Source organism: Pelobates fuscus, chromosome 10 (genome assembly GCF_036172605.1).
Source record: "Pelobates fuscus isolate aPelFus1 chromosome 10, aPelFus1.pri, whole genome shotgun sequence".
NCBI classification, from domain to species: domain Eukaryota; kingdom Metazoa; phylum Chordata; class Amphibia; order Anura; family Pelobatidae; genus Pelobates; species Pelobates fuscus.
The window spans coordinates 120,522,759-120,666,937 of NC_086326.1; the positions used below are offsets into that span (position 1 = coordinate 120,522,759).

Below are 144,179 nucleotides of genomic sequence, written 5' to 3' on the forward strand. Positions count from 1 at the left end.
CTCCTCCCACGACCACGCCGGCAAGGACAGGATACTTTACAGACGTGTGGTTGATGGAGGACATGCAGAGCTTTTTAAGTCCTACGCATCGCCACAGCCCTTCGGGATCCACCCTCAGAGAATGACTCGACCGACAGGTAGCAGACTACCTCGCCTTAACTGCAGATATCGACACTCTGAGGAGCGATGAACCCCTTCACTACTGGGTGTGCAGGCTTGACCTGTGGCCTGAGCTATCACAATTTGCGATAGAGCTTCTGGCCTGCCCCGCTTCAAGTGTCCTGTCAGAAAGGACCTCCAGTGCAGCAGGAGGTATTGTCACTGAGAAGAGAAGTCGCCTAGTCAAAAAAGTCTAGATTACCTCACCTTTATTAAGATGAATGAGGGATGGATCCCGAAGGGACTGACAGTGGGCGATACATTTGACTAAAAAAGGCCTGATGAGATGAGCTGCCTTGGGCTAAAAATGGTCCACACGCTGCTGTATTTTAGCTCTGAATGCCGGTTGACTTGCGTAACTTATCCGCCACCAACTAGGGTTCAAGCTGCAATTTTTTAGGGCACTTTCTGCCTGGGAAACAAACATCAATTTTTCTGGCCGCTGCTACAGCAGCGGCTGCAACAATACCTAATTTTTAGGCATGTGTACATGCCTAATTTTTCGGGCTTCTGGTGCTGCACTGTGGCTTCAAAAACCAAACCAAAAAAAGGCACATAACAGGGATTAAACTGCTAGGAATAGTACTACTTATCACACCACTCCTATCTGGTGGCACATTAGATTGCACGCGCAGTGCCCAAATTTGAAGTAGGAGGACCGACCAAGCATCTTTTTCCATTTCCCGGTTCCTAAAATCGATGCCATATACACGTCCTCTGATAGGGCGCCAGCTCGTTATTCTCTTGGGCACCAGCTCGTTATTCTCTTGGGCACCAGCTCGTTATTCTCTTTTTCACTTCACTAGGGACACTTTACTGCACTATGGGCACTTAGACCCACTCTTTGTCTTGCACAGTGTTATTCCTAGCCAGCATCTGTGATGGGAAATCTTTAGCTTACAACACCCTTGAAGGTGTTTAAGGAGATTCGGGCTAGTTTAGAGGATTCTTCTTAGACCTCTCTGAGTCTTTATAGCCCTTCTACCTATCCAGAATTTCTGGAAACTAGCTAAGAGAAAGGGTGGCTGTGTGTTTGTGATACATTTAACTTTATATCACCTTATTGACACTTTATCACTCCGGTCTCCATACTCTCTGCCTATACCCATCTATTTAGAGGGAATTTCCTTGCCCCTGGCAATATTATATAATAGGTAATAGTATTACCATTATTACACAATTAGCCACTGTAGGGGAATGAGTATAGTATCCCTTTGTTACTTATAAATGATACAATAAAGACTTTTGTCCATTACTCAATTTACTTTAACAAAGGGTACTAACCACGGTATTAGGAAGCATTACTCTACTTTCCCTTTCTCTCTCTATTATACACTTATGCTCACTAGGATTTGTAGGTATCACTTTATTATAGTTGTCTAACCTTTTCCTATGCCAGTTTTAGATTTCCTTCTTGGGAGATTTTTTCTTTTTTCAGTTTATTAGCATACCTGGGTACAGTGGCATCACTGGGGGGGGGGGCAGAGGGGGCCATGGCCCCCCCTACATTATGCAGTGCCCCCCCCTTGTGCCCCCCTAATTCAAATTAAAGTCGGGAGCTCTGCGTCTCCCTTCTCACGCTGCAGCAGCACTGTAACTGGTGGACTTTTCCTGCCTGCGGCCAGAGGGGGCGCTGTGTGCTGGGAGGACTTCCTCCAGGATCACAGAGAGCAGCGCAGGGGAGAAACAGGGAGAGGAAGCTCAGCTCTGCACAGAGGCATCCAGGCAGCTGCTGGTAAGTGTTACTCAGTCTGTGTGTGGGGTTGTTCAGTCTGTGTGTAGGGGGGGTCAGTCTGTGTGTGTATGGATCAGTCTGTGTGTGTATGGATCAGTCTGTTTGTATGGGTCAGTCTGTGTGTGTATGGATCAGTCTGTATGTATGGGTCAGTCTGTGTGTGTATGGATCAGTCTGTGTGTAGGGGGGTCAGTCTGTGTTTGTATGGATCAGTCTGTGTGTGTATAGGTCAGTCTGTGTGTGTATGGGTCAGTCTGTGTGTGTGTATGGGTCAGTCTGTGTATGTATGGGTCAGTCTGTGTATGTATGGGTCAGTCTGTGTATGTATGGGTCAGTCTGTGTATGTATGGGTCAGTCTGTGTGTGTATGGATCAGTCTGTGTGTGTATGGATGATCAGTCTGTGTGTAGGGGGGGTCAGTCTGCGTGTGTATGGATCAGTCTGTGTGTGTATGGATGATCAGTCTGTGTGTAGGGGGGGTCAGTCTGTGTGTGTATGGATCAGTCTGTGTGTGTATGGATCAGTCTGTATGTATGAGTCAGTCTGTGTGTGTATGGATCAGTCTGTGTGTGTATGGGGGGTCAGTCTGTGTGTGTATGGATCAGTCTGTATGTATGGGTCAGTCTGTGTGTGTATGGATCAGTCTGTGTGTAGGGGGGTCAGTCTGTGTGTGTATGGATCAGTCTGTGTGTGTATAGATCAGTCTGTGTATGTATGGGTCAGTCTGTATGTGTGTATGGATCAGTCTGTGTGTGTATGGATCAGTCTGTGTGTGTATGGGTCAGTCTGTGTGTAAGGGGGGTCAGTCTGTGTGTGTATGGATCAGTCTGTGTGTATGGATCAGTCTGTGTGTGTATGGATCAGTCTGTGTGTGTATGGATCAGTCTGTGTGTGTATGGGTCAGTCTGTGTGTGTATGGATTAGTCTGTGTGTGTATGGATCAGTCTGTGTGTGTATGGATCAGTCTGTGTGTGTATGGATCAGTCTGTGTGTGTATGGATCAGTCTGTGTGTGTATGGATAAGTCTGTGTGTGTATGGGTCAGTCTGTGTATGTATGGGTCAGTCTGTGTGTGTGTGTGTATGGATCAGTCTGTGTATGTATGGGTCAGTCTGTGTGTGTATGGATCAGTCTGTGTGTAGGGGGGGTCAGTCTGTGTGTGTATGGATCAGTCTGTGTGTGTATGGATCAGTCTGTGTGTGTATGGATCAGTCTGTGTGTGTATGGATCAGTCTGTGTGTGTATGGATCAGTCTGTGTGTGTATGGATCAGTCTGTGTGTGTATGGATCAGTCTGTGTGTGTATGGATCAGTCTGTGTGTGTATGGATCAGTCTGTGTGTGTATGGATCAGTCTGAGTGTGTATGGATCAGTCTGTGTGTGTATGGATGATCAGTCTGTGTGTGTATGGATGATCAGTCTGTGTGTAGGGGGGTCAGTCTGTGTGTATGGATCAGTCTGTGTGTGTATGGATCAGTCTGTGTGTGTATGGATCAGTCTGTGTGTGTATGGATTATCAGTCTGTGTGTGTATGGATTATCAGTCTGTGTGTGTATGGATGATCAGTCTGTGTGTGTATGGATTATCAGTCTGTGTGTGTATGGATGATCAGTCTGTGTATGTATGGATGATCAGTCTGTGTGTGTGTGTGTGTGTGTGTGTGTGTGTGTGTGTGTGTGTGTGGATCAGTCTGTGTGTAGGGGGGGTCAGTCTGTGTATGTATGGATCAGTCTGTGTGTGTATGGATCAGTCTGTGTGTGTATGGGTCAGTCTGTGTGTGTATGGGTCAGTCTGTGTATGTATGGGTCAGTATGTGTGTGTGTATGGATCAGTCTGTGTATGTATGGGTCAGTCTGTGTATGGATCAGTCTGTGTGTGTATGGATCAGTCTGTATGTATGGGTCAGTCTGTGTGTGTATGGATCAGTCTGTGTGTAGGGGGGTCAGTCTGTGTGTGTATGGATCAGTGTGTGTGTGTGTATGGATCAGTCTGTGTGTGTATGGATCAGTCTGTGTGTGTATGAATCAGTCTGTGTGTAGGGGGTCAGTCTGTGTGTGTATGGATCAGTCTGTGTGTGTATGGATCAGTATGTGTGTGTATGGATCAGTCTGTGTGTATGGATCAGTCTGTGTGTATATATGGATCAGTCTGTGTGTGTGTATGTATGGATCAGTCTGTGTGTGTATGGATGATCAGTCTGTGTGTGTATGGATCAGTCTGCGTGTAGAGGGGGCAGTCTGTGTGTGCATGGATCAGTCTGTGTGTGTATGGATCAGTCTGTGTGTGTATGAATCAGTCTGTGTGTAGGGGGTCAGTCTGTGTGTGTATGGATCAGTCTGTGTATGTATGGATCAGCCTGTGTATGTATGGGTCAGTCTGTATGTGTATGGATCAGTCTGTGTGTGTATGGATCAGTCTAGGATTGAGAATCACATATTGCATTTATATGGATCATTTATGATATGATATATGATATAATACCCACAGAACCTGCCTATAATATGTGCGTAAGCATGAATCTTATTAATAAACAGAATAATGTTTTCCTTTAATTCTCATTAAATTGATTTTTATGAACATTTGTATTGGATCTGTTTCCTGTTATTCTATATTTCAGTCAGCGATCTGAACTAGTGATGCCTATAAGCACATGGGGATACTATCACTATCTAGGATTGAGAATCACATCCCAATATACTTGGTGTGCAACTATTTTACTGCTGATTAAATAAATGATGGCAGTGTCCATTTTCAGTTAGGTTCATATATCTCTTATATATCTCAGTCTGTGTGTGTACGGATGATCAGTCTGTGTGTGTATGGATGATCAGTCTGTGTGTGTATGGATCAGTCTGTGTGTAGGGGGGGCAGTCTGTATATGTATGGATCAGTCTGCGTATGTATGGGTCAGTCTGGGGGGGGCAGTCTGTGAGTGTATGGGTCAGCCAGTGAGTGTATGGGTGTGGGGGGGGTCAGTCTGTGTATGTATGGGTCAGTCTGTGAGTGTATGGGTGTGGGTGTCTGTGTATGGGTGTCTGTGTATGTATGGGTTAGTGTGTGTAAGGGAGCAGTCTGTGTGTGGGGGGCAGAGTGTGTGTGTATGGGTCTATCTGTGTATGGGTATGTCTGTGTATGTGTATGGGTATGTCTGTGTATGTGTATGGGTCAGTCTGTGGGTTTGTATGGGTCAGTCTCTGTAAGGGCTTGAGCTCCAAGAGACAGAACTCTCATCTCGTGACCCCCCCTGTACCCGATGGATTGGCAGCCTTCTCAACCACCATTGATCTGATTGTGACACCCCCTCCCTGCAAGGTAAGATGAGGGAAAGTGGAATACAGTATTCTTCTTTTTTTTGTAAACAATTATTAAAGTAAAAATTGTAAAGCTGTTCACTGTCCCACTCTCTACACCCCCTGAACACAGTACACCCTCACAGACAGTGAACCCCCCCCACATACAGTACACTCCCACCAACACAGAGTACACCTTTGCATACACACACAGTGCACACCTCACACATTATCTCTTCACCCACATACCTTTACCCCCACAAACACATACATACATACATACATGCTTTACCCCATTACACACCATATCTCATATATATATAATTTGTTATACATTTGTAAAATCCTGATTACTATATGTTTAAGTGTATACCTCTATGGCCATATATATTGGCCCTTTAAGAATTTGTTATACATCTATAAAAACCCAGATTACTATATGTGTAAGTGTATACCTCTATGGCCATATATACTGGCCCTTTAATAATTTGTTCATTCATAATACCCTGACTACTATATGTTTAACTTATAATCTTTACTATATAGGCGGTCATGTAAATACACTAAGATTGGACAGCTCTCCATAGTCATTATGTATATATAATTGCTCTTTATTTCTCCTTTGTTTGAGGATGCTGTAAAGGGTAGTGTTAAAACTACTCCCCCCACAATGCACCGCTAGTCGCGTGACGTCATTTCCGGGCGACGCACGCGACTACCGGAATTAGTAACAACATTAGGACTACACGTCCCATCAGCCCCTGCAGGTTGCGTGACGTCACTTCCGGTTGGCGCATGCGACCGGCCGGAAACAGGAAGAGTGCACACACTGGGATTAGAAGACAGATGCCCTATATAAGGACGGAACTGTCATTCCCCACTATCTACACTTCTGAAGAAGCCCCTATTTGGGCGAAACGCGTAAAGTGGATCAAGAAGTCTGGACTTTGAATTTTGGACCTTGTATTTTTACTGGAGATTTTATAAACAAAGGTTTTTTATTTTATTTTATTTTACAATAAAGTTGCAGTTTGTTTCCAGCTTTTTGATCTACCTCTCATTCCTGTGCACCTTGGATCCTGCTTATATCCCTTGGTGGGGATTATACCACCACAAGCACTCACCACCAGAGCAAGTTTAGTGCTCTGGAAATTGTAAGTAGGGTATTTACCCCTTGTTTTCTACCCCAATATTTATACATAATACACTATTGGATTTTCTTTGTGTTTCTATTTTATACATGCCTGTGGAGCCTTGGATACCAGATACCACCACCATATCCTTAGACGGGGATTATACCGTCCAGGCGCTAATCAGCAGAGCTCTTAGCAGCTCTGAAAAGTGTGAGTTGGTCCTTCTACTGGTTCTTTATATTATTGCACTATTGTATTTTTATACATTGGCATATTGCACTATTGTTTCTATTTTTTATCCTTTAAGGTTCATATTTACTACCTCAATACTGGGACTACTTGTATGTATGTACAATTTTGTTTGAACTATTTTTTATCTTGTGGCGCGGTTTACCACTTTGTTTTCTGCACTTTCTGGTTAATAGCAGGTATTGGGAAGTCCTGCTGGTTTACTGCTGCCGTTCATCCATACATTCTAGAGAGCGCCTACACCTGTGTTGTTTATATATATATATATATATATATATATATATATATATATATATATATATATATATATATAAATTATAGGCACCCAGACATCTTCACCACTTCATCTTAATGAAGTGGTCTGGGTGCCAGGTCACTCTAGTGTTAACCCTGCAGCTGTAAACATAGCAGTTGGGGGGAGCCCGGCGCTGAAGAAAGGTAAGTGTTTCTAACCCCTTCAGCCCAGCGGGAGTGGGACCCTGAGGGTAGAGGGGACCTAAAGACCCTATAGTGCCAGGAAAACGAGTTTGTTTTCCTGGCACTATAGTGGTCCTATAAATATATATATATAACTTTATATTTATATATAACTACAACTCCTTAATAAGCACACAGTGCAACCCCAATACACATATACTCACAATACAGCCCCTAAATGCACATGCACACACTTTACAGCACACACACACACATTTTCTCACACAATCACAATTTAATATTTTTGTTTCAATTTAAATCCACCCAGCCTTTGGGAGAGCTGAGTGGATCTTTCCCTGGCGTCCAGTGTGTCTACTCCCAGTCTTCCTGCAGTTTCTCTCTGCTCCTCTGTGCGCTCTCTGAAGTGATGCTGGGGGCGGAGTGACGTCATGTTACTAAACAGCGCACAAGGGAGCAGAGAGGAACTTCAGGAAGGTTACTGATCCCTCACGCACCATCTCCATGCTCCCTGCGGCGGCCGGCTCTAATGTTTCCTGCGCGGCTTAGCAAAGGGCTGACAAATGCCAGGTGCCAGGGTGAAATGTCTAGTCGTCATGGCGACCTGGCGCCTGGAATTTGTCGAGCCCTCTGTGTGTGTATGTATGTGCCCCCCTTATTTTGTCCCTGGCCCCTTATGTGCCCCCCCTAAGTTTGAATCCTGGAGACGCCACTGCCTGGGTACAAGCCCTCGGTGGGGCTGGCACCACCACCTGACCACATTTCCTCGTTTCTTCCACTCATACCGCTTCTTCCATCTTGTTTGGCGAAACAAGGAAATAGTCCTCTACTCGCAACAGGGATTAAACTGATAAGAATAGTACTACTTAACACACCTTATAATAACGCAGAGAGTGGCAACGCAGAGAGCGGAGTCTGAAGAAGAGGAGTCAGAGGAGGAAGGTGGCTTTGAGGAGGTGGAAGACAAAACACAGCAGGCGTCCCATGCGGCTTGTTGTCACCTTTCGGGGACCCTTGGTGTTGTACATGGCTGGGTGGAGGAAGAGACCTTCAATGACATCAGTGAGGACAAGGAACGGGACATGGCTAGCTTGGTATCCAACCTTGTGCAAATGGGGAGTTTGCGGTTGTGCAAATGGACTGTTTGCAGTTGTTTGCGGTGCGTTAAATGGGGAGTTTGGTCTGTCACTGTGAAGCGGGCGTAACCCTTACACTACCTGATCGATACAACATCATACAGTAGGTCTCCCCCTCATTATTTTTATGGTCCCCACCCACCGCTCATGGGTGGGGGCAGGGGGGAAGACAGTAGGTCCCCCCATTGTGATTTATGGCCCCCACCTACTGCGCAGGGGTGGGGGCCGGGGGGGGGGAGGACAGTAGGTCCCCCCCCTATCCTTATTTACTGAATATTCCCCTGTATAACAATGTTTGGCATTTAGTGAATATTCCCTATTCTGCTCTGTGTCAGTGTGTATCAGGGTCTCTGAGGACAAGTGTCAATCCATATTTGCCAAGTGACAATATGTAGGAGGAACAGTCCCTATTCTGCTCTGTGTCAGTGTGTATCAGGGTCCCTGAGGACAGGTGTCAATCCATATCTGCCAAGTGACCCTATGTAGGGGGAACAGTCCCTATTCTGCTCTGTGTCAGTGTGTATCAGGGTCTCTGAGGACAGGTGTCAATACATATCTGCAAAGTGACCCTATGTAGGGGGAACAGTCCCTATTCTGCTCTGTGTCAGTGTGTATCAGGGTCCCTGAGGACAGGTGTCAATCCATACCTGCCAAGTGACCCTATGTAGGGGGAACAGTCCCTATTCTGCTCTGTGTCAGTGTGTATCAGGGATCCTTAGGATAGGTGTCAATCCATATCTGCCAAGTGACCCTATGTAGGGAGAGCAGTCCCTATTCTGCTCTGTGTCAGTGTGTATCAGGGTCTCTGAGGACAGGTGTCAATCCATATGTCAAGGTGTCAATATGTCATATGTCAGGTGTCAATCCATATCCATTGTGATTTAGGAATGTTAGGTGATTTATGCCCTTTATGGATTAAAACCAGACTGCATCAACTGTGTAATTTTCCATGGGAGTTTTGCCATGGATCCCCCTCTGGAATGCCACAGTCCAGGTGTTAGTCCCCTTGAAACAACTTTTCCATCACTATTGTGGCCAGAAAGAGTCCCTGTGGGTTTTAAAATTCGCCTGCCCATTGAAGTCTATGGAGGTTCGCCCGGTTCGCGAACGTTTGCGGAAGTTCGCGTTCGCCATTCGCGAACTGAAAATTTTATGTCCGCGACATCACTAATGGCCACATATTGCAATTGGTCTGAAACATACAATCGAAACCAGGTTAGCGGATGATCACCAATGCCTGAGTTTTTAAGTTTTTGCTAAAGAATGCCATGGTCTACTGTGTCAAAAGGACTTGGCAAAATCAATGAAAATGACTCCAGTTACGTCTCATTGTTCCCTGCCAATTTGGATGTCATTGCAAACTTTTAAGAGGGCAGTCGAAGTTGAGCGATTTTGACGAAAGCCTAATTGATCAGAGATCAGATAATTTGATCATTGATAATATTCACATAGTACTGCGCAACCATCAGATTATCTATAGATGGGGGTTACACAACCACATTTTTGTGTGGCACATTGGGTCCCTTTGCTTAGTGGCTGAAATACTGACTTGGAGTAACATATCTGTCTAAATATATAGACATATATCCTTTTCAATGCAATGATTTTGGTCATGTGTGTTCTCCTACTGATTCCCATTAGTGCAAACATGTAAGATGTATTTCTGTGGTAGCAAGCTTTTTCTATTTTCTTTTTTGTGTTGTTATCGACCATGTTTCGTACAACTGGCAAATGATATAAGGCAATAGTAATCAATCCTTAGAGCTACTTGCACCCATCAAATGGAGAAAAAAATGGGGAGGAGGGGAAACTCCTAAGCAAAATGTAAAAGAAGCAGACAAAATAAAATTTTTGAAAACCATAACAAATGATACAGATAGGAATACAATGAAACTTACTTTTAGCTCTATCCATAACATTGATAGTTACTGTTCTCTAGTATGCAAAAATTGTTTTAAAAAGTAAATAAAAGTCATTTTTATATTCTTCATATGAATTATTACAAATAATCAATGCTCTGGATTTGTCCTATTTACTGTCCTTGACATAATATCAAATCTAACAGTAGAATTAAGTACAATAGCATTAAAATTAAATACATGTGCTGCAACACTATATCAGACTCTTCCCAGTATAAAAGTGTTCTCATTTTCACTCTGGAAAGTGATACGTTCTCATTTTAACTCTGGAAAGTGATACCACTACTGTACATGTAAACAACTTGGATCACAAAGCTGTTTGTATCCTGATAATTACGATCTGCCTGTTCCAACCAGTGGGAACGCACTAAAAAGACTTTGGGACTTATCTCAACTCAAGGGCTACAAACCTTATAGTGTTTTACAGTGTTCAGATGTTTGTCGTAATGTGAATTAATCCCATGTTGATATTTGTTTTCGTTTTAGCACTGAATCATAAAATAACCTTAATTGAACAAGAGCTTCAATCTGTTCAGTCCAAGTTAGAGGCTCAGAAGAAAGGTTAGTAGAACAAATCTAATATGTCAACAAATTTATTGTACATTGTATTGTATGTGCATTCTCAGTATATTGATTAAACATACAGTGATTGTGATTACCTTATAGAAGGGTTCTTGATTTAACTCAGGAGTAGGCAACCTTTGCCACTGAAGATATTGTAGACTACATCTCCCATAATGCTCTTACAGCCATAACGGGATGTTTTAGCTGATGCCCAAATACACATTTGTATTGCATTCATTTTTTATTATTTATTTTTTTAAATAGTGTCAGACATACATTAGTACCATTCAAATTGTTTCAAGTCAACCAGCAAATGCCATAGAAATAAAAGCACTGTAGAGCATACATATACATTATACATACAATGGACAATAGTTGAGATCGAGATGATACAACAAAGTGTAACTCATAGTAGTCATTTCAGATAGATATATTGCCTTAGAGATCTTGAGGAAAATACAGTCAGTATACCATATCTATATATAAAGTATAAACAACATAGGATTTTTTTTAACCCCCTTGACGACTGATGACGGTTCAGGACCGTCATCGGAAACATCCCCTTGAGGACCGATGACAGTCTTGAACCGTCATAATGTCTTGGGGTACTTACCTGATCGCCGTCGGTCCCCCGGCGGCGATCAACACTCCTCCCGGTCCAGGGGGACTGCCTGTCTGCCCAGAAATAAAGTTAAAAAAAAATAAATCTGTGTAAAAAAAAATATATGTGTATATACATAAGATATGGAGAGCAAAAAACAAGTCGCAAGAGAGTGCTGAGGACGGACAACAGCTCAATTAGCCTGCCCTTCGGTGGATCCCCGCTCAGTTCTCAAGCTGGTTTTAGCTCATCTTGTGCCATTACAAAGAGAACCAGACCATGCATCTCAGACCGATTGCACCCAAAAGGGCAGAACAGATCCAAAATACATGCCGGCTCTCTCTGCACGAGAGACACAGCAACCCCAGGCAATCATTTCAGCCTTGTTAGGCATCATCAGTGAAGCATAGCTGATAGCTCTCTAGGCACCGTGAGCAAGGGGTCTCAGTAGTCTCTTGCGCCCCGTTTTTTTGCTCTCCACAAGTTTAAAGGGTAATCCAGTCGTGGACCCCTTGCTCATGGTGCCTAGAGAGATATCAGCTATGCCTCACTGATGATGCCTAACAAGGCTGAAACGATCGTCTGGGGTTGCTGTATCTCTCGTGCAGAGGGAATGTGCTGGCATTTCGGATGTGGACTGCCCATATGAGTGGGATCAGTCTGATATATTTCAGAGATGTTCTCTCTGTAATGGCACAAGATGAGCTAAAGTCAGCTTAAGATCTGAGCGGGGACCCACCGAAGGGCAGGCTATTTTAGCTGCTGCCCGTTCTCAGTAGTCTCTTGCGCCCCGTTTTTTTGCTCTATATATAAGATATGCGAATGAACAAAAATGGGATACAGCTGAATAACTAAAAAACAAAAGAATAAATAGCACATAGTGAAGTACAATAATAGCAATTGGATTTAGCCCACAATGATTGCACTCACGAAATAGGGTAGAGTAATGAGCCTTTAAGCCCACAATGGGGCTGACGTAGCGTTCACCTTCCACGGATGGGTAACTCTGTCTTCCAAGAAATGGAATTGATGTAGATTAATTTAGAAATAAACAAATATGTTCAAATGTCTATCTGTTCCTGTCCAAATCTGAGATGATTAAATTGTGTATACGCAGAAGTAAGTTCACACTGACACATGCAGTTCAGGTTAAAAATAACTTCAGGAAATTTAATGGCATCTGGCAAAAAACAGGCTTGCAAGCCCTTATAAGACCAAAATGACATCATCATTGAATATCAGATAATAACAAATAAACATCATTAATTGGATTAAATGTTAAGTGACTATGTCAGTGTCCACCCATCAATATTATTAATTGGATCAAGAACTAAGTGGTTAGCTAGGTGTCCTCCCACCGGGAGGTGGTATTGTTCTGGACACGGGTGTGGACAGATGGCTCAAGCGCCATCTCTCCCAGCATGAGGCTTACTCGGTGGGAAGGGGGGCTTGAGCGTCATTTTGGGCAGTTAGTGATGTCAGACTCGTGGTCAGGTGCAGGGTTCTTTTATGAATAGAACATTTCATTAGGCCTGCTTCACATGGCCTTGGCTCTGGCCTTGGTTATACTTTGTTGCATGTTACAGGAGATTCAATAATTCCTGAGTCAGCTATGTCTTTATAGAAAATACAGTCTCTATTCATTACACTAAATGTTGCTGGGAAATTCTGTCATGTAATGTAGTTTAAAATGGAGGATCTGTCAGCTAATCTGGGTTAAAATGGAGTTAGTGCAAAATTTCAACACAGGTTCAATACAGGTTTTTAATAATACTACATCAGTAGTATGCCAATTCAAATGTAAAAAGTTTTTTTTATTATTAAGGCAATACAAAGCCTTGGTAAAAGATAAATGAATAAAATTAACTGCAATCTAACGCGTTTCGTCCATATATACTGGACTTCCTCAGAGATAATTGCACAGTATTAGCAGTAATATAAAAAACAAAGCATGCATAATTCCCACCCCCAACAGAATCCCTTTAAATAAAACCAGTCCGTGTGTTGATTGGATAAATCTCTCATAGAAACACCTTTCCAATAAGGGAGTATTACTTCCAGCTGATCTTCACAGAAAAATTCAAATAAACGCAGCAAAAAATCAGCAGTTATCAGTCCATATGTGTATCATTGCTTTGCGTTCCAAATGTCTGTTTCCGGTTGCCTTCCACATACGTATTCCCGATTTCGGTGTCAGCAGAGGTCATGGACGCTGACGTAGCGTTCCAAGACTTGGATATATGCGTTCCAAGTAACGAGACACTTATTTGGCTTGATGAACTACAAATAATCTTAAAATAATAACAAAATCAGCAGCACACTTTCATATTTCAAATTGAGACACATATAACACAATAGAGACCATAAACTAATAATAAAGTTCGATTTCCATCTTCTGTCAAGTGTAATCAAAAATCCTATCAAATAGATAGAGAAAAATAATAATGAAAATAAATGAAATAAAATAAAAATATAAATAAAAATAAAAATAAATTTAAATTAAATGATATATAATAATGAAATAATAAAAAAAATAATGGATATAAATAAAATAAAAATAAAAATAAATAAATATAAAAATAAAAAAATATAAAATTAAAATTAAAATTGAAAAAAAAAATTATGAGTAATAAACGAAAATTAATAAATAGAAAAAAAGAATAATAAATGAAATATAAATATAATCCACCATGGCAGGAGTTGAAATTCCCCCTTCAAAGAAGAACATCTATACATCTATCCATGTGTTAACAAATGGAGATTTGGTATCAGATATTACTGTAGGTGAAAGTTTAGGATCCAGTGATCATCAGTCAGTGTGGTTTAATATAAGAACAGTGACTGAGTCACACCACACAAAAACAAAAGTTTTAGACTTTAGAAAAACAGACTTTTCTAAAATTAGAATATGTGTAAAGGAGTCATTATCAGACTGGAGCAATTTATATGGAGTCCAAAAGAAATGGGATTATTTAAAAGTTGCACTACTGAAGGCAACAGAAAATTGCATTAGGCTTGTCAGTAAAAGCAAAAAATTCAAGAAACCACTGTGGTACTTCGCAGATGTGGCCAAAATAGTAAAAAACAAAAAGTTAGCATTTAGTAATTATAAAAAAACCCAGAGTGAGGAAGACAGAATGACCTATAAGATTAGGCAGAAAGAGGCTAAGCAAGTTATAAGAACTTCCAAATCCCACACAGAAGAGAAAATAGCACAGTCAGTAAAAAAGGGGGACAAAACTTTTTTTAGATACATAAATGAGAAAAGAAAAGTAAAACAAGGATTAGTTAGATTAAAAACAAAAGAAGGAAGGTATGTAGATGAGGATAAAGGTCTAGCTGACTGCCTCAATGAATATTTTTGTTCGGTATTTACAGATGAAAATGAAGGAAAGGGACCTCAGTTAAGAAAAAGGATAAATGAGTCATTTATTACACGTGAGTTTACAGAGGAAGAGGTTCTATTTCAACTGTCAAAAGTAAAGACAAAAAAGTCAATGGGACCTGATGGAATACACCCAAAGCTATTAAAAGAGCTTAGTGGTGTACTAGCAAAACCATTAACAGATTTATTTAACCAATCATTGATAACAGGAGTAGTCCCAGAAGATTGGAAGTTAGCGAATGTTGTGCCCATTCACAAGAAAGGTAATAGGGAGGAGTCGGGCAACTATAGGCCAGTAAGCCTTACTTCAGTAGTGGGGAAAGTGATGGAAACCATGTTAAAGGATAGGATTGTTGAACATCTAAAAACACATGGATTTCAAGACCAGAGACAACATGGGTTTACTTCAGGGAGATCATGCCAAACTAATCTTATTGATTTTTTTGATTGGGTAACTAAAATTATAGATCAGGGTGGTGCAGTAGACATTGCTTACCTAGATTTCAGTAAGGCTTTTGACACTGTTGCACATAGAAGGCTTATCAATAAACTACAATCTTTGAGTTTGGATTCCAATATTGTTGAATGGGTAAGGCAGTGGCTGAGTGACAGGCAACAGAGGGTTGTAGTCAATGGAGTATATTCAAAGCTTGGGCTTGTCACCAGTGGGGTACCTCAGGGATCTGTACTTGGACCCATTCTCTTTAATATTTTTATTAGTGATATTGCAGAAGGTCTTGATGGTAAGGTGTGTCTTTTTGCGGATGATACTAAGATATGTAACAGGGTTGATGTTCCAGGAGGGATAAGCCAAATGGAAAATGATTTAGGTAAACTAGAAAAATGGTCAGAGTTGTGGCAACTGACATTTAATGTGGATAAGTGCAAGATAATGCATCTTGGACGTAAAAACCCAAGGGTAGAGTACAAAATATTTGATAGAGTCCTAACCTCAACATCTGAGGAAAGGGATTTAGGGGTGATTATTTCTGATGACTTAAAGGTAGGCAGACAATGTAATAGAGCAGCAGGAAATGCTAGCAGAATGCTTGGTTGTATAGGGAGAGGTATTAGCAGTAGAAAGAGGGAAGTGCTCATGCCATTGTACAGAACACTGGTGAGACCTCACTTGGAGTACTGTACACAGTACTGGAGACCCTATCTTCAGAAGGATATTGATACCTTAGAGAGAGTTCAAAGAAGGGCTACTAAACTGGTTCATGGATTGCAGGATAAAACTTACCAGGAAAGGTTAAAGGATCTTAACATGTATAGCTTGGAGGAAAGACGAGACAGGGGGGATATGATAGAAACATTTAAATACATAAAGGGAATCAACACAGTAAAGGAGGAGACTATATTTAAAAGAAGAAAAACTACCACAACAAGAGGACATAGTCTTAAATTAGAGGGACAAAGGTTTAAAAATAATATCAGGAAGTATTACTTTACTGAGAGGGTAGTGGATGCATAGAATAGCCTTCCAGCTGAAGTGGTAGAGGTTAACACAGTAAAGGAGTTTAAGCATGCGTGGGATAGGCATAAGTCTATCCTAACTATAAGATAAGGCCAGGGACTAATGAAAGTATTTAGAAAACTGGGCAGACTAGATGGGCCAAATGGTTCTTATCTGCCGTCACATTCTATGTTACATGTAGTTGGAAAACATATGTTATACCATGAAGCTGGCCAAATCTACATCTATATTTAATCCCTTTGGTTCTAAAGTATCTAATTGATAGATCCAATAGGTCTCTCGTTGTGCTAATTGCTTATACTGTGCAATTATCTCTGAGGAAGTCCAGTATATATGGACCAAACGCGTTAGATTGCAGTTAATTTTGTTCATTTATCTTTTACCAAGGCTTTGTATTGCCTTAATAATAATAAAAAAACTTTTTACATTTGAATTGGCATACTCCCATTTCTTGGAAGACAGTTACCCATCCGTGGAAGGTGAACGCTTCTCCAGACCCATTGTGGGCTTAAAGGCGCATTACTCTACAGTATTTCGTGAGTGCAATCATTGTGGGCTAAATCCAATTGCTATTATTGTACTTCACTATGTGCTATGTATTCTTTTGTTTTTTAGTTATTCAGCTGTATCCCATTTTTGTTCATTCGCATATCTGTATTTGAGGTCCATTTGGGGGAAATCTCTTGGGAAGCTGTACCTATTTCACACTCAGTTAAGTACTTCTGCGTATTTCTACCATTTAGTTGGTCAGGTGCATTTCTATTTCTTGTATGTGTTTTTTCTTCTTCTTTTTTTTTTCTTTGTATTTCTATATATAAGATATATTTACATGTATTTATATATATATATATATATATATATATATATATATATATATATATATATATATATATATATATATATATATATATATATATATAGAATAGTACAGTCGCAGTGAGTGAACAGTCACCCACGAGAATGTGATGGTTGAAGGGTATTAGGGCATAACCCAGAAAAATAACAAAGAAGATAGTACAAAAAAAAGTGCAACACAGTAAATATAAAGGTTCAAGGGTAAATAATAAGGTATTATAACTCACAAGCCTAGAGTCATACCCTCATACGACTCAGGTGCTATGCGTTTCTGGACCATTCAAGGATGTCCAAATCCTTTTTCTTTCTTTTAGGGCTTGGTGCTTTCTTTAAGAAGTGCTTTGTGCTTTCCTCTTTAAAGTGCTCAGTGCTCCCTTCCTCCCTTTGGCCGGTTTAAAGTATAAAAATGCCAGGTCCAGAGGGATGGGTTCCAAAAAGGTGCTTTATTAGTAAAAATCTACACATAAAATCAAAATTAAAAGAATTTTACCAGATAGATGTCTGGATAGACTTATAGTCCTTAACAGTAGTCCAATACGCGTTTCGCCCTTTCAAAAGGCTTCCTCAGTTGGCTGTCATCTGTTTTCCATCTTCTTGCTTCAGATTTAAATCACCCGCTCGTCGGAATCAATCTGAATCTCTTCCGCTTCCGGGTTGCGTTCCGGAACGTGACGTGCGTTCCAGCGTGCACGTAGACTTCCGCGTTCGTCATTTTGGTGGAACGCACATGCGTTCCAGCATGCATGGGGATTTCCGCATTCGTCACTTCGGTGGAACGCACCGTGCGTTCCACCGTCGTAGCGTTTCATTTAGTGGACATGCTAAACTTTATTGGCAAAATACAAGTCATTAAAAGACAGCCACATAATACAAGTGAATATCTTGATGAATAACATCAAAGAGCAGGCTATATTGGTCCTGCATATTGCATTTATTTAAGTCCTCTTAAAATTGGGGTATTCCCTCATAAAATTAGAATATTAAAACCAATTAATTAATACACAGCTCAATGTAGCCTCATTTAAAGTTCCATTTACACAATAACATATAAGTAAAAAAGGGACCAAGGCTCATAATCTAAAAGGCAAAGTGAGAGTAAAAATAGCAGAATTTAAGACATCTTTTTGATAATAAATAAATATGGTTAATCAATAAAGGGAGGTGTGACGGTACAATCCGTTACTCCGTCAAGCATTCCCTTCTTCCCATAAAATAAAATCACCAAGTAATCCACAGAGTAATAACTTGCTGGTATCGTCAAATAATCCACACATGAGCCAAGGCTTAATGCTGGAACAAGACTGATTTACTGGCACACAGAACTCACAATTTATGCAACACAAAATCCTCCTCTGGGCCAGGCTAGATAATTGAGTTTTAGCAATATACATAGCTCAATTATCTGCTGGGCAGAACATTTACAGTTTAACATACTTTTTACCTAACATTCTTAACTCTAAAACCATACATCACATTCACATAAAAATTACATATTCACAATCAATCCATTCAGGGGAACAACATATTAAAAAATGGCATGAATCAGACCAGGGGTTCAAAAGTTACTAGGGGGCGTGGCCTACCTGCAGGAGCGAGCGGCCGCACTAAACGAGAGCTCCGGGCTACAAACGATGAAATCTGCGGGATAAAACTAAAGACAGACCCCCAACTATTCACAAAGACCCTCTAAACGCTTCCAACACTATGGGGCGAAAAACAAAGAAACTAATCACTGCAAAACCTACCCCAGGGCTCACAATCGGAGGCATGTGGAGGCAGGCGCGAGGCCCAAGTGCGTCCAATATGGCGGCGCTCCATGGAGGCTGCTCGGATTTCTCCGCCGACCTTTCTGAAGACGAATCTCCACCACCTCCTATGACAGGACATCCCCCGCAACAGCACAGACCTGACCCGGACTCTGCTCCGGTAACTACAGTGGTCCTAGAACAATTACTCACCGACCTCCAAACGACTCTACAAAAAGACATAACAGCAGTACGGGGAGATCTGAAAGGCCTGACGACCCGCATGGGCACCCTTGAAAGAGCCTCCTCGACCCACACCAAAGAGATCGGTGAGCTTCAGCGGGCGTTGTGTGATCTACAAACACAACAACGTTACTATGAACACCGCATCGCAGAACACGAAGATGCCAGGCGGAGAACCAACCTGAAAATCCGAGGGGTTACAGACACAATACCTGATGCGGAGCTCCCACAGGTAGTTGACCGACTGCTAGTAACCATTATGACACCCTCACACGCTAAAGGCATTAGCCCTGACCGCATCTTCAGAATTCCCAAGCCACCAAACGCACCGGCAATGGCTACCAGGGACTTAATAGTTACTTTTCGCACCTTCCAAGACAAAATGTCTGTCCTCAAAGCCTTAAGGGGTAAACCGCCTCTCCGATTTGAAGACATGATGCTAAGCTTCTTCACTGACCTCTCGAATAAAACCCTGGCGTGGCGGCGCTCTTTCCGACCGCTTACCTCACTGCTCCGACAGCATGACTTTCAGTACCGCTGGCGGCCCTCACACACGCTCGCGGTCCGCCAAGGAACGGAATACCACAAAAATACAGGACCCTGCCGACGCGGCGCAATTACTGCAGGCTTTGGGCCTTCCTCCGGACTCCCTTACCCAGATGGGCCAGCACGGTACTGCCTCGCCAACACACTCCTGGGACCCAGCGAGAACCATCCCATTTGTGCCGCAGGGACTAACACCCGACCCCTATGTTGCGGTCACTACATGAACAGAGACTGGCGGACACACAATCGGACACACACCGATAAAAGTTGTACAGGGGGCAGTTTCAAAGCCTGAGGTCCCCAGGATACCCTAGCCCGGCTGGGAACCCTCATCAGGCTCTGGTTAAGATATCTAATTTTTATTGTGTTTAGGTTATTTGTTTTATTTGTTTTTTCCCGAATGGGTGCCTCTCTTATCTCTGGCACAGAAACTAGACTCACAGGGACATTTAAGGATTACTATTAATGTTACGTTTACCAGCAATCTACCATAACCTGTATTGTAAAAATATGTTACCCCAGATATGAGCGCCAATTCCTAAGCTAGAGGGACTTATGAAACAGATTCAGGTAAACTTGTACACCTCATCTAATGTCTCATACAGCATATTAGTAACTGACCTACCGTGTGCGTGCGAGAAACCCCCCCCCCCCGAAGCAGTTAAAATGCCTATCACCCAGAGGCATGATCTTCATACAGCACTCAATTGACATACACTAGATGTATAATGGCTTGCATGTCATTATATCCATTATTTTTAAGTTTAAAACGGGGCACAGGACTCAAGGTAACTCAGTTCATTATCCTGAACCTTTGCACTCAGACTATCCCCCCAGGCTCACGTACCTTAATGGTGGCACAACCGCTATGGGACTTCACAACTGTATAATTAAACACGGGGAGAGAGACAAGAGAAGGGGACAACAAACAAACCACTACTGACATCGCACAAGGAACCACGGATATCGGTTTTCATTCTGTTAACCCTTCAAATACCTATATTATTATCGTACACACGCACATATCTCCCTGCGCCTACCTCCATATGACATAACACCCCTACCTAAGGGACCTTAGAATCCCACTACACACGAAACCATCCTCATTCAATTTCTAATCACCAGCGGAGAATAGTGGATATAGTCACCGCTATTATGGTAACACTGATCCCTCCTAGTGTTCTCGACAACTTGCTGTCATACCTTTCTATAGAGTTACGCCTCGGCGTAGACAAACGCATGGTAATTTTTGTCTGTTATAATGATGTTGCTCTTGCCTACCACGAGCGTAGCCAAAGCGCAGATCTAGCCTACTTATTTAATCTTAACGCTATACACAAAAGCGAATGTTTTCCACTTGTATACTGTCAAAACCTTAAAATGTGCTTGTTCTTCGCTTTAAAAATTGTGCCTGACTATCGATTGCCACAACCTGTATTGCTAATGTTTATTACCATACCTTGAGGTCGCCGTTGTGGCCCACCAAGGATTACTGTTACTATTGTGCACAACAAAAATAAAGAATTAAAAAAAAAAAAAAAAAGTTAGTAAAAGTATATTTTGGTCCCTGGCTGGTAGCATGGCAATCTGGTTTAAGCAGGTTTTACAGAGGCCTCTATCCTGGAGACAAAGGGGAAAGACAGAAAACACTTTAAAATACATAAAGTACCCTTTTACACATAACACACAGACATTTGGAACCGAACAATATAGACCTTAAAATAGCAGGGAGAGAATTAAACTGAAGCATATAGGCAATTGCATAAAAGTCCTTCACAATGGCCCCCCTTTTTCTCCCTGCTCTGGCAACTCGGTTGGACCTTTCCTGGTCTAGTAGGGTTGACAGGTTCAGAGCTTTTAGTCCGAAGTTAAATCCGTTTGGCGTGACAATCCATCGGCATTCCCGTTTTGCTTGCCTGGGCGATAATGAATCGTAAAGTCATAGGGCTGTAAGGCCGAGCTCCAGCGTAGCAACCGGGCGCTGTCCCCTGAAACCCGGTTAAGCCACACCAAGGGGTTGTGATCGGTGATGAGAGTGAAAGCCCGGCCATAAAGGTAAGGTGTGAGTTTTTTGAGTGCCTATACTAAGGCCAAACACACTTTTTCAATGGTGGCATAACTGACCTCCCTTGGTAACAGCTTCCGACTCAGGTATGCCACCGGGTGCTCTCCTCCATCCTCCCCGATCTGGCTTATTACTGCCCCCAGTCCAAACATTGAAGCGTCTGTGTGGACAATAAATCTTTTGTTAGGATCTGGGGTAACCAACACCGGAGCATTAACCAGAGCAGTCTTTAGTGCTTGGAAAGCCACCTCGCATTCCGGGGACCACAGGACTTGTCGGGGTAGCTTCTTTTTGGTCAAGTCGGTCAGAGGTTTGGCCAGGGCGCTATAGTCAGGTACAAAGCGTCTGTAATAGCCGGCTGTGCCCAAGAAAGCCATGACTTGTGTCTTGGTGTGGGGAGTGGGCCAATTGGCAACGGCCTCGATCTTAGCCGGATCCGGCCGTTGCTTACCACATCCTACTCGGTGGCCCAAATATTGTACCTCCGCCATACCCAAATGACATTTGTCGGGTTTCAGGGTCAGCCCGGCCCCCCTGATCCTATCTAATACTACCCCTACGTGCTCTAGGTGCGCTTCCCATGTATCGCTGTGGATGGCGATGTCATCCAGGTAAGCGCATGCGAAGCTCTGGAGACCCCCAAGTAACTGATCCACCATCCGTTGGAAGGTGGCTGGGGCGTTCTTCATCCCGAACGGCATAACCCGGAATTGGTATAGACCGAACGGGGTGATGAAGGCCGACTTGGGTATGGCATCTTCTGCTAGGGGAATCTGCCAATATCCCTTGCATAGGTCTATTGTGGTCAGATACTTCCCTGCAGAGATACGGTCAAGCAAATCGTCCATCCGTGGCATCGGATAGGCGTCCGTAACTGTCTTGTCGTTGAGGCGCCGGCAGTCTACACAGAAGCGGCTTGTCCCATCCTTCTTTGGCACTAAGACTACCGGCGAGGCCCAAGGACTTTCTGAGGGTTCGATTACGCCTAGCCGAAGCATCTCATCTATTTCCTTCCGCATCCCTTCCCGGACTGCTTCGGGGATACGGTAGGGAGGCTGTCTCAGGGGTGCCTGTCCTGGAGTCTCTACCTTGTGTATGGCTAGGAGTGTGTATCCAGGCTCCTGAGAGAATGTGGCCTGTTTTGTTTTTAGTAAGCGGACAGCTTGAGCCCGCTCTTGCGGCTCCAGCTGTTCACCTAGTTGGACTTTCTCTATCTGGGTCATCCCTTTGTTACTGCCCAATAGGTCGGGAAGGGGTAGGGTCTCTGTCTTCTCCTGCTGGTGCACAGATAGCGGCTACCTCCTCTGCCCGTTCCTGATAGGCCTTGAGCAGCTGGCTATCGTGTAGGTAGTGTCGCATATCTGTCCTATAACTTTATAGGGGCCCTGCCAGGAGCTTGTCTGTTCGGACCGGCCTTAATACCATGACCTTTTGGCCTATCTGAAAGCTCCGGTGCCTAGCCCGTCGGTCATACCATACCTTCTGGCGCTGTTGGGCCGCCTGGAGGTTCTCTCGCACTGTCTGGGCTAATTCCTCCATGCGGTCCCTCAGCTCCAGGACATAAGGTACAACCGGGGTCCCCTCAATCTCTGTCCGCCCCTCCCAGTGATCCTTGATGAGATCTAAGGGCCCCCTCACCCGCCTCCCATAGAGAAGTTCGACGGGTGAGAATCCGGTCGATTCCTGCGGCACCTCTCGGTAGGCAAAGAGAAGGTGTGGCAGGAATCGCTCCCAATCCTTGTACGCCCCCGTGAACGACTTCAACATTTGCTTTAGCGTTCCGTTGAAGCGCTTGCACAGGCTGTTAGTCTGGGGGTGGTATGGGGAGCTAGTCAGGGATTTAACTCCACAGGTTTTCCATATCTGCTGGGTTATCTCGGCTGTGAATTGGGTACCTTGGTCGGACAGAACCTCCTTGGGAAAGCCTACTCGGGAAAATACTTTAACTAGGGCCTCTGCTACGGTCTCAGCCTGTATGTTCGAGAGAGCTACCGATTTGGGGTAACGGGTGGCGTAGTCTACTATGGTGAGTATATACCGCTTGCCGGAACGGCTAGGTTGGGCCAGGGGCCCTATAATGTCCACGGCTACCCTTGTGAACGGTTCTTCAATAATGGGCATGGAAACTAGTTTAGCCTTTGGGTGGTCTCCCTTTTTACCTATACGTTGGCATACCTCGCACGTTTGACAATACGCCCTGACGTCGTCGGATACCCCAGGCCAGAAGAAGTTCTGGGTTATCCGATACCCTGTCTTGCGTATTCCCAAATGGCCTGCCAAGGGTACGTCGTGCCCAATCCTCAATAACTCCTGCCGGTATTTCCGGGGAACTACCAGCTGGCGTTTTTGCTTAGGCCCTGGTGCATTACCCCGGGTCTCGGTGAGCCTGTACAAGCGGCCTTTCTCCCAGATAAATTGCTCCTTCTCTAACCCCCCTTGGCCCTTCCTGGCTTTCTCTCGATACTTTCTGAGGGAAGGGTCTCTGGTCACCTCCCGCCCAAAGTCTTCTGGGGTGTCCCAGGGTGGGTAGGGGTTCTACAGTCAAGGGTAGGTTGGGTTGGCTTACCTGGGTCTCAGTAGGAAGCGGATGGCTCTCGGCAGTGCAATTTTGTGCTCTGGTGGTTACTGCGTGGGCCTCCTGAGCGGGGGTAGAGGCGAACGCCGAAGTCAGGGGGCCAATGTCGTTGCCCAAGATGACTTCAGAAGGTAAGTCTTTCATGACGCCCACATGAACATTGCCAGCTCCTGCACCCCAGTCTAGGTGTACCTGTGCAGTAGGAATACGGTATACTGCCCCCCCCTGCCACTCTCACAGCAATTGATTTCCCCGGTCTCTCTGATGCCTTAATAAGGTGTCTTTGTACCAACGTGATGGTCGCCCCACTGTCTCCCGGGCGGTTTTTCCGTTAACCATGACCAGCTGACAATGGTGTTTCCTGTTGTCCGTGATAACAGATTGTACCATGAGGGCTTCGTAAAGGGTGCCCAATGGTTCTTCCTGACCCAGCTCCTGGGGATCCCAAGCAGAGTCAACACAATGGGCTGCTGCTGGTGGGCGGTACCCAGGTCGAGACCAATTTGACCTTGTGTTGTTGTCCATGGAGCAATTCTGCTTGATGTGACCCAGCTGTTTGCACCGGAAGCAGCGTTGTTCCTTGTCCTCCTGGCGTGGATAGCGAGGGTTAGATGTCACCGGTCTGTTAGGAGGTTGGTATCTAGCGGCTGGTGGGTGGGAGGGCACCGTTGGTCGTGGAGGTTGTACCCGTGGTGTGACTGGGTTTGTCTTGCGGGTATCCGCATATTCATCCGCCAACTTAGCGGCCTCTGGTAGAGTCATGGGCCTGCGATCTCTCACCCAGTCTTTGACATCCGTCTGGATGTTATCGTAAAATTGCTCCAGGAGCATTAGTTGCAAAATGTCCTCTGCGGTGGTGGCCTGGCTGCTGTTAACCCAGTTAGAGGCTGACAGGGATAACTGGCATGCCCATTCCACGTAAGAGTCTTTTGTGGTTTTGCGTGAGTCCCTGAACTTTTGTCGGTAGGACTCTGGGGTTACTGCATAACGAGCCAGGAGCACTTCTTTAACCCTGGCGTAGCTATGGATCTCCTGTTCTGGCACGGTCCGGAAAGCATCAGAAGCTTTGCCTGACAGTTTGCCGGACAATATTGAAACCCACTCTCCTCTATCTATTCGGTGCAGGTTACATTGTCGCTCAAAATCTGCTAGGTAATTATCAATTTCACAGTCTTTTTCATCAAAAGCTTTAAAAGCGCTAAACGGAATCTTCCTTGTGTCTGCTGTGCTGTACTCACTGTTTGGAGAATGTGTGGCTGCTTGTTGGACTGCTGCCAGTTTTAACTGTAGCTTTGCGTCTCTTATTTGTTTAGCCTCCTCCGCTAACAGGTTCATCACTTTCAGCACCACATCCGCCGTTGGGTTCGGACCGAACCATGCTAGCTTCTCTCTCATTGCCTTGTTGGCTGGTGATTCCTCCTCCTGAATCACTGGTGTCTCCATCTCTTGTACTGCTGGCGTTGCTGCAACCAAGTTCTCCTGGTCTAGCTCCATTAACTCTGCTATGATGACCCGCTTGGTTTTGTTGCTAGCAATCCTTCCACGAACTTCCAGTAGTTCTTTCAGTGTATTTCTTTTAAGCAGGGTGTACCAGCCTTCCATTCACTGTTCCCAGTGTCTGCTTGGAATCCTGGTGTAAAGGAAAGTAGAAGGGAAAATCCCGCCGCTGCCAACCAGTTGTGACGGTACAATCCGTTACTCCGTCAAGCATTCCCTTCTTCCCATAAAATAAAATCACCAAGTAATCCACAGAGTAATAACTTGCTGGTATCGCCAAATAATCCACACATGATCCAAGGTTTAATGCTGGAACAAGACGGATTTACTGGCACACAGAACTCACAATTTATGCAACACAAAACTCCTCCTCTGGACCAGGCTAGATAATTGAGTTTTAGCAATATACATAGCTCAATTATCTGCTGGCCAGAACATTTACAGTTTAACATACTTTTTACCTAACATTCATAACTAGTAAAAGTATATTTTGGTCCCTGGCTGGTAGCATGGCAATCTGGTTTAAGCAGGTTTTACAGAGGCCTCTATCCTGGAGACAAAGGGGAAAGTAATCCAATTATGCAGGGCTAGAGGCAGACTCCATTGAGCGCATGGTTGCAAAAAGGCATAAAACACTTTAAAATACATAAAGTACCCTTTTACACATAACACACAGACATTTGGAACCGAACAATATAGACCTTAAAATAGCAGGGAGAGAATTAAACTGAAGCATACAGGCAATTGCATAAAAGTCCTTCACAGGAGGTATCATTAAAAAAGGGAATGATGTTAATTCATAAAATGGCATAATTCAAAATCATTATTTAATCCATGTGGTGACATTGTGTTAAAATTATAAATAAATTTCATCTCCTCCCTTCCTATTTTTTTGATATAATCTCCCCCTCTCCAATCTTTTTTTACTAACTTAATCGCACTGAAGAACATTCCCTCAGGGTTTGAGTTGTGGACCCTGTTAACCCCTTAAGGACCAAACTTCTGGAATAAAAGGGAATTATGACGTGCCAGACATGTCATGTGTCCTTAAGGGGTTAAAGTGGTTTGAGACACTATGTGTCTCTACACCATTTCTGATATTTCTTACATGTTCTGCCACTCTTATGTTTAGGCTGCGGATTGTTCGACCTACATATAGGAGGTAGCATGGGCATTTTAGAATATAGATAACTCCCTTTGAGTGACAAGTTAAGTGGTCTCTTATTTGGAATTTTTTTATTTATAATAGGTTCCATATCTACGATGTGTCTTTTCTTACTTTTAGTGTTTTTACATGCCAGGCATTGTCCACATCCGTAGAAACCTTTACTTATATTAAGAAAAGTTTTAGTAGTTGAAGTTTTATTTCTGTTACAGCTCTGTACTAAGGTGCTTTTTAAATTCCTAGCCCCTCTGTAAACTATTTTGGGTTTGTCTGGTAAGATATTTCTCAGGACAGGGTCATCTTTCAAAATGTGCCAATGTCTGTTAATGATTTTGTTTATTCTTTTATTATTTCCGTTAAAACTGCATATAAATGGAATATTCTTGCTATCCCATTTTTGGTTCTTCTTTTTATCCTTATAAATCAAAGTATTTTCTCTGGGGATCTTAAGAACATCTTCTAGGGCTGTTTGGAGTTTTGTTTCTTCATATCCATTTGTAAGAACTGCATTTTAATTTTATTAGCCTGTGTTATGTAGTCCTGGTCGTTTGTGCAGTTGCGTCTAATTCTTAGGAACTGGCCCCTCGGGGCATTTAATAGCCAGGGGGCGTGATGGCAGCTTTCCTTGCTGATGTATCCGTTTGCATCGACTTCCTTAAAATTGTTCTTTGTGACCATCTTGTTATTTTCTATATTGATCTCCAAGTCTAAAACATTTATGGTGTCCATGCTGATCTGTGCAGTTAAAACAATGTTCCATTGGTTGTTGTTCAAATGTGTAATAAAATCATTAAGGTCTGAATTAGTACCTGTCCAAATAAAAAATATATCATCTATAAAACGGCGGTAGCTCACCAAGTTCGCCCCCCACGGGTGCCCTTGGTATACAAATTGTTCCTCCCAATAGGCCATAAATAGGTTGGCATAGCTAGGGGCGAACTTGGTGCCCATCGCCGTTCCTCTAGTTTGTAGATAAAAAGTCTCATCCATCCTCTGGTCTATCTTCCTTGTCATAAACATTTTTTTTAAGACAGAGATTCCTAGAGATTTTTAAGACAGAGATTCCTAATAAACTTATTAATGTCTATAAAAAAAATCAAACTTATTAAGGTCTGAAGTTGGAGCGAATTTTAAGCGTCAACTTCAGACCTTAATAAGTTTGATTTTTTTTTATAGACATTAATAAGTTTATTAGGAATCTCTGTCTTAAAAATCTCTAGGAATCTCTGTCTTAAAAAAAATGTTTATGACAAGGAAGATAGACCAGAGGATGGATCAACACTAGAATATGTACATACGGATCTCAAATTAAAATCAGATTTCTTCCCCAAACACCTTATTTCAGACGAAATAAAAGCTTTTGAAATAATGGTAATGAATGAGATAAAGAGAATTAAACCATTAAATAATTACCAACAAAATATGTCAAATAAGGAGAAAAGATCAGTAAAAGAATTAAAACAAAATAAAGAAATTGTGATAAAACCGGCAGACAAAGGGGGAAAGGGGGAGGTGTAGTAGTCATGCCAAATAGTAAGTACTTATAGGAAGCAGAACGGATCCTTTCAGATCCACACACAAAAATTGGATAAAAATCCAATTGATAATATAAAGAAGAAATTTGATGATTACATCGAGAAAGGATTAGAAAAGGGAATCTTAACCAGTAAGGAAGCCAAATATTTATCTACACCATATCCCAAAACACCAGTATATTATCATCTCCCAAAAATACATAAGAATAAAGAAAACCCACCAGGGAGACCCATTATATCTGGGATAGATTCTATATCAGCAAAAGTGTCAGAGTATCTTGACCACCTGTTACGCTGGATTTTGAACCACTAAGGGTTGTATCTGAAAGATACCATCCACATTCTACAGCTAATTGAAAAGATTGTCTGGAAAGAAGGTAATTTTTTTAGTAACATGCGATGTAACTTCACTTTACAGCATCATACCGCACATAAAAGGACTAGAGGCAGTGCAATATTTTTTAAACAAACATAATTTTAAAGAGGAACAGGTTTTATACATCTTAGAAGGCATTTATTTTTTTTCCATAAATTGTTTTATTTTTCGGAAAATAATGGGGTACAGAAAGGAAACAGGGAGGGGGGGGGGAACACTGCAATAATTCAGACAAAAATAGTAGGCATCATTACATGAATTACAGATAATAGTACAATGTAGCACAATGTATCTCCAAGTCTTCCTCCCGCTAATGCACTGTCCTTGTCAGTATATGGTCTCCTGTTTTGTAGTGCAGCAATTGGGACCACTGCGTTTAAGCGGGTCAACTAAGTTGTTAAATTTTTTTTCAATTTCGTTGGGGCGAGCATGATTGCCTAAGCCACGGTCTGTATGAGATGATATCCCTTATGAGCTATAGCCGCGAAGGTATATCTCGCAAGGTGTATAAAGTATGGCCTGTTCGATATTAATATATGTGATACGGAGTATATTGATATGTAGTCCTCATGTTATGTCCTCAGTCTTCCCTTCCCCCAATATATTAACAACCTATCACTAAAGCTGTGATTGGACAGTGTTGTGTATTTTGGACAGGTATGCATACTGAGAGGTCTGGAGAAGCAGCATCTTGAGACATAGCCTCCCGGCTGCTCTCACTGTTGTGTAAATGGAAATTCATAAAGATCTTAGTGTCCTTGTGGGATTGATTAGATGTGTGGCTTCCAGCCAAGGTCTCCATATCTCTTCTAGTTTCTTTACTTTAATATGAGAATCTGAGGAGAGGATTTCATATCGATAGTATTGATACACTTTTTCTTTCAACTCTTTATTTGTCGGACAATATGCAGACTTCCAGTGGAGTGCTAGAAGGTTCCTGGCCGCTAGGATTATTATAGTAGCTAACTGTCTATCTTTCCGTGACCATGTGTCTGGAAACAGCAGTAGTAGGGCAATTGTGGGGGTGAGGGAAGCGTTATCTCCCGTACCTAGTGCTATCAGGGTTTTAACTCGGGACCACAATGGCTTGATCCGTTCGCAATCCCACCATATATGTGTCATATGTCCAATCTTGGCGTTGCATCTCAAACAATTGGGTCCCACCGTTGGATATATCTTATGCAGTCTATGTGGTGTGAGGTACCAGCGATACACTAATTTTTTGTGGGGTTCTATATGGGAGAAGCAGGATGTGGTGCCTCGTAATGCATTCAAGGACCCCAGCCACTGCTCATCTGTGAGCTCAGGCATTCCTTCTAGTTCCCATTGTGGAACATATTTAAAGTGGCGTGGTGGATGTCTATCTAGTAGGGTTTGGTAACATAGAGTTAACGTTTTTGGTTTTGTCGGTGCTGAAAAACATCTATTAATGATTCGTTTCTGGTACATCTGTCCGTGGACAAGCTTATTGGTTGAGAGATCGACTTTAGTGTTGATGATGCTTTTCAATTGGAGATATGGAAAGATGAAGGAGTGTGGTAGGTTAAATTTCTTTTGTAGATCAGGAAACGGTAATATTTTTGAACGATAGCATAGGTCTTTAATGCGATGGGCACCGAAGTCTGTCCATGGTTTGAGTGATAGCCACTGTGAGATTGCCTCTAATGCTGTCAGAGGGGCTTGTAAGCTGAAGCGTTTATCTAATGGGTGTCTTGCATGGAGGCTGTCCCAGATTCTCATGGTAAGAGTAGTTGTAGGGTATAGTGTAGTCCCCTGTTTTCTGTAATGTTTTGTTGTCCATAGGTCATTTGTCAATGATTTCGTCTCCGTGGCTGCTCTTTCCATATCTACCCATTGGAAGGTGTTGCTAGGTGCGTGAAGCCGAACTGCCGCCTCAAGTAGAGCTGCTTTGTAATACGTTATGAGCTTAGGCAAGCCCAGTCCGCCTTCCTTCGGGTTCATCTGTAGGAGAGAGAGGGGCAAGCGTGGTTTCATTTTACCCCACACAAACTTATTCAATGTGCGTTGAATGTTCTTAAACCATAATATTGAGATTGGAAGCGGCAACATCCTAAATATGTAAAGGGCTTTCGGGAGTATCATCATTTTGATAGCTTGTAGTCGCCCCATCCAAGAAATTCGGACATCCTTCCACTTTTGAAAGCTTGAACTGCACACGTTAACGAATGGTGTATAGTTTAGGGATATCATCTTCTGTTTGTGTAGAGCTAGTTTGACTCCGAGATATGTAATATGATCTTGTCTCCATTCAAATTGGTAGGAGTTTTGCAGGGTTTGCAGTTGACGTGGTTTCAGATGAATTGGTAACGCTTGGGTTTTCGATGTGTTTAGTTTATAATAGGATATTTGTCCGTAGGTGTTCAACAGGTGTAATAGTTGTGGTAGCGAAGAGTCTGGTTTGCTCAAGGAGAGAAAGATGTCATCTGCGAACATCGCCAGACGGTAATTGTGTGATTGGATCTGTATGCCCGTGATCAGCGGGTCTCGCCTAATTTTATGCGCCAATGGTTCTAATGATAAAATGAATAGGAGGGGAGACAGCGGGCAGCCCTGCCTCGTGCCATTAGTAAGATTGAAGGGGGTGGAGATGAAGCCCGAATTTGACACTTGTGCTGAGGGATTGCCATAAAGTGCCATGATTCCCTGAATGAATTCTGAGGGAAAATTGAATTTGGTTAGAACTGTTGACATGTACTTCCAATTGAGTCGGTCGAAGGCCTTCTCTGCGTCTAAGGCCAGTAGGAGGCTTTCCGTACCCTGCTTCTCTATATGTGTCAGGATGTTTAAGATTTTTCTGGTGTTGTCACAGCCCTGTCTGCCGCGGATAAAGCCTGATTGGTCATTATGAACTATTCTAGGAAGTATCGGAGCCAATCTGTTAGCTATAATTTTGGCATAGATTTTCGTATCACAATTGAGCAAAGATATGGGTCTAAAATTGGAGCAATGGATGGGGTGTTTCCCTGGTTTCGGAAGTGTAGAGATGTGCGCTTGTAACATTTCAGTGGGCATTCTTCCCGTCCGAAAGCAGTGATTGTATAGGTTTGTGATATGGGGGGCGAGTATAGTGCCAAAGGTGCGGTAATATAGATTCGAGAAACCATCCGGGAACGGTGATTTGTGGGCCGGCAGTTGGGCTATGGTTTGCAGCGTTTCTTCTATTGAAATAGGTTGAGTTAGAAGCTGAAATTCTTCTCTGGAGATTTGTGGGAGGTCGACATCTCGTAAAAAGTCATCAATGTCTTCTTGTTTGGGGGTAGGAGAGGAGGCGTCATCAGCTAGGTTATATAATTTGCTGTAGTATTTACTAAACTCATTTACTATGTTTTGCGGGTTTGTGATCTTGCTACCCCCTTCCGATTGAAGGTATGCTATCTTGGAGGCCGCCATTCTCGTTTTAAGTTCTTTCGTTTAGGATCTTTCCAGCCCTATTGCCTTCTTTGAAAAAATTATGTTTCATTTTTGTGAGTAGATAAGTCGTCTTTGCCGTTTCTAGATCATTTAGTCGTGCCTGGAGTCGAAGGATGGTCGATGTGGTTTCGTGAGATGGCGTGTGTTTGTTTTTGGTGGAGAGGGTGTTGAGTTCTGTAAGTATATTTGTGTATTTCAAAAGCCTCTGTTTCTTATTGTAGCTAGAGTGTTTAATGAATTGCCCTCTAAGGACTGCTTTATGCGCCTGCCATAGACTTTCTGTACTAATCTCACCATTGTTATTAAGTGAGAAATATGTTTCAAGTTCTTCCTTAATTTGTGTGACCAGATTATGGTCCGATAGCAGTGTTTCATTGAGGCGCCATGGTCTCCTGCCTTGTGTGGGGTGTTGCATTGTAAACGCTAAAGTGATTGGGGCATGGTCCGACCATGTGATGTCTCCAATGTGTGTGTTGGCTATTTTCATTATTAGTGTTTTGGGGATTAGAAATCTGTCTATTCTCGAATATGATGTATGGCTTACTGAATGGTAAGTATAGTCCTTATGAATGGGATTAGTTGTCCTCCAGGCATCTAAGAACTCGTGATCTGTAAGTGTTTTGTCCAGGAGTTTAGTGGATCGTATTCTGTTACGTATGGTTCTTTGATTGACAGTGTGAGTAGATGTAGTGTCTAAATTAGCATCAAGCAGGCAGTTGGTGTCCCCTCCTATAATTGCGTCCCCATATTTATGGGCCTCTGTAAGAGTGAAGATTTTATCTAGAAAGGAATGTTGGTCATTATGTGGCCCATATATGTTAACCAGGGTAATCTGTGTGTTATTTATGATGCACTGTAAGAGGAGGTATGTGCCCTCTTTGTCATTTAGCTGCTTTACAAGTTGGAAGGAAACTTCCCTACTGATTAGAATGGTGACTCCCCGTTTTTTCGACTTAAATGTACTATGAAATCCCAAGGGGAAGTTTTTAGAGGAAAATTTTGGATGATGTCCGGTTTGAAAGTGGGTCTCCTGATAAAATGCGACATGCGCTTTATACTTTTTTGCCTCTTGGAGAGCTAGTCTCCGTTTGTGGGGTGTATTTAACCCTTTCGCATTCAATGATAAAATGTTAAGTGCCATCATATCCTTGTGTGGTCCTAGGGTTGCCTAGCTTCATATGATCGTTCATATATGGGTTGCCTATTGTCTTCTTATGTGAGTGGGTGGTGTCAATATGTTTAGTGTATACGTTGACTTCTTTAACGGCCCCCAAGTGTTTTCCTGTAGTGGGGGTGGTTGCGTAAGTGCACTGATTAGGTAATAAGAGCCGAGCGTTGTCTATCCAGTTGAATTGCAGTCCTGCGGGAAAGGGAGGAGGGGGGGTGGGAAAGTATACAACCAAGAACAAACTATGTACAACGACCAAAATGTCTCTAACGTGAGACTTGGTCATAAGTTGGCTCGTACCAACTCTATATATGGGTACAGGTCCCTAGGTGAGGCCCGTGTTAACGGGATTACTCGGGCACTAGAGCCCTTTTGGGGGTAGAGAGATCCCAGTTGTGGAGGGGAGAGCACCTATCATTAGGTTTCCAGTTTGGGGCGAGGTATGCCTTGTCAGTTTTGTATCGTGTCTAAGTGCATGTTACTGTAATCGTCATAGGGGGCGGGGTATGTGTGGTTGCACTCGGTTTCCCTTACGCTCTCTTGCTTGTGAGAGATATAAGCAATCCACCTATGTGTGGTCTGTATGTCCCCTTTGTCCTACTGATATGGTTAATGTAACTCACTAGACGCAGTCATCTTTTTACTTTTGGGCAGGGTAGTTCGGCCTTCCCTTGATCTATAAAGCGGGTATTATGGTATTCCCCAGACCTATCACATTCCGACATGCAATACCTGAAATATATGGGATCTAAGTCATTTGTCCCGCGGTCTAGCCACTTCCCAGGTCTATATCAATAAACTATTGGCAAAATAATATACTTTTAACCAAATAATAACAATATCACATTTTGTCTACTTGCATGTCACCACTGATAAAAGACTCTGTGTTCACATCTGTGATCGTCTATGGGGGTATCAAAGCTCCGCGACAGAAGTTGTTACCAGTTCATGTGGCGTTTGGGCTTTTTTCCCATCCATGTGTGATCTGCAATGGAGACTTAGCCGTCGGTCTTCCCCCCCGAGGGCTCAGATAGATCTTCTAATATCGGAATATTCCATTCTTCCATGGCGGACTTCCCCTCGGCTGGGGTGGTGAGATGCTTTTCTATGCCGTTCTTTTTGACAATAAGCCGGGTCGGGAATCCCCACTTATATGGTATTTCCGTCGCTCTTAGTGCTCGGGTGATGGGAGTGAAGGTTCTTCTCGCCGCCAGCGTCGTTGCCGACAGGTCCACATATAATTGAACTTTATTGTACCTTTCAGGAAGGATTGGTCGCTTTCTTGAGGCTACCATGATCAGTTATTTGGCAGTATAGTAGTGCAGTCTGGTGATGGTATCCCTAGGCGCGGTTGCCGGCAGATGTCTGGGCCTGGGCAAGCGATGTGTTCTGTCTAACAAGAGCTGCGACTCTGGGAGGTCTGGCACCAAGTGATGGAATAGAGTGGTGACATATGCGTTAAGGTCGGCAGGGCCGACGTCCTCAGGGATGCCGCGGATGCGGACATTGTTTCTTCTATCTCTATCCTCATGATCCGTGAGCTTGGTAAGGATGGAGGATATTTTTGCATCTATGTTTTCATAGGACGCCACCATATTGTTGTGAGCTGTGATAATCTCTTCTGTCTTGCATTCTAGGTAATCCGTTCTTTCTCCCAGTGCTCTGACGTCTGCTCTGATTTCTTTGGCCAGATTGGCAAAATCTGCCTGCATTGATAGTTGTAAATGTATTAGCATTTTTTGTATTGATGCTTCTGTGGCTAGATTTTCTCTAGTAGAGATCGTGGTGATGTCGCTCCTGCCGGAACTCGAGGCCGGTGAGTGCGGCCTATCCGCGCCATCTTTAGTGCCTCGCGGCGGCGATGTCATCGCTGCTATCTGGAGCGTAGGTGTTTCTCTCGTTTTTTTTTGTTGTTGTAGATCTTTGTGCCATAATGTCGGGGTGTACCCTCGATGACTGGGGTGCTTTTGCGAGCTGATGTCCCGTGTAACGCTATTTGCTAGTTGCTGTATTTGGAATTTGTCTCTCAGAGCCGGTCGTTTACACGTCCATCTTGGCTCGCAGTCAGGCCACGCCCCCCGCATTTATTTAATTTTAACAAACAACTTTTTTTGGTTCAATGAGACTTTTTATCTACAAACTAGAGGAACGGCGATGGGCACCAAGTTCGCCCCTAGCTATGCCAACCTATTTATGGACTATTGGGAGGAACAATTTGTATACCAAGGGCACCCATGGGGGGCGAACTTGGTGAGCTACCGCCGTTTTATCAATTATATATTTTTTATTTGGACAGGTACTAATTCAGACCTTAATGATTGTATTACACATTTGAACAACAACCAATGGAACATTGGTTTAACTGCACAGATCAGCATGGACACCATTAATTTTTTAGACTTGGAGATCAATATAGAAAATAACAAGATGGTCACAAAGAACCATTTTAAGGAAGTCGATGCAAACGGATACATCAGCAAGGAAAGCTGCCATCACGCCCCCTGGCTATTAAACGACCCAAGGGGCCAGTTCCTAAGAATTAGACGCAACTGCACAAACGACCAGGACTACATAACACAGGCTAATGAAATTAAAATGCAGTTCTTACAAAAGGGATATGAAGAAACAAAACTCCAAACAGCCCTAGAAGATGTTCTTAAGATCCCCAGAGAAAATACTTTGATTTATAAGGATAAAAAGAAGAACCAAAAATGGGATAGCAAGAATATTCCATTTATATGCAGTTTTAACGGAAATAATAAAAGAATAAACAAAATCATTAACAGACATTGGCACATTTTGAAAGATGACCCTGTCCTGAGAAATATCTTACCAGACAAACCCAAAATAGTTTACAGAGGGGCTAGGAATTTAAAAAGCACCTTAGTACAGAGCTGTAACAGAAATAAAACTTCAACTACTAAAACTTTTCTTAATATAAGTAAAGGTTTCTACGGATGTGGACAATGCCTGGCATGTAAAAACACTAAAAGTAAGAAAAGACACATCGTAGATATGGAACCTATTATAAATAAAAAATTCCAAATAAGAGACCACTTAACTTGTCACTCAAAGGGAGTTATCTATATTCTAAAATGCCCATGCAACCTCCTATATGTAGGTCGAACAATCCGCAGCCTAAACATAAGAGTGGCAGAACATGTAAGAAATATCAGAAATGGTGTAGAGACACATAGTGTCTCAAACCACTTTAAGAGGGTCCACAACTCAAACCCTGAGGGAATGTTCTTCAGTGCGATTAAGTTAGTAAAAAAAGATTGGAGAGGGGGAGATTATATCAAAAAAATAGGAAGGGAGGAGATGAAATGTATTTATAATTTTAACACAATGTCACCACATGGATTAAATAATGATTTCGAATTATGCCATTTTATGAATTAACATCATTCCCTTTTTTAATGATACCTCCCTTTATTGATTAACCATATTTATTTATTATCAAAAAGATGTCTTAAATTCTGCAATTTTTTACTCTCACTTTGCCTTTTAGATTATGAGCCTTGGTCCCTTTTTTACTTATATGTTATCGTGTAAATGGAACTTTAAATGAGGCTACATTGAGCTGTGTATTAATTAATTGGTTTTAATATTCTAATTTTATGAGGGAATACCCCAATTTTAAGAGGACTTAAATAAATGCAATATGCAGGACAATATAGCCTGCTCTTTGATGTTATTCATCAAGATATTCACTTGTATTATGTGGCTGTCTTTTAATGACTTGTATTTTGCCAATAAAGTTTAGCATGTCCACTAAATGAAATGCTACGACGGTGGAACGCACGGTGCGTTCCACCGAAGTGACGAATGCGTAAATCCCCATGCATGCTGGAACGCATGTGCGTTCCACCAAAATGACGAACGCGGAAGTCTACGCGCACGCTGGAACGCACGTCACGTTCCGGAACGCAACCCGGAAGCGGAAGAGATTCAGATTGATTCCGACGAGCGGGTGATTTAAATCTGAAGCAAGAAGATGGAAAACCGATGACAGCCAACTGAGGAAGCCTATTGAAAGGGCGAAACGCGTATTGGACTACTGTTAAGGACTATAAGTCTATCCAGACATCTATCTGGTAACATTCTTTTAATTTTGATTTGATGTGTAGATTTTTACTAATAAAGCACCTTTTTGGAACCCATCCCTCTGGACCTGGCATTTTTGTATGCTTTAAACCGGCCAAAGGGAGGAAGGGAGCACTGAGCACTTTAAAGAGGAAAGCACTTCTTAAAGAAAGCACCAAGCCCTAAAAGAAAGAAAAAGGGGGGGCGTGGCCTGGACGCTGAAGAAGATGGCAGCATAGACCTAGAGCTCCCTGTAAGGCTCCGCGAAACCACCGCCTAAAGCACACTTTCACCCCGAAAATGGGCAAGACAAATCGACCCTCTCAACCCCCTAAACAAGCGGATACCCCCAGGAGGTCTCAAAACCCCTCCATGAGGCAATTCTTGACAAACGGACGCAGACCCTCAGGCCTACACGAGCCAGGCGGCCCCAGAGGACCCGCTCCCACTCACACCAAATGGAGACGGGATCTTGGCGGACAACCTGACTGCCGATCCAGCCACCCAACACCCAGACTGGATGGACATGCTACGTAACTTACCCACAAAAGCCGACTTAAAAGCGGCCAACTCGGAACTCCGCACCTCCATCTCAACGGAGCTCCAAACACTCAAGGAGGAAATCCGAGGCCTACACCAACGGGTCGCCCAAGTGGAGGCGGACTGCGACCACATGTCAGCGGCGCAGTCTGCGAACACGGACACGCTGCGACTCCACACCCTTCAACTGCAGCAAATGGCAGGCCATATGGAAGACCTGGACAATCGCGGCAGGAGGCAGAATATCAGAGTCCGGGGGATCCCGGAGGAAGCAGACAACTCCGCCCCAGTGCAGACCACGCTGACCGGCCTTTTCAACTCTATACTGGGCCGCACACACCAAGATCCCATTGACTTTATAAGGGCACACAGGGCCCTAAGGCCCAAAGGTCCGGAAGGGACCCCACCGCGCGACATCATATGCTGTCTGATGAGCTACCAACTCAAAGAGGACATACTCAGAAAGGCCAGGGACGCAGGAACAGTACACCTTGGGGACACCGAGGTACAACTTTTTCCCGACTTGGCACCAGCCACGCTGGCATACCGGCGAGCACTACGCCCCTTTACCAAACAATTACAAGCAAATAAGCTGCGCTACCGCTGGTGCTTCCCCACGGGGTTACAAGTACAGACACCAAAGGGCCCCTTCCTGATGAAGGACAGACAAGACCTGAATGTCCTGGCAGCAGAACTCCAAATCACGCCGGCACCCTTACAATGGCCGGACCCACTAGCACCATATACACCTGCTCGAGGGGCCCCACCCCAACCACAGAGTACGCAGACCCGGAGAACTACGCGGCAACAGGCGCTGAGGCCCTCGGGGGCCCAACTCTGAGGTGACCGACGACACACGCCAAGATGGCGGACAACACCGGCCGACCACCACCACAAGAGACTCCCCTGACACAATAGCAGAACCCTAACCAGAACCGGACTATCACAACTCACACGGATTCCCCATACTTGGACACGAAGGAATGCCCACCTTATGGACTATACCTACTGTTCTACCTAAAGCCTTGAAACCCCTCATTCGGAGACACCCGCCTCCAGAATTACGAAACCCCGGGTGCGGCCCGGACTTTGCAAAACATTTGATATACCATAGGACTGCCGCCCCCGGCCACGACCGAGACGGCGCCCATGCAGAAAGAATCGCAAGTATATGCTGGACTCTTAACACAGGACTGGCTAAACCACCTGGGGAGGGGGTGGAGGGTGAAGGGTGGGAAGGTACAGCCAAAAGGTAACAGACAACGCATGGGCCGGGAGGGAGGTGGGCACAGGTCGGGGCCGACTGGGCTGGGCGAACGCTTCTCCTACACCGGGCCCGTGATGACCCCAGCAGGAGCGGGCGGGAGTGGAGAGGCGTGGGCCCGGTTCACTCGGGAACTGACAGGGCCGATACCTGGCCCATAGAGGAGGGGGCCAGAGGTGGGAGGAGGGGGGGACATTCCGTGAGGCCTGGAGAGCAGATACACAGGTAAAGGGAACGTAGGTCACCCCGTGCGGACCACCTAGCACACAAGCTCAAACACACGCCCAGGCCACTCAAGATACCCATCCAGAGCACAGAAGAGCTGGCAGGGCACAGGGACACCTATCACCACGAGCAAGGGTAACAGGGAGTAACTGGAAGCAGGGGGTGATCTATAGCCAACTTTGCAGGTATTAGCATTAACAAAACTATTATATCACGACACCATTATCTCACTGTGGAAGGGGAGGGCGAGCCGGGGGGGTCGGTCGGCCCACAAAGCCGCACAGGGATAACTTGAATGTTTATGAAGGTTCACTTGTGTTATTATTTATTGTTTCTTGTTCTTGTGTTATTTGAAGATATGCCCAGGGTGACGATTCGACCGCAGAGACGTCCATAGGCGGAGACAGCCACTTACGATCACGACTAGAGCCACTGAACAGGGAGACATGGGAAGCATGATATCCGCTATACTCGCCGAAATCCAGGAGATAGACACACAAAACAAGGGCACCCAATCACACGCACTACAAGACAAACTTCTTACACTCCGCAGGGAACTGACCCGACTCCTACTGAAGAGACATCTCAGGGACGCATTGAGACACAAAGCGTTCTTTGCACTACACGGCGACAAAAGTGGCAAACTACTCGCTAGGATGCTAGCTAAACGCAGACAGCAGGCGTATATAGAGCGCATTAGGGACGAAAAAGGCACACTACACCGACTACCCACGAAGATCCAGGACATAATTAAAACATACTATGCCAACCTATACAATCTGCCCCGTCCACCGACACGGGCTGCCGACGACCGCCTGACGAATAAAATAAATGACTATCTCACTACACAAGACTTACCCTCACTAGACAAAAACACCGCAGACCTCCTAGAAGAGGAGATCACGCTGGAGGAATTGGCCCTCGCAATAAAACAGACAAAACCGGGCAAAAGCCCAGGCCCCGACGGCTTACCCCGGAGCTACTACAAAACATTTGCGGACATACTTTACACCCCCCTAGTAGACACATACAACGCCATCAGGGCGGGACACCACTTCCCCAAACAATCACTAGCAGCTCACATCACCATCCTCCCAAAGGAGGGTAGGGATGGGGACCACTGCGGAAACTACCGACCCATCTCTCTCATCAACTGTGACCTTAAATTTCTGGCCAAAATACTGGCCAACAGACTGCAACCACACGTACCCTACCTGGTACACCCGGACCAGGTGGGGTTCGTGTCGGGGAGGGAGGCACGGGACAACACCATGCGCACCCTCACACTGATACACAGCCAGAAACACGCTCACGGGGGCCTCCTCCTGCTGTCCACGGACGCGGAGAAGGCCTTCGACAGAGTCGGATGGTCGTACATGTTTAAAACACTAGCACACGCCGGCATGGGCCCCAGAATTAGAGGCTGGATAGAGGCCCTATACACACAGCCATCTGCACAAGTAGTGGTGAACGGGGCACTGACAACGGCATTCGAAATTCGAAATGGCACCCGTCAAGGCTGCCCCCTATCCCCATTGCTTTTCGTCCTCGCACTGGAACCTTACAGGCCATCAGGACAAACCCAGACATCACAGGGGTGACGGTGGGAAAGACCCACCACAAAATTGCAGCATATGCAGACGACATGCTATTTTACATATCAAACCCGGAAGTTTCTCTCCCCAACATCTTAAAGGCACTACATGACTTCGGGGCCATATCTAATCTAAAAATCAACAACACAAAATCATCCATACTTAACATCAGCATACCAGAACACAGGACAACACACATGCGACAAAGCTACACCTTTAGGTGGGCAGCACACAAGATCCGCTATCTAGGCATCTGGCTAACTAGAAGGGCAGGGGACATGTACGGGGAGAACTTTACACCGATGCACGCACAGCTACACGCAGACATGAGGGAATGGGCGTATCCACACATCTCCTGGCTGGGCAGAATACAGGTGGTCAAGATGAACTTCTTGCCACGCCTGCTGTATCTGTGCCAGACCATCCCCATAACAATACCTCGCACATTCTTCACCACATTACACTCCGCTCTGGGCAGATACGTATGGGACGGGAAAAGACCCAGGATAAGCCACAAAACACTTACACTTCCAAAAAACAGAGGCGGCCTAGCCCTCCCGGATTTCCACTTGTATTACAGAGCCTGCCACCTCCTGCGGATACTGGAATGGTCCAAGGAGGGGAGCTATGGAAGCAAGCAGAGGAGGGAGAGGCAGGGATACCGATAGCAATAATACCGTGGATACCACCAGGATCAGGGAGTAAGACGCAAACACAATCACAATATGTGAGGGCCACCATCCAGGAATGGCAGAGGGCGAAGGGAAAACACAATCTGTCAACGCACCCCTCACCTATGCTACCTCTGACATACAACCCTGAGTTCCCCCCCGGTCAGGACCCAAAAGCTTTCAGGACCATAATTCCAAACCCCTTACCCAGGCTCAGACATATCTCTAGACCAGACGGCATTAAAACCCTGAGGGAGCTTAGAGGAGAAGCACCAATCACATTCCTGACGCAACTCAAATACCGACAGCTACGCCATTACATTGCCACACTCCCTCAAGGCACACCGCTCACGAGAACCCCAACGGCATTCGAAAGGGAATGCTTGGAACCCCAACCATTGGCACATGGAGTCTCCTTTCTATACAACCTACTACTGACCCACACGCCAACTGCCACACCGGGCTTCATGGGAAAATGGGAAGAGGCACTAGGGCATACACTTGACGAAGCCGCATGGGGAAAAATCTGTTACCTCACACACCACTGCGCTAGCTATAGCAAGACCCAGGACACGGCATACAAAATCATGACACACTGGTACCGCACGCCAACGACCCTACACGCGATCTCCCCGACACACTCCCCACAATGCTGGAGATGCGAAGCAGAGAGGGGCACACACCTGCACATTTGGTGGGAATGCAAGGGAATTATCCCATTCTGGCAGGGAATCCACAAGATGCTACAAATGTTCTCAGATGACCCACCCCCCTTTAAGCCCGCAGAAATGCTCCTACACCATACTAAGATATCGAGATCCTCATACAAAAAATCGCTGTCCATACGAATACTGAACACGGCCAAATCCATCATCCCAAAATATTGGAAACAAACCACAACCCCAACGCTGATCACATGGTTCGCCCATATGGAAGACCTCCGAACCCTAGAGGAATTCCAACACACAGCAGCAAACACACAACAGACATATTTCAACACGTGGACACATTGGATATTACAGACCTCCAAACCAGACTTTATGGACCGCTTGAGACTGATAGACAGGAACGAACCGTAAGGGACTACAGACGCCCCCGACACCCCCCTAATTCCATGACCCCCACCCTCTATCCTCGACCTCTCCTACACACCCCGACCAGGAAGGACCAAGTCTATGACCTAGAAATTATAGACGGGCTTGACAGGAGTAGCAGACCGAACTAGAAGCTAGCATAGGTAACAGTTGCTGCAGGCAAGCTGGCGCTAACTGACACCCCTACCCAGACACTCTGAGAGGGCACAGAGGAGGCAGGGATGGACACGGCCGAGCTACGCGAAAATAGCTGTTCCATACAAGACCTGACAAGGCGCACAATCCTATGTACCCTGACCAAGAGTAGAAAACACTAGGCCACAGGCGGCTGACAAGTGCAAGCCCAGCACACACTCAGACAACATCACACCTGTCAGACGACTCAAACGCTACACCCCGACACGAATGTCGGATCCCGACGGGCAACGTCTATGCTCAAGCCTAGGCTCAGAGCGGAGATACCACAACACCCACAGACCATAAGGCCAGCTTCTAGGACATCCTATTACCCAGGGAGTGTCAGTGCTGCCCACATAAGCATATTAGGGCAGGGTGTTTACCAAGCCAGGGGCAGTAAAGGTTTTCCTATATGCCACTGTTCCGGAAACTTGAAATGCCTAGATATGCTGCTCACACTGCTATTTAAATGAGAACGGTCTGTCTCCCTCTTAACGCTGTACTTATGGTGATTACTTGAGGCCTGCGAGCCGAAAATAAAAATAGACGACAAAAGGGCCTGCGCGCCCATGCGTACATGTGTGAACCAGAGACCTGCGAGTCTCCATGTTGAATTTCTACGTTTGACGATACTTACTCCAAAAATAATAAAAATTATATTTACAAAAAAAAAGAAAGAAAAAGGATTTGGACATCCTTGAATGGTCCAGAAACGCATACCACCTGAGTCATATGAGGGTATGACTCTAGGCTTGTGAGTTATAATACCTTATTATTTACCCTTGAACCTTTATATTTACTGTGTTGCACTATTTGTTGTACTATTTTGTTTTACAGAACATTGACTGAACATTTAAAAGCTCCACCTTTTTATATGTATGTATAACTATGTATTTTTAAGTGGTGAAGGGGATACCACTTTTTATGTGTTTGAGCACTTTCTCTTATTCACTTCCATATTGTGCACATACCAAGTTGTATTGTTAACAAATAAAGAAGAGACTGGAACGGGTTAACTAAACAAGTGCTCCCAAATCCAGTCTCTATACCCAAGATGTAAACTGCTCCACCAGTACACAACGAAACATTGCTAATTAGAGAGCCTTATTGGAACTACCAAAATCATAAATCTTTATTGGTCCCTTTTGAGGGTTAAATGACTCATGGTAAAGGGGTGTATATACAATGTAAAGTGAAATGTACAAAAAGGTAGTTAAAAAAATATATAAATAAAGACCTACAGCTATCGTGCTAACTATATATATATATATATATATATATTACACATCATCTCGGCTAAACACTGAGACAGTGTACTTGTAAACTGTTGTTAATATTTTCAGCAACAGTGTATCAATGTATCAGTAGCCGATATTAGTGAGGTGTAAAGTTAGGAATTAGAGGATATCCTATTACAATAGATAATTACAAAGAATATTTATGACCCACATATGATTACAACAAGTGTATTTCAGTAAAGGTGGGGAAAATAGAGAAATCAAATATCTTTGAAATAAAATAAAAAGGGAGTATAAAGTCGTCAGGAGAATATGGAGATATAACAGAGTATTTGGGAGAGAAAACAGCAGCGTTTTTCAAACCAAAAAGTATGGTCGAGATGCTAGCCGATATAGACCAAACCCCAATGACAACACTCAGTTAATCCCCCCCTTCACACAGTGGTCTTAGAACAGGCGGTAGTGAGAGATAGCCCGGACCTAAACATACAGAGAGATCGCTCCTCATGTATAGACAGAGCTCATCTAGTAACGATAGAGCACAGCACAGCCCAGCTAGCTAAATGCTATTTATCTAGAGCGTACTCCCTAAAATAAATAATAAATGATAGGCTATCTAAAAATATCTGTCCGATATAACAACGGACCTCTCAGGTCCCCGCTAAAGATCAGAGACCTGATCGATAAAGAAATCTAAGATCTAACCCCCCTTGTCCTCTAATTAGTTAGAATGCAGAAAGCCTACATTAATATGTCGGTATGCCCAAAGCGTGTTTCGGTGCACACAGGCACCTTTGTCAAGAGCTAACCGAATGTGGAAATAGCGCCACATTTTAAACCCAAATGTAACCGCCTATTTTGTGACGTCATAAGTGTATTACGAACGCACTGTAAAAGGACGGGACTAAGGAAGTGACGATAATGAGATTACAACATGGGGAAATTAATCCCTATAATGCCAGAAAATATCCCTGACAAGAGATGAATAGAATGTATGTAGTTCATCTATCAAATTAAATTAAATTGAACTGATCATACATTAATGGACGTATATACCAAAAAAGATAGTTATAAAGTAGATATGAAGGAAAAAAACTGAAGGTCAATATTAGGACAGAATAATCAAGTGGTGATCTTCAAACCAAAGAAGAAGACTAAATTGGAATAAGACAGAAAAAATATAAATAAATACATAATTAGATAGCTGTTGGCTAGAAATATGAATAGATGAATAAAGCCTATCATTCTCCGCCATATTATGGGAACCCCCATGATAAATAAAATTGGAGGATAAGTTCAGCTTTAAAGTGTGATAAATTATGATGTAGAATATAAAGTATGATCCTAACACAACAATAGTGATACATATATACAAGCTATAATAAAAAATAATTAAATAATAATAAATTAAAAGTCTGAGCTGTCCAAGGATTTAAAAGATCCTTCAATTATAACCTTTCCAATTACAAAAATGATAAGGTATATACATATTTAGATTTAAATAAATGGTGCAAATGAGAAGCCTTCATTCAACCCATTGGGTTGTAGTGTTTTGAGGCGATAAATCCAAAAGCTTTCGCGCTGTCTTAGGAACCTGTCATAGTCACCTCTTCTTTTATCTCGTTTCACCAATTCTAGGCCACAGAATCGTAGGCCATGTGATTTGCCTGAGTGATGTTCCTTCAAGTGGCGAGCAATTGGAGTTTCGATACTAAGTTTGGGCGACCTTACGTGTTCCTTAATCCTTTCTTTGAAAGGGCGAAAAGTTTTGCCCACATATTTACAATCACATTCACAAGTGAGCAAATACACTAAACCTGTGGTGTTGCAATTAAATAATGACGTGATTGTAAAAGTTTGTTTGCTTTCACTATCAGATACTATTTTAGAATCCCGTTTAATGTATTTACAGGCGACACAGCGTCCGCATTGAAAGGAGCCAAAAATAGGTCTATTCAACCAGGTCTTAATATTAGTACGTTTTGATTGGAAGTGACTAGGGACTAGGAGATCTCTAAGGTTTTTTCCCCTTCGTGCCTGTCAGGGTACCTGAGGCCTCTACCTCTAAAAGAGGTAGAGACTTAGAGGTTTATCCGTCCAGACGAACAGTTTCCCCCGTTCCTCGCGGTCCATCCAGTCACTTAAACACCGGCCGCGAGGAATCCACGTCCTTTTCTAACGGGACGCTCGGCACGTGACGTCATGACGCTAATCACGAGCGACCTGTCACTCAAGTGTCCGATATCCTATCGGTACTGGTTGGAGGCGTGTCTGCTATCCAGAGCCAGGGTATTTAAGCTTACTTCTACCTTCAGCTCATTGCCCTGTCGTGGTTCTAGCCTGTCTAGTCACTCAGTGCTCTGGTATTCTAGTTTTCGCTTTGGTTTTGACTCGGCTTGTTGTACTACCCTGCTTATCTCTGTTATCCCTTGACCCCGGCTTGTCTCTCGCTTATCTGTCTTCTGTTATCCCTTGACCTCGGCTTGTCTCTGACCATTCTATATTATTCTCGGTACGTTAGTCCGGCCCTTCTAAGGTCCGGTATACGTACCTTTCCACTCTTTGTACTTTGCGTGTTGGATCCCTGTCCCGATCCTGACATTACGACAGGGCCAATGGATCCTGCAGGTACAAACAGTCAGCTTGGTTCTTCTGATCCCAGGTTTGACGCCATGGAGCATAGGATGGATCAGATGGCCCTAGCACTACAGGCACTTTTGTCTCGTGCTAGTAACCCACCAGAGGAGACACGTACTCCTTCTATTTCTCCTGCAGTCTCAGGTCTAGAGGTAGCCACTGTAGGTGCTTCTTCCCGTATTACCCCACCAGTACGTTATGGCGGGTCACCGGAGAAGTGTCGTGGCTTTCTGAACCAGATTAGCATTCATTTCGAATTGCAACCCCGCTCTTATCCTACAGATAGAGCGAAGGTTGGATTTATTATTACTTTACTCATTGAGAAAGCTCTGAGATGGGCCAATCCTCTATGGGAGAATGATAATCCATTAGTATACAACTATAATGCCTTTGTAGCTGCTTTTAGAAGAACTTTTGACCCTCCTGGCAGGAAGGCCAATGCAGCTAGATCACTATTACGCCTTAGACAGGAGAGTCGAACCCTTGTGGATTATGCACTAGAGTTCAGGTCCTTGGCAGCAGAGGTTAAGTGGAACGAACAGGCTTATATGGATGTGTTTCTGAATGGATTATCAGATGTAATTCTCGACGAGGTCGCTACTAGAGAACTCCCTGAGAATTTGGAGGATTTAATTTCTTTTATATCTCGCATTGATGAACGCCTAAGAGAGAGGCAGAACACTCGAGATAGGACCCGTAGACCCTCTTTTAAACTAGCTCCTAACTTTGTAAATTCTGAGTTCGAGACCTTACGTTTTCCAGAACCTATGCAGATAGGCAATACTCAGCTCACAGAGGAGGAAAGACAGTACAGGAGAAGAGAGGGTTTATGTATGTATTGTGGAGTCAGAGGTCATTTACGCCTAAATTGTCCTAATCGTTCGGGAAACGCTCGCACCTAAGTTTCTCTAGAGGACAGGCCTTGGGTGTTTCTATTTTGTCCTCTATTCACAACTACAAAGAGCACAGGCTTCTGTTACCCATTTCTTTAACTTGGGAGAGAGGGGTAGTAGAGACTATGGCACTAATCGATTCTGGAGCTGCTGAGAGCTTTATTGATAAGGTTTTTGTTACCAAGCATGCTATTCCATTTCAGTTAAGGGAGACACCACTGGCCGTTGAAGCCATCGATGGTAGACCCTTACTTGAGCCTGTCATTTTCCGTGAAACCATACCGGTTAACTTAACTGTTGGCATCTTACATAGTGAGGAGATTTCTTTACTGCTCATTTCTTCTCCATCTATTCCCATAGTCCTGGGGTACTCCTGGTTGAAGAGACATAACCCTATCATTAATTGGGAGACAGGGGAGATAGTCTCATGGGGACAGAACTGTCAAGAGAAATGTTTGCGGAAGGTCTCGCCCCTTTGCTTAGCTAACATGTCGGCTAATTCTGTCAACCCTACAGAGACTCAAATACCACCTCAGTTTCTGGATTTAAAGGCAGTATTTGATAAAAAGAAAGCCGATACCTTACCTCCACACAGGTCCTTCGATTGCAAAATTAACCTACTCCCGGGTACCATGCCACCCAGGGGCCATGTATACCCGTTATCTACTAAAGAGAACGCAGTGCTAGAGGAGTATATTCACGAAAATTTAGAGAAGGGGTTCATTAGGAGATCCTCCTCCCCTGCCGGGGCTGGATTTTTTTTTGTTAAAAAGAAGGATGGTTCTTTAAGACCTTGTATTGATTATCGAGGCCTGAATAAGATAACCATTAGAAACGCCTACCCGATCCCCTTGATTACCGAACTCTTTGATCGTTTGAAGGGTTCTAAGATTTTCACCAAGTTAGATCTCAGAGGGGCATATAACTTGGTGAGAATACAGCAGGGACACGAGTGGATGACGGCGTTTAATACTCGATATGGTCACTATGAATATACGGTAATGCCTTTTGGGTTATGCAATGCACCAGCTGTATTCCAGGATTTGATAAATGAGGTTCTTAGGGAATTTCAGCAAGATTGCGTCATTGTATACCTAGATGATATACTCATACATTCTAGTGAGATCGAGACTCACCACAAACAAGTCAGGAAGGTTTTGCACAAACTTCTCCAACATGGCTTGTACTGCAAGTTGGAGAAATGTAGCTTTGATCAAACCCAAGTAACCTTTCTCGGCTATGTGATTTCTGGGGAGGGATTTAAGATGGATCCGGATAAGCTCCAGTCCATTCTAGAGTGGCCTTTACCTAAGGGTCTTAAGGCTGTCCAGAGATTTATTGGTTTTTCTAATTATTATAGGCGCTTTATTAAGGGTTATTCTTCAATTATCGCGCCTATCACCAATATGACCAAACAGGGGGCTGATACTAAGAATTGGACTACTGAAGCTCTTCTTGCTTTCAAAACCCTCAAGGAGCTTTTCGCTTCCGCTCCAATTTTAGTACACCCTGACACTTCTCTGCCTTTCCTACTTGAGGTAGACGCATCAGAGACTGGTTTAGGTGCTGTCCTATCTCAAAGGTTAGGTGTTGATAAACCATTACATCCATGTGGATTTTTCTCTAAAAAATTGTCTGGTGCTGAGAGCAGATATGACATTGGTGACAGAGAATTACTAGCGGTTATCAAGGCTTTAAAAGAATGGAGACATTTATTGGAAGGTACATTACATCCTGTTACCATTTTAACAGACCACAAAAATTTATCTTATATTGGTGAGGCCAAGCGATTGTCCTCCAGGCAGGCTCGTTGGTCGTTATTTCTTACCCATTTCAATTACGTTCTCACTTACAGACCTGGGTCGAAAAATTCTAAAGCCGATGCGCTATCTCGCCAATATGAGCCTTCTGCTTCAGTTGAACCACTTCTGTCCTCCATTGTACCCAAATGCAATATTATTGCTAATACCAGTCTCAGAATCCATTCTCCGCTACTTGACCAGATCTTGAAGTCACAACATCTGGCACCCAGACACACTCCTGAGGGAAGAAACTTTGTTCCTCCTGAACTCCAACTGGAGCTCTTCCAATGTTTTCACGAAAGTAAAGTAGCTGGCCATCCTGGCATTCGCAAGACATACTCTCTGATATCCAAAGATTTCTGGTGGCCTTCACTACGAAAGGATATTGAGGAGTTCATCGCAGCTTGTGAGACTTGTGCCAAGACTAAACAACCTCATACATCTCCATGTGGTCTGTTACAACCCTTGGACATTCCTGAGAAACCGTGGTCCTGTTTGTCCATAGACTTTATCGTAGATTTACCTGCTTCCAAGAAACAGACTGTTATTCTCACGGTGGTGGATAGATTTACTAAGATGGCCCATTTCGTGCCATTACCCAAACTCCCGACTTCTCCTGAATTGGCAGAGATTTTTGCAAGAGAGGTTTTTCGTCTACATGGGATTCCTTCGGAAATTGTTTCTGATAGAGGTTCTCAATTTGTCTCACGATTCTGGAGATCGTTCTGTTCGCAAATGGGAATCAAGTTGAACTTCTCCTCTGCATATCACCCTCAGTCTAACGGAGCTGCTGAACGTACCAATCAAAAAATCGAACAATATTTACGCTGCTTTGTTTCCGAACACCAGGACGATTGGGTCGGTTTGATTCCTTGGGCGGAGTTCGCACACAATAACCTTGTTTGTGATTCTACTCGTTCTAGCCCTTTCTTCATAAACTATGGCTTTCATCCTTCAATTTTTCCTTCGGTTTCCTCTTCTCAGGGGATACCGTCGGTTGATGATCATGTCGCCAACCTGAAGAGATTGTGGGATCAGACTCGACAAATTCTTTTACATAATTCCTCGTTAGTTAAAAAACACGCTGATAAACATAGAAGAGCGGCTCCTGTTTTTGTTCCTGGGGATAGGGTGTGGTTGAGCACTAAGAATATTCGCTTAAAAGTTCCTTCTATGAAATTTGCTCCTCGCTACATAGGTCCTTACAGGATTCTCACTCGTATCAACCCGGTTGCGTATCGCCTAGCTCTGCCATCTGCTTTACGCATTCCTAACTCCTTTCATGTGTCCTTGTTGAAACCTCTTATTTGCAACAGATTCTCCTCTAAGGTTTCCTCACCTCGTCCTGTTCAGGTGGAGGGTCGGGAGGAGTACGAGGTCAGCTCCATCATTGATTCGAGACTCTCAAGGGGAAAGCTGCAATATCTGGTTAACTGGAAGGGATATGGTCCTGAGGATAGGAGTTGGGTACCTCAGGAGGATGTTCATGCTTCTCGCCTCCGCAGGGCGTTTCACTTCCGCTGCCCTTCTCGCCCCGGTTCCTTCCGCCCGGTGGGCGTATCTGAGAGGGGGGGTACTGTCAGGGTACCTGAGGCCTCTACCTCTAAAAGAGGTAGAGACTTAGAGGTTTATCCGTCCAGACGAACAGTTTCCCCCGTTCCTCGCGGTCCATCCAGTCACTTAAACACCGGCCGCGAGGAATCCACGTCCTTTTCTAACGGGACGCTCGGCACGTGACGTCATGACGCTAATCACGAGCGACCTGTCACTCAAGTATCCTATCGGTACTGGTTGGAGGCGTGTCTGCTATCCAGAGCCAGGGTATTTAAGCTTACTTCTACCTTCAGCTCATTGCCCTGTCGTGGTTCTAGCCTGTCTAGTCACTCAGTGCTCTGGTATTCTAGTTTTCGCTTTGGTTTTGACTCGGCTTGTTGTACTACCCTGCTTATCTCTGTTATCCCTTGACCCCGGCTTGTCTCTCGCTTATCTGTCTTCTGTTATCCCTTGACCTCGGCTTGTCTCTGACCATTCTATATTATTCTCGGTACGTTAGTCCGGCCATTCTAAGGTCCGGTATACGTACCTTTCCACTCTTTGTACTCTGCGTGTTGGATCCCTGTCCCGATCCTGACAGTGCCATCATTTCCACTTTAGGACCTAGAAACTTTTTAAGATGGATGTCACCAGTCAAGAGAGGCCAAAAATCTCTGAATGCCAAACTTCACTTTATCCCATCCTGCATCGAATGTTGCGATCATTCATGGAGGAGGGTTGGTAGGCAGAGATCATTTATTAGTCAGAAGGGTCTCGCTATCTGATTCAAGAGCTCTCTTGTATGCTTTTTTAATGCATCGATTGGGATAGCCTTTATCCTTGAATTGTTGTCGCAGAATGTCAGCATGGGTTTTAAATTCCTGAATAGTGCTGCAATTCCTGCGGGCCGTTAGGTATTGACCAATGGGTATACCTTGTTTCAAGGATTTGGGGTGAAAGCTATCCCAGGTCAAGAGGCTGTTGGATGCTGTAGGCTTTTTAAAGAGTGTAGTCTGGATGGACTTTTGACTGTCAATTGAGACAGTCAAATCTAGGAAGTTAAGAGATTTCCCACCAAATTCTGCAGTAAACCTTAAGTTGAGATTATTATCATTAAGAAGAGTAACGAATAAATCAAAGTCATTGGATTTGCCAGTCCATACTATTAAGATATCATCTATGTATCTTGTCCATAGATGTATCATAGAAGTAAAAGATGAAAAAATGGCTGATCCAATGACAGTTTCCTCCCACCACCCCAGGTGCGGATTGACATAGGACGGGGCACAAGCTGTCCCCATCGCTGTTCCCTGCACCTGGTGGTAGAACCTGTCATTAAAGAGGAAATAGTTGTGTTTTAAGACGAATCTCAACAATTCCAACGTGAACTCAGAGTGTTTTGAGTAATTAGTTCCTCTTTTGTCCAAATAGTGTTTGATGTGTTGGATACCTCCCTCATGTGGTATGAAGGAATAAAGAGCTTCCACATCAAGACTACATAAACTCACAGGTGCAGGGAGTTTGAGGTTCAAAAGGAGTGCCAGGGTTTGCTTAGTGTCCTGAATAAAGGATGGTAATGATTCCACAAAAGGGCGTAAAATTTTATCTAAATAAATACTACCATTTTGTGTAAGGTTATTGACTCCCGATACAATCGGGCGTCCAGGAGGGTCAAGTTTATTTTTATGAATCTTGGGTAAGCAGTAGAAGGTTGCTATCCTAGGATTCTTATTACGGATGAATTCATATTCATTCTTGGATAGCAACCCTCCACTGCAACCTTTGTCCAAAATCTGTTGCAACTCCTTCAGGAATGCATTAGTAGGGTCTGCCTGGAGAACACGATACGTGTTTCTGTCATCCAGAATCTTCAGGGCCATTCTTACAAAGTTAGTTGAATTCATGATAACTATGTTGCCTCCCTTATCTGCCGGCTTGATGGTAATAGTCATGTCATCTTTAAGGGAGTGCAGGGCTTTGGACTCATGTTTAGTTAAATTATTATTTGGATGTAAGTCAAGATCCACATTACTAATGCTCTCTATTTCAAATTTGACTGCCTCTAGGAACAATTCAATGTTCCTGAAGCTGCCTATATGAGGTGTAAATCGACTCTTTGGTCTTAGGTTAGTCTGAATAGGAATAATAGTAGGGTCATTTTCTTCCAAAAGAGATACTAAAGCCATTAAGCCCTCGTAATCTCTGTCAGAAAGTCCAAGATCTTTAATTTTCTTTTCAGCCTGAAGTTGGTGATATTTACAAAGTACCAGTTTCCTGACAAACCAATGTAGATCTTTGATCCATACACATTTATTGTATGCAGGAACTGGCACAAAAGATAAACCTTTTTTGAGTACCTTCGTTTGATGGGGATTTAAAATACGGTCAGAGAGGTTAATAATTTGAGTCTCATTGGTTAGTATCGTTTCCTCCTTGTGTATCTTCCTCCCCCTCTCCCCCTGTTTCGAGTCTGGTATGTTTGTCGGGGCGGGTCGTTCACCTGATCCAATTCTAAAAAATTAACACCCTTTTTAAGAATTCCTCTGGTGTTGGCCTGGTTTGAAGTAGTGGGAGTCGATAATGGTCGGTTGGATTGTCTGTTCTCGTTGTCTGTTTCAGACGAATCATAGTCTGAAGTCATTGTGTTATCTGAATTGGTTCTAATTCTATGTGAAAAAGAGCCATAAATGTGGCCTGTTTCATAATCCTTCAGATCGCGAATACATTTATAATGTTTCCTAAACTTGATCGACTGTTGAAATTTGTCTAAGTTTTGTTTATGTTTAATCTCAAGTTGATTGAATAAAGGATCTGATTGGAACAAATTAGTTTTATCAATTTCTTGTTCCAACTTTTTATCAATCTCCTCAAGCTTAATTTTTTCAAATTTACATATTATTTTCATAAAAGTGTTAGAACAGGTTCCTGCTGCTGCTTCCCACTCTTTAACCAGCTCAGAATTGTCGGCATGGGAGGAGGGAATATTATTAACCCTCAAAGCTCTTGGGATCATTTCTTTTTTTATATAGTTGTCAAGTGAGGAAATTTCCCAACTAGCTCTTATCTGTTGTCTATATAATTTGTTTAACATATTGAATGTTTGGTTAATATCTGACGGTGTATCTGTAATGTTTAATTGTTTGTTAGAAAAAACATTTTCAGCATCCCTACACCAAAGGGAACTATCTGGTTTGTTTGCCAGAAATCCTGCCATAGTGGCTATGATGATCAGAGAAATTGTATTTTATTTCAAAGATATTTAATTTCTCTATTTTTCCCACCTTTACTGAAATACACTTGTTGTAATCATATGTGGGTCATAAATATTCTTTGTAATTATCTATTGTAATAGGATATCCTCTAATTCCTAACTTTACACCTCACTAATATCGGCTACTGATACATTGATACACTGTTGCTGAAAATATTAACAACAGTTTACAAGTACATCGTCTCAGTGTTTAGCCGAGATGATGTGTAATATATATAGTTAGCACGATAGCTGTAGGTCTTTATTTATATATTTTTTTAACTACCTTTTTGTACTTTTCACTTTACATTGTATATACACCCTGTAACGGACCGTTTCAGCAGACAAGGGGTTAAAATCGTTTAGGCGATAATCCCCTTTTCACAGACAGGCACAGCTACTGTAAAATCACCAAAACACACGAATTGGATATAAGTGAATGCACCAAACTTCCGAACTGCATACAAGGGAATAAGGTAGCACTCCAAACTCCCGAACTGGAACCTCACAAATAGCTGCTAGCAGACGAACAGGAAAAAGCTCCCAAGCGGCTTACACTCCTGGCAGTCAGTCCCTATCAGCATACAGTGAATCCCCCGAAGAACGAGACAAGGCTCCGTGTTGAGGGTCAAGCAGTGGTCGGTAGCCGAACGATGGCCACCTAAGAATCCACTTAATTACCGATTGCAACAATGTTGCAACCGGGTAATTGGTGCCACACGCCTCTAAGTGTGTGGGCTTGCGTTCGGTACATAATTCGTTTCACGAACAGCCGGTAAAGTGGTGGTTCGTGAAACGACCATTCAAATGCTAGCGGCTTTCGGCTGCTAGCATGGGAATACCATAGACAACATGCAATCTTACATTTACAGGCAGAATACACAATACATGTAATTACAATATACTAGCAGTTTGTAGGACAACCTTTAGGGAACTATTCTCGTAGTCTGAAGTGGCTAGGTTTGCCACAATGCTCCCCCAGAACCAAGCCGGCATACACAGTCTGATCCCAACGGATCGGCTTGGGGATGTCCGGAGGAGTACCCACAGATCACTTCTCAAGTTCAGTCTGTCTGGATAACCCGTCGGCGTTACCGTTTTGCTTCCCTGGCCGGTAATGAATAGTAAAGTCAAAGGGCTGCAGCGCCAAACTCCAGCGCAGCAGCCTGGCGTTGTCCCCGGCCACAAGGTTCAGCCACACCAACGGGTTGTGATCTGTGAGTAGGGAAAAAGGTTGTCCATACAAATACGGCTGTAACTTTTTGAGGGCCCACACCACGGCCAGGCATTCTTTCTCAATGGCGGCGTAGCTTACTTCACGGGGCAACAACTTTCATCTCAAGTAAGCTACGGGATGTTCTCCGCCATCTGCTTCTACTTGGCTCAGCACTGCTCCCAATCCAAACATTGAAGCGTCTGTGTGGACAAGAAATCTTTTAGTTGGATCAGGAGCGGCAAGTACAGGAGCATTAGTTAAAGCAGTCTTTAGTTGTTTAAATGCCTGTTCACACTCTGGGGCCCAGACAACCTGTCGAGGAAGGTTCTTGCGGGTCAAGTCAGTCAGGGGTTTGGCCAGGGCACTGTAATTGGCCACGAACTTTCTATAATACCCCGCAGTACCCAGAAAGGCTAGCACTTGGGTTTTTGTCCGCGGGGTGGGCCATTTGGCTACGGCTTCGATTTTGGCTGGTTCCGGTTTCTGTTGCCCACACCCCACCCGGTGGCCCAAGTACTGCACTTCTGCCATCCCTATATGACACTTGCTGGGTTTCAGCGTTAACCCTGCCTCTCCAATACGATCTAGAATGGCCCCTATATGTTGTAGGTGCTCTTCCCAGGTCTGGCTAAATATGGCAATGTCGTCTAAGTACGCACATGCATAACCTTGGAAACCGTCCAGTAGCCGATCTACCATCCGCTGAAAGGTAGCCGGGGCGTTTTTCATCCCGAAGGGCATGACCCAAAATTGGTACAGGCCAAACGGGGTGACAAAGGCCGACTTGGGGATGGCATCTTCGGCTAGTGGAATCTGCCAGTATCCCTTACACAAATCTATGGTAGTGAGATACTGGCCACGTGCCATCTTATCCAGCAGCTCGTCTATCCGGGGCATCGGGTAGGCATCTGACACTGTTTTGTCGTTTAGCCTCCGGTAGTCGACACAGAACCGTGTCGTGCCGTCCTTCTTAGGTACCAGCACTACCGGCGATGCCCAGGGGCTATCGGAAGGCTTGATAACCCCTAGCTGCAACATTTCATCCAGCTCAGTCTTCATATGAGTCCTGACTGATTCAGGGACACGATATGGAGCCTGTCGCATAGGTAGCTGTCCCGGGCTTTCGACTCGGTGGGTGGCTAGCGGAGTGTACCCAGGCAAATTGGAGAAGGTAGCCCCTTTAGCTACGATCAGCTCTTGTACCTGAGCACGCTCCTGAGGGCTTAGCCGCTCCCCCAGCTGAACCCCCCGGGATGGCTCTATCTGTTCTTCTGGCTCTAATAGGTCAGGTAGTGGCAGATTCTCCTGATCCTCCGAGGCTGAGGCGCATATCACCGCCACGTCCTCTATCCTCTCATGGTAAGGTTTGAGCATGTTCACATGGAGCATCCATCTCTTCCCAACCCCTGAGCAGGGGCCAATTACATAGGTGGTGTCACATCTCTGTTCCACCACCTGGTATGGGCCTTGCCAGATGGCCTGCAGCTTGTCTGTGCGGACGGGTTTTAAAATCAAAACCTTCTGTCCCACTTGAAAGCTGCGGTCTCTGGCTCCCTTATCGTACCAGCGGCGCTGGCGTCCCTGGGCTGCCTGGAGGTTGGTGCGCACAGTCTGAGTCAGCGCCTCCAGACGGTCCCGGAACTCCAGTACGTAAGATACAATAGGGGTTCCATCTGGGCTACTCTCTCCCTTCCAATGCTCCCTAATTAGATCTAACGGCCCTCGTACCCTCCTTCCGAACAGTAATTCAAAAGGGGAAAACCCTGTCGATTCTTGGGGTACCTCCCTATATGCGAAGAGCAGATGGGGTAAAAACCGCTCCCAGTCTTTATTCGCTTCTCCAAACGTACGGAGCATCTGCTTCAGCGTACCATTATATCTTTCACATAGACCATTCGACTGGGGGTGGTACGCAGAATTTACTATTGGCTTAATGCCACATATCTTCCACAATTGTTGGGTGACCTCGGCGGTGAATTGGGTGCCCCTATCGGATATTATTTCTTGAGGAAACCCCACCCGGGAAAATATCTTCATTAAAGCCTCGGCCACAGTTTCGGCATGAATATTAGTGAGGGCTACGGCCTCGGGGTACCGGGTGGCATAGTCCACTACAGTTAGGATATATCTTTTCCCAGAGGGACTGGGTTTGGGTAAGGGTCCTACTATGTCTACGGCCACCCTACTGAAAGGTTCTGCAATAATAGGGAGGGGACATAATTCGGCTTTGTGGCGGTCACCTCGCTTGCCTACTCGTTGGCAGATGTCACAGGAGGTGCAGTACTGTCTCACATCTTTAGAAATCCCAGGCCAGAAAAATGCATGGGTTAACCTGTATCGGGTACGGGTCATCCCTAGATGCCCAGACAAGGGAATATCGTGAGCAATCCTAAGTAGCTCTTGCCGATACTTCTGGGGAACCACTAACTGTTTGGTTGTCACTGTGACTGACCCTCCCACTCCTCTTTCAGCAATGCGGTATAGTAGCCCCTTCTCCCATGTGTACTGCTCCCCCTCTAACCCAGCCTGGTCGGTGTGTACTCTGTCCCTATATACCTGTAGGGTGGGGTCTAACTTAACCTCTGCCACAAATTTAGTTGGGGTATTCCAGGACATACGTGTCGTGTGGGGGTCATGGTCTCTTACCTGAACCTTAGAGTGTGCTTGTGGAGCCGTGGTGCGAGCCTGTTGCCGTGTGGTCACTGGATGGGCTTCCTGGTGTGGAGCCTGGGGTATAAAAGCAGAGGTCATCTGGCCCAAGTCATTCCCCAGCACAACATCTGCCGGTAAGTTTTGCATGAGGCCCACTTCTACAACCCCCTCCCCCACACCCCAATCCAAATGCACTTTAGCAGTTGGCAGTCGGTACACTGCTCCCCCTGCTACTCGTACTGCCACTGATCCGCCAGTGTGTGCGGAACCTGGAACTAGATGGGGTGCGATCAAGGTGAGAGTGGCTCCTGAATCTCGGAGCCCTTGTACTTCTTTCCCCTCCAGAGTCACTAGCTGGCGATGATGCTGCCTGTTGTCGGTGGCTCGAACTGACATCACCTCGTGTAGAATCCCTAGAGGTTCCTCTGCTTGAGCGCTCAATATTTCTTTGGTGACTGGGGCTACTTGAAGTGATGCGCAGCGGCCCTGGGTGCCAGATTCTGGTGGACTTGGTTCCATGCTTGTCGGCTCCGGTTCTGAGTGCACTCTCGAGAAATATGTCCCCACTGTTTGCATGTGTGACACTGGATGTTAGCCCAGCCATTATACCGGGAGGGAGGTGGCTGATTACCCTGAGCTGGTCTATACGGAGGTGCTGTTGGGCCGGTCGGTGTGAAGGTACTCGGTTGTACGGCGGGTCGAGGATAAGTCCTGGTTGAGGGCCCGTGATGTCTCCTGGCATCGAAATGCTGATCGGTTAGTCGGGCCGCTTCGGTTAGGGTGAGGGGCTTTCGATCCCTTACCCATTCTTGTGTTTCTGGGGACAAGCCATTAAAGAATTGTTCTAGCTGTCTCAGCTCCTCCATAGTGGTGGCGTGGCTGGCTTGTATCCATCCTTGTGATGCTTGGTCCAGCTTCTGCGCCCACTCTGCATGAGAATCTTTGTCTGGTTTGCATAAGCCTCTGAACTTGCGCCGGTATGCCTCTGGGGTAATGGCATACCTTTCTAGAATCGCTCTCTTTACTTTTGTATAATCCTTGCTGTCCTCTGGAGGTACAGCGCGGTAGGCTTCCGCTGCCCTACCCGACAGTTTGCCTGCCAGTAGTGGTACCCATACTGCTGGTTCCAAGTCATGTAAATCACATGGCCTTTCAAAATCTTTCAATTACCCGTCAATCTCATCCTTTTCTTCACAAAACACTTTAAATGCGTGATATGGGATTTGGGGCTTTACCTGTCCGTAAATGGAGGCAGCAATGGATTCTGCCCTGGACGGTGTCTCCGGTGTGCGGTTTGCCATCAGATAATCATGCACATCTGACATCAGCACGGTCATTATTTCCATGGGTACTGGCTGTGGCAAAAACTCCATCCTGGTTCTCAGCTCTCTCTGGTATGGGGTCTCTTCCATGGCTGGTGGAGGTGTAGCGCTGCGGCTCTGTCTCCCTCCATCAGTTCAGCGATCAGCACAGCCTTGTATTTATTGCTGGCTACTTTACCCCTGGCTTCCAGTAGCTCCTTTAATGTCTGCCGTTTCAATGCAGCATAATCAATCTCCATTCACCTCGTTGTTCGGTTCTTTGTTCCATACGAATTGCCTTCACTTTCCTTGTTCGGTAGTTTCAATTTACACGAACACCGCTTTTCGGCTGTAAGGTTGGATCCCGTCGCTTGCCACCAATTGTAACGAACCGTTTCAGCAGACAAGGGGTTAAAATCATTTAGGCGATAATCCCCTTTTCACAGACAGGCACAGCTACTGTAAAATCACCAAAACTCACGAATTGGATATAACTGAATGCACCAAACTCCCGAACTGCATACAAAGGAATAAGGTAGCACTCCAAACTCCCGAACTGGAACCTCACGAATAGCTGCTAGCAGACGAACAGGAAAAGCTCCCAAGCGGCTTACACTCCTGGCAGTCAGTCCCTATCAGCATACAGTGAATCCCCCAAGAACGAGACAAGGCTCCGTGTTGAGGGTCAAGCAGTGGTCGGTAGCCGAATGACGGCCACCTAAGAATCCACTTAATTACCGATTGCAACAATGTTGCAACCGGGTAATTGGTGCCACACGCCTCTAAGTGTGTGGGCTTGCGTTCGGTACATAATTCGTTTCACGAACAGCCGGTAAAGTGGCGGTTCGTGAAACGACCATTCAAATGCTAGCGGCTTTCGGCTGCTAACATGGGAATACCATAGACAACATGCAATCATACATTTACAGGCAGAATACACAATACATGTAATTACAATATACTAGCAGTTTGTAGGACAACCTTTAGGGAACTATTCTCGTAGTCTGAAGTGGCTAGGTTTGCCACACACCCCTTTTCCATGAGTCATTTAACCCTCAAGAGGGACCAATAAAGATGTATTATTTTGGTAGTTCCAATAAGGCTCTCTAATTAGCAACGTTTCGTTGTATACTGGTGGAGCAGTTTACATCTTGGGTATAGAGACTGGATTTGGGAGCACTTGTTTAGTTAACCCGTTCCAGTCTCTTCTTTATTTTTTATATCTATATATAATACATGTATATATATATCATATATATATATATATAAAATGTCATACTAAGTGTATTTTTATATTTATATATACATATATTAATATAAAAATACATGTATAATTAAATTACATACGTATATATACAATATATATATATATATATATATATATATATATATATATATATATATATATATATATATAGTATATATACATTATTATTATAAAATATAAATTATACGTATATAAAAATAAATAAAAAAATGTAAAAATTTTTTTTAATAATTTCAAAAAAAAAAATATATATATATATATACATGTAATTTTATTCTAACTGTATTTTGATATTAACATATATATATATATATATATCAAAATACACTTAGAATAAAATTATATATATATATATATCTATGTATAAAAAAATAAATACAAATAATACGAAATATACATATGTCCATATACATAATTACATAAATTATTTAATAAATATACACGTAGACTTCAAATGTATATATATTTAAATTCTACTTGCATATTTATGTAATATTATTACATAATTAAGTAATTTTAATGATTGTAATTTGAGGGACATGCCTGAGAACCCAGGCCGAAAGTCCAGAGAATTTAATTTGCTAGCACTATGTTTAACTCTGTAACTTTCTATGATACCCTAAAACCTGTACATGGGGGTACGGTTTTACTTGGGAGACTTTGCTTAACACAAAAATGAGTCTGTCAAAACAGTAAAACATATCACAGCGATGATATGGTCAGTGAAAGTGAAGTTTTTTGCATTTTGCACACACAAACCGCTCTTTCACCGATGATATTATTGCTGTGATAGGTTTTACTGTTCTGAAACACTATTTTTTTGTGTTCAGCGAAGTCTCCTGAGTATAACAGTACCCCACATGTAGAGGTTTTATAGTGCTTTGAAAGTTACAGGGTCAAATATAAGGTTTAATTTTTTTCATTGAAATTTGTCAGATTGGTAATGTTGCTGGCGTATGGAGTATGTTCCTTGGAGTATGTGTCTGCTGTATACAATGGCTTTGAAACACAACTCAGCAAGAGGAGCAAAGACAGTGAACAACTCCCGGACAGCTGCTTCATTGTTAATGCAACTCATCATCATGACCTTTTTCCTGTCCCTTTCCGGTGTTTCAAGTGGTGCTTGCTTTTGATATCTCATCACCTTATCTAGAAAGAGGGAAGAGATAACTAAGTGTCACTTCATGCTCGTGACATATTGTTTATTTATATTTTAAAATTAATTATAAAATTACAATTTCAGATATGTAGTCACCGATAGATTTGACATTTCCCATGACATTTTTTAGCAAAAGTAACAGAAATATTGGAAATACCTGCAATATGTGCCAGAAGGCTTAATTTCTTCAGTATTTAATTTCTTATTTGAAATTTAATAGTTTTCTAAATAATGTCACAGAACACTAGAAACATTTTTATTGCTGTATAATATTATTTTATAAAGCTAAAAATTTAAGCTGATGTTTTATTTGTTTTAAGCCCTGGTGTTCTCTAAAGGAGCAAACAGTCATGACAAAATCTATATTACAAATGGCCAGGAAGCAACGTACAATGAAGGAAAAGCAATTTGCTCTTCAGCTGGAGGACAGCTTGCTTCACCAACTAATGCAGAAGAGAACCGAGTTATACTAGCCGTAGCTCAACAAAATAAGAAGATTCCATATCTTGGTATTAATGACATTCAGACTGAGGGAACGTTTAGATACCCAAATGGAGTGAGAATCAGCTACTCAAACTGGAAAGTTCGTGAACCCAATGATCTAAACGGGATTGAGGACTGTGTGGAAATGCTGGACTCAGGATTATGGAATGATAGGATCTGTACAGAAAAACGACTTGTCATTTGTGAATTTTTTTAAAATTTTATTTTTTTCTTTTGTTTATAAACATTTACATTTTTAGGATGTAGAAATATAATCATAATGGAAATCAAACTGGTGCGCTTGAATCATACCCTGGTTAAAATAAATTCCAAGGAAATATGGTTTGTCATTTGCCCTTTGACTAATGTTACCAGCCTTTCGAATAAATACATTTAAAGCATCTATATTTAAACAATAATTTGTGAACAGTGGTAGAGTTGCTCTGCTCCATATTGTATCCATAGTAATATAATATAAATATTTTTACATATATTTCAAATACATCAATGGGTTTTAACTTTTATTGAGAGTGATTTTTTTTTATTTAAATTTTCTATTTTCTGCTACAGCTGATATTATTAAAGTTATACAACACTGCTACTTTGTCTTGATCCAGTTACATTGGGATGTCCATTAAGGTCTCTTATATTTATAAAACAGATAAGGTTCATTTAACGATCTTACAGGTCAGGAATCTCCACTAGATAATATCACTTACTGCGAAGTGACATATCACATTTGTGGCTAGTGTGTCAGTCCCTTGGGTAAGCAAAAGAAAATCAGTTTCACTGCAGTAAGCAATTGCACGCACACAAGAGTTCCGTTTTATTAAAGGGATCCTATAGTGCCAGGAAAACATGTGTAGGTCCCCCCCTCCCTCGGGGCTGCACTCCTGCAGAGCTGAAGGGGTTAAAACCTGTCTCAGGCTCAGCCCACGCTCCTCCCCCGCCTCAGCCGGCAGGGGAGACCTACTGCGCATGCGCGGTAATGGCCGCGCGCGCATTAGACCTCCCCATAGGAAAACCATTATTCAATGCTTTCCTAAAGGGAAAATCGGATGCTGGAGGTCCGTGAGGATGTGCAGCGTCAGATAACGGACTAAAAGTCAGTTTGGATTCTGTGGCTGTCTGTTAGACAGCCACAGAGGGCAGACTTAGAGCTGCAATGTAAAAATGTCGTTCAAGAATGGGTAGGACATTGACTCACTGATCCATATACAGCAAGGACATCGGAATGTGGTTTGGACTAGAGAAGTGCTATATATATAAAACCCTTGCACTCAAGGCCAAAGTGGATGAAACACAGAGCATCCACATGTACATCACGAAGATGAACTGCTAAGGGAGACTTCAACAGGTAGAGGATGCAGAAAAAGAGGAGGTTCCTTGGCAAGACAAACCTCTCTCGCTCTATATATATATATATATATATATATATATATATATATATATATATATATATATATACACAGGGCCGGACTGGCCCACCGGGATACCGGGAAATTTCCCGGTGGGCCGCGGCACCTGGGGGGCTGGAGATAGAGAGGGAGCCCTGCTGCACAAGAATATCGCGGCCGCCAGCCGCATGTCGGTGCCGCCGGGTGGCCGGTCCGGCGGCACACTATGAGGTGATTACTTGCGGCCGGCGGCCCCATCTCCTCTGCTGACAGCTATGCTGCTGTCAGTATCAGTGAGTGTGCCAGGCGGCCGCCTAACCGGTCCGGCGGCACACTCACTGATACTGACAGCCGTACAGCTATCAGTACAGGAGGAATGAGGGAGGGGGCGGAGCTAACTACCAAGCTCCCTCGCGGTTCCCATAATTCCCAGCATCTACACATCATAGAGTAGGGATTACTCTATGATGTGTAGATGCTGGGAATTATGGGAACCGCGAGGGAGCTTGGTAGTTAGCTCCGCCCCCTCCCTCAGTCCTCTTGTAAAAAGGTCAGAAGGGGAAGGGGGGAGGACAAATAGAGAGGAGGGGGGCAATTAGAGGGGGATGGGGGGGACAAAGAGGGGAAAGGGGAGGCAAATAGAGGGGAAGGGGGGAGGCAAATAGAGGGGAAGGGGGAGGCAAATAGAGGGGAATGGGGGGACAAATAGAGGGGAGGGGGGCAAATAGGGGGGAGGGGGGAAGACAAATAGAGGGGAAAGGGGGAAGACAAATAGAGGGGAAGGGGAGAGACAAATAGAGGGGAAGGGGGGCAAATAGAGGGGAAGGGGGGGCAAATAGAGGGGAAGGGGGAGGCAAATAGAGGGGAAGGGGGAGGCAAATAGAGGGGATGGGGGAGGCAAATAGAGGGGATGGGGGAGACAAATAGAGGGGATGGGGGAGACAAATAGAGGGGATGGGGGAGACAAATAGAGGGGATGGGGGAGACAAATAGAGGGGAAGGGGGGGCAAATAGAGGGGAAGGGTGGGACAAATAGAGGGGAAGGGGGGAGAGAAATAGAGGGGAAGGGGGGAAATAGAGGGAAAACAAATAGAGGGGAAGGAGAGAGACAAATAGAGGGGTAACAGAAACACTGGGGAAGGGGGGCAAATAGAGGGGAGGGGGGCAAATAGAGGGGAGGGGGAGACAAATAGAGGGGAAGGGGGAGAGACAAATAGAGGGGAAGGGGGGAGAAACAAATAGAGGGGAAGGTGGGAGAGACAAATAGAGGTGAAGGGGGCAAATAGAGGGGACGGGGGGACAAATAGAAGGGAAGGGGGGCAAATAGAGGGGAAGGGGGGAGACAAATAGAGGGAATGGGGGAGACAAATAGAGGGGAAGGGGGAGCAAATAAAGGGGGAGGCAAATAGAGGGGAAGGGGGAGGCAAATATAGGCGAAGGGGGGAGACAAATAGAGGGGATGGGGGGAGACAAATAGAGGGGAAAGGGGGCAAATAAAGAGGAAGGGGGGGGCAAATAATAGAGGGGAAGGGGGGAGAGAAATAGAGGGGAAGGGGGGAGAAAAATAGAGGGGAAGGGGGGGCAAATAGAGGGGAAGGGCGGGAGACAAATAGAGGGGAAGGGGAGAGACAAATAGAGGGGTAATAGAAACACAGGGGAAGGGGGGACACAGAGACTGAGGGGTAATAGAAAGACACCAGGTTGGGGGATGACGACAAAGAGACAGAGGGGTAATAGAGAGACAGGGGATGGGGGGGTCAAAGAGGGGTAATAGAGACAGAGGGGTAATAGAGAGACATAGGGGTTGGGGGGACAAAGAGAGGGGTATTAGAGAGACACAGGAGAAGGGGGGACACAGAGACATATGGGGTAATAGAGAGACACAGGGGATGGGGGTACAAAGAGACAGATGGGTAAGAGAGAGACACAGGGAGGAGATGGGGAAGAGAGACACAGGGATGAGATGGGGAAGAGAGACACACTGGAGGTTTGTTGGGGGGACAAAGAGACATACAGTAGGGAAGGGGAACAAAGTGACACAAGATTTGTGGGAGGCAACGCTGGGCTGGGGAAAAAGAGACAGAGAGTGGCTGGGAGAAGAGAAAGAGGCACACAGAGTCTGGAGTTAGAAAGAGACACACAGATGAGATTTGGAAGGGGGGAAAGAGACAAAGTGGCTGGGGCTAAAAACAACATAAAAGGGGCTGGGGGAAAGAGAAATACAGAGGCTGGAGAAGGGTAAAATGAAACACACAGGGACTAGGATGAAGTAAAAGATGCACAAGGGTTGCTGTAAGAGGAAAAAAAGGAGACAATTGGAGACAAGATACACTAAACAAGGTAAAGGTAATAGACGTAAATTGATGTGATCCTGACAGTAATACACACACACACACACACATATATATATATATATGCATGTATATTGATGTGTGTATTAGTAACATATAATTAAGCCTATAATATTTACACATATAGTAATATACATTTATATATGCCTAATACACACATAAATGTCATATATGTATGTATGTGTGTATGTGTGTAATGAGCACGTATTGGCCCTGTCTTGTTGCTAGTTGCATACTGATGCACAATAACATATTCAAAGTGAAGAGCGCACCCATAGAACTTCAAAATTAACCAGATCACTTCATTTTTTTTAGTTGTGCAACTGCAGACATTCAGCATTTCAGTATCATTACTAAAATGTCCTTAATAGGCCAAAGTAGTTGTACTGAAACATTGATTACATGCAAATGTACGTCTACTTAAAATAAAGGCGCTCTTTTGTTTATTTTGAAGCCCTATATGCATTCCTTTGTTGGAGTAAGAGTTTTCAATTTTAAGTTATTTTTTCACCCTCTATATCAGCACACTATGCTGGCGCGACGCATTATTGGGCTGGTATAGAATTTTTTTCCAGGGCTGATTTTAGTTCCCAGTCCGGCCCTGTATATATATATATATATATATATATATATATAAAGAGCAAAAAACAAGTCACCAGAGATTGCTGAAAACGCACAACAGCTCAATTAGTCGGCTCTTCGGTGGGTCCCCACTCAGTTCTCAATCTGATTTTAGATTATCTTGTGCCATTACAGAGAGAACTAAGCCATGAATCTCAGACTGATTTCACCCAAAAGGGCAGAACAGATCCCAAATACAGGCCTGCTCTCTCTGCACAAGAAATACAGCAACCCCAGATGATTGTTTCAACCTTGTTAGGCATCATCAGTGAGTTATAGCCAATATACCTCCATTCCCAAACTATAAATATAAATTAAAACTTAACTGAAAAAAACTACATTTCCTAAGCCTGGGTTTGCCACCTACACCGCAGAACTGTCTACTAACAAGCTACCAGAAGGCAAGGAGCAAGTAAAAAAGTGGGAGGGGCCCATTGGACAAGCCCCAGTGTGTATTAGAATACAATCTCAAAGAAACACTAGTGCCTTTATAAAAATGGGGTTCATCCACTAAGGAGTATACTTTTTGCTGACCATTGGGAAAAGTCCAATGTGCCCATAAAAAAAAAAAGTGTGACTCCCCAGGCAAAATTTGTAACAAGGAAAGTTTTTTTCCACAAAAATATTTACAAAGAAAATAAATAAGGAAAAATTATTCCTGTCTAGTGTGCTAACAGTACTAGGTAGGAGGTTGGAAAACCAATTCCTAAAAGCAAAAAAGTAAAGAGATCATCGGTGGATGTCCCCAACACAAAAGAAAATCCACAATAAATATATGTAGACCATGACCAGACAACCATTTTTAACATTGTGATACAGGAAAATGTAGGAAAAGGCCACAAATTCCAACTCAGAGTCCCCCTCCTATATTTATAAAATAAAGAGTACAAAACACATTATATCATTCAAGCCACTGGGGGCTATAGTTTCCAATTTTCTTATCTAGAATGCTTTACATTGCAATAGGACATTTAAATGGTTAACTCCTCTTTTTAAGGGGAAATGTGGTCAATGGCCACAAATTTGAGCATAGGTAGTTGGTGGTTATGTTCCAAAAAGTGTTTGGTCGCTGGTCTATCGCAATTGCCATCACAGTATGCTGTTCTAGTCAAAGAGCAATATCCTCTGATCTGATCTCTTAAAGTAGAATCTGTTGGACAATGTAGACCAAGCCACATGGGCAAGTAAAATTGTAAACTACAAATTGCATAGTACATGTAATCATATGTTTTATTAAAAATCTTTTTTCCAATATGGGGATGTTGGAAGGTTTTAGAAGGGTCCATGTGGCTGCAAGTGGCACAGCCTAAGCATCTATAAAAGCTGTGTTTGTCTGGGCTGTGTGATTTTTATAACAATGGAATTATGCAATGATTACATACCCTTGCGCTATGGCACTCACCTGGTTCCCTTACCTGCCCATGTAGGCACCACATCAGTTTCACACCCTCAGACACCTTTGCCAGCAATTCAAAAGCCAGACACTATAGCCTTCCACTTTTTATGATGTCATTGAGTCGCAACTACGTCATAACCGCATCTCTCCATTGCCGATGCCCACTCACATTTATAAATTCTTGATTAAATATATACAAAACAACAAAGGTCTTCCAACTACACTTGAGCTTTACATCTGCTCAGTGCACTGTTGTGGTTTCCAGAATGGTTATCTCAGTGCACATTTTTTCTATACTCCGATTCCTGGTTGTTGATCTTGGCCTTTCTCGACTATTCTGTTCTCTATCCCTGAACTTCGATTGGATTGGACAATTGCCCTTGCCCCATGATTGAACATTTATATCTTTTGTTCTTTGTATGTTAGGCCCAGCCACTCTAAGGTCTGGTAATACTTACTGCTATCTACTGTTTTTCCTGTGTGAGTATTCTGGACAATACCTGGAAATACTCTGGAGGTAGTCTGAGGTATACAGTAAGATTTGTTTAAGTTATTTACCTCGTTAAAATGGCAGACTTTGGTCAGTGTAATAGTGGTTATGCATATGTTCCACTATTTTGGAGTTTTGGAAGCTGTCTAATCTTTAGACAGTTCTCTATATTGCTGAAGGAGATTATATTTTTGAAGTCTGAGATTTGTAAATTCTCTGTTAAACAAACTCAGGCTGGGACTGTTGCAAAGCCACTGCAGCTTGCTAAGAATGGCAGATGGATAACTGTAGAATCTGGTAGACTTAAAGTTGTGGATAAAAGGCATATTGCACATAATGTGTCTGTACATAATACATTTTCAGTGCTTTCAGAGTGTTATGGATAGAGATGTCGTGAACATAACATTTTCGGTTCGCGAATGGCGAACGCGAACTAATGCAAATGTTCACGAACCGGCGAACCGGGCGAACCGCCATAGACTTCAATGGGCAGGCAAATTTTAAAACCCACAGGGACTCTTTCTGCGCACAATAGTGATGGAAAAGTTGTTTCAAGGGGACTAACATTAGTGGTACTATGCGTGCAAGCTGTAGGCCTGACACCCGCTTGAAGACAACTAACTGCTATTATATTACAGTCAAAAACTTTTTTGGTTTTTAAATGCAATCTATTGCGACACCAGATAAGAGTGGGACTGTGCACTGGCAGAGGTTGGCAGAGTAGACGCTGTAGGCCTAACACCCGCTTGAAGACAACTAACTGCTATTATATTACAGTCAAAAACTTTTTTGGTTTTTAAATGCAATCTATTGCGACACCAGATAAGAGTGGGACTGTGCACTGGCAGAGGTTGGCAGAGTACACGCTGTAGGCCTGACACACACGCTTGAAGACAACTAACTGCTATTCAATCTATAACAGTGAAAAAAAAATTTGTTGGGGCGTGGCCTGAGGTCCGAGCAGCATGGCCGCCTAACTCCTGAGCTCCTCGCCACCGCGCTCCTAACAGCCACTTACCGCAAGTCTACCGACCCTGATGGGGCGCACAAAGCGGGCGGAACACCCGCAGACCCCCAGGACTGCACCCCAGGCACCTTCCGCGGGCCCGATGGACGGGTTCCTTCAAACCCCGCTGGGGTCTAGCCAGGCCGCGCACGGCTCCAAAATGGCGCCGGTCTCCCCTGCCTCTTCAAACTCCGATCAGGAGCAGCCCACGCTGGCTGATATAGGTGCAGAGATCAGGCGCCTGGCCAGTAATATGGTCACAAAGGCTGACCTGCAATCTCTCACCTCCACCCTTCAAGCCTCCCTTGCCTCAGCAGTGACTGCACTGAAGGCTGACATAGACACACAGGACGGCCGGATACAGGCTCTGGAGGCGCAGGCACAGACCACGCAACGCCAAACATCAGCAGCTGATACAGCGCTCGCAAGACAGGGCAACATGCTACTGACCCTGCGCCGCCAGGTGGAGGACCTGGACAACAGGAGCCGCCGCTCCAATATCCGGGTAAGAGGGGTACCTGAGCAGGATGGCGCAGAAAATGCGGAGGTCCTGCTGACCGGGCTATTCCGACACATATTAGGGGGTGAAGCCCCAGCGGAGATACGCTTTGAAAGAGCACACATGGCCCTGAGACCCCGACTCCATGAAGGGGACCCCCGAGATCTCATTTGCTGCCTTCACTCCTTCCCACTAAAGGAACGCATAATGCGCACCGCCAGAACGCGACCTACATGGCAGTACCAGGGTGCTGATGTCTCTCTATACCACGACCTCTCCCCAGCCACGTTAGAAGCGCGCCGAGCCCTCAGACCCATAACGGCTGCCCTCAGGGAACGCAATATACCGTATAAATGGGGCTTCCCCTTTAGCATACAGGTACGCCACCGCAATGAGTGGGTGGCTGCACGCTGGCCAGATGAAGTCCCACATTTCCTGCAACGTCTGGATCTACCGCCTATAGCTGTGCCGGACTGGATCCTGGAACCGTTAGATAGGGAACCCAGACCGCAGAGGCCACCACGGCGACCGCGGATAGATTCCAGGGAGGCCCACCCAGGCGTTCTGCTCGCCCACCCGACTAATCCAGAAGAATAACTCTCAGCGACCGGGAACAAGCCCACCTGTGACCTGCTGGCCCAGTAGGCCTACACAACATGGAATCCCAGTGAAAGGCTGCTCATAAGCTTTGCCTTAGCCGTGGCTGGCCGGCCGGTACGGGTGGGCACCTGGCCCGCCACCTGAAAATGTTTTTCTCCTTCTTCTTTTATTGTTTTTTTCTCTTTTGTCTCTTTGGGTGGGGGACGGGAATAGGTTTCCAGATATTGCTGCCATGGACCGGACGGGAGGCCCCCTCATCCCTCTGCGGAGGCCGGGACACGAGCCTAACACAGCCATCTGCCTCCCCTAAGGTAACTTAGCCTTCATTTGCCCCCATGTTTTTTCCTTTTTTCTTCCTCCTGGAACTGGCCGGGCTGTTTTGGGAGGGGAAACTGGGTCGGGCATCACTAGCTTGGAGGGGTCCTGCCACCCGCAGTGATTGGCTGAAACCAGCACAGGACCAGGGAAGTCTACCTTCAGCGCTACACCTGAGCCCACCAAGCTGTCAGATACATCTGGCCCGCTCGCATCTGGTTGAACGCTGGAATGCTGGACACTCAGCTACAGGTCTATACGGGTGTGGGGGGAATGGGGGGGGGGCATTGTGAGGCTTGATGTGCAAGAGGGTAGGGGAGGGGGAAGAGGTACAGGAATCACTATGCTCTAATATAGTTTTGCAATTCACTAACCCCATGGGAAAGACATAGGGAAAAGGGAGGGGGGATTGGGGGGAGGGAAGAGGGGAAGGAAAGGAAAGATAAAATGAGGAAAAAGGAGAGAGGAAAAGAGGGGGGAGAGAGGAAAAGAGGGGGGAGAGGGAAAAAGGGGTAAAAAACAAAACAAAAAAAAACAGGGATACGGGGGGGGGGTTGGAAGTGGTGGAGGGACAATCCTGGGAACTATGCAATATCTGTAGGCTACTATTTAACCAATTGTCTCAATTCTAGGCGTACATGCTACGGGGGGATGTATTGTGTTTTATACATTTAACCATGTACCGGCATTTCTATACCCGGCTGTCTCATGTTTAGGCATCAATGTGATAAATGACATGTCTCATCTGTTATATCTTTTTCTCATGTGATACACCTACGCCTTCTCCATCCCAGGTACGCAGCTGATGTTGGTCCGGCCAGTCCCCTAGACCACTGACACCCCTTGCCACACAGTTGATGCTGCACGAGCTACTGCTGGTAGTGTTTGCTTGGCCCCTTCCCGACACCCCCCAAGCTATATGACGAACGTTGGGCGTGCTCAACTTGACCGGCAGAGACCCCTGTTCCTGGACATTGATCCCCCAGCCCGCAATTATGCTGTACTTCCACCTCATCCCACGCCCCAGCGATACCCGACGATCTACTCTGGCCCATATTGCCCTCACAGGAGACCGTGATATAGGTGAGGCTCGCCCCCACCAGGACCCCACTGTACTTCCCCAAAAAGACGACATCAGACCCTCTTCACCCAGGTCCCCTTGGGCCACTGACACAACTTGCTAACTAAACTACTCCATGTAAGTGACATATGACTAATGACGAGGAGGAAACTTGACTGCCATGGGAAAAGGCGAAAAAGGGGAGCAATAAACAGATAACAGGGGGGTGGGGGGGGGAGGGGGTTGGCAGGGGTGGAGGGACAACCCTGGGAACTATGTACTAACTGGAGGCTATTATTTACCCTATTGTCTCAATTCTCGGCCTGCCTGATACGGGGGGGATGTATTGTGTTTAATCATAGGCGTGCGCACGGGGTGTGCCGGGTGTGCCTGGGCACACCCTAATCCCCGCGGCACGCGCTATGTATTGAGACCGGCAGGGGAGATCTCAGGATCTCCCCTGCCGGCTCATGCAGACCCAGCGCTATCCGAGCGCCGGCTCTGCTCTCAGCCTCCCCTCACCGGCCCACAGGCATGGAGGGAGGCAGGAGAGGACCCGGGGAGCTATTGCCAGCAGCTCCGCCGGGTTCCTCTCGCGAGATCTGAGCGTTGCCGCGGCAATGCTCAGATCTCGCGTGAGTGAACTCTAGCCCTGCGGGGCTAGAGTTCACTCTCCACTGGACCACCAGGGATGGATGGCTGCAGCAGCAGCAGGATCCCCCTTCCCAGGCATAAGGTAAAAAGGGAGGGGGGATAACTGATCTTCCCCCACCTCCACTGGACCACCAGGGAAAGCAGCAAGGAAAGATCCCCCCTCCCTACATAAAGTAAGAAGGGAGGGGGGATATTAAGTAATGTACCTCCACCCCCCACAATCACCCACACACACATACACACAGCACCAACACACATACAGCACCCACACACAGCACCCACACACATACACAGCACCCACAGACATACACAGCACCCACAGACATACACAACACCAACACACATACAGCACCCCCACACATACAGCACCCACACACATACACAGCACCCACAGACATACACAGCACACACACACATACACAGCACACACAGACATACACAGCACCCACAGACATACACAGCACCCACACACATACACAGCACCCACACACATACACAGCACCCACACACATACAGCACCCACACACATACAGCACCCACACACATACACAGCACCCACACACATACAGCACCTACACACATACACAGCACATACACACATACAGCACCTACACACATACAGCACCCACACACATACAGCACCTACACACATACACAGCACATACACACATACAGCACCTACACACATACAGCACCTACACACATACAGCACCCACACACATACACAGCACCTACACACATACATACACAGCACCTACACACATACAGCACCTACACACATACAGCACCTACACACATACAGCACCTACACACATACAGCACCCACACACATACACAGCACATACACACATACAGCACCCACAGACATACACAGCACCCACACACATACATAGCACATACACACATACAGCACCCACAGACATACACAGCACCCACACACATACACATCACCAACACACATACACAGCACCAACACACATACATCACCCACACACACAGCACCCTCACAAACACACAGCACTCTCACACACATTACACAAACAGCACTCTCACACTCACACAGCACACTAACAGTACCCTCACAAACACAAACAGGACCCTAACAAACACACACAGCACACTACCAGTACCCTCACACACAAACATCAACCTCACACACAGTACATTTACAGCACCCTCACAAGTGCACACACACACACAAACAGCACCCTGACACACAGTACATTCACAGCACCCTCACAAGCACGCACACACAAACACCCACATAGTACACTACCAGCACCCTCACACACACATCACACTAACAGCACCCTCACACAGCCCACACACACAGCTTTGTGTCTGTGTGTGTGTATATATGTGTATATATATATATATATACATATATACATACATACATATACATATATATATATATATATATATATATATATATGTAAAAAACAGATAAAATTCGTATCTTGTAATACCTTTTTTATTGGACTAACAGAATTTTTTAGTGACAAGCTTTCAGGATAACCTCCCTTTCTCAAGTCTGAGAAAGGGAGGTTCATATATATACACGCCGCGCACACCTATGCATTTAATCATGTACATGTATACCGGCATTTCTATACCCGGCTGTCTCATGTTTAGGCATCAATGTGATAAATGACATGTCTTATCTGTTATACCTTTTTCCCATGTGATACACCTATGCCTTCCCCATCCCGGGTACGCAGCTGATGTTAGTCCTGCTAGTCCCCTAGACCACTAACACCCCTTGTCACACAGGTGATGCTGCACGAGCTACTGCTGGTAGTGGTGGCTTGGCCCTTTCCCGACGCCCCCCAAGCCACGCTGGACCTTCTGACTAACGTTGGGCATGCTCAACTTGATTCCATGCCCCAGCGATACCCGACGATCTACTCTGACTCATACTGCCCTCGCAGAAGACCGTGATATAGGTGAGGCTCGCCCCCGCCAGGTCCCCACTCTACTTCCCAAAAAGACGACGTAAGACCCTGTAACGGATCACCTGGCACCCCGACTGAGTACCTCCGTTAATGGATGCTCCTAGTGCTTCCTGAGGACTCCAAGCACTCTGGCAGACACCACAATCACCGAATCCGAGAAACCTTTTAAATTCTCCCAAGCATATGAATGCTGTAGACCATTGAATAGGAACCATACGAATAGGCTTGTACTCCTAGCAGTCAACTGGAACAGCACGCAATAAATCCTTCACCCCCAATAATGAGACGACACATCACTTTGAGGGTAAAACAGGAACTCTGGACTGGCTCATCCAGCCTGGCTTTTATTACAATAATCCACATACAGGCCACACCCAGGGGGAGGCATAAAATAACCAATCACATACATGGTTCAGCCCACACATCCCCTCCCCTCAGATAACATTAAACCCAATTATCCGGTACACTTTTCCAGCCAAGTTCTGGATGTACCCCCAAAACAGGGGGTACACCTTTAAATCCAGCATCGCTGGATAGCCCTTATTCAGGGGGACAACATATCCAAAATTCAAGTCATTCGGATGAACAGTTCGGGAGATATGAGGTTCCAAAGATTTGACCGACCGCATGGGTAAAGTATCCGAAAACAGTTCCATGCATTTTGGCCCTGCGGTCGGTCACAAACAAGGGAATGAAAACAGACGAATTGCCTGTGTTATAGAGCCTGGAGAGGGTTTGAATGAATTCCCTTGTTTGTGGGGTTCTTTCTACCGAACGGCGGGTCATTCGGTAGTTTCCATACGAATTTCTGGAAGTATGGAGGTCTCAGCGGTGTTTGCCTAGTCAAGTGTCCGATTTTAGTTCCAGACACTCGACGGCAAAACACCGCTGTTCGGTAGTTTAAGATGGCCGCCGCCACGTGTTTGTTTCCCGAATGGCGGCCACCCAGAGGACAAAGAATACATTACACTGATTGCCAATTACCCGTTTGCAACATTGTTGCAAACTGTAATTGGAGGCACACTTATTCCTGGGTGGTCTGGTTGTTCGGTAGTTTCACTCAATATAATGAATAGAGTGATTCTACCGAACAATCAGAGGAATGCTGCATACATATCCCAGGTTAAACTCAACACATAAATACATATGTAATATTAAAGGCAGTATACTGGAATATGCTCCACAGTCTTAAAGGGACAGTAGTCCCAAAAGTCCCAATATGTCCATCGCTGATTTTAAAGGGCCAGTAGCAGCAATATAAAGTACAATATGCCCCAAATAACCCAGGGGCCATAGTCAGCAGGTAGGAGGCTAGCAAACAGGCTTCTCCAGGGCCCAGTGGCGAGGTTGGTTTCGCCACAGACCCCCTTCACCCAGGTCCCCTAGGACCGCTGACACGACTTGCTAACTACACTATTCCATGTAAGTGACATATGACTACTGACGAGGTGGCGGAGCACCCATAGGCTGCCCACGACCCTAATCTACCTCTTCATACGAGAGAGGTATCACCCAAGGTGGTGATGCTTGCCGGACACACCCACTAACCCCGAACGTACTCGTGTGAACAAACCCTTCCCACGGGGAATCGGTAGTTGGACGCTGCTGGACTTGCTCTAGCGGACCCGACTGTCGCTTGCCGCTGTGGTCACACGAAAATACCCTCCTAGGAGGGTTCCTCTACACCTACATCTAGGTGTAGTTGCCGTCTCTCTAACCCCCGTTTACTACTCTCAACTCTAACCAAGGTAACCAAGGTAACGTCGCTTGGGAGGGGAAAGGGAGATAAGGTGTAACTGACGCCCCCTCCATTCTCTCAAGCTCTTCCCTAACTCCTTCTTCTCGTCCCCCCCCTTTTTTTTTTTCTACTCGTCCCTTACCCTCTCCCCGCTCCCCCCTGCCCGTACGGACCACGATGCCGCGAGGAATGGCCGTGGCCCCTCGCCCCCTCACGACCTACGAGCCCGACCCATACCGACCTCTACGCTAGGCGTATATCTGTAGCCTTCTTACAAGAGACGCACTTCAAGGAGGGCGCAGCCCCAATACTAAAAAGCAGGCACTATCCCAACGCCGCCTGTAGTAACCACCCCACAGCCCGCAGGGCAGGGGTGGCTGTCCTCCTGGAGGCGAAGCTACAATTCTGCGAAGCGGACCGCCTATCGGATGCAAATGGCAGATACCTCTTCCTTAAGGGAGATATTCATGATAAGCGATACACTTTCGCTACAATCTACGTCCCGAACAACAATCAAGCCCAATACATACACAAAACCCTCCTTAAGCTCGCCTCCTTTACGGAAGGAACCCTGATTCTAGGCGGCGACTTTAACGTACCACTACACCCTCTTGCCGACTCAGCTGCATCAGCTGCATCACCCAAGGTGCCCTCCGCAACATACTGAAATCCTTACGGAACGTTCGGCTAGTGGATTGCTGGCGCGCACTGCATTCCGATGACAGGGAATACACACACTACTCTACGATCCACAAACGCTACTCGAGAATAGACTATATATTCATGCAACAAGAACAGTTGATGACAATTCAAACAGCGGAGATAGGTGCTGCACAATGGTCAGACCATGGCCCCGTCACTCTGAAGATAGATTCCCCAAGGATGCGCCCGACCTCATGGGCATGGAGGCTCCAAGATTCGCTACTGCTAGACCCGGCAATCAGGGAACAGGTGTCCGAGGAACTCAACACATATTTTATGCTCAACACGACGGAGGACCAACTCGCGACCACGATCTGGGAGGCGCATAAAAGCGTTATCCGGGGCACACTAATGCACCTCGCCTCCAAAAAGAGAAGGGAATCACAGTGACACATGACCGACCTTGTGGACCGCATATCTACACTCGAGACACAACATAAGAGATCACACCTCGAGTCGACATACGCGGAATTACTGGAAGCTCAGAGACAGCTACAGACACACATGACGACCCGTCACTATCGTTCATTGCAACGCTCGAAGGCATTCTTTTACCAACATGCTAACAAAGGAGGGAGGCTATTGGCCAGGATGCTTATAGGTCCACAGGGACTAGCCCAGGTCAACAGAATATGGCAGGCTGATGGTACAACTACACAATTCCCGGATAAGATCGCCTCGGAATTTCGGACGTTCTACTCCTCATTGTATAACATCCCGCAACCGACACAGCCACATGAGATAGCGGATAGAAACGAAAAAATGCGGCACTATATTGTAACCTATGTGGGGTCGAGATTGCAACGAGGGGAATCGGAGGACTTGGAGATACCGATTACAGAGGCGGAAGTAGCAGGAGCGATCAAAGCAGCTAAAACAGGTCGAGCACCAGGTCCGGACGGCTTCACCCTAGACTATTATAAGAAATTCCAACACATCTTAATCCCAAAACTCGCTAATGCATTCAACGCTCTCATCGGAGACGCTCAATTCCACCAGGAATCGCTGGCAGCTACCATCACGGTTCTCCCGAAGTCGGGGAAGGATCCCGAACTCTGCAGCAGCTATAGACCGATCTCCCTACTCAATGTAGATATAAAACTGCTGACCAAGATACTGTCCACCAGGATCGGAGGCCTACTGCCGACATTGATCCACCCAGACCAGACAGGCTTCATACCCGGACGTGAGGCCAGAGATAGCACTCTCAGGGTCCAATCCATCCAACATCTGGCGAGACGGTCCAATGATAACCTCCTATTGCTCTTCATGGATGCTGAGAAAGCATTCGACCGGGTAAACTGGTCGTTCCTTACGGCTACGCTACGAGAGATGGGCTTTGGGGAGAACATAATGAAATGGATAGGAGCGCTATATCATTGCCCAAGCGCCAAAGTAAGAGTGAACGGAGCACTCACCGAACCCTTTCAGATCCGGAACGGAACGCGGCAGGGATGCCCGCTCTCTCCCATGCTCTTCGCCCTCACCCTTGAACCGTTCCTGGAAGCTGTGCGCAGATCGGATGATATCCTAGGATTTCCCAACAAGGACGTTACCCACAAAGTGGCGGCGTATGCGGACGATCTTTTATTCATTATCAACAATCCCGAGACCACCCTACCTCGCTTGATGTCGGCATTTGAGTCCTACGGGGAGATATCGGGATTTAAACTGAATATACCTAAATGCGAGGTACTTAACATTTCGGCATCTCCGGTGCAGGTTGACGCACTGAAGCGCCAATTCCCGTTCAGATGGTGCCCGAACCACATGCAATACCTGGGCATCGCCCTTAATAGGGATCTGGGAGACATGTACCGGACGAACTTCCTACCCTTGCTACAAAGAATAAGCCGGGATTTACAGACGTGGTCGTACCCATATATTTCGTGGTTCGGCCGCATAGCTATCCTGAAAATGAATGTATTGCCCCAGATCCTATACCTCTTCCAAACGATACCTCTGGCCCTACCGACGGCGTACTTTCACTCGCTCCGGACCGCTATGATACGATTTGTGTGGAGCGGAGGACAGTCGAGACTCAGACAGGAGATCCTATGCCTGCCACGAGCGTGGGGTGGAACAGCTCTCCCGGACGTTCGCAAATACCATCATGCTACAGTGCTACAACGGGTCTTGGAATGGCATGCTCATCCAGCACACAAACAATGGATTGAACTGGATAAGAACCACATGGGGTCGTCACTTCTCACTACGGTATGGAACTCTAAGAGACCTCCGACGTCGCCCCATGACTGCTCCTCCACAGTGGCACAAACACTAAAAATATGGGACAACATCAGAAGACTACCGCAACTGTCTCCGACGCCGAGCCCGCTGATACAGCTGTCATATAACCCACACATAGGAGGTGGACTACCACCGACATCCTGGAGTATCCTGGGAGGGGAAGACTCCCTCTCCATCCATAAATTGCTGAATAACACAGGCATAATACCATTACGGGAATTGATAGACAACGACCAACCGTCCGCAATGCAAACCTTCCGCTACACACAAATTACACACTTTTACCAAACCTTGCCACACAGAGAGTCCCTACATAGAGACCTGACGTGGTTTGAGACACTCTGTGACCGAAGGACCAACCTAGCCAAATCCACGTCCCTCATTTACCAGCATCTCCTTACAGGCCATCTGGAGAACGCGGACACCTTTCGCCGACGCTGGGAACGCATCCTGGGTACATCATTCACCGCGACTCAATGGGAAAAGATCCTGGTCCTACACCACAAATGCTCCTCTAGCTCCGGCTATCAGGAAACCAATTATAAGCTCCTATCGTTCTGGTACAGAACGCCCGACAGCCTACACAGGATCTTTCCGGCGGTACCCGACACATGCTGGAGATGTGGGGAGGGACGCGGAACGATCCTGCATATCTGGTGGGAAAGCCCACGCATCACGCCATTCTGGGACGAGATCAAACGGCGAACGGAGGAAATACTGGGGTCGGACGGTAGATTCGATAGAGAGGCGGCCCTACTACACTCTACACCAGACACCATCGGGGTGTATCAAAAATCTATACTCCGACATCTGTTGAATGCCACCAAGGCTTTGATCCCATTACACTGGAAGCAGGATGTAACCCCGGCGATTGGTCTATGGATGGAAAAGGTGGAGGAGATATACAGGGCGGAATCGATCCACGCTTCATTGATAGGTATGGAGGAGAAGCATGTTGAGAGGTGGCGGCCGTGGCTGTCTTATGTGGCGGGCCAGAGTGGGGAGAACGGACGGGGACGTGGCCCGTGAGGGGTGCCCCTCTACACCTCCCCCCTCATCCATCTGCGCCCCTGGGCGAGTAGCACTTCATTAACACGGAACACCTCGGTTCCGATCTACCATGGGCACGACGAGGGTGCTCCTCTAGATCCCCCATCCCCCCTTTTTTTTCCTTCTTCTCTCTCTTCTATATCCCCTTCTGTTATTGTGCTCTCCTTTCTACACCACTGGCTCTCTTTCCCTGACCCCACGCAATAATCTGTCCCCATTGCCCGTGCACACTAGTTTCCACAACAGTCTACTAGGAGGGTATGGTGGGCTGGGGCCTCAGGTGCTAGGCGGATGCTCCGCTAAATCGTCGCTGCCCTCTACTATAGACTGAACCTACAGACTTACGACAAAACAGGGCCCGCGCGAGGCAATGGGACCCAATAGAAACCCATTATTCCTCAATAATATATAGGACGACGAGTCCCCTCTCTGATTTATATCTTCAGGTCAGCTTTACCACAGATGTTATAATAGCCCCTATCCGCTTCAAAGATACTCCTTGGCTGTACACGGCCATTATGATGACTGGCGTATCTTGACCATACACTACACAGTCACCACCTGGCTCACACAGAGTTGATAAACCTACCCCTTCGCAACCGATTATACGATACAGGTGTTTGCATATTTACTACATGTACTGTAACAAAGCTAACAATGTTGCTGTACAGTAACCTTCTGATTGTTAATACTGTTTTGGTGTTCATTTCTTTATATTTATATAGCTGCTCCCGCTGTTGCGAGACCTGCGTGTCTCCTATTTTTCTATCCTATCGCATTGTTATACATTTCCGGTGACACAAATGAAAGCCGTTTGAAATAAAAAAAAAATGTTTTTAAATGCACGCTATTGTGACACCAGATATGAGTGGCAATGTGCACTGGCAGAGGTGGCCAGAGTAGACGCTGTAGGCCTGACACACCCGCTTGAAGACAACTAACTGCTATTCAATCTATAACAGTGAAAAAAGTTTTGGGTTTTTAAATGCACACTATTGTGATACCAGATATGAGTGGCACTGTGCACTGGCAGAGGTTGGCAGAGTACACGCTGTAGGCCTGACACACACTTATGAAGGACACTGACTGCTATTAGATTACAGTCAAAAACGTTTTTGTTTTTAAATGCACGCTATTGTGACACCAGATATGAGTGGCACTGTGCAATGGCAAAGGTTGGCAGAGTACACGCTGTAGGCCTGACACACACTTATGAAGGACACTGACTGCTATTATATTACAGTCAAAAACTTTTTTGTTTTTAAATGCATGCTATTGTGACACCAGATATGAGTGGCATTGTGCACTGGCAGAGGTTGGCAGAGTACACGCTGTAGGCCTGACATACACTTATGAAGGACACTGACTGCTATTATATTACAGTGAAAAACTTTTTTGGGTTTTTAAATGCACGCTCTTGTGACACCAAATATGAGTGGCACTGTGCACTGTCAGAGGTTGGCTGAGTACACGCTGTAGGCCTGACACACAGACGCTTGCAGACAACTAACTGCTATTCAATCTATTACAGTGAAAAAAGTTTTTGGGTTTTTAAATGCAATCTATTGCGACACCAGATAAGAGTGGCATTGTGCACTGACCAAGGTGGCAGAGTACACGCTGTAGGCCTGACACACACTTATGAAGGACACTGACTGCTATTATATTACAGTCAAAAACTTTTTTTGTTTTTAAATGCACGCTATTGTGACACCAGATATGAGTGACACTGTGCACTGGCAGAGGTTGGCAGAGTACACGGTGTAGGCCTCACACCCGCTTGAAGGACACTGACTGCTATTATATTACAGTCAAAAACTTTTTTTGTTTTTAAATGCACGCTATTGTGACATCAGATATGAGTGGTACTGTGCACTGGCAGAGGTTGGCAGAGTAGATGCTGAAGGCCTGACACACAGACGCTTGCAGACAACTAACTGCTATTCAATCTATTACAGTGAAAACATTTTTTTTGTTTTTAAATGCACGCTATTGTAACACCAGATATGAGTGGCACTGTGAACTGGCAGAGGTTGGCAGAGTAGACACTGTAGGCCTGACACACACGCTTGAAGACAACTAACTGCTATTCAATATATAACAGTGAAAAAAAAAATTGTTTTTAAATGCACGCTTTTGTGACACCAGATATGAGTGGCAATGTGCACTGGCAGAGATTGGCAGAGTACACGTATAGGCCTGACACTCAGACGCTTGCAGACAACTAACTGCTATTCAATCTATTACAGTGAAAAAAGTTTTTGGGTTTTTAAATGCAATCTATTGCGACACCAGATAAGAGTGGCACTGTGCACTGGCAGAGGTTGGCAGAGTACACGCTGTAGGCCTGACACACACTTATGAAGGACACTGACTGCTATTATATTACAGTCAAAAACTTTTTTTATACAGTTTGAGAAACCACCATACTCTATGTCTAAGGTTTATAAGACTGCAGCCAATGACAAAAAGGTGAGGCGTGTCTTGTCCACCATCTTAGATGGCCACCTTTTAAAGAGACTCTGGGGACATCAAGACTTAAATGACCCAGAATTACAATTTATGGCTTTAATCTAACAATTTGGAACTTTAATACAGCTTTAAGAAACTCTGCTCATTATGCAGAGATAAAAAAAAAAAAAAAAAAATAACTGTGCCTTTAACCCCTTAAGGACACATGACATGTGTGGCATGTCATGATTCCCTTTTATTCCAGAAGTTTGGTCCTTAAGGGGTTAATGAAGGAATTGGAGAAGTTTTCTACAGGAGTTAGTAAAGCATGCAGGCCCACTCTCCCTCCTCTCTGCCATCTCCACAGCCTATTTAGATGCCCTGTCTACCCACAGAGTCTCCCAGCACCTTCCCGCCCTTCTACCAAGCCCTGGTCTTATGCAGCTTGCTCGCATCAATATACAAGCGACGGGACTGCGGCTACAAGTGCCATGAGAGCGGAGGGTGGGACTATGTTCTCAGAGTGCCTGAAACACTTGGAAAGACAGGAGGCTCACCCTCGAGCGGCACTGCGTGCATGAGGTCACATGTTAGAGCGGCCTGGTTGCCCAATTACTCAAGTGATGGGGCTGCAGATAGGAAGGAGGCACGAAGTACAGAACCCCGTCAGGTCCCCAATGATTTGGCGCCCAGATCCGCCAACCATCCGTCAATACGGAGGAGTGCTGCTTTGCGCTTCCCATAGGAGAGGCGAACACTGGGGTTTCTGACGAACGGACACATCTGAGTTCATTCACGAACATTGGGAGCCCATTCCTATGTTGGCGTTTTCTGGTATTATACCCATGATAGGGTCCAGCAGTTAGTCTTGGGTGTCTCTGATACCTCTCCTGGCTCCCTTGCGGAGTTGCGATCGCCCAGAGCCATGAAGGACATCATCCACTTGTCAAACGCAGCCGTCTGTGCCACTCCGTCTGGGAGGGGAGGGCATGGGTCATCCGACCCCAAGAATTTACGGACATTTGATCTAGAGGCTAAAAAGCCACAGGTGCATACAATTTAATATTTGGTCTTTGCAATGCCCCAGCAGTATTTCAAGAATTTATTAATGACGTCTTAAGAGACTTTATTCACACATTTGTAATCGTGTACATGGACGACATACTAATATATTCTACAGATTTACACACTCATCACAGACATGTTACAACAGTCCTGAAGACCCTTCTTGCTAATGGTCTTTATTGTAAACTAGAAAAATGTTTATTTGACCAATCCGAAGTCCAGTTTTTGGGGTATTTGATTTCCGCTAAAGGTTTTCGTATGGATCCCCAGAAGCTTTCTGCTTTCATAGAGTGGCCTCTACCACAAGGTTTGAAAGCCATTCAGCTTTTTCTTGGTTTCTTAAACTATTATAGATGCTTTATTAAGGGTTTTTCTTCTATTGTAGAGCCTATCACCCGTATGACAAAAGGTGGTAATACTCGTGTCTGGTCTCCCGAGGCACTTCAGGCTTTTGAATTTCTTAAAACTACATTCGCCTCTGAACCTATTTTACAGCATCCTATCCCCTCACTGCCTTATATTCTTGTAGTTGATGCTTCTGATATCGGGGTAGGTGCTGTTTTGTCCCAAAGAGAGTCGCCTGAAAAGCCATTGCATCCTTGTGGATTCTTTTCTAGACAAATGTCCAAAGCTGAAAAGAATTATGATGTGGGTAATCGCGAACTCCTTGCTATTATCTTAGCTCTTAAAGAATGGAGACACTTGTTAGAAGGAACTAAGGATCCTATCCTCATTTTTACGGATCACAAGAACCTATCCTACCTTGGTGACGCTAAAAGATTATCTTCTAGGCAGGTTAGGTGGTCACTGGTTTTTTTCCGTTTCAATTATATTATCACCTATAGACCAGGTGATCGCAACACTAAAGCAGACGCTCTGTCCAGACAGTTCGAAACTGCTGACAAACAGGAGATTGATGTTACTCCTGTCATTCCCCCAGACAGGATAATAGCTACTACTATTTTGTCTATTTCTTCATCCCTCTTGCAGGCCATACAGGCGAAACAAAGCATGGCACTTAGCGAGAGGCCTATTGATAAATTGTTCATTGATGTTCCCGAGAGATGGGATATTCTGTCGTTATATCATGATACTAAGACTGCTGGACATCCTGGTATTTCCAAAACGATGTCAGCTGTTTCTCTGTATTTTTGGTGGGATTCCTTACGCAAGGATGTCACTGACTATATAGGTGCTTGTACTACTTGTGCCTGTATGAAATCTTCTCGTAGAGTTCCTTGTGGGCTTCTGCATCCGTTACCCGTTCCCGAGAGACCTTGGTCTAACCTATCCATGGATTTTATTGTTGAATTACCCCCTTTGAATGGTTACACAGTTATCCTGATGATAGTAGATCGGTCTAACCCAGTGATGGCGAACCTTTTTGAGCCCGAGTGCCCAAACCGCAATACATGCCAACTTTTTTTTCCTTAAAGTGCCAACACGGCAATTGCGTGTGGGGGGGGGGGGGGGGGTGTGGGGGGGGGGGGGGTGTTGTATGTGAGGGGTGCTGTGTGTGTGTGAGGGGTGCTGTGTGTGTGTGTGAGGGGTGCTGTGTGTGTGTATGAGGGGTGCTGTGTGTGTGTATGAGGGGTGCTGTGTAAGTGTGTGAGGGGTGCTGTGTAAGTGTGTGAGGGGTGCTGTGTAAGTGTGTGAGGGGTGCTGTGTAAGTGTGTGAGGGGTGCTGTGTAAGTGTGTGAGGGGTGCTGTGTAAGTGTGTGTGTGAGGGGTGTTGTGTGTGTGTGTGAGGGGTGTTGTGTGTGAGGGGGGTGCTGTGTGTGAGACGGGTGCTGTGCGTGCTGTGTGTTTGGGGGGGTGCTGTGTGGTGTGTAAGTGCTGTGTAAGTGTGGGGGGGGTGCTGTGTGTGTGGGGGGGGTGCTGTGTGTGTGTTGGGGGGGTGCTGTGTGTGTGTGTTTGGGGGGGGGTGCTGTGTGTGTGTGTTTGGGGGGGGTGCTGTGTGTGTGTGTTTGGGGGGGGGTGCTGTGTGTGTGTGTGTGTGTGTGTGTGAGGGGGTGCTGTGTGTGTGTGTGAGGGGGGTGCTGTGTGTGTGTGTGAGACGGGTGCTGTGCTGTGTGGGTGTGAGACGGGTGCTGTGCGTGGGGTAGGGGTGCTGTATGTGTGTGTGAGACGGGTGCTGTGCTGTGTGGGAGGTAGGGGTACTGCTGGGGGGTAGGGATACTGCTGGCGGGGTATGGGTACTGCTGTGGGGGGTAGGGATACTGCTGGCGGGGTATGGGTACTGCTGTGGGGGGTAGGGATACTGTGTGTGGGGGGTAGGGATACTGTAGGGGGTAGGGGTGCTGTGTGTGGGGGGTAGGGGTACTGTGTGGGGGGTAGGGGTACTGTGTGGGGGGTAGGGGTACTGTGTGGGGGGTAGGGGTACTGTGTGGGGGGGTAGGGGTACTGTGTGGGGTGGTAGGGGTACTGTGTGGGGTGGTAGGGGTACTGTGTGGAGGTACTGTGTGGGGGTAGGGGTACTGCGTGGGGGGTAGGGGTACTGCTGGGGGGTATAGGGGTGCTGTGTGTGGGTAGGGGTGCTGTGTGTGGGTAGGGGTACTGTGTGTGGGGGGTAGGAGTACTGCTGGGGGTGGTAGGGGTACTGCTGGGGGGGTAGGGGTACTGCTGAGGGGGGGTAGGGGTGGTGCTGGGGAGATAGGGGTGGTGCTGGGGGGTAGGGGTACTTCTGGAGGGTGGGGGGGTGCTGTGGGGGGTAAGGGTACTTCTGGAGGGTGGGGGGGGTGCTGTGGGGGGTAAGGGTACTTCTGGGGTGGTGCTGTGGGGGCTAGGGGTGGTGCTGGGGAGATAGGGGTGGTGCTGGGGGGGGTAAGGGTACTTCTGGAGGGGTGGGGGGGTGCTGTGGGGGGTAAGGGTACTTCTGGGGGGTGGGGGGGTGCTGTGGGGGGTAAGGGTACTTCTGGGGGGGTAGGGGTGGTGCTGGGGAGATAGGGGTGGTGCTGGGGGGGTAAGGGTACTTCTGGAGGGTGGGGGGGTGCTGTGGGGGGTAAGGGTACTTCTGGAGGGTGGGGGGGTGCTGTGGGGGGTAAGGGTACTTCTGGGGGGTGGGGGGTAAGGGTACTTCTGGGGGTGGGGGGGGTGCTGTGGGGGGTAAGGGTACTTCTGGGGGGTGGGGGGGTGCTGTGGGGGGTAAGGGTACTTCTGGGGGGGTAGGGGTGGTGCTGGGGAGATAGGGGTGGTGCTGGGGGGTAAGGGTACTTCTGGAGGGTGGGGGGGTGCTGTGGGGGGTAAGGGTACTTCTGGGGGGTGGGGGGGTGCTGTGGGGGGTAAGGGTACTTCTGGGGGGGTAGGGGTGGTGCTGGGGAGATAGGGGTGGTGCTGGGGGGTAAGGGTACTTCTGGAGGGTGGGGGGGTGCTGTGGGGGGTAATGGTACTTCTGGGGGGTGGGGGGGTGCTGTGGGGGGTAAGGGTACTTCTGGGGGGTGGGGGGGTGCTGTGGGGGGTAAGGGTACTTCTGGGGAGATAGGGGTGGTGCTGGGGGGTAAGGGTACTTCTGGGGTGGTGCTGTGGGGGCTAGGGGTGGTGCTGGGGAGGTAAGGGTACTTCTGGGGGGGGTAGGGGTGCTGTGTGTCAGTATCCCCCCCCCCCCCCTCCTTCTTACCTTTAATGAAGTGGGGGGGGGGACACACAGCCATCCCTGGTGGTCCGGTGGTGGCAGGCAGTGCTTCCGGTTCGGGAGGCAGGGGAGGGATCTGTGATGCTGAACCCTCTGTCTTCCCGCGCGATGCTGTGGAGCGTTGCCATGGTAACGCTCGGCAACGCTCCACACAGCATCGCGCGGGAGGACAGGGATCAGCATCACAGATCCTTCCCCTGCCTCCCGAACCGGAAGCAGAGTAGGCGCCTGCCGTTTCGGGCAGGCAGGTGCCTACTCTGCAGTGATGGCGGACCTGTGGCCGCGTGCCCACAGAAAGGGCCCGGCGTGCCACCTGTGGCACGCGTGCCATAGGTTCGCCATCACTGGTCTAACCTATCCATGGATTTTATTGTTGAATTACCCCCTTCGAATGGTTACACAGTTATCCTGATGATAGTAGATCGGTTTTCCAAAATGGCTCACTTTGTGCCTCTTCACAAGTTGCCCACATCCAGGGAACTAGCTCTTATCTTCGCTAGAGAGGTATTCCGGTTACATGGATTCCCGTATCTATTGTGTCCGATAGCTGTAGCCAATTTATTCCCAGGTTCTGGAAAGCCTTTTGTTCAGAAATGGGTATTTCTCTCTCATTTTCTTCCGCTTACCATCCCCAGTCTAATGGAGCTGCAGAACGTGCCAACCAGTCTCTGGAGCAGTACCTTCGTTGTTTTGTGTCCCACCATCAGGACAATTGGTCTGACCTTCTTCCTTGGGCTGAGTTTGCTCGGAATAACGCCACTCATGATTCTTCCGGCAAAAGCTCTTTTTACGTTGTCTATGGCCAGCATCCCGTTGTTCTTCCGGCTGCATTCTCCTCACAGGGCATGCCAGTTCTGGATGAGCATTTGGCTGGTTTACGTAATACTTGGGAGCAGGTTCAGCGTTCTTTGGTGGATTCCGCTGCTCGCCAGAAGGCTCAGGCTGACAAGCATCGCAGGGCGGCTCCTTCTTATGTTGTGGGGGACAGGGTTGTGCTTTCCACGCGGAATATTCACCTCCGGGTGCCTTATATGAAACTGGCTCCCCGCTTCATTGGTCCTTATCATATTCTACATAAGGTTAATCCTGTTTCGTATGCCTTAAGCCTTCCTAAGAATTTGCGTATTCCTAATGTCTTTCACACCTCATTGTTGAAGCCTTACGTACGCAACCGCTATACCCGGCATGCTCCTCCTCCCCCTCCTGTCTCTGTGGAGGGTCATGAGGAATTCGAAGTTTCTGCTGTTCTTGACTCTCGTTTCCTTAGGGGTCGACTTCAGTACTTGGTGCATTGGAAGGGCTATGGGCCTGAGGAGCGAAGTTGGATTTCAGCTGATGCTGATCACGCTCCTCGCCTTGTGCGTTCTTTCCACTCTCGTTTTCCCTTTCAGACCTGGCCCTGCCCGCCCGGAGGGCGTGTCCTCAGGGGGGGTACTGTAGCGTTACTTACCTTATCCAGGGGCCGGACGCGGTCCTCTCTTCGAGCCGCGCGCGGTCCTGCTGCTGCACGAGCCGCGCGCGGCTCATCTGACAGCTGCAACAGGAAGGCGGGCAGTGACCGCGAGAAGCGGTCACATGTCCCGCCTGAATCTAAGAGCGCGCCGTGGGTCTCGGGCGCGCTCTTAAAGAAACAGTGGGAGCCTACATTGGCAAAAGGCTCCCATTGGCCCCTGTCATGCCACACTCCCCATACACTTACCTTTTGGGGGTGTGGATATGACAGGAGCCAATCACATTAATTTAGAAGGTACTTATACTCACCTTTTTCCCTTAGTCCTTGCCCTATCGTGGTTTCTGTTGCAGTTCCCTTTAGCGCTTGTTGTGTTCAGTTGTGCTCCTTCGTATTGACCTTGGCTTTGTTTCTGACTACGTTATCTCTTTATCCTTATCTGTTCTGTTTGCCGGCTAGCTGTTTACTGTATACCAGACCCCGGCTAGTCCTAGTTTACGCTGTCACTTTGTGCCCTTGACCTCGGATCGTTCCTGACTCTGTTTCCTCTCATATACGTCGAGTCCGGCCATTCTAAGGTCCGGTAGACGTATCTCTCCTCTGTTGTCTTTTGTTGAGTTGAATCCTGCGAGTTGGGGTATATTTTCATTACAGTGCATCAATCAATTAAATTTGTTGTCGAGGTAGAAATTCCTGTAAGCAGAGAGTGCTGAAAATCCTGCCCAGCAGTTGACATAGTCTGTAACAGCATGCCTCCCTGCAGCAGTGCAGTGTACATCTAATAGGGGCCTCACCCCGGGTGCACATGATATGAACCCTTAAGTGCTGGCCATCAGCCTCATATAGAGCCTCCCTCAGCTCTTCCAATAATTAATGTGCTGTCATGGGAGATGTCCTGCTAAGCCGTAAATGTTGAAATTTCTGTCCAGTAGCTAAAAGAGGTTATCATAGCCTGCCTCCATTCAGCAGTATAGAGTAGCATATACATAACAGGGTGCACAAAGTATGAATCCTTCAAGTGTGGGGTACGGCCCTATAGAGTGCAACAATCTGTGTGCAAACAGACGTATGACCTGGGAATCCTGTTGCAATAGCCTGACTCCATACAGTAGGACTAAGTAGAATGACCTAGCCAGGGTAAACGCAGGTGTACAACATATGAACTTTAGAGTGTGCATGTCACTGTCCTGATAGAGAGCACTAATTCATGTTCTAACAGTAATCTGAGGTTAATGGGAGGTATCCCTTAAACAGTAATGAAGTAATTCCACATAAGGTGTAGCACCTTCCTGATATAGAGCACAGAACCATGCTCTAACAGTTAATCTGAGGTTAAGGGTGATCCCTTTAAACCTCAAATGCAACTGAAGTAATACAACATTAACATGTTGTCAGGGTACCTGAGGCCTCTACCTCTAAGGGAGGTAGAGACTTGGTGGTGTATCCGTCCAGGCGAGCTGTTTCCTCCGTTCCTCGCGGTTCATCCAGTCATTTAAACACCGGCCGCGAGGAATCCACGTCCTTTTCTAGCAGGACGCTCAATACGTGACGTCATGACGCTAGCACGAGCAATCGGTCACTCAAGTGTCCGATATCCAATCGGTACTTGTCAGAGGCGTGATTTCCATCCAGAGCCAGGGTATTTAAGCTTACTCCTTACTTCAGCTCATTGCCCTGTCGTGGTTCTAGCTTGTCTAGTCACTCAGTGCTCTGGTATTCTAGTTTGCTCTATTGGTTTTGTCTCGGCTCGTTGTACTACCCTGCTTCTCTGTTATCCCTTGACCCGGCTTGTCTCTCGCTTATCTGTCTTCTCGTTCCCTCGACCTCGGCTTGTCTCTGACTATTCTTTACTCTCGGTACGTTAGTCCGGCCATTCTAAGGCCCGGTATACGTACCTTTCCACTCTTTGTACTCTGCGTGTTGGATCCCTGTCCCGATCCTGACATTACGACAGGGCCAATGGATCCTGCAGGTACAAACAGTCAGCTTGGTTCTTCGGATCCCAGGTTTGACGCCATGGAACATAGGATGGATCAGATGGCTTTGGCACTGCAGGCACTTTTGTCTCGTGCTAGTAATCCACCTGAGGAGACACGTACTCCTTCTATCTCTCCTGCAGTCTCAGGTCTAGAGGTAGCCACTGTAGGTGCTTCTTCCCGTATTACCCCACCAGTACGTTATGGCGGGTCACCGGAGAAGTGTCGTGGCTTTCTAAACCAGATTAGCATCCATTTCGAATTACAACCCCGCTCTTATCCTACAGATAGAGCAAAGGTTGGATTTATTATTACGCTGCTCATTGAAAAAGCTTTGAGATGGGCCAATCCTTTATGGGAGAATGATAATCCACTAGTCTATAATTATAATGCCTTTGTAGCTGCGTTTAGAAGAACTTTTGACCCTCCTGGCAGAAAGGTCAATGCAGCTAGATTAATGTTGCGCCTTAAACAGGACAATCGAACTCTTGTGGATTATGCACTAGAGTTCAGATCCTTGGCGGCAGAAGTTAAGTGGAACGAACAGGCTTATATAGATGTGTTTCTGAATGGGTTATCAGATGTAATTCTTGACGAGGTCGCTACTAGAGAACTCCCTGAAAATTTGGAGGATTTAATTTCTTTTATATCTCGTATTGATGAACGCTTAAGAGAGAGGCAGAACACTCGAGATAGGACCCGTAGACCCTCCTTTAAACTAGCGCCTACCTTTCAAATCTCTGAGTTCGAAGACTTACGTATTCCTGAACCTATGCAGATAGGCAGTACTCGTCTCACTGAAAGGTAAAGACAGTACAGGAGAAGGGAGGGTTTATGTATGTATTGTGGAGTCAGGGGTCATTTACGCCTAAATTGTCCCAATCGTTCGGGAAACGCTCGCACCTAAGTCCCTCTAGAGGACAGGCCTTGGGTGTTTCTACTTTGTCCTCTATTCACAACTACAAGGAGCTCAGGCTTGTGTTACCCGTTTCTTTAAAGTGGGAGAAGGGAGTAGTTAAGACTATGGCACTAATCGATTCTGGAGCTGCTGAGAGCTTTATAGATCAGGGTTTTGCTGCCAAGCATGCTATTCCATCCCAGTTAAAAGAGACACCTCTGGCTGTCGAGGCCATCGATGGTAGACCGTTACTTGAGCCTGTTATTTTCCATGAGACCATACCGATTAACTTGACTGTTGGCATCCTGCATAAAGAGGATATATCCTTAATGCTCATTTCTTCTCCGTCTATTCCCATAGTCCTGGGGTACTCCTGGCTGAGGAGACACAACCCTATTATTAATTGGGAATCAGGGGAGATAGTTTCGTGGGGAGAGAATTGTCAAGAAAAATGCTTGCGGAAGGTCTTACCTCTTGGATTAACTAATACATCGAATACCTCTGACAATCCTACAGAGACACAAATTCCGCCTCAGTATCTAGATTTAAAGGCAGTATTTGACAAAAAGAAAGCCGATACCTTACCCCCACACAGGTCCTTTGATTGCAAAATTAACCTACTCCCTGGTACCATGCCTCCCAGAGGTCATGTATACCCATTATCTATAAAGGAGAACTCAGTCCTAGAGGAATATATTCACGAGAATTTAGACAAGGGATTCATCAGGAGGTCCTCCTCCCCTGCCGGGGCTGGATTTTTTTTTGTTAAAAAGAAAGATGGTTCTTTGAGACCTTGTATTGATTATCGAGGCTTGAATAAGATAACCATTAAAAATGCCTACCCGATTCCCTTGATCACCGAACTCTTCGATCGTTTGAAGGGCTCTACAATTTTCACCAAGTTAGACCTCAGAGGGGCATATAACTTGGTGAGAATCCAGCAGGGACATGAGTGGATGACGGCATTCAATACTCGATATGGTCACTATGAATATACTGTTATGCCTTTTGGGTTATGCAATGCGCCAGCGGTATTCCAAGATCTGATAAATGAGGTTCTTAGGGAATTTCAGCAAGAGTGCGTCATTGTATACCTAGATGATATACTCATTCATTCTAGTGACATTGAGATTCATCACAAGCAAGTCAGGAGGGTTTTGCACAAGCTTCTCCAGCATGGCTTGTACTGCAAGTTGGAGAAATGTAGCTTTGATCAAACCCAGGTAACCTTTCTCGGCTATGTGATCTCTGGGGAGGGATTTAAGATGGATCCGGATAAGCTCCAATCCATTCTAGAGTGGCCTTTACCCACAGGTCTTAAAGCCATACAGAGATTTATTGGTTTTTCCAATTATTATAGGCGCTTTATTAAGGGCTATTCTTCCATTATTGCACCTATCACTAACATGACCAAACAGGGGGCTGACACTAAGAATTGGACTACTGAAGCTCTCCTTGCGTTCAAGACTCTCAAGGAGCTTTTCGCTTCCGCTCCAATTTTAGTTCACCCTGACACTTCTCTGCCTTTTTTGCTCGAGGTAGACGCATCAGAGACTGGTTTAGGTGCTGTTCTATCTCAAAGGTTGGGTGTTGATAAACCATTACATCCATGTGGATTTTTCTCTAAAAAATTGACCGGTACTGAAAGCAGGTATGACATTGGTGACAGAGAATTACTAGCGGTTATCAAGGCTTTGAAAGAATGGAGACATTTATTGGAAGGTACATTACATCCTGTTACCATCCTGACAGACCACAAAAACTTGTCCTATATCGGAGAGGCCAAGCGTCTGTCCTCCAGGCAGGCTCGTTGGTCGTTGTTTCTTACCCATTTCAATTACGTTCTGACTTACAGACCTGGGTCAAAGAATTCTAAAGCCGATGCGCTATCTCGCCAATATGAACCCTCTGCTTCAGTTGAACCACTTTTGTCTTCCATTGTACCCAAATGCAATATTATTGCTAATACCAGTCTCAAAATTCATTCTCCGCTACTTGACCAGATCTTGAAGTCACAACATCTAGCTCCCGGAAACACTCCTGAGGGAAGAAACTTTGTTCCTCCTGAACTTCAACTGGAGCTCTTACAATGTTTTCATGAAAGTAAAATAGCTGGTCATCCTGGTATTCGCAAGACATACTCTCTGATATCCAAGGATTTCTGGTGGCCTTCACTTCGAAAAGATATTGAGGAGTTCGTCGCAGCTTGTGAGACTTGTGCCAAGACTAAACTACCTCATGCTTCCCCATGTGGCCTGTTACACCCCTTGGACATTCCTGAGAAACCTTGGTCCTGTTTGTCCATAGACTTTATCGTTGATTTGCCTGCTTCCAAAAGACAGACTGTTATTCTCACGGTGGTGGATAGATTTACTAAGATGGCCCATTTCGTGCCATTACCTAAACTTCCGACTTCTCCTGAATTGGCGGAGATTTTTGCGAGAGAAGTTTTTCGCCTACATGGGATTCCTTCAGAGATCGTTTCTGATAGAGGTTCTCAATTTGTCTCACGTTTCTGGAGATCCTTTTGTTCTCAAATGGGCATCAAATTGAACTTTTCCTCTGCCTATCACCCTCAGTCTAACGGAGCTGCTGAACGTACTAATCAAAAGATCGAACAGTATCTGCGTTGCTTTGTTTCCGAACACCAGGACGATTGGGTCGGTCTGATTCCTTGGGCGGAGTTCGCACACAATAACCTTGTTTGCGATTCAACTCGCTCTAGCCCTTTCTTCATGAACTATGGCTTTCATCCTTCGATTTTTCCTTCGGTTTCCTCTTCTCAGGGGATACCGTCGGTTGATGATCATGTCGCCAACCTGAAGAAGTTATGGGATCAGACTCGACAAATTCTATTACATAGTTCCTCGCTGTTTAAGAAACACGCTGACAAACATAGAAGAGCGGCTCCTGTTTTTGTTCCTGGGGATAGGGTATGGTTGAGTACTAAGAATATTCGCCTAAAAGTTCCGTCCATGAAATTTGCTCCTCGCTACATAGGTCCTTACAGGGTTCTCACTCGTATCAATCCGGTTGCGTATCGCCTTGCTCTGCCACCTGCCTTACGCATTCCTAACTCTTTTCATGTCTCCTTGTTGAAGCCCCTCATTTGCAACAAATTCTCCTCTAAGGTCTCCTCACCTCGCCCTGTTCAGGTGGAGGGTCGGGAGGAGTACGAGGTCAGCTCCATCATTGACTCCAGAATTTCAAGGGGTAAATTGCAATATCTGGTTAACTGGAGGGGATATGGTCCTGAGGAGAGGAGTTGGGTACCTCAGGAGGACGTCCATGCTTCTCGCCTTCGCAGAGCATTTCACCTCCGCTTCCCATCTCGCCCCGGTTCATTCCGCCCGGTGGGCGTATCTGAGAGGGGGGGTACTGTCAGGGTACCTGAGGCCTCTACCTCTAAGGGAGGTAGAGACTTGGTGGTGTATCCGTCCAGGCGAGCTGTTTCCTCCGTTCCTCGCGGTTCATCCAGTCATTTAAACACCGGCCGCGAGGAATCCACGTCCTTTTCTAGCAGGACGCTCAATACGTGACGTCATGACGCTAGCACGAGCAATCGGTCACTCAAGTGTCCGATATCCAATCGGTACTTGTCAGAGGCGTGATTTCCATCCAGAGCCAGGGTATTTAAGCTTACTCCTTACTTCAGCTCATTGCCCTGTCGTGGTTCTAGCTTGTCTAGTCACTCAGTGCTCTGGTATTCTAGTTTGCTCTATTGGTTTTGTCTCGGCTCGTTGTACTACCCTGCTTCTCTGTTATCCCTTGACCCGGCTTGTCTCTCGCTTATCTGTCTTCTCGTTCCCTCGACCTCGGCTTGTCTCTGACTATTCTTTACTCTCGGTACGTTAGTCCGGCCATTCTAAGGCCCGGTATACGTACCTTTCCACTCTTTGTACTCTGCGTGTTGGATCCCTGTCCCGATCCTGACACATGTATTAATAGAACAGATTAGAATACTACACTTGTACCTGAATTCAAACTTGGGACCATGGGATTTCCCAAACGCGGAAATCGCGGTGTGTGGGTGCAGCAAGATGGCCACCTTCAATCTTGCGAGATGTGAGATTAAAGATGGCCGCTGCAGTTCGTGGGTGAAGAAAGATGACCGTTCGAAATCTCGCGAGATTAAAGGCCGAGGGGCCGCAAGTCCGGTCGGCGCCAAACTGGAGAGTGCAGCGTGGCTGTGGAAAAAAGGTTGCAGTCATATCGGGATATACTGGGGGAAGGGGACCAGAGGGAAGGGGAACAAATGCCTGGGAGCCGGCGGAACCAGCGGGAGGGTAGGGATAAAGCCCTAGTGATACCAGAGAAACTGACGGAAGCCGAGCACAGAGCGATGGACACAGGTTTCTTCAGGAAGGAAGAGATTCTTTATTCGATTCACCGACCCGGACTCAGAGGGACTAATGTCACCAAAATACAACAAGATCTGAGCCCCGAACAACAGTGTTGGTCCCTTATATAGGCATATAACTCCACCCATAATAAGCTCCACCCACACATATTCTTACCCAATCAACCGAACAAAGACTAACTTCCTGTTTGACCACATGGCTTGCCCAGCACAATGGAGGAGGGTAATACTATATCCTGTATCCTTGCACATGCTCCGTACACTACTGATTGTATCTTTGCCACGTGCAACCAACCGACCGATACATCAGTATATGCACGTACACGTACCACGTGGCAATCTCGGCTGTGACGAAACCAATCTCGCCACATTGTATTGGAGGAGCCTGGTTGCCCGCCTGCTGCCTTTGGACTATGGCCCTGGGAGATTGGGCCCTTTACAAACAGTATTCGGCCCTAACAGAGTGCATGTCACTCATTATGGCCCTTTAAATACAGTGGGGCCATTCGGTACTTGCCCTGTGTGAGCAGTGATACCCCCCAGATAGCTATGCCATGGAGCCTATTCATGTAATGAAAGACTTTGGCTCCATGGCAATTAAACTGTATTTGTGTGGTCTGCGTGCCATTCACCTAATAATGTGCACGCAGACCTGAGCTATCTGGGGATATGTTAAATGTCTGTGTTTAATGTATAAAATGTGACTTTATGTATTTTAAAGAGTTTTATGTTGTTTTGCAACCATGTTGTTAATGGAGTCTGCCTCTAGTCCTGGATAATTAGATTTCTTCTCCAATTATCTCCAGGGCAGAAGGGAGGAAGCCAGGATGCATTGTGGGGATGTTTTACTTTTACTGTTTGAGCCAGGGGGAATAAAATATACTTTTACTAACTTTTGAACCCCTGGTCTGATTCATGCCATGTTTTAATATGTTGTTCCCCTGAATGGATTGATTGTGGATATGTATTTCTATGTGAATGTGATGTATGGTTTTAAAGTTATGAAAGTTATGGAAAAGTATATTTGGAACTGTACACATAATGGGATTAAGTGTCCCACTAAGGGGAGGGGATGTGTGGGAGGTAACATCTATGTGATTGGTTATTTTATGCCTCCCCCTGGGTGTGGCCTGTATGTGTATTCATGTAATAAAAACCAGGCTGGGTGCCCAGCACCTGAGACCACTGCTTGACCTTCAACACGGAGCCTTGTCTCGTTCTTGGGGGGATTCACTGTATGCTGTTGGAGATTTGACTGCTAGGAGTGTAAGCTGATGTCTGCTTTTCCTATTCATCTGCTAGCAGCTATTTGTGAGGTTCCAGCTGGAGTGCTACCTTATTCACCTATATCCAGTTCGTGAGTTCTGATGTTCTGCAGTAGCTGTGCCTGTCTGAGAAAAGGGGAGTATCGCCTACACTGATTTTAACCCCTCATATGCTGAAACGGTCCGTTACAATTGGTGGCAAGCGGCGGGATCGTTCCTACAGCCAGAAGGACAGCTACAGAACACCATTTCTTTGGATTTACAATTTGAGGGCAACGCATGTCTGAGTACAGCGACCCTGACAGCACCAGGATGGAACCAGCAGTGGAGTACAATAAGGGTGACATGGATGACCGGGATGCAATAAGGAAAGGCATCTGGTACCAGGCCCTGGATAATGTACAATACCAGCGGGGTGAGAGTCTCCCCAGTGAAGAGCAGCGGTTGCAGAAGCAAGTGGCCCTGCGGATGCCCTTCCTGGGAGAGCAGCCCCTGGAGGAATGGGTGAAGGAACTAGAGCACCGGGTATGGCAGGAGCTATGGCTGGAGGATGCCTACCAGGCGCTCTGGTGGTATATGGCACAGTATATACCCTGGACAGCCGAACATGACAAGCCAGAGGGAGAGGAGTTTGATGGTCCTGGCTTGTTATGGGAGTCCTTTGCAGAGCCTGGCTTCGGGAGCCCTGCGCAAACCAGACTGCAGGACATTTTCTATGAGAGGGAGGCTAAGCATGAGTGGGATGACCCCCATGAGGTAGAGCAAGACCTGGCTCACCTAGCAACCCTGGAGTGGGAACTGGAGCAAAACTACCAAGATCTCTTCCGCTTCATTGGGAAGGCTCAGCAGGACAGTAAGGTGACAGACCCAGAACCAGACCCCTTCCGCTGGGAAGATATTGTAGAGATTTACTGGGAAGAACCCCAGGTGGCCTGTAGAGATGGGACCGAGGTCTCTCCACCGGTCCTGCAGGGAATTGGGAGCCCAGTCTCCATTCCCCAGCGGCAGGCTGAGTTACAGGGGGCAGAGGTAGTTGGTCCCACCCCCCAGCAGCAGAGTGATATGCCGGGAAGGCAGTGTGAAGTGCAGGGAGAGGAGAGCAGCGTCCTCCCTCCCCAGCGGCAGGCTGAGTTACAGGGGGCAGAGGTAGTTGGTCCTATCCCCCAGCAGCAGAGTGATATGCCGGGAAGGCAGTGTGAAATGCAGGGAGAGGAGAGCAGCGTCCTCCCTCCCCAGCGGCAGGCTGAGTTACAGGGGGCAGAGGTAGTTGGTCCTACCCCCCAGCAGCAGCATGATTTTTTGGGAATTGGGAGCCCAGTCTCCATTCCCCAGCGGCAGTGCGAAGTGCAGGGAGAGGAGAGCAGCGTCCTCCCTCCCCAGCGGCAGGCTGAGTTACAGGGGGCAGAGGTAGTTGGTCCTACCCCCCAGCAGCAGCGTGATTTTTTGGGAATTGGGAGCCCAGTCTCCATTCCCCAGCGGCAGTGTGAAGTAGAGGGAGAGGAGAGCAGCGTCCTCCCTCCCCAGCGGCAGGCTGAGTTACAGGGGGCAGAGGTAGTTGGTCCTACCCCCCAGCAGCAGCGTGACTTTTTGGGAATTGGGAGCCCAGTCTCCTTTCCCCAACAGCAGGACACTGTATTGGGAGAAGAGACAGTCGGTCTCCCTCCGCAGATGATGGACGTATGCATGGGAGAGGAGCTTATTACCACCTCTCCCCAGCGGCGGATTATTAATGGGCAGAGTGTTCTATCGGGAGAGGAGCTTGTTACCCCCTCTCCCCAGCGGCAGTTTAATGTACCAGGGGGAGACTGTAAGCCCCCCACCGATGCAGATGGGACCGTGGTCTCTGCACTTACCACCCAGGGGGTAGGGATTGTGGCGGAACCCACCCCGCCACTGGGCATTGGAGGGGCCTGGCTGCCTGCCTCTTACCCGCTGACTATGGCCCCTGGAAAACTGGTACATTTAAAGATTTATATTTGGGCATATTGTACTGTATATTGCTGCTACTGGCCCTTTTAACAGCATCTATGGACACATTGGGACTTTTGGGACTACTGTCCCTTTAAGACTGTGAAGCATGTTCTAGTGTGCTACCTGTAGTATTATATATGTATTTATATATGTGTTAAGTTTAACCTGGGTGTTTTGTATGCAGCATTCATCTGATTGTTCGGTAGAGTCACTCCATTCAGTATATTGAGTGAAACTACCGAACAACCAGACCATCCAGGAATGAGTGTGCCTCCAATTACCGTTTGCAACAATGTTGCAAACGGGTAATTGGCAATCAGTGCAGTGTGGTCTGTGTCCTCTGGGTGGCCGCCATTCGGGAGCCGAACACGTGGCGGCGGCCATCTTAAACTACCGAACAGCGGTGTTTTGCCGTCGAGCGTCTGGAACTAAAATCGGACACTCGACTAAGCAAACACCGCTGAGACCTCCAGACTTCCAGAGATTCGGATAGAAACTACCGAATGACCCGCCGTTCGGTAGAAAGAAACTCACGAACTAGGGGATTCATGCGAATCCCCCTTAGTCTCTATAACACCAGTAATTCGTCTGTTTCATTCACTTGTTTGTGACCGACCGCAGGGCCAAAATGCATGGAACTGTTTTCGGATACTTTACCCATGCGGTCGGTCAAATCTTTGGAAACCCATATCTGCCGAACCATTCATCCGAATGACTTGAATTTTGAGTATGTTGTCCCCCTGAATCAGGGCTATCCAGCGATGCTGGATTTAAAGGTGTACCCCCTGTTTTTTGGGTACATCCAGAACTGGGCTGAAAAGGTGTACCAGATAATTGGGTTTAATGTTATCTGAGGGGAGGGGATGTGTGGGCTGAACCATGTATATGATTGGTTATTTTATGCCTCCCCCTGGGTGTGGCCTGTATGTGTATTATTGTAATAAAAGCCAGGCTGGATGAGCCAGTCCAGAGTTCCTGTTTTACCCTCAAAGTGATGTGTCGTCTCATTATTGGGGGAAGGATTTATGGTATGCTGTTCCAGTTGACTGCTAGGAGTACAAGCCTATTCGTATGGTTCCTATTCAATGGTCTACAGCATTCATACGCTTGGGAGAATTTAAAGGTTTCTCAGATTCGGTGATTATGGTGTCTGCCAGAGTGCTTGGAGTCCTCAGGAAGCGCTAGGAGCATCCATTAACAGAGGTACTCAGTCGGGGTGCCAGGTGATCCGTTACAGGGATGGTCGGTCCTACCCCCCCACGACAGAACTATGTATCCAAGGGGGAGACAACCGGTCTCCCCATTCAGCAGCAGAGCTATGCAACGAAGGGGGAGACAATCCGTCTCCAGCAACCAGGCTCCAACCAGACTACTCCGGTGGTAGTGCTGGCACCAGGACAGAGTACCGCTGGTCTCTGCCCACTCAGCAACCCACCAAGGCAGCCTACCAGTCCCCTGCACAGCCGTGGTGAGGCACCTGGACATGGACAACTTTCTCCTCTACCCAGGTGTAGTAACCATTTATTGTGGGTGGGCTGTACTGATTTTTCTGCTTTGTGGGTGGGTTGCTGGACTAACAAGGGCACTGACCGGCAGGAGGTCAGGTACCCTGTTAGTCTTTTTGGAAAGGGGGAGAGATGTGACGAAACCAATCTCGCCACATTGTATTGGAGGAGCCTGGTTGCCCGCCTGCTGCCTTTGGACTATGGCCCTGGGAGATTGGGCCCTTTACAAACAGTATTCGGCCCTAACAGAGTGCATGTCACTCATTATGGCCCTTTAAATACAGTGGGGCCATTCGGTACTTGCCCTGTGTGAGCAGTGATACCCCCAATGTAGCTATGCCATGGAGCCTATTCATATAATGAAAGACTTTGGCTCCATGGCAATTAAACTGTATTTGTGTGGTCTGCGTGCCATTCACCTAATAATGTGCACGCAGACCTGAGCTATCTGGGGATATGTTAAATGTCTGTGTTTAATGTATAAAATGTGACTTTATGTATTTTAAAGAGTTTTATGTTGTTTTGCAACCATGTGGTTAATGGAGTCTGCCTCTAGTCCTGGATAATTAGATTTCTTCTCCAATTATCTCCAGGGCAGAAGGGAGGAAGCCAGGATGCATTGTGGGGATGTTTTACTTTTACTGTTTGAGCCAGGGGGAATAAAATATACTTTTACTAACTTTTGAACCCCTGGTCTGATTCATGCCATTTTTTAATATGTTGTTCCCCTGAATGGATTGATTGTGGATATGTATTTCTATGTGAATGTGATGTATGGTTTTAAAGTTATGAAAGTTATGGAAAAGTATATTTGGAACTGTACACATAATGGGATTAAGTGTCACACTAAGGGGAGGGGATGTGTGGGAGGTAACATCTATGTGATTGGTTATTTTATGCCTCCCCCTGGGTGTGGCCTGTATGTGTATTCATGTAATAAAAACCAGGCTGGGTGCCCAGCACCTGAGACCACTGCTTGACCTTCAACACGGAGCCTTGTCTCGTTCTTGGGGGGATTCACTGTATTCTGTTGGAGATTTGACTGCTAGGAGTGTAAGCTGATGTCTGCTTTTCCTATTCATCTGCTAGCAGCTATTTGTGAGGTTCCAGCTGGAGTGCTACCTTATTCACCTATATCCAGTTCGTGAGTTCTGATGTTCTGCAGTAGCTGTGCCTGTCTGAGAAAAGGGGAGTATCGCCTAAACGGATTTTAACCCCTCATATGCTGAAACGGTCCGTTACATCGGCCTACTAAATTTATTTTTACCGAGATTCCACCACATTCCCCCCTTTGATGCTTCTGATATTTCACAATTCCAGATGCATCACTTAACCATAGTTTGCTTACACCTCAAGTTGCCATGAACCAGACCAGACTTTGCGACTCCCTAAGATATGAATCCCTCAACATTCCTCTTCCTGTACTAGTTCTCCTTGATTTAGAGCCTCATGTCTATAAATAGCCATTATCAGTGCAGCAGCCTTTCTCTCTGCTATATTCTCTATAATGCTCTGCACAGACCTAACTACCAAAGGAATAAGACATGGTAGGAGAAGGCACAGCATCAAGATTAGCATGACTCCACCTACCAATGCCTTGATTCCTCCAAACTGCTCATACCAATTACCAAACCAACTACTTGGATTATACCCTTTCCATACCTGAGTAGGCACATGCACTAGTTTAACCATATGGCTAGTAAGCTCAGCTATTGCTTGCCCTTCATCATCTATTTGAAGACAACAATTGCTTAGGTTAAACTTCCCACATACACCTCCCTCTACTGCCAATAAATAATCCAAGGCTAATCTATTTTGGTAAACGGCTGTCCTCATCCTAGTATTATGTTTCGCTAGGAGATTGAGCGCTTGCAATGTCTCATTGGTAATTATCTCAACCACTGCCTGTAACCTTATAAAACGGTTGAGCATATATATTGGGGTTCTATATCCAAAAGGACCAATCTCTGCCCACGTAGCTGGCCCATAATAATCTATAATACGCTGGGGAGGCCACTCATTATCTTCCCAGGTACCTATCTCTAGGGGTCCTCTTTTCTTTCTATGATTCACATCATATACCTTAACTCCCAAAGTCTCTCCTGTTTCAATAGGCAACAAGAAGAAGGATGGTTTGAGCATACCTAACACACATGCCCCTTCCCAGTCCTGTGGTAACTCCGAATAGGCTTTCTTACCACAGATCCAGTACAAATTTGCTGGGGCTTTCCAACTAGATGTAACAGATAAGTCAAACCACACATCCTTTAAATTGGTATAACTTGCAAAAGGGTTAGGTGGTTCTGAGACATTTGAAGCTGACCACCAAGTTGTATTCTTTATATCATCATCATAAGCTTTTTGCCCTAGACAAGTCAATTCTCCTGCAGATGTATTAGACATTATTCCTTTCCTTGCTATGCAAACATAACCTATAATGGAGGTCTTTAATCGCCACTCAGATTTACCTCTAACACTCATTTGATAATCAGCTTGAGAAGATGTTATCTGTTCAATTGTCTCAGAACCGGGATACATTACCTCCTTTGCTTCCCAGGGCCATTGGTCTCCCATATTAGTACCTCCACACACATAGCAGTTGGTTACATTAAGACTACCAGCAATACTCTCGGCTAGATCAATAAACAAGTTCTTAGCATTATTGGGGATCTTATTTTCTACACTTATCTCCTCGTAGAAAGAATGGAAAACCTGATGAGTTTGGGCTGCTACAGTATCGGTCTCTATCCCTATAAATAATATTGTCCCAGGATCCAAATCTGTCCCATATATCTGAAACCCAAATAAGTTTCCGAACCTATCTATAAACTGTTCTGGGTTATTAATAAGTATATGGACTGGGTTACACGCCATAGACTTACAATATGGTTTGGTAGGCAACTTAGTAACAATCATATCCTTATCTACTGTCTGTCCCCAAGTTGCCCACCCTACACAAGACCAATATGGACAATAATTATACTCTTTATTTGGGCATTTTGGATCTATATACTTGTTCTTACTACTGGGGCAAATATACTTATCATTAGACCCATACGTTCTTTCCCATTTAAGATCCCCACATACATTCCACGGTTTTCTACCACTTGATATCGCCTTACATGCATCAAATAGCAGAACACCCGAAGAATGTACGGTTTCTAGTATTGTCTTATTTATTAGGGTCCCCTGTGAGTCTCCATTCCGAAGGGTCAACCAAATTGTACGGGGTTGATACTCTGGATTAAAACACTTAGGTTCTCCTACTGCTAAATGGCACACACTATGATCTTTTTTTTTTTTTTTTTTTTTAGACATTCTTTATTTATTGAATTTTTCAAATAAGGGGAGGAGACAGAAAAAAGAAAGGGGAGGGGGGGTATCAAATGCCAAGATACAATGTATGACATATGCAATAACAGTGCGTCGTGCCCGGCATTGAGACAGTCGGGTTCAGCGTTTCATTCGTAAACATGTCACATCCAGTTTGCAGCGTGTCCGCCTGGGCGGGTCTTGGTCGGTGGCTTGGGGCGTGTTTTATGTGTGCAATATGTGATACGGGTGAGTCCGTAGCAATTAGGGGGTTATGAACGTGCGTTGGTGCTCGTCAGGGGGTTATTTCCTTGTAAGAAGGGGGTGGGGGGGAGGTGTGAAATCTCAACCTGGTGGGTTGTCACGTTCTGTCAGTGTGTCACAGGCTGGTAGGGAAGAAGGGGAGTGTCTGGGTCGGGGTACTTCCCAGTGTTGTAAGGGTAGGAGTAGCAAGGGCGGATATCAGGCGTCTCTCGGAAGGCCAGGAATACGGGATCAAGCCCGTCCCTGTGCGGTGTAAGACGTCCAGGGGTACCATTGGAGGGCGCATTTGTCCGAGCGCTCCCGCAGGGATGCAGTTAGCATTTCCATATCGTGAATTTCCTCAACCTTGTCAACCCATTGTTTGTAGGTGGGTATCGTCTGGCTTTTCCAGTGCAGTGGGATGAGGCTTTTCGCGGCAGAGAGCAGGTGTATTGTGAGGGATTTTTTGTACTGTTGTGTAGGTATGGATGTATGGTGGATGAGCATTGGCAGTGGTAGTAATGGGAGGTCTGCATCCGTAATTTCCTTGATCTTAGCGCGTATCAGGCGCCAGTATGGAACTATGAGGGGGCAAGACCACCAGATGTGGAGGTCGGTGCCCAGGGCGGAGTTACATCTCCAACAGTCACCAGAGGCTGTGCCATGTATGTGTCTTAGTACGTCTGGGGTCCTATACCATTGTGTGAGTAGTTTATAGCTCATCTCCTGGTATTTGGAGCTAATGGAGCATTTGTGGGGTAAAAGAAAGATTTTGTCCCACTCCTGGGCAGTCAGGTGTGTGTCCGTCTCTCGTTCCCATTTGTCCGTGAACCCTAGTGGGCGTTCATAGCCCAGTGACTGTAAGCTTGTGTAGAGGTAGGATATAGCGTGTTCCAGGTGCTTTCTGTCAGTGCATAGTCGTTCGAAGTCAGTCAGTTGTCTGTGAATGTGGTCCTTTCCTTGGAGGTTTGTGTAGTATGTTTTCACCTGGTGGTAATGGTACATGTCTAGTGGGGTCGGTCGCTGAGTCGATACGACGTCAGGTAGTGGTTTGAGGGCTCTGTCGGCAGTCCATTGATGCAGGTAGAGCCAGTCCGTCTGGTGGAAGTTCCGAAATGCCGCGGGGGGGAGACCTCCTGCTAGGTTCGGGTTATGTGTGATCGGGGTGAGCGGGTTAGGTGATGTGGTGAGCCGGCACGCGAAGCGTAGTGAGCACCATACCCTAAGGGTGGCGTCGATAAGTGGATTTTGGGTTCGGAGCTCCGAGTAGGTGAGGGAGCCAAGCCAAAGTCTGGCTGGGATCGCCCCGCGTGACTGCTGGACCTCCATGGACACCCAACGTCTGGCACCCGTGCGTGTATGCCAGTCCACCACCCTTTGCAGATGTGTGGCCTGGTAGTATTGTTGTACGGAGGGTAGTCCGGCACCCCCCGCCGTCTTTGGGCGTTCCAGGGTGGTCCTGCGTAAGCGGGAAGCGGAGCGGTTCCATACAAAGCTACGGATGTCTCTTGTCAGGGTACGGAAAAATGATTGCGGGATCATAACGGGCAGTGTTGCGAATAGGTACAATAGTCTGGGGAGGACGTTCATCTTCAGGGCTTGTATACGGCCGAACCAGGTGAGGTATTGCGGGGACCAACGGAGGAGGTCTTTTTGGATATTCGCGAGGAGGGGGGGAAAATTCATTTGATAGAGTTGTGTGAGATCTTGTGGTAACCACGTGCCCAGGTACCGTAACCTGTCCGGTCGCCAGGAGAAGGCGAACTTTGTGCTCAGGTGGTCAGCCAACTCTGCGTTTTCTAGTAGAGGCATGGCCTCCGATTTGTTCATATTCAGTTTCAGATTGGAAACTTGGTGGTAGTCGTTAAACGCCTTGAGGAGGTTAGGGATTGAGATTAGGGGTTGTTCCAGGAAGAACAACATGTCATCCACATAAGCGGCAAGTTTGTGCACTTCTGCACCTAGGGTCACCCCCGTAATGCCCCCGTCCTGTCTGACCGCCTCCAGAAATGGTTCTAGGGAGAGGGCAAACAGGAGGGGGGACAGGGGACATCCCTGGCGTGTGCCGTTGCTGATGGGGAAAGATTGTGTAAGTGTTCCATTGACGCGGATACGTGCTGTCGGCGTCGTGTACAGAGCCGCCACCCAGGTGCACAGCTGTGGGCCAAATCTGTAGTGGTGGAGAGTGGACGCGAGGTACGTCCAATCCACTCGGTCGAACGCTTTTTCGGCGTCCGTCGATAGTAGGACGGCCTCGCGTTTCTTGGATTTCGCAGTATGTATGATGTTGAGTGCCCGGATCGTGTCATCTCGGGCCTCCCTACCCGGGATAAACCCGACCTGGTCTGGGTGGATTAGGTCCGGGAGGATCGGGGAGATCCTCCGGGCCAGGGCTTTAGGAAAGAGCTTGAGATCTGAGTTCAGGAGCGAAATCGGGCGGTAGCTCGAGCAATTAGTCGGGTCTTTACCTTCATTGGGGATTATTGTGATGGTGGCGGCTAATGTGTCTGTTGTGAACTGCCCCCCCTTGCGAATCGAGTTCAGTCCTGATAGAAGTTTGGGCAAGAGGGTGTCGCTGAATGCGTGAAGGTATGAGACCGGCAGCCTGTCAGGGCCGGGTGCCTTGTGTGGTTTCATGCTCTTCAGAGCACCTTTGAGTTCGTCAAGGGTCAGGGGTAGCTCCAGGTCCTCCGATTGTTCCTGGGAGAGTGTTTTGGCTATGTGCTGAGATAGGTAGTCTGTGATTTTCCGTTGGTGTGTCTGAGGGGTCGACCTGTGTGCGGCCTGTGTTTGGTTGTATAGGTCGGTGTAATAAGTCTGAAAGGCATCGAGAATTCCTTCCGGGTGTCTAGTGCTATGGTGGTTTGGTGTGTTTATTTTGTGAATATGTTGTGTCCGTCTCTTTGCCTGGAGCATCTTTGCTAGGAGTCGACCACTCTTGTTAGTGTTTGTAGAAATACCTGGCCGATTTTGTCAGGGTGTGTAACAGTCCTTGAGAGAGGTGGTCTCTGAGTTCTCGCCGAGCTTCGGTCAGTTGCAGGTAGGTGTTGTCGTCTAGAGTTTGTTTGTGTGCGGTTTCCAAGGTGGCTACTTTGGTGGTGAGGTCGGTGAAGTGTCTGTGTCTGTCTCTTTTTCGCTGAGTGCAAATGGCGATGTAGTGGCCCCTCACGACACATTTATGTGCCTCCCAGACCATCAGGGGGGGCGTGTCCGGACTGTCATTGGTGTCGAAATATTGTGTGAGCGTCTGATGTGTGGATGCGCGGGTAACCGGGTCGTTCAGCAAGGACACGTTAAGCTTCCATTGTCTGTCCTTGGGTTTGTAGAGGGGTGAGCTTGTGCGGACTTTAACCAGGGCGTGGTCAGAGTGGGTCGTGAGTCCAATATGTGCGTTGTGTAATAGGGAGAGGTACTCCTGGGGCATGAATATGTAGTCAATACAGCTATAGTGGCGGTGGACATGGGAGAAGTGTGTATAATCTCTGTCATCTGGGTGTGCGTGTGGCGGTACCAGCCTTGCCACTGGGCATTGGAGAAGACTGATTGCCAGCCTCCTGCAATGTGACTATGGCCCCTGGGATGTATTGCCTGCTCTCCTGTACTGCTGAGGATTGCTACCATCTAGGTGGATTTGGCTATGGAGCTTGTGTAGTGCCCTCTGTTGGTAGCAACAGTAATATGCACTACCTGAATAGCAAGACTAGTAATTTGCATATTCGGGTAGATTTGCATATCGCTAATTCTGCATGCAGGAGAGACATTTGTGTTAATTATGGTCTTCCCCACCTATTTATAAATATGTAATTATGTTATAATAAGTCACTGAATGTTGCCTGCTATGATTTGACTGTTTGTAATTTTATTGAGTTTTCACAGCAATGTTAATGTAATGACCAAATGGGCTAGTCCCAAGTAAAATAAAGTTTTAGTCAGTTCTACTTCACCCTCAATTTGGAGTCCTGTCTCTTATTGGGGGAATCTGCTACAAGGGATTGCTATGCTCTGCATATTCCCTTGCTATAATCACTCCTAAGCTCTTTTAAGAGCTTGTTCCTGCTTTGCTCTGGAAGGAAGAGAGATTTGTCCTGCGGTGGTTGTGGTGTCGGCTAGAGTGCTTGGAATCCTCAAGAAGCGCTAGGAGCATCCATCAACGGAGGTACCCAGTCGGGGTGCCAGGGGATCCGTTACATTGGTGGCAGCGGTGGGATGGCTTCCTAGCCTTGGGAAAACCAGCACTACTTCAGAGATGGAAGGCTGTGCAGTATCTCCCTTTGACGCCAGGCTCCAGCAGCGACTACAGGATGTGATGCGCAGTATGGAGTATCCTATCCCAGAGGAAAGAGAGACACAGTGGAGAGTGGCGCTTCGTACCGATCTCTGGAAGGAGGATATCGACGAAATTCGACCCTTCCGGTTTGAGGAAATCCTGACCACTAACCAGCGCCAAGCAGAACAACTAGAGCTGCGGATGCCATTATTGGGAAACCAGCCCTCAGAGGAATGGGTAAGCGAACTGGAGACGCTAGTTGAGACTGAGGTGTGGCTGGATGATTCCTATCGGGCCCTGCGGTGGCATGCTTACCACCTCTACCCATGGCTGATCGAGTACAAGTGTATTGAGGGGGAAGACTACGATGGCCCTGGTTTGTTGTGGGATACTATTGAAACTAGTCTCTGGTTCGGAGACACCGACATTGCTCGCTTCTGGTCCATCCGAGCTGAGCGGGCAGACAACTGGGACCTTACGGAGATCGATGCCATTCAGCCAGATCTATCTTTTCTTGCCAACCGGGAGTGGGAACTAGAACAGGATTATGTTTGCCTATTCCAATGTATAACGCCGCCTGTATCTGACATGATGGGGCTTATTGACTGTATGCCACCGGAAGCATTGAGTTTAGTTCCTCCTCCCCAGCAACCAAGCCTGTTATCAGGGGACCTTGGTACTGTACCACATACGTCCCAACCAGCACCAGAGATGGAAGATCTTATTGACTTGTCCTGGGAAGACACCCAGCTGGCAGGTGGAGATGGGACCGAGGTCTCTCTACCGGCCCTACAGGGATGCTGGGCAGTCGACCCAGATCCCCAGCGGCAGTATGTATCCCAGGGAGCTGAAGGTGCCGTCTTTCCTCCCCAGCGGCAGTGTGTGTCCTTAGGAGAGGAGACAGTTGGTCCCTCTTCCCAGCAGTCCAGTGAGTCTCAGGGAGCCGAAGGTGCAGTCCTTCCTCCCAAGCAGCAGTGTGTGTCCTTAGGAGAGGAGACAGTTGGTCCCTCTCCCCAGCAGTCCAGTGAGTCTCAGGGAGCCGAAGGTGCAGTCCTTCCTCCCCAGCGGCAGTGTGTGTTACAGGGAGCTGAAGGTGTCGTCCTTCCTCCCCAGCGGCAGTGTGTGTCATTAGGAGAGGAGACAGTTGGTCCCTCTCCCCAGCGGCTGAGGGTATGTATGGGAGAGGAGCTTGTTGCCCCCTCTCCCCGGCGGCTGAAAGTATGTATTGGAGAGGAGCTTGTTACCCCCTCTCCCCAGCGGCAGCTTAACCCACCAAGGGGAGACAGTAAGCTCCACAACAGTGCAGATGGGACCGTGGTCTCTGCACATGCACCACTAGGGGTAGGGACAGTCGGTCCTGTCCACCAGCGGCAGGGCTGTTTAGCCAAAGGGGAGACAGTCGGTCTCCCCCTCCAGCAGCAGGTCTGTGTGTCCAAAGGGGAGACAGTCAGTCTCCCCCTCCAGCAGCAGGACTATGTAACCAAAGGGGAGACAGTCGGTCTACCCCTCCAGCAGCAGCCCCAGATCTTGAGAGAGGAGCCTACCAACTCTTCTTTTCAGCATGGCTCCAACCAGGCTACTCCCGTGGTAGCGCTGGCACTCAGCAACCCACCAAGGCAGCCTATCAGTACCCCACACAGCCTTGGTGAGGGACATGGACGAGCTAATCTTTTACCCAGGTGTAGTAACCATGTATTGTGGGTAGGCTGTATTACTGTTTGTGCTTCGTGGGTGGGTTGCTGGACTAACCAGGGCACTGACCGGCAATAGGTCAGATACCCTGTTAGTCTGTTTGGAAAAGGGGAGAAATGTGGCGGTACCAGCCTTGCCACTGGGCATTGGAGAAGACTGATTGCCAGCCTCCTGCCATGTGACTATGGCCCCTGGGATGTATTGCCTGCTCTCCTGTACTGCTGAGGATTGCTACCATCTAGGTGGATTTGGCTATGGAGCTTGTGTAGTGCCCTCTGTTGGTAGCAACAGTAATATGCACTACCTGAATAGCAAGACTAGTAATTTGCATATTCGGGTAGATTTGCATATCGCTAATTCTGCATGCAGGAGAGACATTTGTGTTAATTATGGTCTTCCCCACCTATTTATAAATATGTAATTATGTTATAATAAGTCACTGAATGTTGCCTGCTACGATTTGACTGTTTGTAATTTTATTGAGTTTTCACAGCAATGTTAATGTAATGACCAAATGGGCTAGTCCCAAATAAAATAAAGTTTTAGTCAGTTCTACTTCACCCTCAATTTGGAGTCCTGTCTCTTATTGGGGGAATCTGCTACAAGGGATTGTAGGGGGTGGGGGTGGGCCCACAGGACAAACCTGCGGCGGGTGGCAGTCGGAGTTGTCGGCATTTTAAGTACAGGTTAATACAACACATTCCAATTAAAATGCTATACTCTTTACGTTAACATTGCAACCTACGACATTGGCAAAACTCAGTCATAATTCAGGCACCCCAAACAATTATATACACAAGTATAACGAGTTCAGTGCATGTTTCTCCCGGGTGAGCATTTGGTAAGGGCAATGAGAAAATTCGACACTTTAAGTACAAATTTATACTACCTATATCAAGCAATGTGTCACACTACCTACAGTAACCTCGCTACTTGCGCTGGATGCATAGCAGAAACTAGGGTATTGGGCTCAGCGTGCGTATCACCAGGGTGTTCATTCGGTGTGCGGCAGTGGGGAGAGTCGACATGTTAAGTACCGAGCAATACAATATGCAATATAATAATAAGTAAAGTGTAGTACTACCTACATTAACGTATGAACCTACGCCGGGGGCGACACCTTGGCATAATTTAGGCGTGTCAGCAACTTATAAAAGACGAAAGAATATAGATAGTGGTCATTATTATCATTATATGGGGGGGTCGGTCCCCGTTACCATGACCTGTGCGTGCGCTATCTTACTAGGCAGGGGTATGGCTATGTGTCAGCGCAGTCGGAGTTGTCGGCATTTTAAGTGCAGGTTAAAGCAACATATTCCAATTAAAACGCTATACTCTTTACGTTAACATTGCAACCCACGACATCGACAAAACACATTCATAATTCGGGCACCCCAAACAGTTATATATACAAGAATAACGAGCCCATTGCATGTTTCTCCCGGGTGAACATATGGTAAGAGGCAATGAGAAAAGTCGACAGTTTAAGTACAAAGTAATACTACCTATATCAAGCAATGTGTCACACTACCTACAGTGACCTCGCAACCTGCGCCGGGTGCATAGCAGAGACTAGGGTATTGGGCGCAGCGTGCGTATCACCAGGGTGTTCTTTCGGTGTGCGGCAGTGAGGAAGGTCGACATGTGAAGTACAGAGCAATACAATATGAAATATAAGAGTAAGTAAAGTGTTACACTACCTACATTAACTTATGAACCTGCGCCGGGAGCGACGCCGTGGTACAATTTAGGCGTGCCGGCAATTTATAAAAGACAAAAGGATACAGATAATGACCACATTATATGGGGGGTCGGACCAAGACTAATCCAAAGTAAGAGTCTTTAAAAAGTGTCCTTCAATAAAGACTCTTATTTTGGATTAGTCTTGGACACTTTTGCACTTTAACCAGCTGTTTCTGGTAAAGTATATTTGTTTTTTAAAAAAAAATTTAAGAATAAACCTACCTTTGAGAATATATCTGGATATCCTACTACTTCATTTCGAGACACTAAGTACAAGTGATGTGGGATTATTAAAAATCCTTATTGTACTTGTATTGAATTATTGTACTAACTCCATTTTAACTCTATACTGTGACAGTCCTCCATTTTGTCCTCCTAACCTGACTTCTTCAATCCTCCATTTTGTCCTCATGACTTAACTTGTTTATTTTAAAACTACCTTACGTGACTGAACTTCTCAACCCAATTAGTATAGTAGACAAAGACTGTGTTTCCTGCAAGGACAGGCACCAGGAGGTGCTGGCTACTCCTTAAACCTTGCTGGCTACTCCTTAGAACTTGTAAGATAGTATAGTTTGAAGGCCACGAGAACACAGTAGTAATGAAATGTTCTATTCATAAGAGACCTTGCACCTGGACATGAGGCCTGATATCACTAACCGTGTAAAATGACGCTCAAGACCCCCTTATCCCCACCCGTGTCCAGAACAATCCCACCTCTGGTGGGTGGGCACGGGACTAACCTCTTAATTCTTTGAGCCAATAGGTAAGACACTAACCCCGACACTTAACAATTAATCCAATTGATGATGTTTATTTGCTGATATTCTAATAATCAATGATGACGCAAAATGCCTCTTAAAAGGGCCTGCGCGCCCGCTTTTACTTCACTTGCCAATAAATTTTCTCGAAGTTATTTTAACCTGAACCTTGTGTGTCAGACTTAATTACTTCAGCGTATATACGCAATTTAATTTTATTGATTTGGACAGGAACAGATAGACATTTAAACATTTTGGTTTACTGCTAAAAAGTACCATAACAATCTTGGCGCCCAACGTGGGGCACCGGGCTATGTCCGGCCGGTGAGCCGTCCTAAGGAAGACAAGGGTGGACGGAGGAATCCGGGGGGAAGGAAAGGAGACTGATCACCTCCAGGTACACGGTAGAGACTTCTGCAGAGCCACCGGTATGTTCCGGCCCCTTTGATTGACCCGTCCACGTGTCTGTGACTGCTTCCTGGGAGGACATCAAAGACAGGTAATATCTTGCCCGGTGTCTCGTTACTCATTTGTTTACCTGCATTTTAGTCTATCTGTTGCCTGGGTGTGTCTGAATTGTGTTTGAATTGTTTGCCTGTTTCCCCATTTTGAGATAAAGGGGGGGTGGACCTGTAGGGGATTTGCCTGGGGTTCTGTCTTGCTTGTTTTCCCCTTTTTGGGATAAAGGGGGGTGGACCTGAGGGGATTTGCCTGGGTCTTCAGTTTGTCTGTCTATCTGTTTGTATTTTACTCCTTTTGGGATAAAGGGGGGTGGACCTGAGGGGATTTGCCTGGGTCTTCTGTTGCCTGTTTCACCCCTTTTAGGAACCACGGTGCTGTGGTTGTAGGGAAAAAGGGGGGTTGACCTGTGGATGTGTTCCTGGGGGTCATCTTTTCCTGTTTTACTCTTTTAGGAGCCTCGTGGCTGGGGCTGTGGGGAAAAAGAGGTGTGTTGGGTCTGTGGAGATTGTGTAGACTCATAGTTTCCTGGGGATCCTTCTGGTGTCACTTTGACAGCCTAGCTAGCTTCTCTGTGCACGTTACTCTGCTTGCAGAGTGGTGGTACCCTCCAGCTTTGAGCGCTGAGCTGGAGCCAGTCCAATTGTTTATTTGTGGTGTGTGAATTCGGGCAGGCATTGCTGTCTTCATCACCACGGAGTAGTGAGACTTATGAAGTGGGTTTTTATAGGGGCACTACAAGGGTGAGGGTAGCGCAGACACTATTAGTGGGCTGCTGTGTCAAGGGAGGCTGGCGGAACTCGGACCGGTGTCAGTTGTTTTCCGCGGCCGCAGGTAGTGGAGACACTACGGGATTGAGGGAGGTGACTTTGGAGTAAGCACACGAGTAAAGGAAAGGGATTACTGTTGATTTTATTTGAACTGTGATGCATGCACTGTATTTCCATTGTTTTGTTGTCTTGTTTGTCTAAATAGGAGTCTCATGAACTCCTGTGTCTGTTTCTAAGGATTTTTGCCTTGCCTTTCATCTTTTCTACACTTCCTATATTATTATACTATCCACTCCCATTTCTCTTGATAGGGAAGTGATTGGTCACACACTTCTCACCTCGCTCCAATCTGTGTCTACCACTCCGGGTAGGCGGATTCAGTGACTAGTCTACGTTTTGGGAAGACGCACCTGAGAAAGTCCCATGGTTCTCAGGTGGCAGTCGAGCATTGTAGACGTTCCTGCTCAATTTTCTCTCTCTCTCTCTATATCTAGGATGCTGGTATAGGGGTAAAGGGATTATGGGGCAGGATTTAAGCAAGCCCAGTAAGGGCTGGTTAGCATGTGACTTAGTTGAAGACAGAGAGGGTGAGGAAATGGTTAAAGGTGTTGAAAAGATTGCAAAAGTATGTAAAATTGCTGTACCGACATGTGGAAGATTGCAACCAGAAAGTTGGCGTAGGTTACTGACAGAAAAGAAAGGCAAGCTTACAGATAATGATTTATTAAAGACTGCTGAAGCATGGTACAGAGTAGCAAAGGCTATTCAGCAAGAAGGTTGGGTTGAGGAAGAAATAAATCACAAAGGTGTGAAATTGTTTGTGTATCATAATAATTGTGTTGCTGGGGTTTACCCTCAGCCAGCGCCCCAAAATGGCGCCCAGGGGATGTCTATCCCCAAGGTTCAGTCAGCAATAGGTGATAGCCAGCTGACTATGTTCCCCACTCCCAATCCTCCCAGATCCCATCCCATCACCTCCCCTGTCTGCCCGGTCCTGAATTCTGATGGATCTTTCTTTTCCCCTTCCCCGTCCCTAACATTCCCATCATCCTCATCCATCCCTACGCTACCTCCTGTCCCCATTGGTAACCCCCTCCCATCTGCATTCGCCCAACTAACCACCTCCTCCTCCTCCTCCTCTGCTCCGGCTCCTCCTTCTGCACCCACCCCTACCAATCCCTCTCCATCCCTTCCCGTAACCGTCTCCACCCCAGTCCAATACCCCACCTCCTTAAATGTAACCACCCACCCTACTCTTCTGCCCTCCCCGGCCTGGCCCTACCCCTTCCCATATCCCATGGCCCTGCCCTATCCCGGCTACCCACAACCCCTTCCCCAAGACACTCCCCAGGTTCCGGTCATGCCCAGTCCGGCACAGTCTACCCCGGATGTGCCCACATCCAACATGGTCGCCACTTCCTCCCTTAACCCTAATGCAGTTTCCTTTCACGCCTCCAATATGGCGGCCCCCAGTTCGGCCCTGATGCCAGTAATTCCCGGTGACTATCTATCCGGTTATGATCCACTAGCCACCCCTGCATCCGGAAATCCCTCTCATCCCCCGACCCTGTCACCTCACCCGGGCCCTGCACGCAGGAGAGCCCAGATCGTAGAAATAGATGAGGAAGAAGAAGAGGACAGGGTTTCCCAGGACTCATTGGAGGCTGCAGGAGCCTCGGCTCATCGTTCTATCGATGATCCCTTTGGACACAAGGGTCGGGGAGAGCGGGCCCCTCCTAAGTATGTTGCTTTTAACCCCACTCAAGCTAGTGCATTAATGAAATCGCTCCCTGACCCAGAAAAGCAACCTATGCCTTTTTACCGAGGGATAGTTCAGATTCAAAAGACTTATTCCGCCGCATGGCGTGATCTACTGAGTATTTGTGCTATTAAAGCAGGGGATGCATACTGGCCTAGTATGGCCCGACACCTCAGTACAGATCTGCTTACCAGTGATGTTGATTACCCTTCCGGGGTAACCTTTTGCAGCCAATTAAAAGACTGGGCCAAGGACAAACTTGCAGATCAGGCTGCTGGCCTCACTGATGTTATGCAAGATAAAGGAGAATCAGTGGAAAGGTTCCATGCAAGACTGTATCAAATGTTCACAGACCTGGGGTTTGATCTCACTGACAAGATTCATTCACAAATGCTGTCCGGTGCGTTTGTCCAAGGTGTTAAAGACTCCATACGCAAGGGAATTATTGCTGCCCGCCCAGAATATAAGGTTGTTCCTCTGGACACCCTGCTCTTAGTTGCCAGAGGGTTGGAATCTGCTCAGACCCCAAGAAGACCCACCTCAGCTCCTCTCATGGTTTCCCGCTCTACCCCCGTTCCCAGGGGCGTTAGACCAGAGGATGGTTATTGCTTTAATTGCAAGGCTAAGGGACATTTTAAAAATGATTGCCCAGAACCCAGGAGAGAGCCAAGAAAGCCATCCAAGCCTGCCCCGGCCCCTAAGGCCGAGAAAGTGGTTCCGATAGTTGAGGAACCCGATGAATAGGAAATTGGCAAGCCTGTGTCTGTCACCCCTGTCATGGCAGTGTCTACAGGGGATAAGGGGGGGCCACTTGCCACAGTAACTTTGCCCATTGAAGGCCACCCTACCACATTTCTTGTTGACACAGGTACAGCCCGTAGTGTTCTGAGAGAACAAGACCTGCCAGACCCATCTTTCCTGTCAAATATTGATGTTTCTTGTGTTGGAGTGGATGGCCAGCCAAGACATAGCCCTCTAACAACTCCACTACGAGTTGGCTCTAGCCTACTTGCTCGCTTTGTGGTATCCTCCACATGCCCAATTAACCTGTTAGGTGCTGATGTTCTCTCACGCCTGCAAGCATCTATCACCTTCACCCCAGATGGTCAGGTAGAAATGTCTACACCCCTATCTGAATCAGACACTTCAGCCTTGTGCTCCTTGCCTCTGATGCTGCATCTAGAAAAGCCCCGTGAGGAAGCAGCAGAATTAAGGTCAAATTTCCCAGAGGTATTGAAAACACAGGTGCCCACCACATTATGGTCCTCAGGCCCAGAGGACATAGGTCACCTAAATGTTCCCCCTGTGGTGGTAAAGCTAATTCCAGGAGCTAAGTTACCAAGGAAACCGCAATATCCATTAAAACCGGCACAGGCTGCAGCCATTTCTACCCATATCAAGGCACTCTTGGAGAAAGGTGCCCTAGTAAAATGTAAATCTGAATGCAACACCCCACTATTCCCTGTGAAAAAGAAAACTCCAAAAGGTGAGCCAGAGAAGTACAGGATGGTTCAGGATCTCCGCGCTGTCAATGAAGCCACTATCCTGGACACCCCTCTTGTACCAAACCCCCATACTCTGCTCTCTGGAGTCCCACCATCTGCAAAAATTTTCACAGTCATTGACCTGGCCAATGCCTTTTTCAGTGTCCCACTGGACCCATCCTGTCAATACCTGTTTGCTTTCACCCATGAGATGCAACAGTATACCTGGACTGTCATGCCCCAAGGGGCACAAAATTCTCCAAGTCAATTTGCAAAGGCTATGGCCACCATCCTTGACCCGTGGCAAGCCGAGCACCCAGAAGTTGTTTTGCTCCAGTATGTGGATGACTTGCTGCTCTGTGGAGATGATATACCCACTACTGAAAAGTGCTCAATTAGTCTTCTCTGCTATTTGGCGGAACAAGGATGCAAAGCTTCGCTCATCAAGCTGCAGTTCTGCCAACCCTCAGTAATTTTCCTTGGACATTGCCTCTCTCAAGGTACCAGACATCTTACTCGGGACCGGGTAAGAGCTGTGCTGGATATTCCAACTCCAAGGACTTCAAAATCTCTCCATGCCTTCCTAGGCCTCATTTCCTACTGCAGAGCATGGATCCCAGAAGCCTCTCTGCTCATGCAACCTCTCTATGATGCACTTAAGTCTGAACCTTTCTGTTTGTCTAATGAAGCTCTGGACAATTTCAATGCTCTCAAACGTGCCATTGCTTTTGCTCCTGCCTTGGGCCTACCTGACTACACCAAACCTTTCAAATTATTTGTCTCTGAGAGACAAGGCCATGCAACAGGAGTTCTCACTCAAACCAATGACTCAAGAGGCCGTCAGAGGCCTATTGGATATTTCTCATGCCAACTGGACATTGTGGCCAGAGGGACCCCTTCCTGTCTCAGGGCTGTTTTTGCTGCAAGAGAGCTCATAGAAAGAACCTCAGACCTGGTCCTTGGCCACCCTCTGGTTGTTTTGGCCCCTCATGACATTTCTGCCATTGTCAACCAAGTCCAACTCAAGCATGTGTCTCCAGCCAGACACCTGCGCCTACAGTGTCATCTCCTTTTACCTGACAACATTTCCATTCAGAGATGTCAGGTGCTCAATCCATCCACTCTTCTTCCACTCCCTGAGGGGGGTATCTATTATGGATTTATCACGGATGAAACCTACATTTACCTGCTCTGTGGGTGTATTAAGAAGACCATGCACCCACATTTGACATTTCAAGAAGATGAAACTCCTCTCTGTGAAGGCCCGGATTACGCCTTCTGTACCATGTGGTACAAACCAAACATTAATCCTGAACCTTGCTATGAAGATGAGCTTTACCACTGGACTGATGTGAAGCTCACTGCTCAAGATTTCTATTGTGACTCTGAAGGCAATAGCATGGTCTTGGTCCAACTGCCTCAACAACTCAACTACCTCTACCGTCATTGGGATACTGCTATCCCACATATTCCTGTTACCAAGTTGAAGACAAGGTCATGGAATGATCTTGGGCCCATGGCAAAGTTATGGGCCACCATGGATGAAGAACAGCTACAGGAAAATGGTATTGCCAAATACCCAACAACTGATCTTCTGGAAGCATGGCCACGCCATTTTCTGGAAAAAGAATTTCAAGACCTGGTCATAAAGAATGAATATGACCCAGAAACACCTCATGACTGTTTTGAACAGATGAAAATGGAAACAGTGCACTTACCAACCGTGCATGAGAATCCATTACCAGATCCAGATTTTACCCTGTTTGTGGACGGTTCAAGATATGCCGATGAAGAAGGAAAATACCATACAGGATATGCCGTAACCACAACAGATGAAGTTATCGAATCATCATCTTTACCGCCAGCAATGTCTGCGCAAGAAGCTGAATTACAGGCTCTGACTTCAGCATGCAAAATTTCCAAAGGAAAGCGTGCCAACATCTATACAGATTCAAGATATGCTCTGGGTGTGGCACATGATTTCGGCCTAATTTGGAAAACAAGAGGATTTCTTACCACCGCCGGTACACCAGTCAAGCATAGTACTGCAATCAAGGAGCTAATGGATGCCCTCCTACTCCCTAAAGAAGTGGCCGTTTTGAAGGTAAAGGCCCATGGGAAACTGGATACAGATGAAGCAAAGGGCAACCATTTGGCTGATCAGGCTGCAAAGCTAGCAGCCAGGGATCTGCAGGAAGTGGATGAAGAAGTGTCCGGACAAGAAGAAGAAGAAGTCCAAGAAGAAGAAGAAGTCCCAATTTTTGCTCTGCAAACTCTTCCCACTGATTTGCGAATTTTGCGAGAACAGCAAGCTGCAGTCACTCCTGAAGAAATCCAGAAATGGAAAAGGAAAGGAGCTGTCCAAAAGGACGGAATATATTACAACAACTTCAAATTTTGTCTCCCCAAAAATTTATATCCAGCAGTTGTCCAATGGGCACATGGGCCTGCACACCTGTCAAAAGAACTGATGGCCGCCCTCATACAGAAGTATTATGAAGCACCTGGAATTACAACATTGATCAGTAGCTTCTGTAAGGCCTGTGTCATTTGTGCAAAATGCAATCCAGGAAGACCAATCAAGGTGCCTGCAAAACACCTGGCAAAACCCATGTACCCCTTCCAGAGAATTCAAATTGACCACATTCAAATGCCCAAGAGTGGGCCCCATGAATATGCACTAGTTATAGTGGACATGTTCTCAGGATGGCCAGAGGCCTACCCAGTGGCCAATATCACTGCAAAAACAACCGCGAAACGCCTACTTACAGAAATAGTATGTAGGTTCGGACTCCCAGAAGTCATCGAAAGTGATCAAGGCCCAGCCTTTACAGCAACGGTGACTAAAGAAATTTGGACTGCTCTAGGGGTGACCCTAGCCTTCCACACCCCCTACCACCCACAAAGTAGTGGTAAAGTAGAGCGCATGAATGGCACTCTAAAAGCCAGAATGTTAAAAATGTCACAAGAAACAAAGATGCCCTGGCCAGAAAGCCTGTCAATAGCTTTATTCAGTGTTAGGCACACACCTAGAGGGAAGCATTCACTGTCCCCATATGAGATTCTATTTGGGACAGCACCCAGATTAGGTTGTTATTATCCGCAGCAGTTACAGCTCCAATCAGATGTTTTAGTAGACTATGTAACTGAACTTGCAAGTGTCCTAAACAAAATACATGCCCAAGTTTTCTCTTCAATTCCAGATCCTGATTTGGATACAGGTACCCACAACCTGCTTCCCGGAGATTGGGTTCTGGTCAAGAAGTTTGTGCGGAAAAATACCCTGGAACCAAGATTTGACGGTCCATTCCAAGTTCTCCTGATTACCGCAACCTCCGTCAAATTGGCCGGTAGGCCAAATTGGATCCACGCTTCCCACTGCAAGAAATCTCCTGCCCCAGAGGAAGCAGATACCGCACAACCATGTACCTCTGGTACACCTTCTCCTTAATTAGCCTCATAAAGGCCCAGCAAGTAGCCATTACCAAAGATATTAGTGGGTACACCTTCTGGTATAATTCATCATGTACCCAGGTGGCTACTTATACCTTTGATTACTGTGATATTGTAGAATGCCCATTTCCTACATCACAAATCCAGAATATCTATAGAGATATCCCTCATTCAAAAGACCCATATGTTTGTGTAGTTGATAAACAATGGGGGCACAATTGTGACCATTGGGGGGCGGCGGGATGGAATGCCGGGCCTACCTGGGGTTACAAACCAAAAAGTGCCGTATCTAAGGTAGATGATCATGGTAGATCCCTTCTCCAGAGAATGACTTTGAGAAAGCCTGGGGGGGGTACACCAATGAAATTAATCCTTAACATTGAGCATCCAAGCCCAACGGATGCAGACCAGTATGTGATGGGAATGTATTGGAAAAGGGGTTCCTACCGTAAATTAGGGCATTTCTACCTCAAAGATATGTGTAATTCCTCTGAGTGGAATGGGGCCACTCATATGGTCCCTAACCCATTAAAACCTCACATCCAGACCTTTCAAGATATGATGGCCATTGCTAACCCCACTTTCGAAGATACCATGGCCGCTGAAACAGGTTTTAATGATGTTAACCTATGGTTAGAATGGATGAAATATAATGCTAATAAGCATAATAAGACCGCATGCTATGTGTGTGGCGGTGCCCGGCCTCACCTGGGCACTGTACCTCTAACCCTGCCAGTAGATGTAGAGGAATGTGTTTTAAGCCTTTTTGCCTATCACTATAATTTTAACAGGTCCATATGTATTGCATGGACGAAGGAGTATCCTCTCCTAACCAAGGATGTCAAACCCCCAGATGGTATTACCGTGTATAAAGGTAATTACACTTGTTATGCCAATTATGATGGAATTGGTAAATTCTTGGGTAACTTCTCTAAGGGGTATTGTGCTACCTACAGAAATGTCTCTATGGACTTGTTGCAGTTTCACACCAGGTCATTAGGGGATGTTTACTGGTTGTGTGGGGATTTACAGCTAAGATCCAGACTGGACAAAGAGTGGTGGGGGGAGTGTACTTTGGCCAAAGCCATCATGCCTATACACATCATTTCTGACACACACCTCGTCACCCATGAGTCCAGGCACACTAAGGTTAAGCGTGACGCCCCAGTGAAAGGAAGTTTTGATCCTCATGTGTATATTGATGCCATTGGAGTACCTAGGGGGGTGCCCAATGAGTTTAAAGCAAGAGATGAAGTTGCTGCAGGATTTGAATCACTTTTCACCATAGTTACCGCAAACAAGAATTTAAATTGGATAAATTACATTTATTATAATCAACAGCGTTTTGTTAATTATACCAGAGACGCCCTCCAGGGGTTGGCTGAACAGTTGCAGGCCACATCCCAAATGGCTTTCCAGAATAGAATGGCCCTAGATATGATCTTAGCCGAAAAAGGAGGGGTTTGTAAAATTTTGCCCGACACCATGACATGTTGTACCTACATCCCAGAAAACACGGGCCCTAATGGTAAAGTTACATTAGCCATAGAGAAATTAAATGACCTGTCTGAAGAGTTAAAAAGGAATTCTGGGATAAAAGATCCCTGGGAAAGATGGTTTGGTTGGATGACAGGATGGCAAAAGGCTTTAATGCAGATTGGTATGGCTATACTAATTTTCTTTTTTATTTTTGCTCTTCTCTTTTGTTGTATCCTCCCATGTCTGAGAAAATCCCTCACGAAGACTGTTGACCAAGCGACACCCACTTTCACCCATCTCGAAGTTGATGATCAAGATTCTCAAGATATCAACTCACCCTGTCTGCCGCTGCAAACTATCCCTTTTGTTGATAAAGTGCAAGAGTTCTAGGAAGGGACCAGCTTAGGGACAGCATCTGTCGGTGAATGGTAAAGGCCCCGTGTGGAGAAGTGGTGGGTTAGCTGCCATGGGACACCCATGGGTGTGAAGTGTTCGAGAGCCATACTGACGGATGAGTTAGCCTATTAGGGTCAGCTCCAGGGATAGACCTGTACTTTACATTAACACCCAGCTAGCGGCCACGGGGTTTCTGTGCCTTTGGGTTAACACGTCTTCTGATACTAACAAATAAAGTTTTATCTCTTAGAATCTAACATTTCATAGGGGGGACTGATGTGGGATTATTAAAAATCCTTATTGTACTTGTATTGAATTATTGTACTAACTCCATTTTAACTCTATACTGTGACAGTCCTCCATTTTGTCCTCCTAACCTGACTTCTTCAATCCTCCATTTTGTCCTCATGACTTAACTTGTTTATTTTAAAACTACCTTACGTGACTGAACTTCTCAACCCAATTAGTATAGTAGACAAAGACTGTGTTTCCTGCAAGGACAGGCACCAGGAGGTGCTGGCTACTCCTTAAACCTTGCTGGCTACTCCTTAGAACTTGTAAGATAGTATAGTTTGAAGGCCACGAGAACACAGTAGTAATGAAATGTTCTATTCATAAGAGACCTTGCACCTGGACATGAGGCCTGATATCACTAACCGTGTAAAATGACGCTCAAGACCCCCTTATCCCCACCCGTGTCCAGAACAATCCCACCTCTGGTGGGTGGGCACGGGACTAACCTCTTAATTCTTTGAGCCAATAGGTAAGACACTAACCCCGACACTTAACAATTAATCCAATTGATGATGTTTATTTGCTGATATTCTAATAATCAATGATGACGCAAAATGCCTCTTAAAAGGGCCTGCGCGCCCGCTTTTACTTCACTTGCCAATAAATTTTCTCGAAGTTATTTTAACCTGAACCTTGTGTGTCAGACTTAATTACTTCAGCGTATATACGCAATTTAATTTTATTGATTTGGACAGGAACAGATAGACATTTAAACATTTTGGTTTACTGCTAAAAAGTACCATAACACAAGTACAGAAGGATAACCAGGATTCTGGCTGCATAAGGTCTGGACAACCTTTGAATGGTCCAAAGGAGCATACAAAGAGAGTCATATGAGGGTATGACTCCAACCTTGTGAGTGCAACTACTATTTACTTCTCCCATTATATTTTATTGTATAGACATACTACACTATTTTGCACAAATCTCTGTTTTACAGATTACCAAAGACTCAAGCGGTTCCACCTATTGCTTTGTATGTATGTTATTGTTTTTATGGTGGTGTAGGGGATACCACATATTAGGTGTTTAGAGCTGCTTACCTTTTATCTTTCCCACAGAGTGTATTATTTTCTTTTAACTAAACCAATGATTGCCTTTATAGTCTAGCAACGTCTGTACTGCGTGCGGGACTCGTACGTAGAGTTCCTGACCCAGAGTGAGCTTATCAGCTTCGGCTACCAGCAGGGCTGTGGCAGCTACGGCTCTTAGACATGGTGGAAGACCACTGGCCACTGCATCCAGTTGTTTGGACATATATGCAACAGGTCGTTGCCATGATCCCAAGTACTGTGTCAATACTGCCACAGCCATTCTTCTTTGCTTGTGTACAAATAAGTAGAATGGACGTGTATGATCAGGTAGACCTAATGCTGGGGCGCTCATCAATGCCTTCTTAACATCTTCAAATGCTTTCTGCTGTTCGATAGTCCACAGGAAGGGATCGTGTTCTGTGCCTTTTATAGCTGCATAAAGGGGTTTCGCCAATATCGCATAACTGGGAATCCATATCCTACAGAAGCCTGCTGCCCCCAAGAACGCACTTGTCTTCTATTCTTGGGTGTTGGTATTTGGCATACAGCTTCTTTTCTTTCTGGCCCCATTATCCTTTGACCTTCAGAGATATGGAATCCCAGATACTTGACAGTTGGCTGACACAACTGGGCTTTCTTCCACCTTGTATCCTGCCTTCCAAAGAATGTGCAGTAAATCATGTGTTACTTGCTGACATATCTCTCTTGTAACTGCCGCTATCAACAAATCATCTACATATTGTAGTAGTACACATTCTCCTGGGATGGACTTGAAATCCAGTATATCTTGACTTAAAGCTGATCCAAATAGGGTAGGTGAATTTTTAAACCCTTGGGGCAGTCTTGTCCAAGTCATCTGGCGTTTCGAGCCCGTTACAGCATTTTCCCATTGGAATGCAAAGATACACTGACTTTCCGCAGCAATTCATAGGCAAAAGAAGGCATCTTTGAGATCCAAAACTGTGAAGTAGGTAGCCCCGCCCGGAATTAAAGCAAGCAGGTTATATGGATTGGGCACAACTGGGTGTATACTTACTACTGCATCATTGACTGCTCTCAAGTCCTGCACAGGGCGAAACTCATCTGTACCGGGCTTTTGAACAGGCAGCAATGGGGTGTTCCAGGGGGAAGTACAGAATTTTAGGATACCATACCTTATGAACTTATCCAAATAAGATTGTATATTCTTCTTGGCCTTTTGTGGAATGTGATATTGTCTCAGGCTCACTGGATAAACCCCAAGCTTTAGTTCAATACGAATTGGTGGGATATTGCGAGCAAGTCCTGGTGGGTTATTCTCTGCCCACACTCCTGGTATATTGAACAAGAATTCATCACTCTTAGGGTTTTGGCTGGTCAACACTGTACAAAGTCGCCACTCTTCTTCCTTTGGTACAGATATTGTCATTATACCTGAAGGTCCATTGAACTTCAAAGATGTTGTTCCGTTAGGCAGAAATGTTTTCTGTGCTTGTAATTTCGACAACAAATCACGTCCTAACAGTTGGACTGGACATTCAGGCATATAAAGGAACTGGTGTTTTACTACGTGGCCTCCCAATGTACAGAGTCGACTTTTAAGAACCGGTTTAGCGTCACTCCTTCCAGTTGCTCCTATTACGGTAATAGTTCTTCCTGAAGGAGGAGCGACTAGGTCAGTCACCACCGAATGTTCAGCACCAGTGTCAATCATGAAGGAACTCCTTTTTCCCCCTATTGCTACATCGACCATAGGCTCCGCTCGGCCAAGGGGGATAGAGCCCGGTTGGTATCAATAGTCTTCCATGACAGTGTCAGCCAAACCCACAAAGTCCCTATCCTCTCTCTCGCGGCGTCTCTGCGCTGCTGGGTAATATCTATCTCCACTAACACTTCCGCTATTATTCCCACTATTTCCTCCAGGACCTCCTCTACCTCTCGCTCTACCTCTATAATTATTGCTATATCCTGCCCCAGGTCTATCTCTCTCATTTAGTTCCCTCCGTGGACACTCACTTCTCCAATGCCCTTCTTCCCTTCAATACGCGCATTGGTTCCTACTCAAAGGCTCCCTATTCCACTTACTCTCGCCTTTATCCGTTCCCCTATACACTTCCTTTTCCCTTCTATCTACGCCTGCGATAGCTACCGCTAGCATATCTGCTTTCCTTCGCATCTTGCGCTCTTCCTCCTTTTTCGTCTCTGTCTCCCTATTCATATAGACCTTATTTGCTGTCTCCATTAGTTGGGTTATAGACATCCCTACGAACCCTTCTAACTTCTGTAGCTTGCGCTTTATATCTCCGTAGGCTTGGCTGACAAAGGCAGAGTTAACCATCCGGGAATTCTCAGGAGTCTCTGGATTAAAGGGGGTATACAATCGGTATGCCTCCAATAATCGGTCATAAAAGGCACTGGGCGATTCATCACATTTCTGCAATACCTCAGCCGTCTTAGACATATTAATCGCCTTTTTCCCTCCGGCTTTCATGCCAGCAATAATAGCTTCCCTGTATGCTTTTAAATGGGCCATATCTGCTCCATTGACATTCCACTCCGGATCAGTATTTGGATAATGGGCTGCGGCCCATGCTGCCGGGTTGGCCTGGTTTTGTGTACGGGCCACTTCTTCCAGCGCTTTAATTGCCGCTTGGTTTATCCGTATCCTTTCCTCGTTGTTAAACAATGTCATAAGCAATTGCTGGCAATCAGCCCAAGTGGGATTATGTGTCTGGACTATGGAGGTAAACAAATCCGTCATGGCTTGAGTCTTATCGGTGTATGAGGAGTTATGGGTCTTCCTTGTTAAATAGATCAGTAGTAGTGAAGGGAACATAGACGAATACTGGATCTGCGTGTTGTAATTAGCCTTCACCATTTATGTGTGTCGGGCCACGTGTCAATTGGAGAAGCATTTGATAATGTCGGGGTTGGAGGGTACCTGTCAGTTGTCAGGTTAGTATGGGGCTTCGTTTAGAAATGTCAGTTAGGGGTTCCGGTCGAGGGGTAGTAAGACGAGGGGAAGGGGACGCTTTACTGAGGGGGAGGTCAGTGAGTAAAATATTCCGGGCCGGGCTAGGAGGAGCCTGACCAGGAACTAGAAATGGTGCCAAATCTGGGTAGGTGGAGTTAACAGAGGTAGGTATCGGAAGGGGAGGGTTTAAATCAAGTGGGTTGGGCTCTGAGCTAGAGGAGGGGGTAGGAGGGGACAACGGGGCAAGGGGATTAGCGTTACCAACAGCACCTCCTCTTCCAGTGGAGGAGGAGTATGGGGGCGGCATGGGGATATCGGACTCAGGAGGCGTGTCCAAAATGGGCGTAATTACGGCTTAGAGGACAAGCGAGTTCTGGCCACCATGAGGCGACATTGTTCCTCGTGGCATACCCGGATCCATTTTGGCAAGTAATTTACGGCCTGCTTCCAACAATCAATATATGGAAACTGGCCGTAAAGTTCAGGCCTACCTGATACAGCCACGTGTACACGCTGTACCAGATTAGGATCCAAACTGCCACGTGGTGGCCATGCGGCAACCAAAGTAGGCCATTCCCTACTACATAAAGTAGTCAGGCGTGTTGGAGACATCTTTACCCCAAAATCATATATAGTGTTGTCGCGAACCCGGAATTTTCGGTTCGCGAACGGCGAACGCGAACTTCCGCAAATGTTCGCGAACCGGCGAACCGCGCGAACCGCCATTGACTTCAATGGGCAGGCGAATTTTAAAAACAACAGGGACTCTTTCTGGCCACAATAGTGATGGAAAAGTTGTTTCAAGGGGACTAACACCTGGACTGTGGCATGCCAGAGGGGGATCCATGGCAAAACTCCCATGGAAAATTGCACAGTTGATGCAGAGTCTGCTTTTAATCCATAAAGGGCAGAAATCACCTAACATTGACACCTGTCCTCAAAGCCCAGCCCTAATACACACTGACACAGAGCAGAATAGAGACTGTTCCCCCTACATAGGGTCACTTGGCAGATATGGATTGACACCTGTCCTCAAAACCCATGATACACACTGACACAGAGCAGAATAGGGACTGTTACCCCGACATAGGGTCACTTGGCAGATATGGATTGACACCTGTCCTCAAAACCCCTGATACACACTGACACAGAGCAGAATAGAGACTGTTCCCCCTACATAGGGTCACTTGGCAGATATGGATTGACACCTGTCCTCATATCCCCTGATACACACTGACACAGAGCAGAATAGAGACTGTTCCCTGTCCACAGAGACCATGATACACACTGACACAGAGCAGAATAGAGACTGTTCACCGTCCACAGAGACCATGATACACACTGACACAGAGCAGAATAGAGACTGTTCCCCCTACATAGGGTCACTTGGCAGATATGGATTGACACCTGTCCTCAAAACCCCTGATACACACTGACACAGAGCAGAATAGGGACTGTTCACCGTCCACAGAGACCATGATACACACTGACACAGAGCAGAATAGGGACTGTTCCCCCTACATAGGGTCACTTGGCAGATATGGATTGACACCTATCCTAATGATCCCTGATACACACTGACACAGAGCAGAATAGAGACTGTTCCCCCTACATAGGGTCACTTGGCAGATATGGATTGACACCTGTCCTCAAAACCCCTGATACACACTGACACAGAGCAGAATAGGGACTGTTCACCGTCCACAGAGACCATGATACACACTGACACAGAGCAGAATAGGGACTGTTCCCCCTACATAGGGTCACTTGGCAGATATGGATTGACACCTATCCTAATGATCCCTGATACACACTGACACAGAGCAGAATAGAGACTGTTCCCCCTACATAGGGTCACTTGGCAGATATGGATTGACACCTGTCCTCAAAACCCCTGATACACACTGACACAGAGCAGAATAGGGACTGTTCACCGTCCACAGAGACCATGATACACACTGACACAGAGCAGAATAGGGACTGTTCCCCCTACATAGGGTCACTTGGCAGATATGGATTGACACCTATCCTAATGATCCCTGATACACACTGACACGGAGCAGAATAGAGACTGTTCCCCCTACATAGGGTCACTTGGCAGATATGGATTGACACCTGTCCTCAAAACCCCTGATACACACTGACACAGAGCAGAATAGGGACTGTTACCCCTACATAGGGTCACTTGGCAGATATGGATTGACACCTGTCCTCAAAACCCCTGATACACACTGACACAGAGCAGAATAGGGACTGTTACCCCTACATAGGGTCACTTGGCAGATATGGATTGACACCTGTCCTCAAAACCCCTGATACACACTGACACAGAGCAGAATAGGGACTGTTCAGCCTACATAGGGTCACTTGGCAGATATGGATTGACACCTGTCCTCAAAACCCCTGATACACACTGGGGGGGAGCTACTGTCCTCCCCAACCCCTGCGCGGTGGGTGGGGGCCATAAATCACAATGGGGTGACCTACTGTCCTCCCCCCCTCGGCCCCCACCCCTGCGCGGTGGGTGGGGGGCATAAATCACAATGGGGGGGCCTACTTTCCTCCCCCCTGGCCCCCATCCCTGCGCGGTGGGTGGGGGGCATAAATCACAATGGGACGGACCTACTGATAGGAGTGGAGTATTGTTCATATCAGTTTAATACCTTCCGCGTCTCCTATCAGTGGACGTGTAAATGGCAGAGATTTTTAATTGTTGAATCACCTCCCCTTTTTAGGCCAAGGTGGGAAGATGCTTAGACCACTGGTATATTGGTGCCATCTTGGAGGATTTTAATTTTTGGTTTGGTGCATGTACACATGCCTGAAAAATTTGGTATTGTTGCAGCCGCTGCTGTAGCAGCGGCCAGAAAAATTGATGTTTGTTTCACAGGCAGAAAGTGCCCTAAAACATGGCGGCTTGAACCCTAGTTGGTGGCGGATAAGTCACGCAAGTCAAACGTCATTCAGAGCTAAAATACAGCAGCGTGTGGACCATTTTTAGCCCAAGGCAGCTCATCTCATCAGGCCTTTTTTAATCGAATGTATCGCCCAGTGTCAGTCCCTTCGGGATCCATCCCTCATTCATCTTAATAAAGGTGAGGTAATCTAGACTTTTTTGACCTAGGCGACTTCTCTTCTCAGTGACAATACCTCCTGCTGCACTGAAGGTCCTTTCTGACAGGACACTTGAAGCGGGGCAGGTCAGAAGTTCTATCGCAAATTGGGATAGCTCAGGCCACAGGTCAAGCCTGCACACCCAGTAGTCAAGGGGTTCATCGCTCCTCAGAGTGTCGATATCTGCAGTTAAGGCGAGGTAGTCTGCTACCTGTCGGTCGAGTCGCTCTCTGAGGGTGGATCCCGAAGGGCTATGGCGATGCATAGGACTTAAAAAGGTCCGCATGTCCTCCATCAACAACATGTCTTTAATGCGTCCTGTCCTTGCCGGCGTGGTCGTGGGAGGAGGAGGAGGAGGAGGATGACTTCCACCTCTCCCCCTGTTAGATTCCCGTTGTGCTGTGACATCACCCTTATACGCTGTGTAAAGCATACTTTTTAATTTATTTTGCAAATGCCGCATCCTTTCCGACTTGTTGTAATTGGGTAACATTTCCGCCACTTTCTGCTTATACCGGGGGTCTAGTAGCGTTGACACCCAGTACAGGTCGTTCTCCTTCAGCCTTTTTATACGAGGGTCCCTCAACAGGCAGGACAGCATGAAAGACCCCATTTGCACAAGGTTGGATGCCGAGCTACTCATTTCCCGTTCCTCCTCCTCACTGATGTCATTGAAGGTATGTTCTTCCCCCCAGCCACGTACAACACCACGGGTACCAGATAGGTGACAACGAGCACCCTGGGATGCCTGTTGTGTTTGGTCTTGCTCCTCCTCCTCCTCCTCAAAGCTACAATCCTCCTCTGACTCCTCTTTCTCACAATCCTCTTCCAGCGTTGCCGCAGGTCCAGCAAGCGATGCTGATAAGGCTGTTTCTGGTGGTGATGGTGACCACAACTCTTCCTCTTCACGCTCATCTACAGCCTGATCCAGCACTCTTCGCAGGGCACGCTCCACGAAGAAAACAAATGGTATGATGTCGCTGATGGTGCCTTCGGTGCGACTGACTAGGTTTGTCACCTCCTCAAAAGGACGCATGAGCCTACAGGCATTGCGCATGAGCGTCCAGTAACGTGGCAAAAAAAATTCCCAGCTCCCCAGAGGCTGTCCTAGCACCCCGGTCATACAAATATTCATTAACAGCTTTTTCTTGTTGGAGCAGGCGGTCGAACATTAGGAGTGTTGAATTCCAACGTGTAGGGCTGTCGCAAATCAAGCGCCTCACTGGCATGTTGTTTCGCCGCTGGATATCGGCAAAGTGAGCCATGGCCGTGTAGGAACGCCTGAAATGGCCACACACCTTCCTGGCCTGCTTCAGGACGTCCTGTAAGCCTGTGTACTTATGCACAAAGCATTGTACGATCAGATTACACACATGTGCCATGCACGGCACATGTGTCAACTTGCCCAACTTCAATGCCGCTATCAAATTTTTTCCGTTGTCACACACCACTTTGCCGATATCCAGTTGCTGCGGAGTCAGCCACTTTTCCACCTGTGCATTCAGGGCGGACAGGAGTGCTTGTCCGGTGTGACTCTCTGCTTTCAAGCAAGTCAAACCCAAGATGGCGTGACACTGCCGTATCCGGGATGTGGAATAGTAGCTGGGGGGGTGCCGTTGATGTGGAGCAAGAAGCAGCGGCACAAGAGGACTCAGCCGAGGAGGTTATGGAAGAGGATGGAGTAGGAGGAGTAGAGGAGGTGGCTCAGGACTGCCTGCAATTCGTGGCGGTGTCACAACTCCTCTGCAATGCCACGCATTCCTTGCTTGTCAGCCGTCAGCAGGTTTACCCAATGCGCAGTGTAGGTGATATACCTGCCCTGACCATGCTTTGCAGACCAGGTATCAGTGGTCAGATGGACCCTTGCCCCAACACTGTGTGCCAGACATGCCATGACTTCCTTTTGCACAATCGAGTACAAGTTGGGGATTGCCTTTTGTGAAAAGAAATTCCGTCCGGGTACCTTCCACTGCGGTGTCCCAATAGCTACAAATTTTTTGAACGCCTCAGACTCCACCAGCTTGTATGGTAAAAGCTGGAGGGGTAATAGTTTGGACAAGCCAGCTGTCAGACGCTGGGCAAGGGGGTGACTTTCTGACATTGGCTTCTTACGCTCAGACATGTCCTTGACAGACACATGACTGTGGGCAGATGAGCGGGAACTGCTCAAGGCGGGAGACGGAGTGGCGGATGGTTGAGAGGGGGCAAGGAGGACAGCAGTGGTTGACGTGGCTGAAGATGCTGGACCAGGAGGAGGATGGCGGCTTAGAGTAGGCGTGCTGCTTGTACTCATGTGTTGATCCCATAGGCCAGGGGTAGGCAACCTTCGGCTCTACAGATGTTTTGGACTACATCTCCCATAATGCTTTTACAGTCATATTGCTGGCAAAGCATCAAGGGAGATGTAGTCCACAACATCTGTAGAGCCGAAGGTTGCCTACCCCTGCCATAGGCGTTTGTGATGTGAGATCATGTGCCTACACAAAGCAGTTGTACCTAGGTGGGTGTTGGACTTCCCACGACTCAGTTTCTTTTGGCACAGGTTGCAAATGGCATCGCTGTTGTCAGAGGCAGACACACAAAAAAAATTCCACACTGCTGAGCTCTGCAATGACTGCATTCTGGTGGTGGACACAGCATGGGTTGATTGGCGTGCTGTCAGGCTGACCCCGGGTGCCGATGCATGCTGTCTGACTGTGCCACTAGCTCCTTGCAATGACCTCCCCCTGCTTCCAACTCGTCTCCTCCTCCTCCTCTCTGTCTCCCCATCTGAACTTTCGCCCTGTTCTTCTTCTTGCCGAGCGGGCACCCACGTGACATCTATGGACGCATCGTCATCATCAACCGCTTCACTTGTATCTGACAACTCAGAAAAGGAAGCAGCAGCGGGTACAACATCATCATCATCACACCGTACGTCCATGTGTGTAATGCTGCCTGCCTGAGACATATCCCTGTTATCTACATCCTCTGGCAATAATGGTTGCGCATCACTCATTTCTTCAAACTGATGTGTGAATAACTCCTCTGACATATCAACTAAAGCGGCTGTGGTGCTAGTTCTGGTGGTGGCGGCAGGCGGGTGAGTGGTATCTTGAGAGGTGCCTGAAGCTAAGCTGGAGGAGGATGGTGCGTCAAGGTTCTGAGCGGAGGCTGTAGAAGATTGGGTGTCCTGTGTTAGCCAGTCAACTATGTCCTCAGAACTTTTCAAGTTCAGGGTACGTGGCCTCTGAAAACTGGGCATTATTCTAGGGCCAAAGGAAATCACAGCACCACGACCACGATGGCCCCTGCCGGGTGGCCTGCCTCTGCCTGTCATTTTTTGGGGGATTAGTGGTACTATGCGTGCAAGCTACTGTGAGACCAGATATAACAGGTTTGAACTGCAGGGCCATTGTCGCAGGGCAGGAGGCTAGCAAAAAGTAATCTGCAATACCCAGTGGCAAATGGCAGTTTGTCACATATCTCCCCTTTGGGGGGAAGACTAACCGGCACCTGACCTTCTGTCGGTCAGTGCCTCCGTTAGTTGATCCACCAACCCACAAAAAAACATTGCCATAGCAGCCTCCCAACAACAACAAAGTGCAAGAGGAGCCCACCCACAAGAAAGAGTTACTACACCTGGGGTGGTGGGTAGCTTGTCCATGTCCAGGTGCCTCACCACGGCTGTGCGGGAGACTGGTAGACTGCCTTGGTGGGTTGCTGAGTGGGCAGAGACCAGCGGTACTCTGCCCTGGTGCCAGCGCTACCATGGAAGTAGCCTGGTTGGAGCCTGGTTGTGGGAGGGGGAGACCGACTGTCTCCCCTCTGGATACACAGCTCTGTGGCTGGGGGACAGGACCGACCGTCCTTACCCCTTGTGCTGCAAGTACAGAGACTACGGTCCCATCTGCACCGTTGGGGGGTGTAACATCTCCCCTTGGGGGGTTAGGCTGCCGCTGGAGAGAGGGTGTAACAAGCTCTCTCTGAACTGTAAACTGCCGCTGGGGAGAGGGGGTAGCAGGCTCCTCTCCCTGACAATCTCTCTGCTGGTGGAGAGGGGGACCAACTGTCTCCCCTTTCAATATTTTGTCCTGCTGCTGGGGTGCGAGACTGACAGTCTCTGCTCCCTGCAGGACATTCTGCCGCTGGGGAGGAAGGACGGCACCTTCAGCTCCCTGAGGTACACACTGCCACTGGGGGAGGAAGGACGGCACCTTCAGCTCCCTGGGGTACACACTGCCGCTGGGGAGGAAGGACAGCACCTTCAGCTCCCTGGGGTACACACTGCCGCTGGGGAGGAAGGACAGCACCTTCAGCTCCCTGGGGTACACACTGCCACTGGGGAGGAAGGACGGCACCTTCAGCTCCCTGGGAAACACACTGCCGCTGGGGAGGAAGGAAGGCACCTTCAGCTCCCTGGGATACACACTGCCGCTGGGGAGCAAGGACGGCACCTTCAGCTCCCTGGGACACACACTGCCGCTGGGGAGGAAGGACGGCACCTTCAGCTCCCTGGGGTACACACTGCTGCTGGGGAGGAAGGACGACACCTTCAGCTCCCTGGGACACACACTGCCGCTGGGGAGGAAGGACGGCACCTTCAGCTCCCTGGGGTACACACTGCCACTGGAGAGAAAGGACGGCACCTTCAGCTCCCTGGGATACACACTGCCGCTGGGGAGGAAGGACGGCACCTTCAGCTCCCTGGGACACACACTGCCGCTGGGGAGGAAGGACGACACCTTCAGCTCCCTGGGATACACACTGCCGCTGGGGAGGAAGGACGGCACCTTCGGCTCCCTGGGATACACACTGCCGCTGGGGAGGAAGGACGGCACCTTCAGCTCCCTGGGACACACACTGCCGCTGGGGAGGAAGGACGGCACCTTCAGCTCCCTGGGGTACACACCGCCGCTGGGGAGGAAGGACGGCACCTTCAGCTCCCTGGGGTACACACTGCCGCTGGGGAGGAAGGACGACATCTTCAGCTCCCTGGGGTACACACTGCTGCTGGAGACTGGGTGTCCATATCCTCAACCTCCACAGTTGTCGCTCAAATGCCCTCACCGCACTGTTCTCAGCATCTAACTGGTGCATTACTTGAGAGACCACCTCGTTTGAAAGGTCTGGGCCATAGCAGACCAACCGCCTCTTTACCTCCTCAAAGTAAGCGTCGTCCTCGTAGCGACGTATCATTTTGAGGTGCTCTTCGCAGGGCTCTATCCATGCCTTCTCCTTCTGCCGTAGGTAGGGACGCTGCGCAGTGGCTAGCGTTGCCCTCAATTTTGTAACTCCAAACGTTACCAGTGTCTCTGAGCTGCTTCTCCTCGCACTAGGATGCCATCCCACCGCTTGCCACCAATGCAACGGATCACCTTCTGTTGACGGATGCTCCTAGCGCTTCCTGAGGACTCTCAGCACTGCAGACGACACCACAACCACCGCATACTCCACAACCGCCGTAGCTTAACTGGAGCCGCGCCGTCTTCTTTCCACCCTGAATGAACCTCCAGCATTCAGGACCGTGTGGGAAAGACCTCTCTTCCAGGAGAGGGTATCAGGAACAAGAACAAAGTGATTAAAGCTCAAGGGAGTATGCAGCGCATAGCAATCCCCAGTGTGATATAGCAGTTCCCTCCAATAACGAGACAAGGCTACGTATTGAGGGTCAAGAAGAACTCTGGTTTATTGACAGGGACTCTGCTTTTATGCAGTGCTCCCCTGCAAGGGAGCTGCCCACAGGCAATTAGGTATTAACCAATCACATATCGGTTACATCCCACATATTCCCTCCCCTCTGCTTGGGAGATAATTGAGTTTCCTACTGTATCTACTCAATTATCTCCAAGCTAAAACTTATACATTTTATACATTTCTATAACTTCTAAAATATACATGTCACAAACATAAAACATACATTTTCATAATCAATCCATTGAGGGGAACAACATATTAAAAATGGCACGAATCAGACCAGGGGTTCAAAAGTTAGTAAAAGTATTTTTAAAAACCCACTACCAGCATGGCTTTTCTGGCCCAAGCCGGTTTCAGAGTCTTCTATCCTGGAGATAATTGAGAAGTAATTCAATTATCTCCAAGGACAGAGGCAAAACTCCATTAGCCACATGGCAGACAAAGTACAATAAAAGACATAAAAATACATACTGTTACATTTATCACATAGAACATACACATTCTACCTATCCCCAGATAGCTTAGATTTGAGCGCACATTATTACCGGATGGCGCTCAGATCACATACATACAGTTCAATCGCCATGGAGCCAAAGTCTTTCATACAGTCTTTCAGTATATGGCTGGGCTCCATGGCATAGCTATCTGGGGTAGCATGGCTTTAACAGTCTGCAGAAAGGCACAAATAAACCTTTCGGCAGGGAAAATAACAGGTTTGAACTGCAGGGCCATAGTCGCAGGGCAGGAGGCTAGCAATAAGTCCTCTCCAATGCCCAGTGGCAAATGGCAGTTTGTCACATATATATATATATATATATATATATATATATATATATATATATATATATATATATATATATATATATATATCTGTAGAAAGGCCATTAGGCCCGAATTTGTGGGAGGAGTAAGTCCCCTACTTAAACCACCAGCCCCTACTCACCTCTGACGTTCGAGTTCAAGTGTTCCTTGATCTACTTCTGGTTCGCCGGTCTTCCGGTTCGCGTCACTTCCGGTTCGGGTGTCTGGTGTGTTGGCTGCACGGCTAAAATCCTCCGGTTTCGTCGATCCGGCTTGTTAGCTAACCGTGAGTCTAAACGAGTTACATTCCGGTCCCCACCACACCGCACTGTGGTCTCACCGGGGGTCCGGAGCGCACATGTCGGAAAATCTTACCGGGGACCACCCACGGTCCCCTCATGTCAGCATCTATGCGGCCACCCGTCTGGGGGGTCCTACACCCTCCCCCCTCACCAGCGGAGGGCTGGCAGCCTTAGGCCTGGGGGGCAAAACCAGTCAAGTGGCCCATTGCGCTACCAAATCAGTTCACCATCCATGCCCACCTTTGTTATGCTAATCAGTAGCTCTTTGCCATACCCACTCCTTCACGGCTCTGACTTTCAATGTTGTCAGAGCACAGGCTGAGAATCTCTGAGCCTGTGCTCTGACTCACTAACTGAGCGCTGGAACCACGAGGGAGAGGATATGATCTGACTGCACCTACTGCTGGTGCGCACCAGTGGACCACCAGCGAATCGTTTAAATTGAATATGCTGGTGTACCCAACTTGGTTGGCCGCCGGGTGCCTCTGTTGTCATGGCACCCTGCGTGACCGCACAGCTTGCCCACCCCAACGGCTGGCCCTGCTGACACACACTGACGTTACTACTTAGACATCCCTCAATATTAATACAGACATCAGAGTAAACACCAATAAACTGTGGAAACAGAGCTGATCCCCCCCAAATTTATAAAGGTTTGCTTAGAGGATTTATTGTAAGATTAAATCATGCCTCCTCCTCTCTCTCCCCCATGCGCTGCTCTGTAGGCTGGGAGGAAGTGAAGAGTAATCACAGTCTCCCAGCACAACGCCACCTGTGGCTGCATGGGGAAGAGCTGTTTAATGTAATGCTTGCAGGACGGCCAGCTGCCGCAGAACCTCTTTGTTTCCGTCTCTGCAAAGGGCTCCAGGCACTGCTTGTTGTGAGTGTGAGCCACTGTAAATTAGGGGCAGAGGACAGAGGGCACTTGCACTGCAGTCAAGACGGGTCAGTGCAGTGCAATCAGTGAACTCCCCTCCTGTGGGTCACCAGTAGACTGGTGCACCTGCCCAGGATCAGAGCCGGTGCAAGGATTTTTGCCGCCACTGTGTGCTGCACACAGTGTGTGTTTACATTAAAAAGCCTGCAGGGACCAGCTATAGACACCACAACCACTTCATTAAGCTATAGTGTCCCTTTAATGTGAGGTAAATTATAGATTAGTGTCACTAATAATATACTAGATTGCCTACTTACAATTAGATGAGCATGATGATGAGCTGCAGTTTGGCTCCACTGGTCTGGTGTAGAACAGGATCTCTGGAGCCTGTTTGCAACTGTGGTCACAAAATTCAATGTTCTGGGAGAATTAGAAGCAGCTCCATTTTTGGGGGCCTCTTACACAGCTCAAGGTCTGGGCCCCAGGGCCTGACGGTGGGTATGCCCATAAGGCCCACTCATAAGTCCACTTATATGTTCCACCCACCCATGAGTTCGCTCACAGGGAGTGGAGTGTGTAGGGGATGTGTTATGAGTTATTGTAGAGGATCTAACATGTGTGCTTATGGTATGTAGTTTATAGGGATACCAGTTTGTGCAGGTGATGCAGTGTGTTTGTGTGTAGTGGAAGCAGTGTGTATCTGTGTATAAGGGATGTATTATGTGTTTCTGGTTGTGTGTAAGGGATGCATTGTGTGAATCTGTGTTTGTATGCATAAGGGATGCAAGGTGTGTGTCTGTATGTGTGTGCATTGAGTGTAAGAGATGCATTGTGTTTCTGTGTGTATGTAAGAAAAGCAGTGTGTGTGTGTTTGCATTGTCTGTTTCTGTGTATGTGTGCAAAGGATGCATTGTCTTTGTGTGGGGGTTGCATTGTGTGTGTGTGTAATGGATGCATTGTGTGTTTCTCTGTGTGTAAGGGAAGCATGTTGTGTTTCTGTGTATGTATAGGGATGCATTGTGTGTTTCTGTGTATGTATAGGGATGCATTGTGTGTGGATGCATTGTGTGTTTCTGTGTATGTAAAGGGATGCATTGTGTGTGTGTGTGCGCATAGTGTGAAAGAGCTCCCTGTCTTGCCCCCTGTCCTATAGAGCTGTCCCTTCTGTCCCTTAGAGCTTCTTAACCCTCCTACTTCTTCTTACTCCCCCTTCTTCTTCTTACCCCCTCTTCTTCTTCTTCTTACACCCCCCCTTCTTCTTACCCCCTTCTTCTTCTTACTCCCCCTTCTTCTTCTTACTCCCCCTTCTTCTTCTTACTCCCCCTTCTTCTTACTCCCCCTCTTCTTCTTACTCCCCTTCTTCTTCTTCTTACTCCCCACTCTTCTTACTCCCCCCTTCTTCTTCTTACCCCCTTCTTTTTCTTATCTCCCCTCCTTCTTACTCCCCCCTTCTTACTCCCCTTCCCCCTCTTCTTCTTACTCCCCCTCCCCCTCTTCTTCTTACTTCCCCTTCTTCTTCTTACCCCCTCTTTTTCTTATCTCCCCTCCTTCTTACTCCCCCCTCCCTCTCTTCTTATTCCCCCTCCCCCTCTTCTTCACCCTTTTTCTTATCTCCCCTCCTTCTTACTGCCCCCTCTTCTAACTCCCCCCTCCCCCTCTCCCTCTTCTTACTACCCCTCCCTCTCTTATTCTTACTCCCCCCTCCATCTCTTCTTACCCCCCTCCCCTCTTACTCCCCCCTCCATCTCTTCTTACCCCCCTCCCCTCTTACTCCCCCCTCCCCTCTAACTCCCCCCTCCCCTCTTACTCTCCCCTCCCCTCTTCTTACTCTCCTCTCCCCTCCCCTCTTCTTACTCTCCCAATACCCTCTTCTTACTCTCCCCCTCCCCTCTTCTTACTCCCCCCTCCCCTCTCCTTACTCACCCCTCCCTCTTCTTACTCTCCCCCTCCCCTCCTCTTACTCCCCCCTCCCCTCTTACTCCCCCCTCACTCTCCCCCTCTTCTTACTCTCCCCTCCCCTCCTCTTACTCTCCACCCTCCCCTCCTCTTACTCCCCCCTCCCCTCTTACTCCCCCTCACTCCCCCCTCTTCTTACTCTCGCCCCTACCCTCTTCTTACTCCCCCCTCTTCTTATTCCACCACCTCCCCTCTTACTCCCCCTCCCCTCTTCTTACTCCCCCTCCCCTCTTCTTACTCCCCACCTCCCTCTCCATCTCCCCTCTAACTCCCCCCTTACTATCCCCCTCCGCTCTTCTTACTCCCCACCCCTTCTTCTTACTCCCCCCTCCCCTCTTCTTACTTCCCCTCCCTCTCCTCTTCTTACTCCCCCTCCCTCTCCTTACTCCCCCTCCCTCTCCCCCTCTTCTTACTCTCCCCCTCCCCTCCTCTTACTCTCCCCCCTCCCCTCCTCTTACTCCCCCCTCACTCTCCCCCTCTTCTTACTCTCCCCCCTCCCCTCTTCTTACTCCCCCCCTCTTCTTATTACCCCCCTCCCCTCTTCTTATTCCCCCCTCCCCTCTTCTTATTCCCCCCTCCCCTTTTCTTCTTCCCCCACCTCCCCTCTTACTCCCCCCTCCCCTCTTCTTATCCCCCCCTCTTCTTATTCCCCCCTCCCCTCTTCTTATTCCCCCCCTCCCCTCTTCTTATTTCCCCCTCCCCTCTTCTTATTCCCCCCTCTCCCCTCTTCTTATACCCCCCTCTCGCGTCTTCTTATTCCCCCCCTCTCCCCTCTTCTTATTCCCCCCCTCCCCTCTTCTTATTCCCCCCCTCCCCTCTTCTTATTCCCCCTCTCCCCTCTTCTTATTCCCCCCTCCTCTCTTCTTATTCCCCCCCTACCCTCTTCTTATTCCCCCCCTCTCCCCTCTTCTTATTCCCCCCCTCCCCTCTTCTTATTCCCCCTCTCCCCTCTTCTTATCCCCCCCTCTCCCCTCTTCTTATTTCCCCCCCTCTCTCCCCTCTTCTTATTCGCCCCTCCCCTCTTCTTATCCCCCCCTCCCTTCTTCTTACCCCCTCCCCTGTAGCGTGGCCGAGCTGCTTTCCGGTCCGCGGTGCCGGCCGGAGTGATGGGAAGGTGCACGCTCAGTGTGCACTTCCTGTCAGTCCGGCCGGTTACAGGAAACAGAAACTCCGCGCGGAACAGGAGTTTCTGTTTCCTGTAACCGGCCGGACTGACAGGAAGTGCACACTCAGTGTGCACCTTCCCATCACTAAGGCCGGGACCGCGGACCGGAGACCAGCTCGACCACGCTACAGGGGAGGGGAGGGAGGGAAAAGCTGCTGCAGCCATCTGAGCGCTCTTTACAGAGCGCTCGGCGGCTGCAGCATTTAAAGGGCCGGCCCGCCGTGGCCGGTCCTAAAAGAATTTCGGGCGGCCTGGGGGGCAATTGCCTCCCTGCCCCCCGGCCCAGCCGCCCCTGCCCCTCACCCCCTCACAAACTTAAAAACTTTCGGTACAAACGTTAATCTGTCAAATTAAATATACATATAAATACATTTGGGGATTATCTCTTCCGGTTATAAAGCTATAAATTGTATAACTATGTGGGAAAGGGATGATGCCAGTAAAGTTACTATAATAATGCAAGACATTTATTGATTGAAAAACTTTCATTCATACCTTTCATAGTATTTTCCTGTATCAGTTCACATACCTAGTTTTTGGGCTGTTATCACCACCTAGTGGTTGTTTATTGTATTCTCTGTCCTATTCTGTATAAAATGTAGCTTCCCTGCACTAAATTACAGCAGCAGCTACTAGCACAATATTATACTATGCCTTTACGTACAGGTCAATCTCAGTCCTGTTAAAAAATGTTTCTTTGATCTCCACAAATTATACTTTTGTCATATATTCATCAAATAATTGCAAAACAGGGGTTCTTCTCCTTAAAAATCCTGGTTGCCATTCTACAATAGCACCAACCGTTTGCTCCTTCCATATTGAAAAACCCTGTTTCTTGTTCTTTAATCAAGGTATAGTACTTATTATTTAGTTCCTGGTTTGTTAAAAAATCAGACAGATATCACTTTACTTTTCTACTCATACTACGTTCATACGATACGCCCACTCAGATTTACATCTGTCTCAAAACCCTTAGGTTCTTCTACGATAGCATCAACAGCTTTGCCTCCCCCCCCAAAAAAATATCTGAAATTATTGTTCCAGACCCTTATACCCAGGTATAGTATGTTCTTCAAACTTCAGTATTTATTTTACTTCAGTTTTGTTCTTAAGGCCTCAGACAGCCTTCACTGTTCACTCACCACTCTCTCATATCACTCGTCCATGCCCCCCAGTAATGCTTCACGTGCTCATACGCCACGCTCAATCAGATCTACATCTGTCTCATAACCCCTTAGGCCTCTTCTACGATATCACCAACCGCCGGGTCTCTCTTCCACAAATACTCGAAGGTCCAAGTCCCCGGGTAGAACCACTATCAAGGTTAGTATCTCACCATCACACAATTCGCCAATTTACCCCATAGATGGTACGTGAACTGGCACACAGGGTCTGGGCTTCAGACCTAGCTCACCGAGGCATTTACAGACCCCACAAAGCCATCTCCCACCTCAACACGGAGGTACGGCCCCACGTCCAAATCGTAGTTAAACGCCTCATTTGCTCTTCTACAGGGCCGTAGTCAGGGCCTCACCTTTCAGGGCCACACGTTTTGAACCTTTTAAATATCATCGAGAGGCCAACATCCCGCCACCACATCTGTGGTAACATAGTCACCTCGCCCAAATCATAGATAGAGCCTCTCACCGCCACTTGGCACTAGCAGGGCCTCATCCGTCACTAGTAAAAGTTAAGTTTTTCGCTTTGGCAATAACCTTACAGTCCAGTTCATCTGAGGAATTCCCCCACCCCTTGTAATAATTCTCTCAAAAGCCCCTACTAAATCCAACTCATTTAATTCATTTCTAGAATGTCACAAGATACATCTACTATTGACGATTTGCCTGCTGAGGACATAATATCCACTCCCATTAGAGTCTCCAGGCATATCTCTCGCCCCTTCTACCCCTACGTCTTTGAGAGCATGGACTATACCAAAAATTACGTCCGAACTTAGGCTTAGAGGCATCCCCTTTCCGGCTATGGCCCGAAAGGCGGAACTATACAGACTTTTGACCCACCAAGCCCCTGAGCCTAGGCCAGGCTCTAGCTCTCAAAGTCAACCATCTGGCGCTGGCACAACCACCCAGGACACCCTTGCGGCAATCCTGGCCAAGCTGCAGACCTTAGCAGCAGGTTAAGCAAGGTGGAGAGTGCCATAGCCCCCTCAGGTAACCCTCCTGTCCTCTCAGCCCTCAACCCGGCAGTACCTATGGTGCCAACACCTGTCCCTATACTTCCCCCTCCAGCTCCCACCTCAGTTGCGTCTCCTTTCGTGTCACCAGCTCACTCCATCCCAGACTCTATTAGGAAAGAAATCCTAGATGGGAAGGACGTGTGTCTGGTGTCACTGCTTATCGCATCCCAAGACGTGCTGGAGAACAGGGCTTATAACTTTGGCGATATCTCGGTGGTTCTTAAAACCAGAGACTCCAGGCTAAACAAAAAATTAGCAATTCCCAATTTCGTTTTGGCCTTCGGGATATACCGGGATGTCATCTGCTCGCTATATCCCCACAGGAGAGAGGAACTGGACCTCTATCTCCATAAAGTGGTGGATTTGGGCGTTAAGTATGGGGGCTCATCTTTTTATGATTATCATAAGGCGATATCAGCGAAAGCGGCGGCACATCTGAAGCAGTTTAATGTAAGAATTAACTGGTGCCAGATGGATACTGAATTATTCTGTCGCCACTTCGCGGGTCTCAGGCCCCCGTCATGTGCCATATGTAATTCCTCTACCCACTTGGCAGATTTGTGCCCTTCTATGGCTGATCCATCTACCCCCACTCCCACCCCTCAATCCACTTCCACTCCTCACTTTAAACACGAAGGTGGACAGCGGGATAAACTGGGTAGGCCCATCTCCATTTTAGGGAAGGCGCAGGTGTGCAACAATTTCAATGCTGGTTCCTGCAGCTTCAGCGCCTGCAGATTGTTGCACATCTGCTCCATCTGCTTCAAGGCACACATAAAGACCATGTGCCCGGCCAGGTTGTCCCCTAGCAAATGACTAACCGACATTAACATCGACAACCTGGCTTTTTATTTAAAAACTCATCCAAATAAACATCTAGTGGAATATCTGATAACAGGGTTCACCCAAGGCTTTCTCACGGGTCTCATAGCCATTCCCCCAGGGACACTGGAATGTCCCAACCTCCTGTC

General features: G+C 46.7%; 1 protein-coding gene across 1 annotated transcript; it reads left to right on the forward strand.

The window, feature by feature from the left end:
* The first annotated feature begins 10,345 nt into the window (after nucleotides 1-10,345).
* LOC134575707 (pulmonary surfactant-associated protein D-like) lies at nucleotides 10,346-62,768 on the forward strand. The gene is made up of 2 exons (XM_063435079.1): nucleotides 10,346-10,614; nucleotides 62,203-62,768. The coding sequence occupies exons 1-2, from the start codon at nucleotides 10,515-10,517 to the stop codon at nucleotides 62,580-62,582; spliced, it is 480 nt and encodes a 159-aa protein (XP_063291149.1). The 5' UTR covers nucleotides 10,346-10,514; the 3' UTR covers nucleotides 62,583-62,768.
* Nucleotides 62,769-144,179: the final 81,411 nt, after the last annotated feature.

Bases quoted from the DNA above. Each gene is read 5' to 3' on its own strand.
- LOC134575707 (XM_063435079.1), top strand. From the start codon at position 10,515: ATGTTGATATTTGTTTTCGTTTTAGCACTGAATCATAAAATAACCTTA. The intron at 10,615-62,202 runs GTTAGTAGAACA...ATTTGTTTTAAG, and splicing joins GTTAGAGGCTCAGAAGAAAG to CCCTGGTGTTCTCTAAAGGA.